Source organism: Glycine soja, chromosome 11 (assembly GCF_004193775.1).
Source record: "Glycine soja cultivar W05 chromosome 11, ASM419377v2, whole genome shotgun sequence".
NCBI lineage: Eukaryota > Viridiplantae > Streptophyta > Magnoliopsida > Fabales > Fabaceae > Glycine > Glycine soja.
Window position 1 is genome coordinate 44,158,750 of NC_041012.1, and position 136,781 is coordinate 44,295,530.

Consider the following 136,781-nt stretch of genomic DNA (forward strand, 5'->3'; position numbering starts at 1 on the left):
TAAAAAAATCATTTTTGCGTACCTGTCTTTCTCTATCACTTCACTTATTGCCATTCAAAATATGTCACTATTGAATTTTCATTAAGAACAATTAAATATATTAATAAAAATTAATTGCTTGAACAAAATAATTATTAAAATGTACCAAAAAGGAAATTTATAAATGCTAATTGATCACTTTCCTGGAAAGATTTCTACATCTTAATAATAATAAAAAATTAATCTTATTTTAAAATTTATGCCATTAAATATATTCAATTATATGAAATATAATTATATTGTATTATTCTGCTATTTGGCATTTTATTACATTTTATCAATTTCCCAGTCATCGGTCAATAGCTTTCCTAAAGACATTTATTTTAAAAATATATTGTCTTTCTTATATCCCTCCACAATAGATATTTTATTTTAAAGGAAATTCCTCCTTATAATGGAATTATTTTTCCGTGTAATTAACTAAGGTATTAATTAATGAAATGATAATTGTTAAAAGACTTGTACTATATATTTTGTATTTTCAAAATATATGCATATGTAGTCTATTTTCCTTAAGAAGAAAACAAGTTAAATAATTTTGTTTAGTCATTTGGTTTCTCCACATATTGTCCCCTTCTGTTCTTTTTTGAATGTGGTTTCTCAATTACTATCAAGTTTTGATATGCCAACTACGTTGTCAATTACGATAACTTATAAAGTTAAAACTTTTGTTTGAATATAGAACAGAATTTGTCAGCATAGTAACTACTCATATTAAAACCTCATGCTGATGACAGTAAATATGAAATATACATTGAAAAAAAACATGACAAATGCTAAGAAATTATTGTTTTTTTTTCTTTTGTGCGTGCACCAGCAATATCCATAAAAAAAATTGGTATACCAAGTGATTAATTTTAAAAAAAACATGTATATGTGTACATTAATTAATTCATTTCCTAAATTAATTAAAAAAAGAATCTCTTGAGTCATAAATAAAAGTTGAAAAGGGAAAATTTAAAGGCAAAATATGTTAAAGAATAGAAACAATCAATGAAGAACATGAATAGATAATAAAATTATAATACTAGATATTATTATTAAAATAAATTAAATTATTTTGATGAATTTAGTTTAATGAAATATAAATTATCTATTAGAGATAAAAATAATAAGTTATTTTAAATCATCATATATATTTTAATAAATATTTGTTTCTAATAGTTTGCATTTAAGTTAATTCATTTTTATACTTTTTTTTGTATAAAACATCATTTATAAACTTTAAATGTTATAAAACGACGAAAACAATATTTAGAATATAATCATATAACATAATTGATTTTTTTAACGGTTTACATTTTAAAATTACAAAAATAATTAAATTTAGGAGTAATGTAATCTATAATATATTATGTTTAATAATTTTAATATCTAAAGTAATAACTATTCACATTGGATGAGAACTATAATAATCACGAGAAAATAGTGATCACAATGAGTAAGATTTATGTAGTGTATTTTTACATCCATCTTTATATCCGTATTAAAAAAAATACCCATACTTATTTCTATATCACACGTCAACTAACAACTTTAATCTTTATGTTTATATTTGTTGAGTACTTTTATATCTAAAATCATGCCTGTTATCTATATTTTACTTAAATATAAAATCAATAAATTTAATACATAAATATCTGCGGCTAAATTGAAATCTATTCTTAATTCCTTCAAGCATGATCTAAATTAAATCATCCAAACATAATTCAAAACCACAACTTTAGAAACATAGCCTTAAACCATTCATGACATAACTTTACATTAATCAAGCATAAGTCATAATCATACAACGTTAGAAACAAAATCTAAAACCATCCAAACATAAATCTAACAATAAACTTCTAGAAGAACTAATCTTCAAACTTGGAAATCATGTTTTAGTACTCTCCAATATCTATCAAAATTGATACATTAACACTAATTAGTTTATATTTATATAATATAAAGTTCAAAGATCATAAATAAATATGTTATTTTATCCCATCATATATCCATTTCCCCATTTCTTTTTCTATGGCCCGGAAGATATATAGAATGTCTTTAACATTGCTGGAGAATGAATTTTTAACATTAATTAATGTAAAAAAAACTATTTTAGCATATCTAGATTACTGTACAATAAAATCACAATACATTTCATATAATAAGGGCATAATACCTTATTTAGTCCCTTATCTTATTTTTTGGATTTAGTTTATTCCTTCATCTTTTAAAAAATTTATTTTAATTCTTTATTTTAATTAAAAAGTTCAAAATAATTTTTCCATCCATTTAATGTTAATGTTATTTAATACACTTAATTTCTCTATCATTTTCATCAATTGTATCTCTTGTCTTCTCCTTAACCTTAATATGCTTGAAATTCTCAGAAATTCCTTTCACCACTCCCAGGAGACAACGCTAGAACATGCATTTGAGATGTTTGGCCTCCCTCCATCAATGCCAACAAGCTCCATCCCTTATTGATGATCTCGTTCTCATATCACCAACACCAACAAACTCCGCGATAAGAAGCTTGGCCTCTGTCTGTCATAGCCAACTCCAATTTCTATCATTGTTGACGCCTGCATGATTGTCTGCGAGTCCCCCTCAACCTCCTCCAACGGAACTCTCCTTTTCAAAACTATCGTAACCGAAGATGAATTTGTGATTTGGGGTTGCGATTTGTCATTTAGGATTCTTGGTTTGGGGTTATGATTTGAGATTCTTGATTTGTGATTCTTGACTTGTTCTATATATTGTTCTTGTTTTGGGTTGTGTTCTTCGTCTAGACTATAGATTAGGTTTTTCATCTAAGTTCTTAAATGTTGTTTTTGCGTTTACAGGATGATTATGTTTAGAGAAAAAAAATTGTATTTTGTGAAAGTTTATAGCGGTTAATAACTATATTATTAACGAGATAAAGTATCAAGTTGAACAAAAAAAAAATCAGGTAAAAGATCAATAGGTCATTTGACCTATAATAAATAAATATTAAACCTATCACGAATTCATTTAAATTATGCATGTGCGTTTGTTTCAATTTTATTACTTTTTTTGGCTGCCTAATTATACAAGATCATATTCGTGCGTGTTTTAATTTTAAGGTACGCATGATCTTATAACAAAGTCATCACGTTGCTAACAATGTGTAATTAAAACTTCTTTTAGTTGGAATTTCAATTTTATTACTTTTTACACTTGACTTGCGTTTGCTTTGTCAGTTTTGAAGGGATTAGTTGAAGGACCATTTGGAGAGAAGTTAGGACTCAGAAACATTGATACTGACGTCAGAGAAAAAAAATGAAGAGCCATGAGTCTACTAACCTTGCTTAAGCAAGGCATCTTTGGCCCTATTTAAGTGATCTAATACTATGGAGAACTTTGGAAGGTCATTGACCTCGCTTAACAGGTGCCTTATTGGCTCACTTAAGCCAACCACTTGGAGAAAGATCATGAGCTATTGTACCTCCTTTTCTATTTCGAAAAAATTTCATTTTGAAATAAACATTTCAAAATACAATATACAATGAAAGGGAGTGCAAAACTCAAATGCCCAATTACAGCTCACTTATGTGAGCTTTACTAAGACGACCCATGCTGAAAAAGCCCAATGGTTATAAAAGCTTAACAAAAACAAGAAGCAAGGGTTCTGAATTTTGCGAAATTGAAAGCTTAGTGATTAGAGAAATTGGTGTGGCAGCTTCCGTGCTTAGAGGGGTTCATTCTTTCTTCGTCAGTTTCCACCTTTCCGTGGCTATGGGTAGTTAGTTAATTTCAACTTCCATTGAAATTTAATGTAATTGGATCTATTTTGATGTAATTAGAACATAAAAATGAATGTCATGGTTTCAAGTCAGGCTGTTTTAGGAAATAAAAATAGCATTCAATATAATAAAGAGGTTTCCCTCTATAAATACAAGAGATTAGAACATAAGAAAGGAATGGAGATAATTAGGTGTGCAGGATACAAATTAATAGATGACACTACAACTTATGTAAGATGATATGAGCACCAAATTTTGGATTAAGAGTGAGCACAGTGACTGGAGCATGTGCATAGGTAGGAGAAAGCTCAAATGAGAAGCGTTGTAAGAGTAATGACAAAACCAACTTCGCTTCTAATAAAGCAAAATTTTGGCCTAAGCACACTCTAGGACCCCATCCAAATGGGAAAAACACAACTTGGCCTTTTGTTGCCTTTGCTACTCCTTCAGCAAATCTTTCTGGGTTGAACTCTGTAGCATCATCACCCCAAATATCACGATCCTGGTGAATCAATAGTATTGGTAAGGAAACTTGCACTCCCGCAGGTAGGGAAAGGTTTCCAAGTTTCACATCATTCTTGATCGCTCGAGCAAAATAAATTAAAGGTGGGTATAACCTAAGAACCTCGTATAAAATCATGGTCACCTATGGCAAAGAAAGATATCATTAAGAATCAACATCAAAAGCACTTGCAATGTTAATTAATATAACCATCACTGAAGTAAAACCATGTGATACTTACAATTTTAAGGTGACTTAGCCCATTATAGTCTGGCTTTTGGTTACCAAAAACATGCAATACTTCCTCCCTTGCACGTTCTTGCCAATGAGGATATCTACTCAATAACACCATTGTCCAAACTAGTAAAACCGATGTGGTTTCTTGTCCTGCTATGTAGAATGCATTGCATTCCTCAATTACCTCTAGGTTAGTCATTGCAATAATGTTATTCTTTCCATGATCTTGTATTTCCATACGGTTTGATTCCAAAAGCATGCCCAACAAGTCATTGTTCAAGACTTCACCAGCCTTCATTGCATTCTCTCGTTTGTTGATGACACCTTTAAGTAATGCTCGTATCTCAGTATCAATTTTTTTCATCCTCTTATTTGTAGTTGTTGGCAGCAACCTACAAATAGATCATATAATTACCTTTTCAAATCAATTAGCCAATGAATGTTATACTAGTATGTGCCAATGTAGAACTAACAAAGGTTTGTACATAAGCCATTTTTTGTGCAAAATCTCTTAAATTTCCAAGGTCCATGTAGAGTAGCTAGATATAAAGTATAGTCCGATTTTGAAAGTAAAGGAACAGAGGATAAAATTTCTATTTTTAAATTAAGAGGTATATAACAAAGAATATGCATAATTTTGATGCCATTTATAATGTTAGTAGTCATACCACCATCCTGGAATGTAAGCGTTCTGCAATTTCATCATAAGTCCAGTTTGCTCTTTCAGAAGTTCAAATATACGTTTCCCATCTTCATAACTGCTTCCAAATGCTGTTCTAGATATAATATCACATGTTAAATTTTGAAGGAAAGGCCACACATCAATTTCGGATTTGTCATTTGAAGACAACAACCTTTCCCATTTGGAAACCATATCGTCACAACATTCAAGAAATATTGGTAACATAACCTGCAAGGTAATGAAAACATAATTGAATAAAACTTGATATGGAATAAAACATGCTAAGAAAAAGTGATTCCCAAACAAAACATATATTAAAGTGTATATATAACCTTCAATTTTTCTAAATGGAAAGCAGGGTTAATAATCTTTCGATGTGTACGCCATTTCTCGCCTTCTAAATTTGCAAGTCCAGAGCCCAACAACTTGACAATAGGACTCAACTTGGGTTTCTCAAAGTCTTGGATCTTGTTGAAGACTTCTTTGATTTGCTCAGGGTCAGTGATTACCACTTTTGGTTTGGTACCTTCCCAAAAAAATGAATTCTTGCCTGCATATGATTTATGTTATATAACACCAATTATTTTGTGGGACAAAAGCTAAAAATAAATTTTTTAGAAAGACTAAAAACAAAACAACACTAGCGTAAAAAAAACAAAACAACACTACATTGAAAAATTATGTTAAATACTTTTTAATTATAAAGATATGTACTTCATTTTTAAAATTATTCAAAAATTAAAAATTTAATATTTTTTTATAACTTTAAATAAAAAGTAAATGAACCATGTGTTGCATCTTGTACGTGCGAAAGTTATGAGAGTGGGCGGTCTAGATTATAAAGCCGTACCAGAAATGCAATTATATATTTCAATTCTAGTTAATATCTTATCTGATAGAATGGTTTTTTTTTTTTTTAATTCAAGTGGTATATTTTACTTTTAAAATTATAAAAAATAGTATATTCTAAAGAGACTTATTCATATGATGTAAGTCGATTTTCTGAAAGTTAATTTTGATTTTTGCAAAAACAAATTCCAGCATGTTTTTACATTTTTCTCACGCTTAAGAAACATCACAGAATTTTCTGAGGAGAAGAAAAAGCAGAAATTGCTTCTTTTTTTTTTTTACAAAATCAAAGTCGACTTACATAACGCAGATAAATAATTTTTGAAGGATACTATTTTAACAAATTTAAAAGCAAAATATACCATATATTACAGTAAAGAAGCCGACAGATTGATTTGGGAAACGAAAAAGAAAAAGTTAAACGAAAGTGGCGGTTTCTTTGAAAGAAAATGCTAGAAATTAATATTCAAGTTATTGGAGGTAATAAAAGAAAGAAAAAACACAAACATGGTGAAATCATAAACAAATTCGGAGGAGAAATTTGCAGATAAGAGTACAAAACTAAGCAGTATGGGAAAGAAATGCACGCACGTACCGAATTTGTTGACAATGTGATGGTTAAAGGTTGTGATATGTGGTGCTGCATCATTATCCTTAGAGAGAAAAGAACTTGTAGATTGTTGAGATCTGGCAGCTTGCATGAGCACTGTGTACATTTCCTTAGTGTCCCCAATCAAGAGGCTGTAGGGATTCCCCTGAAGGCCCTGTGCCCTTAATGCTCTCTCCAATCTCTTTGGCCTCAGCCACACCCACTTTAGTAGCTTCCAACACCATAGCACAACCAGAGGTGCTATTATGAGAAAGCATGTTGCAGTACTTGTGGGAGTGAACCCCATCTTTTGTGGGACAAAGAATTTGATATTGAGTTTTTAATACAAGGACGAGTTGTTGATGTGGTTCACTACTTCCACCAGTGGCTTTTATAACATCAAAAAGGATAATAAACAACCACTTTACTTTTAAAAATAATGATAAATACTGAAATTCTTCTATGAAGCTGCCAGACACTAATAATTGATATAAAATATTAAAAAAATTTAAATTTAGTTTTTAAATAGACAAATCATACCTATTTTACACTAATGATAATTTTGTTCCGATAGATAGGATTATAATAAGGAATAAAATTCTATTTTCAAATATTTAACATAAATATATATTTAAGACTCAAACTCCAATTTAATACTTAAATAGTAATAATTTCATAATAATTGATCAATGTCCTCTCACTATTTTTATTTGAGAGAGTGTATATATTAATTGTTAAAATTAAAAACAAAACTAAATAAATCTATGAAATTTGTAGTTGTCGAATCCAAGTCATTAAATTAAATTATTTATTGATAATTTGATTCATAAATATATAAGTGAAACTTTTATTTTTAATTTTAACTAATGAATTGCCCTTTTTGATATACTTGTTTGATTTTTTAAAAAATTTCAAACATCAGTATCTGAATAATTGATTCTACTGTGGTTTTTGTTGCTTGCTTGATGCTTTACCACTTTCGTTTGTTGTCGCCTTGAAGGAAGGTGCGCGTGTATAGATGTCATATTGTCACGCTATCCCATATTCCACCAAAACGTTACTATATCTTTTGGACGCTTGTGGAACCCACGCTGTTGCTTTTCAGGATAGATCTTTTAATCGGTGTACCTTGCGTATTCGTAAAGTATTGTGTTATTTGAAACCGCATCAAACATAATTCTATTATTTATTAGATATATCTTAATTAATAATACATATTAATTTTATAAAAAATATTTAAATTTTATTCTCACTTAATATATTTTCGGAAATAGATTATTATTTTTAAGTATCAGTAAATTTTAATCTAATTGATTGAAGTTTATGAAAATACTTTAAAATCACGTAGGAAAATAAAAAATTCTAATTAAAGTGATTTTAAAAAATATAACTATATATCATTGTATATATCAATGGATTTTAGTAGCGTAATGACGCAAAGTTACGGCAGGCTAGTAATATATAAAATAAAAATAATTATGCATTATTAGAAAGTGTATACTAGATGACAAAAAAAGTTTATAATAGAGATTAGAATTTAGGCTGTTTCTTTAAAATAAAATAAAAAAGAGAAATAATTTATGCTTGTTATTTTAAGTGGAATTATATGAATCACGAAATAATGAAAGATATTGAGTGAGAGGGGATTTAGGTATGGCAGGTTAGTTTTTCTTTTTCAATTCAGCAAAAAAAGATTAGTTTTTTTTTATTTATCCACGAATATTAGTTATTAGCATTTTTAATATTTATTAAGAGAGGATTCTAATCCATGATTTCTATCTCTTTTCCACCCTTTTACTACTAAATCAATATGATTTATTATATATCTAAAGGTGAATTGAGATTTGAATTGTGTAATATTTATTAAGAAAGACAAGTTGTTATGTTGTTATTGATAACATATAATAACCACTTAATTATATCTTGATTTCTACGCATAATAATTGGCAGCTTATTATATTTAACATACATAGTATTTAATTCTACAAGACAGTCAATTTTAATAAATGTTATATATGTTTTTTTAAATGTGTGTGCATTTATATTAGGATATATTATTAAATAAAATTTATTACCAAATGTAATACTGCTATTTAAATATATGCATACATATTAAAATATAAAGTAAATTTTATTAATTTTTGTTATTTTAATATAGTTATGGTATGATCGTTGAACATTGTCTTTCATAAAAGAAAAATGTACAGTGTGCGAGCATTTGAATTATGAGTTGATATTGCTTTTTCTATCTTTTTCCTTTGATAATGCCCAGTGGATTTGGACAACTATTGGTACCACTAGATCGACTCCATCCGCCGCCATAAATCACATATTACTATAGCTTTGAATTACATGAATACTAGATAGTCTTGAATTTATATTAAATGTATATGATCGTAGAACATTGTCTTTAGTAATTAAAAAGAAAAATGTACAATGTGTGAGCATTTGAAATTACGAGTTGATGTTTTTTTCTATCCTTTTCCTTTGATAATGCCTTGCACAATTGGTACCATATATGGAGTCCATCCCGCCATGAATCACATAGTACTATAGCGTTGAATACACATGAATTATGAATACTATGAGCTCATAGTCCTGACATTATATATTAAGAGTGTGGAAGCTTTCATTCATGTGTATTTGATCATATATCTTTACTCTCACGTACAACGCCATGTACAACTATATTGCCATAGTTATAGTTTTGAAGATATATGAGAGTTTTACCCCTATATACATATATAGTTTCGTAGCTAGCTGTAACATTTGTTGTAAATTTTTTAGTGGTTGATAGTTAAAGTTCAGCTTGGTTTTTGCTCTTCCAATTTAAAATACTTTAGTTAATCTTGTGAAAGTTCTAGTTTCAAGTTTTTATCAACACTATTGCAGTGAAGCATATTGGTCATGAGTTTCCTTTATACTTTATCATTGCACTATATAGATTTATTCATCTTCATCTGTATATCTCCATATTATATATATATATATATATATATATATATATATATATATATATATATATATATATATATATATATATATATATATATATATTGTCTCTCTGAGAGAAAAGTTTTAACATAGTACTCTCACGGTCTCACTTTTTTCTTTTCTTTCTTGAAGTGTTCAAGTATTTTAAACCGTATACATTTTTTGTTTTTTTTGTTTTCTTTCTTAAACATAATTGTAACTTGTAAGAACCGTGTTAATCAGTGTTTTAAACTTTCTGTGTAGTGATGATAATTGTCTCTTTACATTAGTAATCAATTAACTGTAACACTCAAAATGAAAGGAGCTATTTTCTTATTCAGAAAAGGATTTGTTTAGATTTAAGTTGTAATGTCGAAGTCAAAAGGATTGAAAGGAAACTTCGATGTGGCCCACCCTCGGAAGAAAAGGAGGGAAAGAAGTTGCATGCTTCACGCCGTTGCGTTGTTTTTAAGACATTTTTATCTCATGATATTTTTTTATCCGACATGTATCACGAACAAATTTCATATAGTATGGAGGGATTCTTTATTATTGTATAGTAGGGTGATGATGACATGATATTAAATTTTTAGGAAATATTATTTGAAAGTCTTCTTAATCCTAATTTTATTAGAATAAGTAAGTATATGTGTTGTTTAGTCTTCAAAGAAAAATAGTTATAGATGTCATCAAAGATAATAGAATGTTAATTACTTTCACATTTTATTATCATAAATCTATATATGTTGGTAATGATTGTGTTGAGTAGTATGAAGCTTAAAGATAATGTGAGAAATATATTTTGAAAATTTTACGAGAATATCAATTGATCGAGTTATGTGTAATATTTGATCAATTTCTATAAGCAATTTTATTTTAGTGTGTAAATCAGGATTTGTCAAAGAAATCTTTATTCTTATTCGTGAAACAATGACAACAATAAAATCATAATGAAGATATAAATCTATATAATAATGTTTTTTAATTCATGAAATCTATTAATTGTTTTTTCTTTCTTTTTTATGTAATATCTCTATAAGTGCTATGATGTTGCTTTTTCTTGTTTACTGTTTTTTTTTCCTGATTTAATGGAGAGATCATTCTTTGGTACATTAGTAGTGCATGTTGTTTAAGTAGTTGATAAAGAAAAAAAAGTTATTTAGACACAACATAAATTATAAAATATAAGCTCATACAACATAACTTGTACATACTACATTAGAAGTTAACTAAATAATAATAATAATAAATAAATAAAAATGTCTGCAATCATCAATCGCCTCTGTGATCACCTCCGTCAACTACTAGACCCTATTGTGCCATCACACATTGATGTCTGGATGGCTCAACAGGTTCACCAATATCAACCTCTTCCATGGGGTGCGTCCAACAATATATGATAGTTGTTTCGAGCCATCTAAAAAAATATTAAGAATTAAATAATAAATAATTAAAAGCATTGTTGTTAATAAAACATTAGCATGACTTTTTAATTAAGAAAAAAGTATAAATTCAATTTTTTTAAAAAATAAATATAACTTAACTAATTTTTTTAACAATTAACATTAAAAATAATTTAAACATAAAAAATTAATTGATTCAATAACCATTTATATTCAATAACCATTTATAAAAAAGTATAAATTAACAATAACATTAAGAATAAATTCATGAACAAAAAATTAACTAAAATTTTACAATAATTAAATTAACATAACAATAAGCATTAATTTTTTTTAAAAAAGTAACCACATAATCCATGTTAATAATAAACTAACAAAAACATTAATTTTAATAAATAAAAAATGAAATTTTTTAAAATGAACACGAAAGTAGTCATTGTGCATCTCTATTGAGAACACAACAAGAATACATTTTCATTATGTGTGTTTTCTGAACACACAAAAGGTGTTTATGTTATATGTTCAGAAAACACATACAACAAAATCACATTTTTGTAGTGATCTTATATGGAAAAAAAATTAACCTTGTGAGGTAGAGTGGGATGTTGGTGTGACTGAGTTAGGAACATGCAGCAGAGATAGAGAAGGAAAAAAAAAGGAGAAGGAGAAAGTGAGGAGGATAGGTAGGCAGAGGAGAGTGGTGTGGGACGGGGTGAGAAGAGGGGAGGGGATGGGGTGGGAAGAGGGAAGGGAAGAACAATTCTATTCTATCTTTTCCCTTAGCATTCAAAAAACAAGGCGTGTAAATAGCAAGAGAGGGGAGAATAACAGCCCCCACATGTTACTTTATTTCACCTAGACTCACATATAATAGTGGGTTCGGCCTAGGAAAAATCAGATGCGCATGAATCGAAATCAGTCAAATCCTATTGGACCCATATAAGCAATTGCTAAGCGAATATCCTCAATTACTAATCAACTCCTCCCCCCCCCCCCCCCCCCCCCCTCTCTATATCTATATCAAGAAGATTGCATGTGAATTTGGAAGTTCCGAATGAACTGCTGGTTAGCTCTCTTATGTGTATAAATGTTTTTCATTTAAACATCTTATTCAAAGAAAAATAACAGGAAAAGCTGCTTTAACAAATAAAAGTGGGAGGCCAAATTAATTCAACTTATCCAGGTGCAAATAGCAGACAGTAATTAATAAGGAATTATATCGAGCATATTCAATAATTAAGTAATTATCTCAATGTATTATTACCATCCAATCAATCACCATCAGACAAAAATATTCAAAACTCACTTTGCAAATCTAAAAATATAACATAAGAATGTGTAATCATATAATCACTATGAAAGGTGGCTCTTATTTAATAATCACTTAAATAATTCATATAATTTTAATTTATTAATGTTTATCTTTAATAATTTATTACAATAAACAAATTTCACTCCTTTTACTTTTTTCAACATAATAAATGTCCTAACTTTATTTTTCGGTGGATTAAATGTCCCCTGGCTCACTCCTTTTACTTTTTTCATCATATTAAATATCCTAACTTTATTTTTCGGTGGATTAAATGTCCCCTGACATAATCTATACACGTATTGGTTCATATTCATATTTAGATGCTGTATCAAATAACTCAGAACTTAACGAATACGCAAGATAGATCGATTACAATATTTATTCAGAAATGCTACAACGCGGGCATGCTTCAAAAATAAGGTCGACACGCAAAAAATCAAGTTCATCCGTCTAAAAAGCGCAAAATCTTGTAGTGGTAGAGTTCACTTTTGAGTTTAGAAGATGTGAAAAAGTCAAAGACGCACACGCCACACTTGTTACAAATTTACGGGAAATCGTAAATAGGTGTCATAAAATTGATTTTAAATCATATTAATTTTATAAAATTAGTTTTAAAGTAATGAAATTTATATTTAAATATTTTTATTATGAAATTATATTAAAAATAAATTTTTGTATAAATTTTTTTATTTAAGACAAAATTTACTTATTAAAGTTATTTTAATTTATAATTAATTTTCTACTAATTTTTTTTAAATCTTCTCTAATCAAATATAGAAAAAATTTATCAACAATTAATTATGAATTAAAAATAAATTCTCTAATGTAAAACTAAATTTATCTAATTTATCACTCACATCACACCCAAATACCACAATATGAACAAATTATTGTTAAGAGTTCAAACTTCAAAGTACATAGCAACACGGAAAAGCAACGTGGATACATAATTAGCAGATAATTTTTTTTTATCTCTTAAAAATTAATTGATAAAATAAATTTAAAATATCATATAAATTAACATATATACACATATAATAATAACTTAATTCATGATTTCTGATTGACTAAATTAAATATTTTACTTTAAAATTATATTTTCTATATTTGGATTGTAAAAATTAAAGTAAGAAATTATAATTACAACTTTGTCACTGGAATTATAGTTGTAAGCTAAATTTTAATTTTAATGAAGGTGGTGATAACACAACCGCACAAATATTGATGCAATATTCAATTTTAGTTTTATTAATGTTTCACATATTATTTCTTAATTATGAGAAATTTTTTCTAAAAATATAAGTATTTTAAAAATGTGTGGTATATCTGATAATAATTATTTTATTATCTCATAATAAAGATGTGAATAAATTTTTCTGCCTCATATTTTTTAGAATAAAAAATAATTCGTAAAACAAATGTTCCGTTAATTACTTTTAGAAGCTATGAAAAGGAAAAAAAAAAAAAGTCTTTAGTTTTTCTTTCTTTTTTAATGTTGTCAACATATATTCTCCATCAAGTTGGAATGGAATTATCACACCTCTTCAAGATTTTGGCTAAGATTGTCATACATATCCTGCAAAGTACAGAAGACAAAGTGTTTCAAAACCAAACAAAAAATTGAAGGGAACTTACGGGTCAAAACCTCTATATTCAATGTTCATCTTGCATTGCTGGTCGAATTCGAGTCTCTAACAATTCCTTGATCATTGCAACTGTTTCAGAATAATCCTGTATGGAAACATATATATGCACCATTTAGTCTTGGCCTTCTCAAACTTCCTATGTACTCCATGAGTAAGACATAGATATATCCAGGGCACTTGGACCATTTTGCAAAGTTACAATTATTGGAAACATGAAAAAGAAAGCTCCAATAATTGTGTATCTCAATTCACTTGCACGTCCAAAAATTGTTTAACAGCATTAAAACAAGGAAAATAAAACATTCCAAAACCAATGACATTATGAACCACTAACACAATTCGAACTGCTCAGTACATGGAGTTAAATAACAATTAAGAAAAATCAATTGATGCTTAAATACTTTGTACCTAGTAGCAATTTCATAAATTGTCAAGAAACTACCAAAACTTTGAACTAGTCTTTCCCAACAAAGATTGCATACTAGGAACTCAAGTACTACCCGTTACTACTCCAGAGCAATAAAAAAGATTTCAAGCAACGGGAACCACCTCAATATCATTTGCCAATACAGCAGAGGCCGGTTGTATTCTTCTTCCTCCTTTGGAGTGTGGATCATGACAAGATCAGGAAGGGGAGTTTTAGGACCCTGTTTCCCTTTAGGATCCCAATCAAGCATGATCTTAACCTTGATACTAAGAACATCCTATAGGACAATGAAGAAAAATCAATTTATGCTTTTAATTTTCATAGAAGTTATTTCATTTAATTTTTCCGAAGCTGAAGTGCATATTGTATAAGTTGATTTTAACTAATGGAATTCGTTTTACCTTCTTAATTTTTTCTCTCCTATAAATGTCTATAGAAAACTTTATTCAAACAAGATATTATTAGTTGCTACCTCCCATATCTCTTTATCAGAGTGTTGAGATAAGGGGTCCATATTGTATCTGACTGTGCCATTGAAAAGAGTAGGATCCTGAGGTATGATACCAAAGCGTGACCTCAAGTCATGAAGTCCAATAGAACAAATGTCTATGCCATCAACTATTATTTTTCCACCTGCTGGCTCCACTAGACGGAATAAGGCACCTATAAGAGTGGATTTTCCACTGCCTGTTCTGCCAACAACACCACCAATCTTGTGCCCTCCTTCAAATGTGCATGTGATCTCACGTAGTACCAGTGGCGCATCAGGCCGGTACCTTGACAACACTTCAGGTGTATACCTCAATACTATAGTAATACATTCTTACGTCAACAATGTAAAATAATTTTATATTGATAAGATTTTCAAATTTAATTTACAAAGAAAAATAAGAAATTATGATGCATACCAAGATATCAAGTTTCCCAAATTGGGTTTTGATCAAATCAGATAAGGTAGCAAAACTAGCAGGGTCATCCACATCAATCTAATGAAACACCAGAAGGTCTGACAAACCAAACTCTTTCAGTCTTTCAACAGTTTTTAGAAACAAAGACCTTAGTTAAGTAACAGATATTTAATTACACTACAGGTTCATTAAAGGAGTACCATTTCCAGTATATCAAGAAACAAGCCAATCATATGGATACATGAAACATGACAAAAGGAATCATTCTCGTAAGAAGCATTTGGTGTATTCTAAACTTTTAATTTCTGATAACAAGCAGATTTCGAATTTTTGAGACATTTAAACTAACAGATTTTGACAAAAGCAATATTTTAAATACATTGGGTATTATAAGAAAAGACTGCCAAATTTGTATTTCTAAATAAGCAATCAGTTTCAGGTCATTTCATCATTCCTTTCTTTGTCATCTCCGTACTGCTTAAAAAAAAAGGAGTAATATTACCATTTTTTCAAGCAAAAAAATATTTGTCTACTTACATTTTAGGCCACACAAAGGATATAAGCTATAGCCCTACCACATATAACCAATCATGAGAAACAGAGTAAGAAAATAAAGACAACATTTATAAGCATACGTATTATTGACATTTTCCCCATTGTTTTCATTTTTATGAATATAATGACTGAAATCTTCACCAAAAGAATTAGCCTACTAACTCTACAGGTTTCCAATTCTCCCATTATTCTTTTTCTCCTATGCAAAAATTAAACTTCCACAAAATCCCGCACCTTCTGAACCAGTAACTCATCACTCTCCTTTGTTCTTAAAGCAAACCATGTTTCATACCTATTCATAGGAAGAATGGAATATACGTTCAATCTATAAATGTAATACAAGAAAACTGGAGTGTTAAAAGGATCAACCAAGATAAGGACAAGTAACCAGAAGCCAAGCCAACCCAACTAAAGGGAGTCAAAGCCACAGCTAGCATCAAACTTTCATCCACACACTTCATGTTCTCAGCATAGGACCATCCCTAAGGTTCCAGGTCCGCACTACTTCAGTACAATGCATTCTTGCTGAATATGAATTTATACATATTAGATATCAGATACTTCTCTAAAATTGTCTATTAACTTTTCTAGTCTTTTTTGGTGCTAATTTTAACAAGCTAATCAGAGAGGTACCTTCTAACTTCCCTATTCTGCTGAATAGTATCTGTAATCATGAGGAAAAAGACAGGAGTTGCACCACACCAAAAACACCAAGCTATACAGTTCCAGTTAAAATTGGATACCTCAGTCCTACCCTTATTTTGCACCTCCAAATAAATTAGGGATGACTAGGTGGCAACTGTACCCGTTAATCCATCATATGTCCATATCTAAGCTCTTACTGAACTCGAACCCTCCACTAACCTCCATAATCCTTGTTGGGAACATCAAGATATAAATCTAGCAGCACCCAAAGAACTCTAGGTAACTCTATGCTACTGTAATAACAAAATCACTTCTTAGATACTATCATATGTTTAATTACTTTCATTTACATGTTTGTGTGTTTATATCTTTTGTTGAGTTGTAACTTTGTAATTGAAGAGACAAAGAAAGAAAAGTGATTTCATATTAAAATATACAGCCAAGTATGATATTCTAAAGATTGTTGATTTAAGATTGAGAGTTCAAATGCTCGGACCTCTCTTTTTTTTTTTTGTTTAATTTTTTGTTGTTGAACAATTTCTTGAAGAGTTGTTTCAGGAAATGTCTTTACCCTTATATGTTCTAGTTTTCAAACATTTCATTTGACCACAAGGGTATCTTTTTCTAACCGCATGCGCTTGGGTAATCCATTAATCAAACAATGTTTTCTTTGCAGGTTTGTACGAACTACTATTATAGCTATTATATATTATAATGGGAAGATTAGGTGCAGTAGATCTGAAAATGAATAAACCAAAATTATACCATTAGATAAAGCTTTGCTTATGGATATTGTTGGAAAAAATTTAAGTTTTCAAGTTCATCTTAGAATTTTAGAATAGTTTAGATTTAATTCAATTCCAAAAGCTAGCTCTAGGTTATCCTTCACTTATATATTCTAATTTAATTTTATTTTTAACATATGCGGAACTTAGGTTTTTCCAACAGATATTATTAACAAGAGACACAAAGTGCTAAAGGTGGGTGAAGTCACTTAAAATAACTTGTTAGATATATTTCAGGAGTCAAATCATAAAGAAATTCAAGAACAGGAAACAATAAGAATGTTGGAATGAATCTTGAGGAAGTTATTGAGGAATGCAAGCTATTCTACTTTGCAGGGCAGGACACAACTTCGGTTTTGCTTGTTTGGACAATGTTATTGAATGGGTGTTCCACGAAAAGTTAACAAAGATGTGAAACTTGGAAACCTATCATTACGGATTTTTGCAACAGTTACCAATTATTTACTCCATTTCGTTTTCTTACTTTATTTTACACTCCTTTTGAATTGTTTAGATCGTTACGGATTCCAACAAATAAATTCGCTGCTATTTATAAAATCTTTTACCATTTGTTTATATGCATTGGTGCTGTGGTGCAAATGCAACAGTAAATATTAAATCTTTTACTAACACATGCATTTGCGGTCTTAAATAATTCCTGACTTTGTGAACATTAAATATACACCGCTTTTAAGATGTATCAGTAAAAACAATGACATTGTCACGTTAACATGGTTTGCACAAGCGGCAAAAGATAATAGCATTTGCGAAGAAATTGTCCTCGCATCACATATCTTATTTATTTTTATATAAGCTAATACAGTGTACTAGTACTTTATTAAAATTTAAAAAGCTTACGGTTTATGTAAAGAGCCCCACAAGCTGATTCAACCACTTTGGAACCTTGTGTGGAACCACAAGCTTATATAATCGCATCACATCCAAAGACGTTATTATGAAACGCACCTTCCTTCAAAGGAAAGTATACCTAAACCAATTAATTAATGTGTATTCTAAAAAGAAGAGCGGAATGATGCGAATAAAATAAAGGAGAAAACAAATGTATTTAAACTTGGAGTCAAAGACTACTACTGGTCATGGAAACGTGGTTTCTCATATTGGTACCTGTGGTTGTGCTATGGTGTTGTTGGAAGCTACTAAACTGGGTGTGGTTGAGGCCAAAGAGATGGGAGAGGTACAGGCTTTTGGTTGGAGACGCTCGGGAAATGTTTAGGGTTCTCATGAATGCTGCCAAATCTCAACAATCCACAAGTTTTCTCTCAAATGATACGGACGCATCACCGCATATCACAACCTTTAACCATCACATTGTCAACAAATTTGCTACGTGATTAATTTGTTTCCCACTGCTTATTATTTTGTGCAATTTTCTCCTCCAAGTATTTTTTTATGATTAAGATTTATGAGATTGGTTTGGTGATCCAAGAAAGAAAGAGAAAAAAGATACCCGAATTCAAGTTTTTTCCCCCTAACAATCTAATAAAACTATCAACTAATATTTTTCCGATAAAAAAATATTATTCATGATTTTACCAACCTGTACGAGTTGAATGAAGAGGATTTGTAACATTTTCTTTCTAAATGTAGTTGCATTTATGCATGGTATGGCTTTATAGTTGAGACCCCCCACTCTCAAGATTCAACTTTTTTCCTACCAAGACGAAACAATATATATGATCCTTTACTTTGAATTTTTTTAATTTATTTATTGTTTTGTTTTAAATTATAAAAATATTACCTTTGTCATTTTTTTAGTTTTGGAAAAGTTTATAAAAATAGTAAAAATAATAATTTATTTTAAATATTTTGATAAAATTGTAAAAGAGTTTAATCATCATGCATTTACGGTGTAAAATAGTTTTACAGTATTGATATAATTTTTAAAATATTACCATAAGAGTTATTAATTTTTTCAGTTGTGATTACATGATGGTATAAATTTTTTAAAATTATAAACGTATAATTTTTTTCTCGAACTTTAATATTTAAAAGTATGATTTTCATCTAAATGAATTGCATTGGATATAATTCAATTTCAAACTCATTTTACTTAAATGGTTTTTAGTCCATCTTAAATAGTTGGTGTTATATAACACAATTCATGTGCAGGCAAAAAATCAGTTTTTTGGGAAGGTTCCAAACCAAAAGTGATCATCACAGACCCTAACCAAATCAAAGAAGTCTTCAACAAGATCCAAGACTTTGAGAAACTTAAGTTGAGCCCCATTTTCAAGTTGTTGGGTAATGGGCTTGCAAATTTAGAAGGCGAGAAAAGGAAGATGCATCGAAAGATCATCAACCCTGCTTTCCATTTAGAAAAATTGAAGGTTAAATTTGTTTTTGTTATGCAATTACTTTTTCTTAGCATGTTTTACTCAATTATGTTTTCATTACCTTGCAGGTTATGTTACCAATATTTCTTGAATGTTGTGATAATATGGTTTCCAAATGGGAAGGGATGTTATCTTCAAATGACAAATGTGAAATTGACGTGTGGCCTTTCCTTCAAAATTTAACATGTGATATTATATCTAGAACAGCATTTGGAAGCAGTTATGAAGAAGGAAAAAGAATATTTGAACTTCTGAGAGAACAAGCTGGACTTATTATGAAATCACGAAGTGCTTACATTCCAGGATGGTGGTAAGACTACTAACATCCGTATATGTTATCAAAATTAAGCATTTTCTTTTGGTGTGTAGCAGCTAGACATTGCTAATTGAATGAAGGCAACTTGATCTTGGAATATGTTTGAGAGTAAAATTTTAGAGACAAAGGAAAAAAAGTAGGGTAAATTTCTCATTTCACACACACACACACATATATATATATATATATATATATATATATATATATATTTATAATTTGATGTTTTTTAGGTAAAAAAATAAATTAGCATATATTTAATATATTAATCTTTTTTTTTTTTACAAAACATTATCAAACTCTTAATTTAAAAATGGAATTTCTATCCTCTGTTTCCTTTCCTTTCAATACCGCACTCCTTTAGATAATTTTTATGTCTAGCCAGTTTACAAGGGCATGGGAAATTAAAGAGATTTTGCACATGCACACAAAAATGGCTATGGAGCTATAAACCTTTGTTAGTTTTAGATTGACACATAACATTCATTGGCTAATTGATTTGAAAAAGTAATTATATTGTAGGTTGCTACCAACAACTTCAACTAAGAGGATGAAAATAATCGATATTGATATACGAGCATCACTTAAAGGTATCATCAACAAACGAGAGAATGCAATAAAGGTTGGTGAAATCTTGAACAATGACCTGTTGTTCATGCTTTTGGAATCAAACCGTATGGAAATACAAGAACATGGAAACAATAAGAATATTGCAATCACTAGCCAAGAAGCAATAGAGGAATGCAATGCATTCTACATAGCAAGACAAGAAACCACATTTGTTTTACTAGTTTGGACAATGGTATTGTTGAGTAGATATCCTAATTGGCAAGCACGTGCTAGGGAGGAAGTATTGCATGTTTTTGGCAATCAAAAGCCAGACTATAATGGGCTAAGTCACCTGAAAATTGTAAGTATCTATCACATGGTTTTACTTCATGGATGGTTATATTAACATGACAAGTGCTTTTAATGTTACTAATGAATATATCTTCCTTTGTCATAGGTGACCATGATTTTATACGAGGTTCTTAGGTTATACCCACCTTTAATTTAGTTTGCTCGAGCGATCAAGAATGATGTGAAACTTGGAAACCTTTCCCTACCTGCGGGAGTGCAAATTTCCTTACCAATTCTATTGATTCACCAGGATCGTGATATTTGGGGTGATGATGCTACAGAGTTCAACCCAGAAAGATTTGCTGAAGGAGTAACAAAGGCAACTAAAGGCCAAGTTGTGTTTTTCCCATTTGGATGGGGTCCTAGAGTGTGCTTAGGCCAAAATTTTGCTTTATTAGAAGCAAAAATGGTTTTGTCATTACTCTTACAACGCTTCTCATTTGAGCTTTCTCCTGCTTATGCACATGCACCAGTCACTGTGCTCACTCTTAATCCAAAATATGGGGCTCATATTATCTTACATAAGTTGTAGTGTCATCCTTTTGTAGACTTCACACTGAATTATCTCTATTCCTTTTTATGTTCTAATCTCTTATGTATTTATAGAGGAAAACCTCTTCTTAATTATTTCAAATTCTATTTTTAATTCCTGAAAATCTCGACTTTAAACTATAACATTCATTTTTATGTTATAATATGTTTTATTTACAGAAAGAAACCTCTTCTTAATTATATCAAATGCTAAATGCAAGAGACTTTAAACCATAGCATTCTTATGGTATGTAAACAAGACCTTTAATCTTTTAGATACACACAAACATAGACACATATTTGCAATTTTGCATCCCGTTTTTTACAGGTCACACTCATTTTTTTTGGACTTTTTGAAATACATACAGACATGACACATATATTGTTAGTGTAAAAAAATTAATCTTTAATACAAATACATTAAAATAGGATAAATGGTGACATTTGTTTCTAAAAATACTTTAGTTTATGAAAATATGAAAATATAATGCAAAGATAATTTAGTTATTGAAAAAAAAAAATCCCTAAATATATAAAAAAATGTAATCATTAAAAGTATTCATGATGATTAGAGTTGAATTAGGTTTCATTAAACATATTACTCGACCCAACACAAATAATTTGAATTGAATTTTTGTAATTTTTTTGATTAAATTTAAATCTAACCAACTCGATCAATAGTGTATTGATTTAAGTTAGATTTATGAGTAAAAAATATATTTTTTAAAATTATTTTTTTCACACAATTTTTAATATACATTTTGACATAACTTTTGAATATGTGTTTTTTATTTTTATTTTTCAAATAGTTACGCTATAAACACAAAAATTAATATGCAACTATGAAGACATTGCACATTTTGATTTGTTCTAAAGTAAAGAACCCTAGATAGGAGAAGGAAAAATTGATGCACTTCAGCTTAATTGTTGTGACGGGTATTCTTGGTTGTGTAATCATGTTTTATGTGTGTGTGTTTTTTTCGCAGTTTTTTTTTTTTTTATAAAACATATACAAATAGTAAATTAAAATTTAAAAATATTATATTAATAGATTGTGTTGTGTTCAGGATTCAATACTGGTACTCTAACCCCTCCCAATTGTTGTTATTATATAGAATCTAATAATCAAATATTTTAATATCAAAATAAATTTTAAAAAAATATAATTTATTGTCAAACTAGTCAATAAACATTATATATTTGATCGGCATAATGATTCCATGAATTTTAACAATAAAGTGTAAATTTGATACATTTTATAGATTCAGGAATTAAATTAAAATTTTCATTCAAAAATTAAATTATCACCGTTTTTTTAGTTTAAGAACTAAGGTATCACTTTGTTTAAGGGCTTTATGTTTTCATTTTTAAAGAAAACAAAAAATAAAAATAAAAATATATTTATTGAAAATTTAAAAAATATTTTGAAAAACAGGTTCAAAATTAAAAATAACAAAACATTGTTCAACTTGATTTTCTTGAATCTTGATCAAAGTTTCAAGAAAAAAAAAAAAAACTTAATACGGATAAAAAAGGTCTCAAGTTCGGTGGATGAAACGTTGGGAAACTCCATGCCTGACCTAAAAACATTCCCATAAATTGGTGGTCGCATTGCAACTTCATTGGATTTTCTTTCCTTTTTTGCGCCAAGGAAATGGTGTAATATAAACAGGCTTTGACTGTAGAGAGAGAGAGAGAGAGAGAGAGAGAGAGAGATGAGATTTGTAGGTTACATAGCGCAATGGAGAAGCGCAGCGAAGGAGGCGTTGGATCGCACAGCCATCACTGTGAAATTCCTGTGCTGGCTTCACTTCACCGGCAACTACCTCTGTTCCCCATGTCACGTACTATTCATTCCCCTTCAAAGATTTAAGCTTTTCTCTCCCTCTTCGTGCTTTTCGATTACCCTTTTGACCCAATTGCGTGATCCTCTGCTTGCAGACCTATGGGGTTAGCATGCTCCCCACCCTCAACGTCGCCGGCGACGTTCTTCTCGCCGACCACCTCTCGCCGCGGCTCGGGAACATCGGCCACGGAGACTTGGTGCTTGTTCGGTCCCCTCTGAACCCTAAGATAAGGCTGACGAAGCGCGTCGTCGCTGTGGAAGGGGACACCGTCACCTACTTCGACCCTTTGCACTCTGAGGCTGCTCAAGTTGCAGTGGTGTGTGTGCTTAATGGTTTGTTCTTCATGTGCTCTTATTGCAAAATTAATCTGTTTTTATTTTTACCCTGTAGTACATGATTGTGAAAAGAGTTTAATAGGTATGCACTGTCTGTCTTTTAAAGTTTTTACATTGTCAACTAAGGGCATTTCTCCAAAACCACTTGTAATGTAAGAGAAGAAAATAAGAAGAAAAAATGAGAATAATTCTAAAATGAACTTATGCATAAGTTAAAAAATAATCTTTTGGAGAAGCTAATGAAAGAGAACTTCTACAAGTTAGCTTGTGCATTAGCTAATTTAGTTAGGGATTTTTTTTTTTTTCATTTTTCTTATTTTCTTTTTATGTAAGTGTTTTTAGAGAAGTTTATTTGAACAGACCCCAATTAGAAATCATCTTTTGATATGACTTTTAAGGCGGCTATTGTCAAAGTCAACTGACTTAAATACACAATGGGTTTTGATTGGATGATGGTGTAGAAAGCTTTACAGTTGGATAACAAAAATCTTTTATATGTACCTAGTTGATGGTTTTATTGTGTTAGATAGCAAATATGAGATTCAACCTGTTGCAAAATCAGGGGTTGTATGATTTCCGACAGCATTTCAGTTTTTCATTTTTTGTTTTCACTTTGTTTTCTGCTTTCAAAAGTTGGTAATTGTATGAGAAATACTGAAAGCTATTGTTTTTTGTTCTTTGTTTACTTTTTGTAGTTCTCTTTTTCCCGGATAAACTTCAGAAAACAGAAAAAGTTTTCTGAAACTAAATGCCCCCCTAGTTTTCTTGTTCTGAATTTAGATGAATATTTGTATTGTAGAGTCTACTACATATTAATGTGTAATTGTCATAAACTAATGGCTTAATGGTTTAACCATGTAGGATCATAGTGAGTAGAGGCAGGTGTGAAAGTTGCTTTGGTTATGAGATTGAAAGCCTTTGGTTGATGTGTTAATTTCTGATTTATAAAAAGGTTGTTTATATGTTGTGTAACTTGTGTCCCTATTTAGATGAGTCTTTTTGGCAACTCATTCAACTGTTACTTAACAATAAGTTATATGGTGCCATGTAGCAGCCCTTCCCCGTGTATAACATTAGCAGCAGAGTCCTTAGCATGATGGAATGAATTTCTGTTTTGTCCACTATGTCATCATTATTTTATGGCAATAGCTGTGGTAAACGATGAGTTATTTGCTTATGATGACTAGTTCCGTGACACAAAATTTCACTATGCTTTAGGCTGAGACAATTTTTATTTTATTTTCTTAATTTTAATGTGTTCTTTTTTATAATGCTATACTCATTTATTTTAAACCCACACCCTAATTTATTTGTGTCCATTCCATTTCAGTCAGGGTACCATTCCAATCCAATGACTTTTGTTTGCTGAACTTAAGATGCTATAATTAATTATTAACTGTTTTTTTGTTAAGGTTAATTACTTATTACACAATAATCTTATTTGTTTCCCAAGCTCTCTCTTTCTCTCTGCTTGGAATTTATGTTTAACTTGTTGCTTTGCTCTCTCTGTTCATTATTTTAGTTTATTTTTTTAATTGCTGTTATATTTTGTTTTATCATTATTTTGTCCACAGGTGCCAAAGGGACATGTTTGGATTCAAGGGGATAACATTTATGCTTCCCGTGATTCACGGCATTTTGGTCCTGTTCCATATGGTCTTATAGAAGGAAAAGTGTTTTTCCGGGTAACTGTTGTACCTCATACATACTACATTCTTGTATATTATATTTTAAGCATTGGTTTTTTAGGTTTCACTCCTTTATCTTGAGATCTTTGGAACTTCACAATTCTCTTGGTTTCATGTGGTCCAATATTTTTTTTCCATAAAATATTAAGAGTGACATCAGGTTGGGTTGTAATGATACTGTTATTTTAATAAATTGCTGCTAAGTTTTTTTTTTCCTTTCTCACACAGATACTTGGAAACATCTACTGATTTTATAGTTGCAAGTATAATTCATATGACAATTGCTGATATTTGTTGCTGATCTAGATATCATAACCTAGAATAATTTGATCTTTGTAGTGGAACCTGAAACATGCACAGGTCATTTTGAATAATTAGTTGAACCTTTTTATGCTTTACTAAAATTAGTTTGCTTGATAGGGAAAAAATGCATGTTAATTAAACTCTTGTTGGCAGGTACAAAATTGTTCTATTTGCTGATTTTGAATCTTGTGAATACTGTATGTTATTAGGTATGGCCACCTGATAGCTTTGGACCACTAGGCCGTTGACGAAATTTTAAAGGAGGTACTTTACTTTCAATTGTGTTTGAGATGTCTGTTTTGGTCTCGTGTTTAAGAAAATTTTTCCAGTCTTAAATGAACACTATGATCTTTACTATAGAGAAAATTAAATCTGTCATATGAATTTCTGTATATTATTAGATTTAAAATTATCTGGTTTTATGCTTATTAATGTAGATGTTGAAATTCTACCTCTCTTCTCATGATATAAGGTGGAACGTTTATTGCAAATAAATAAATAAATAGGCTGTGAATTGAATGGGTTATGAAGGTTAAAATACATAGTCTTCCAACAGTTTTTCTCTGTCTATCTCCTTGGGAAGACTTTACCAGCTAGATCCAGTTGTGTACTTGCTGAGTAACTGGAATTTGGAAATATCTTTTACTTAGGGAGAAGAATAATCAAGTATATTAATGGACAAATATCTTTTCATGGTGCTGCTAATGCCCTGCCAAAGAGATAGAGATAAGTGAAAAAGAGTTGATGAATAATCAAGTATGTTAATGGACAAATGTTAAATAATAATAAGTCTGTAATTTACAAAACATGAAATCTGATTATCAAATCACAGTTGATTGTAATTCAGTGGAATAGGGTTTGTCAACAAATACTGTACTTTTATAGGATACTTCAATTTGCTAGACCTCTTGTAAAGGTGTGATAATCTAGCCACTTTTTAGATAACTTTTCTTTCCTCATGGTTTCGGCACTAACATCTTGTCCACGTTCTAATTATTGTTTGCTTTGGCCATTTAAGTGAAACCTACCTTGCACATATGCAATAGTTTCCTGTGTTCTATCTATTTATGTGATAGGTTTAAAAAAACTTAACACCATTCATTTGCCAATTTATTGAACAGTGCTTATGGTTAGTCATCTTGCGAAATGCACCTAATTATACATGCATGGAGCATCAATGATTTTCATGAAGGTGCTATTTGCAAGAGAAACATCTGACGTGCATGCTCCCTTTTGGCAAGATAAGACACATGTTTTGGGGTCTGTTTGAGTACTGTGTAGTATCAATTACTGGTGAAAGAATAGAATGCAAGCTTAACATGGAGAAGAATTGGTTAGGAATCATGTATTTTATTCACAATTTTCTTTTTAAATTATATGCTGGGTTGGGTTTCCTTGTTTTTCCTTACCCAATGTCAATTTATACCGCATTATGATTATTTTATTTGTTATGTTGAACGTTGCTTTTTATGTCTTCAAATTATAGTGGTGACCAAAATAAACTGTGGCTATGAGGGTTGTGCAGATACAATTCTCTTTGGTATTGTTGGCTTAATGCTCCTCATTAAGTGCAATGTAAGTAAAGGTTCTATAAACTATAGATGACGATGCTAAAGCCTTACCACCAAATGCTTTTATTTTAAACTAAAATTGTGAATTGTGCAAAATAAAGACTAAAATTGTATTTTAGTCAAATTAAAAATATCTTTATTTTGAGATAATTAAATTTAAAAGAGTTTTAATAAATCTTAATTTAAAATATAAATTTTGAATTTTGACACATTATATAAAGATAATGTTTTGATTCAAATAATTTACTTATATATATATATATATTAATTTTTAAATTCTTATTTCACTAGTTCATGTTTATATAATAAAATGAATGTTCATTATTAATAACAAATATTTACTATTTTTTAATGATGTACAACTTTTTAATTGGATGTGTCTAATCTAAAAGTTGTTTTTCCTTTTATCTTATTGCACGTAATTTTATCAATATTTAATGCTTATTTTTATACTTTTAAAATTGTCAAATTATTCATTGTTTCTTAAAATTTTATTTTTTCTTTCAAATAAAATCTCTTATTTCATTGCTTTAAATTTCCTTGTTATTTTTCTTTCGAATCTCAACTATTTATAACTTTAATTTATATTTATTTTTTCTAAATCTGGAGTACCAATAATTTTGTATATTTATTTAAATTAATTATACATATTTCTGTTACAACTTTATGCATTTTCATTTCAATGTGTTTAAATTTTTACTTAAACTAAAGAGTGTTTATACAGTTTACATGTATTTATTAAGGCTTAATTAAATTTTTTACTTTCAATTTTTTAATGTTTGACAAATTTTATCCCCAATTTTTAATTTGACACATTTTATCCCAATTTTTTAGAAATTTGTAATTTTTAACCTAGTTATTTTTTATTAATAAACACATAAATTGAGGGTACAAATTGTCAAAAAAATTAAAGATAAAATGTGTCAAAAATAAAATGTTGGATGTAAAATTTTCCAAAAAAAAAATAAAAAGTTAAGTATAAAAAGTAAAATTATGCTAGAAGTAAAATGACAATAAAATTCACAAAAGTTTTATAAAAATTGAAGATAAAATGTCAAATTAATGTTTTGAAAGTAAAATTGTCAAAAATTAAAAATTTCAGTCAAAACTAAAAAGTGCAATTAAGCCATTTATTAATTTAAAAAACATGGGAATAAATAATTTAATAAACATTTACAATGGAGGTGCAGGAAGATTATTCATTTAGGTTTAAATACACAATTTAATTACCATTTTCTTGAACTTTACCTTGTGTCGATTAGTTTTACTTTTGATTTAAATACGCTTTTAATATTAAAAAATGTAATATTAATTTATTTTCCATTTAAAAAAATCAATTTTAATCCTTTTTTTAAGACATTCAACACAATATTATATGTTTTTAGTCCAGATAAAGTAAAAACAAAATAACACTAATTTTTGTCACAAGATATTATTGATAAATAATTGTTTATAAAATAAATAAATAAATCATTTTTAAAAATCGAAACACATTTAAAGGTAGTAATTTTTTGGACCGGTAGGTAACTTGGTATGAAATAAATAAACGGAGAAGAAACTTTTCAGTCTTTTATAACTCAAAAAGGAGAAAGAAAGTAAGAAACCCTAAAATTAAGGGTACAATGGACATTTTGCACGACTTATGTTCTGGATATAAATAGTGACAAATTCACCGCTAGGTATTCAAGTGCCTTTGAGAGAACCTGGCGCAGCAGCATTGCAATGGCGTCCGAGTTCCGTTGCCGGCACATAGCAGAACTGTAAATCTTTCTCTCTGTCTCTGCAATATTTTGCAGAAGCATGTGAAGGATTTGCACATTGTTTTTCAGTTCTGATTCATTCTCGTTGTTTTAACAGCCATTTTTTTTTATTTGTTTCGGATTTTGAAAAATTGTTTTTGGGCCGTTCCAATGGGTTCTCAGCAAATGCTGTTTGAGATCTCAATTTCACCCGGCCAACATCTGATCTCATTTTTTGGGGGGCAGCTTCAAGGAATTTACATGTTTTCCCTCGTGTTTGAATTCAGGGAAACTGCCCTAAATTTCATTTCTTAATGTATATTTTTTTTAATCCAAAACCATGAAAATAAAGTGAAGAGCTTTTCTTTATTCTATTTCAATATTTGTATTCTGATGGCTTTTGGGATGAAATGTTTTTTGCAATAAAGATCAAATCAGCATTTTGATTTCTGGTTGGAGTCGCGATTTTGCCACAATTGTGAAATGCGATTGGTGTTGTTGCAATTGTGGTTGTAGAGACCTAAAATCCTTGACAGGTGCAATTGTAGTTGCCAAGGGCAAGTGATTGGATGAGCATTAAGAGGCTAAAAATACCCTAGAACTTGGATGGGTTAGATATCTTTTCACCAAAAGAAAAAACATATGGCTTGAATCACTTTTATTAACCTTTCATTTAAATAGGGAAATTTTAGTTTTAAAATAATGCATGGAATATTATGGGTTAAATTTTATAAAAAAGGACCAAGCGGAGAGAATATGTCAACATCTCATTATTTTTAAGAGAAACAAAATAAAAACTATAATTTACAATATACGTATGTAATAGCAAAATATGTTTGATGGCTGAGATTTTGACCATACTGTTAATGATATTGATATGCCAAACAATGAAGTTTTTCAATTTGGTTTTTAGAGTATTTTTCGGTCCTTTAAGGTCCATCTATCAGCAAGCTTTTAAAATATGGTTGATGACTGTATTAAGACCACGATTGTGCCTAAAGTTACCTAAACTGTGACTGCAACTGCAGTTTACAATCTTTTTTGGCTTATTTAAAACCTTGGGTTCAAATTCTTTGACCACTCTTCCAAGTTGAGCCTAGAGGTCTATTAGTTTATTATGTACTGCGGATATGGTATCATCCAAAAACTATAGTGATGGTAAGCTTGGGTGAAGCTTCGTTATTTGTGGATTGTAGAAGTGATCTCTTCATAAAGCTGTAGCGGAAATATTGTGATAGCTCGATTAATTCTTGAAAGTTTCTGATATGGACTTTGATGTGGCATCCTTCTACTATCTTTATGGCCTGTTTAGATAACTTTCCACAATAATTTATAAGAGAAGTAAATAAGAAAAAATAAAATGAGGTAATTTGTAAAAGGGTCTCTCATAATGAGATTTTCTCTCCTAACTACGACCGTATAGCAGTGTGTGATTACAACCACAATTTAAAACCTTGATGTGTATATATAGATAGATAAATTTGTCTGCTTAAAGGAAATCATATGCATTTCTCATTAATACTAAAGAAAATAAACTGATAATAGTGATATGAAAAGGTTTGTATCTCTATTGTTGAAATGTTATTACATTATAAACTTTCAATATGAGCTAATAATTATTTTTTCATATTTCCACCTTATGTAGAATGAGATGAGCACCATGTTGGGGTTGAAGAGTAATAACGGAAGTTGGAGCATGAGTATAGGTTGGAGAAAGTTCAAACGAGAAACGTTGTAAGATCATTGACAAAGCAATCTTTGCTTCCAAAAAGGAAAAGTTTTGTCCGATGCATATTCTAGGACCCCCTCCAAAGGCAAAAAATGAAACCCTTCCATTTGTGGCCTTTAGAAGTCCTTCAGAAAATCTCTCCGGTTTGAACTCTTTAGCATCATCACCCCAAAGCTCACAATCATGGTGAACCAAAACTATTGGCAAGGAAATCTGCACTCCAGCAGGTAATGATAGGTTTCCAAGTTTCACATCTTCGTTAACTTTTCGAGCAAGACCAACTACTGGTGGGTATAACCGAAGAACCTCATTCAAAATCATGGTAACCTGTTGCAAAAATATTCATAGTAAAAACCAAGGGCATACTATTCAATATAAAGATGATAATACAAACTTACAATCTTAAGGTGATTCAGTCCTTCAAAATTTGGTTTTCGGTTGCCAAAAACTTGTAAGACTTCCTCCCTTGCGCGTGTTTGCCAATCAGGGTACATACTCAACAAAATCATTGTCCAAACAAGCAAAACTGAGGTGGTCTCCTGCCCTGCAAAGTAGAATAGCTTGCATTCCTCAATAACTTCCTCAAGATTCATTCCAACATTCTTATTTCCCTGTTCTTGAATTTCCTTGTGGTTTGACTCCAGAAGTATATCTAACAAGTTATTTTTAGTGGCTTCACCCGCCTTTAGAGCTGTCTCTCTCTTGTTAATCATATCCATAAGCGAAGCTTCTATATCTTTGTTGATTTCCTTCATCCTTCTATGTGTAGTAGTAGGTACAAACCTACACGTGAACATAATCAGTTCTGTATTAATCCTGTTCGCAAGGCAATGCTCTTTTCTATATCAACTAGACTTCCAATGGTAGTTCTGTCAATAGTAAACATAGTTTGATTTCACAAGCTGCAATTGTGAGATATCCCTTTACGTCACAAAATTTAGTAAACTGGTTGTTGTAAAAAAAAAAAATCATTGATTCTTAACTAAAAGTATTATTTTCTAATCACAATATATATGAAAGTTTGCTAAGGTTAGTTAGTTAAATAAAGCTCATCCAATGAGCTTGATCACTTAAGTCTATCAAGTAGTCATATATACATATTAGTCTTACCTCCATCCAGGTATGTTAACTTTCAAGAAAGTTTGTATTGTGAGTTCAGTTTGCTCTTTTAAAAGTTGAAATATTCTTCTTCCTTCTTCATAACTACTTCCAAATGCTGTTCGAGAAATAACATCACTAGCCAAATTCTGAAAGAAAGGCCATATGTCTGTTTCACTCGTTCCATCTGAAGACAACATTCCCTCCCATTTGCTAATCAGATCATCACAACATTTGATGAATAGTGGTAACATATTCTGTGGTGTAATGAAGAAATAGCAAGGTGTTAAAATACGCCGTGTCAACTTAAGCACAAACGTTCAGACATTGCATCATGTTACTTATAGACCAACTGATGTTGCTTGCAAAAGTATGTGTTGCAGCCTTGCAGGCTAAACTAACTCAAGCTTTGCCATACCAAATATTTGTCTTGGTTGCAAGAGAATACATTTTTGGGGAGAGTAATTTTCACGTGCAGAATTAAATGCATACACACACACATGTTGGAACAAATTTATGTTTTCCTGACTTGTTATTGAAAGGTATAGTAGTCAATATATAATATCTATATCTAGTAATTGGAAACTAACCTTCAACTTTTCTAAATTGAATGCGGGGTTGATTATCTTTCTGTGCTTGCTCCACTTTTCTCCCTCATGGCTTACAAGACCAGGAGCTAGTAACCTAACATGCGGATTCATATCAGGCTTTCCAAAGTCATAAATCTTGTTGAGTACATCTTTGATTTGCTCAGGATCTGTGAGGGTCACCCTTGGTATTGGCCCAAACCAGATAAAAGAATTTTTGCCTACATACCATCAACAACAATAAGAAGAAGACTTAAAATTAAATATGAAGGAGAAAGAGAAAATTTTCAACAATTGAAGAGAATGGGCAAGTTTGTGTGTGCTATTTGAATTTGACATGAATTACAAACCATGGCAACTGTTGATACACACTACACAATAAGGTTAGTCAAACAAGTTGTCTTTTTAAATTATAGGAAATCAAAGGAAACCCCTCTCTACCATGCAATAGAAGGACTCTAAAGAAAACTGAAAATTATATCCCAATTCTGGGAAGGACCAGCTCCTTACTCAGATAAACACAAGCACCAATTAGGAAAATTCTTCAATCCCTCCTTATTTGGTTACCCCCCTACTAAGACATTCCCTGCATTCCATTGGTCCATTTAGTTATGCCTTCCGTCTCTCCTCCTTCCACTCTTTCAGCTGCCACCTATGTTTTCTCTCTCATATACCAGAAGGCCATCTTCAGGCCCATTGTTCTCCTTTTTTTTCACTCTCTACTCTCCCAACTCATAAGTCTATACTTTAGTTAGCCTTTAATATCTGAACCGTCTATGCAATGTTTGTATGGCCAAAATTTATTCCTCTCACATTAATACAAAAATGGACACCATATACAAGGCTTCTAATTGATTTTGTAAAAATTTTAAGCATATATTCCCATATGCACAATCTAAACAAACATAACACAATACATATGGGACTGTAAAATGATCTTGAAATAGAAAGATAGAAAAATGGAAATCACTCATTACAATCTGAGACTAATATCTACCAATAAGCTTGCAACATAGAGTGAAAACAGAAAAGAAAATAAGAACAACAGGAACAAATTCCTCCCAGGTGTTCTCATGGTCAGGCAGATTATTCCATTTGATGAGAATTTCATTTGATCCATTGAGCAGCTTCCTGATGGCCAGCACCTTTTTGGGAGTCACTAGTAATTCCTAATCGTCTGAGAGGAATTTGGAGAGTTGTTGGAAAGGAACATCAACAGCCACTGCTTTCTTTAGTTGGGAGACATGGAAAATTGGATGTACTTTTAGTTTCCAAGTGCAGTTCCAGCTTGTAAGCCACTGGCCCTACTATCTCAATAATGGCATAAGGACCATAGAACTTAGAACTCAGCTTTTCATTGACCCCTTTTTGCCAAAGACCTCAATGGTTGAGCTTTCAAATAAATCAAGTCCCCTACCTGAAATCCAACCTCTCTTCTTTCTCTATTTGTATTCTTTGCTTCATCTAAATCTTTAACTTCAAGTTAGCAATTTCATTCAAAACTTTGGTCTTATGTGCTCAAATTGGCAATTGCGATCCTTCCTTTCCCATTCAAAAGAAAAGACCAAGCAGAGAATTCATACGAATAGAAGCACATCCTCATGCAAGGACAAATACTTTTGTGCAATATGGTTTCCTCTTTTTTATGCATATTTATACCTTTCCTACCTGTACCTTTGCCTCATTATACAAAAAAGGAATAAAGCATTAATCTTTTTTTGTTTAAATTTTCATACCTTGAATTTTTTCCTATGTTCTTGTTCTTCATCAGTTCATCCATTCTATCATGTGATGTTGAATTCTAGATGATTGAACACGCACTTAGTTCCATGTCATTCGTAATGATAGGCATCTTCAAAATTTGAGCATTCAGTTACCAATGGAATGAGACTGGTGTTGATTACATGCTTCAATGTAAAGTACAAAAAGTAGTTTGGTCTAACTAGCTTTAGTATTCTGATTGGTCTTATCTCAAATTATTGTGATGGTTAAGTAAATGAACAAAAATTAAATTTTGTATATGTAGACTTAAAAGTATTAACAGAGAAAAGTTTGGTATCTAAAGTGTCTCCCACAGAGATTAGTTTGCACTGCTGCAAGTGTCTCTTGAAAAAGTAGGAGTTATAGGTATTATTGATCTATAAGTCTAAATGCCTAAAACTAACCAATAAAATTTGAAATACCAGCTTATCAATTAAATCCACTGTAGCTACTTCGTAGCTTTTGGAGTTTATCAACCTAGTGGACACTCAATCAGTGTATATATTATCACCCTCATGGGTTGAAGTTCAAACTTCTAACCCTGTTATTTTTCTATGTTTCCAGCATATTTACATAGCCGTGTTTTGGAAGAGAACTTTTTAGCTGTAGTTTGTTAAATTCCTCCTTCTGCTTTTGTTATATGGGTAAATGACAATTTTGGTCCCTGAATGTGGAAATTAGTAACAATTTAATCCTCTCTATATGATTTAATTCGGATTTAATCCTCTCTATATGTATATTTTTAATTAAATTCCATGTTATCAATGTACTTTACATAATCCTCTCTATATGATTTAATTCTGATTTAGTCCATAAAACACTTGTTAATTATTATTAATTTATAGCAACTGGAACACCAATTCAGTCGGCCTTTTATGCTGAAGTTTTGCAGCTATTTTGGCTATTGAAACGGCTAAGGAAAGGAACTTTCATCCTCTTTAATTGGAGATAGATTCTTCTCTTTTAGTTCGAACCTTCTCTCATCCAGAGAGCGTCCCTTGGCCTTTGTATAATCGTTCGTTAAATTGTATTAATCTAACTAGAACTTTTAGATTTAAGATTTCTCACATTTATAAGGAGGCACACACTTGTGCACACAATCTTGCCTCTTTTGGTGCACAGTTGTTGGGTTACACTTGGTGGGACAGCCCCCCTTCTTTCATTGCTCAGGAGCTCCTTAGGGATAGAATGGGGCTCCCTTCTTATAGATTTTGCTAGATTTGTCATCCTTGGGTTTGACTATATGGATCAATCTACTACATTGAACTTGATCACTATGCCTCCACTGATTAGTAGTGTAATAACTTTTTCAAGACAAAAAAGGAAAAAAAAGAAAGAAGAAAAGAAATAAGATACAGGTCTGCCTGTATTTTTTTGTCTTACCAATAAAGGGCAGAGTTCTCTTCTTAGCTTAAGCAATTTGATGGCACCCTTTAATTATTATGCTACTACAATTATTATGTTCCTTTGGTTTGCACATATTGAAGTAGTAATTATGCTATGCCCACCAATAAAGCTAATTAGTATAGTTTGAAAAGTGGAGGAGCTTAAAAAAAAAAAACTATAAAAGTCAACTCTCTCTCTCTCTCCTCATTCTCTTATCTATCTCTCTTCGCACTCTCTCTCCCGGAGGCAATACGTTAGCTGCTCCACGAACTTCGATGATATTTACTCTTAATTTTAAAGTGTAGATACTTGCGGATAACTGGATAAGGTACCTTTACCTATCGTCCTATCCCTATCCCTCTAATGTATATACGCGTAGAGAGAAAAATTCATCTACTCGATCCCCGATTACATGCTAAGCAATCCAAATCTAATTTCCCATGCATTATTTTGTCATGTTAACAATTTCAAAACCGAAGAGTAGAAGGAATAATGAGAAACATAATACCATGCTTGTTGACAGTGTGTTGGATAAAGGATAACACGCGCGGCGCTATGTCATGAGAGAAGAGATTCATGGGTTTGGATAAGGCTTCATTTCGCATCTTGCCAAACTCCTTCAAGTCCCCAACAAAAAGCGTGTATGAGTTGCCTTGAAGGCCTTGTTCTCTCAGAAGCCTTTCAAGCCTCTTTGGCCTCAGCCATAACCAGTTCAGCATCTTCCATGCCCATATCAGAATGATCAGTAGTAGAATTATTGTCGGCCATGATGCTGCTTCCATTTCTCTCTCGGTGGAGAAAGTTGATGAATCATGAAACAAAGAGAGAAGAAGATACTTCATATATTCATGGCAAGTTTTTGCGTGTAAAAGCCAAACTCCTTCGGCACCTTGCGTAAGTAACTTTTTCAATGGTTACCATCTTATTTCGAAAACGAATGGCTAGGATTAATTTTATAAATCCGGTTGCAACTACTATCATAGATAAAAGTACAGCAGGCAGTAAGTTAAGCACATTTTCTAATTATTTCATAAAATATTATTATTCAATACAAAAATAACCAATAATTAATTTCTTCATTAATGTTGAATGTAACAAAAAAATTTAAAAATTTCATTTAAGACTTTACACTTTTTTCACAAGCAATAAGTATAAGTAGAATATTTAAAAAAAAAGTTTAAGCAGAATATCACTTTACTCATTTTTGTATTTGTAATTTAAGAAAAAATACTTGCACTCGTTCAAACTAGAAACATTGTAAAACCAGTGACAAAAAAATCTTTGCTTCCAACAAGGAAAAGTTTTGTTCGATGCATATTTTAGGTCTCCTCAAAACCGAAAGAATTTAACTCTGCCATTTGTCGCCTTCAGAACTCATTCAGAAAATCTCTGAAGTCTGAACACCTTAGCAACATCACCCCAGAGCTCACAATCATGCTGAACTAAAATTGTTGGTCTACAACGAAAATAATTTATACCTACCAACAGAAACCGTCACAAGAAGTAGGTAAATGGATGATAGGCTTTGACCTGAGAATAATTTTGGTGTCAACTTTCCATATGAATGTATAAGAAAAAAAAAAAGTAAATGGAACAAACTTTTCTATAAGATAAAACTAGCTTATATATAAGTTGATTTATAAAACGTCTCCTATAAAGGGATCTGTATATCAGTTATATTTGTTAGCAATTTCCTGCAATTAATGTCAAACATTGACAACAACAGTAACTAATTGGAACCATAATTTAAAACCTTGATAGGTATATATAGATAGCTAAATTTGTGTGCTTACAAGAAATCATAAGCATTTCTTACATTAATACTAAAGAAAATAAACTAATAATACTTATATGAAAAGGTTTGTGTCTATTGAATTTCTTGAGATATTATTACATTATAAACTTTTCAAGAGTATAATACAAACCAAACAATATGAGCTAATTGTTAATTTTTTATATTTCCACCTTTCTTAGAATGAGATGAGCACCATATTGGGGCTGAAGAGTAATAACGGTAGTTGGAGCATGAGTATAGGTTGGAGAAAGTTCAAACAAGAAACGTTGTAGAATCATCGACAAAGCAATCTTTGCTTCCAAAAAGGAAAAGTTTTGTCCGATGCATATTCTAGGACCCCCTCCAAAGGCAAAAAATGAAAACCTTCCATTTGTGGCCTTTAGAAGTCCTTCAGAAAATCTCTCCGGTTTGAACTCTTTAGCATCATCGCCCCAAAGCTCACAATCATGGTGAACCAAAACTATTGGCAAGGAAATCTGCACTCCAGCAGGTAATGATAGGTTTCCAAGTTTCACATCTTTGTTAACTTTTCGAACAAGACCAATTGCCGGTGGGTATAACCTAAGAACCTCGTACAAAATCATGGTAACCTGTTGCAAAAATATTCATAGTAAATACCAAAAGCATACTATTCAAAATCAAGATGAAAAATACAAACTTACAATCTTAAGGTGACTTAGTCCATCAAAATTTGGTTTTTGGTTTCCAAAAACCTTTAAGACTTCCTCCCTTGCGCGTGTTTGCCAATCAGGGTACCTACTCAATAATATCATTGTCCAAACAAGCAAAACTGAAGTGGTCTCCTGCCCTGCAAAGTAAAATAGCTTGCATTCCTGAATAACTTCCTCAAGATTCAATCCAACATTCTTATTATTTTTGTGTTCTTGAATTTCCTTGTGATTTGACTCCAGAAGTATATCTAACAAGTTGTTTTTAGTGGCTTCATCCGCCTTTAGCGCTTTCTCTCTCTTGTTAATCATATCCATAAGCAAAGCTTTTATAACTCTATCTATTTCCTTAATCCTTCTATGAGTAGTAGTAGGTACAAACCTGCAAGTAAACATAATCGGTCCTGTAATATGAAGGGAAATGCTTTTTTCAATATCAACTAGACTTCTAATGGTGGTTCTGCCAATAGTAAACATAGTTTGATTTTCAAAGTTGCAATTCACTGAATTGAGAGATGCCACACATTCATGTCACAAATATTTGTTAAAATGGTTGTTGTAAAAAGGAAATTTATATGAATCTGTAGCGATAAGAGTAGTGATCCTTTATGAAATATGGTAATGTTAGTTTAGTTAATTAAAGCTCATCCAATAAGATTGATAACTTAAGTCTATCAAATAGTCAATACATATTTGTCTTACCTCCATCCAGGGATATAAACTTTGAGTATAATTTTCATTGTAAGTTCAGTTTGCTCTTTTAGAAGTTGAAATATTCTTCTTCCTTCTTCATAACTACTTCCAAATGCTGTTCGAGAAATAGCATCACTAGCCAAATTCTGAAGGAAAGGCCATACGTTGATTTCACTTGATCCATCTGAAGCCAACATTCCCTCCCATTTACTAATCAGATCATCGCAACATTTGATGAATAGTGGTAACATATTCTGTGGTGTAATGAAGAAATAGCAAGGTGTTAAGATTTTCCATGTCAAATTAAGCACATAAACATTCAGACTTCACATCATGTTGCTGAACTAACTCAAGCTTTGCCATATCAAACATTTTTCTTGCTTGCAAGAGAATACATTTTTTGGGAGAGTAATTTTCACATGCAAATCAAACACACACATGTGAAGCACAAATTCCAATGTTTTTTCTGACATGTTTTTCAAAGGCGCACAAGTCAATATATATGATCTATATCTACTAATAAGAAACTAGCCTTCAACTTGTCTAAATTGAATGCGGGGTTGATTATCTTTCTGTGCTTGCTCCACTTTTCTCTCTCCAGCCTTGCAAGACCAGGAACTAGTAATTTGACATGCGGATTCAATTTAAGCTTTCCAAAGTCATAAATCTTGTTGAGTACTTCTTTGATTAGCTCAGGATCTGTGAGGGTCACCCTTGGTATTGGTCCAAACCAGATAAAAGAATTTTTGCCTGCATACCATCAACAACAATAAGAATAAAGGCTTAAATTAGATATGAACAAGAAAGAGAAAATTTCCAAGAATAGAAGAGAATGGGAAATAAACTTTGTGTGCGCTATTTAAATTTGACATGAATAAAAAACCATGGGTAACTTTTGGTACACACTAAGGTTAGTTAGTGAAACTAGTTTTCTACACCTTGCAAAACAGAACAATGCATTAATCTGCTTTAGTTTAATTTTTTGTCACAAAGTTCTTCCAATATTCTTGTTGTTCATCCATTCTATCATGATGTGATGTCAAATTCTAGATGATTGAATATGCACCTAGTTTCTTGTCACTCCTAATGATAAAGCATCTTCAAAATTCGACCCATTCAAATACTAATGGGATGTGACTGGTTTGGATTACATGCTTCATTACAAAAAGTAGTGTTTGATCTAATAACTAGTTTTAATATTCCGATTGGGGTCTTATCTCAGATTATTGTGACAGATTCCTTTGTAAAAAAAGTGGGGTCCATGTGACGAAAGCACATTTGTAAACTCAGAAGAAAAGAGAGAAAATTAACTTTGTTTGAAAACTTTATCAAAATTAGATTGCCTTTGGTTCAGGGTTGAAGGAAACAAATAAAGAGAAATTTTGTAATTTTTACGTAAGATCCACATATTTTATATTTTATTATAATTTAAAATTTATTTTTTATTTTTATCATATCTATTATTATCCTTTAAACCAAATACACTCTCATACTACTCGTGAGAAATGACGAGAAAAGCGCGAAACGAATGCGTGAACTTATTATGTTGAATACATAATCTATTATATGTGGACAACGGTCTAAAAAAATGACTGATTGTAAGGATAAAATGGTATGATTAATTACTTTGAATTTCTTCTTTTTTTTCTTTTAAAAAAAACTAAACAACAACTTTATCCTTTTTTTATTTCTCTTCTATTTTTTCTTAAACCAAATGATCAATATTTCCACTCAAAATCTCTATTTATGTTCTCTTTTTTTTTCTTCTTTTAGTTACCTATTTCCGTTCTCTTTATTTATTTTTTCTCTATCAAACACACCCTAAAGTGACAGGAAAAGGAAGCCATGAATATATGTGAATGAAATATTTTAATGTTTAAACATGTAATTTTCAAACAAAGTCAATTAAACAGTAGTCGGATAAAAAATAAAAAAAGAAAAAGTGAAGAGGCAAGTAGATTAGAAATGCAAAAAAGAGAATGATGGGCATAAGCATATACCATGTTTGTTGAGAGTGTGTTGAGCATAGGAAGAGACACGCGGCACTATGTCATGAGAGAAGAGAGTGATAGGTTTGGATAAGGCTTCCTTTCTGATCTTGATAACCTCCATGGAGTCCCCAACAAGAAGCGTGTATGGATTGCCTTGAAGGCCTTGCTCTCTCAGAAGCCTTTCTAGTCTCTTGGGTGTGAGCCATAACCAGTTCAGCAACTTCCATGCGCCTATCAGAGAGAGGATGAATATCAGTACCAGAATTGTGATCCACGCTGCTTCCATTTCTCTGTGTTTCGTGTCTCAACAAGAGCCTTCATATAGTGCTATTATGCTGCCGGCAATCACCAAGTGACTTGCTTTGTGCTATACGCCCCTCTTTTAATCATTTTTAGTTTTGATCATTCATATAATAAATCTATATATAAACATTGAATCTATCAAATGTAATTAATTAATTAGGATTGATTAAATATTATATATATATATATATATATAAATATTAAATAAGGAATTTTATACTAAGAAAAGTAAAACACAAGAGATTTTTAAATATACAATTATTAATAAATTTTAAGGTTATGTTCAGTAAACTTAACTGAAAGTTGAAAAATTAATTTGTAAATGTCTTTAATAAAATTAACTTGTTAAAATAGCTAAAAGATATAAAATAATATAAAAATAATAAAATCATGATTTATTAAAAAAAAATAGAAAATTTGATAAATATATTAAAGATAAAATAGAAGAAAATATAAAAAATTAAAAATTAACATTCTAAAAAATGTTACTTCAATTAATATTTCAAAAAATTCTATAAATTATTAAAAAAAACTTGTTAAACAAATAATTAAAAAAAATTAAAAACTAACTGAAATATCCTTGTTTAGTATAATTTAAATTATTTTTTTTAAGAAATGAATTTTAAATCTCAATCAGTCATATTTAGTTATATAATTAAAAATTGTAATTTTGTACTTTTCAAATAGCAACTATTGTCATTATAATTATCTTCTCATTATATATACATATATATGAGGAGGAATTCATTGACTTTACAAGTAATTTTTTAAAAGTTATTTTTCATCTTTATTATTTATTTTTTTATAAAATTTAATGTTTAAAATTAATTAATTACTCTAATCATTAGAGTAAGTGGATTCTCTTTCAATGTATATATGGTTCATAAAATCTCTGCCACCTGTGGTAAAGTCAAACTTTAGGAAGTAAAGTGTGCATATTTAGATAATCTATCAATGACCACCATAAAATAATTGTTGAAAGAAATAAGAATGAGTAGAGGGTAGGTAGGCCTATGATGAAATCACAGCTATGTCTTCCCAAATTTGGGTAGGAAGGGGAAGTGGTCGAAACAGTTCTGCTAGTAGCATATTTCTCGTCTTGGCTTGTTGGCACTTGGCAGATTAAGCATTCTTGAACTCTATTTTATCCCTTTCACAAAAAAAAAAGAAGAAACTATTCTATTTGCTTTTTACATAAAAATTGAAAAGGAGAGTGCATTTTGTAAATTGAGGGGGGTGTAGATAGCAAAAGTCTGACTTGGATTGGATGTAACCATTCGTGCCTGTCTAGCATATTTTTAACTCAGCATTGGACTTTCAATTAGCTCAAAAATAATTATTGATTGAATTAAAAAAAAAAAGATCCAAATAAATTCACCACAACTTTGTATTAGTTTTAGTTTTATCAGTTTGACTAATTCCTTGGAAATCCAACTTTGTGGATGAAATAGCCTAACAAAATTGATAACATAAGCGTTACATGTGGTTTTTGGAGAAAAGTCCACACCAAATCCAACATTTAGCAATGGTAAATTATTTTAATTGTATTATTTATGATTGTATAATAAATAAATTGATCAGAGGATTCAATTTACATAACCAAGCTTTATGATTGCAAATACTTAAAAATTGAAAATCTTTTGCAATGATAGGATAGAATAAAGTATGACAACGAATGAGCAAGGCCAAGACGAGATTGAGTTTACAAGCCAAATTTTATACTACCCTCAGAAAATACAGAAGAAAAAGAAACAGAAAAAAAAAAAAAGAAACATCAATTATCATTTTTTATTTTACTGTTTTCAAGATCCCAGAAAGGAAGAATGGGGGGAAAGAATATACTGCAGACTTGTATTGATACAATAATGGAATATATTATGTTCTTGTACTTTGCAGGAAGCTGCAAATATATTAAATGATGAGAATGCGCGCTTGCTTTGCCCTTCAATGACTATAAAAGTACCCCAAAAGTAGCACAAGTGTAGATTTGCTTGAAATTCTTGAAATGACAAAAAGTTCAAGGCTCTCTCATCCCTATATTAGGACCAAAAGAATCTTTTTGTGTTTTTTCTTTAACAATGTGTCATCAGCATGCACAAGCTTATGCAATCCGTTGAAGGTTATATGCCACCATATCTTCAAGGGCTAAACGAAATACGCTCTGAGGTAGGCATTGGAGACTTTGAATTGCAAGATCGGCTTTCTCTTTTGCTAACTCTTGTGCTCTTTCAATGCCCCCACAACTCTTGACCAAATTGATGGCTTCCTCAAGGGAACCAACCTCACTGAATTCAGACTCGATGATATCCCTCAATTTCGGTTCTTTCTCCAGTGCGAAAATTACTGGTGCAGTCAGGTTGCCCTTGGCAAGGTCACTGCCAGCAGGCTTTCCCAGTTGCTCGGCTGATTGAGTGAAATCCAATATGTCATCCACAACTTGGAAGGATAGACCAAGATTCCTTCCATATTCGTACATTTTCTCAGTCACGCTGCTGTCAGCACCGCTAAAGATCGCGGCTCCTTTTGTGCTGGCAGCAATCAAGGATGCTGTCTTGTAATAGCTCTTAATTAGATACTCGTCAAGTTGTACATCACAATCAAACAAGCTTGAAGCCTGCTTTATTTCCCCACTTGCAAAATCTTTTATCACCTGTTACAGTGCCAGATAGTAATGCAAAAGAACTTCAGAGAATGGAATTTTGCATCTCTTCACACCATCTGCTATGTACTTGGCTTCAGGTGCATCAATCACTTGTGGAAAAATGGTGTCTTAAACAGGTACAATGATGGAGCTTACCTGACTGATGAGTTTAATGACTTGAATATTTTCAAGGTTGGCTAGATACCATGATGACTGTGCAAACATGAAGTCTCCAGCCAGCACTGCAACTCTTGTTCCAAACATTTGATGAACAGTTTTCTTCCCTATTAGTACATAGCAATCACGTTGAGTTCAAATTGAGGGAAACAAAAACCAGTAGAGGAGTTACAAAAGAAAAATTATTGTCACTCCTTAAGAAGGTGATACATAGCTTTGGCCTAATACATAATGTAAGACTAATACAGATTAATCAAGTTCAATTCTCCATTATGCAATTTTAAAGGGTTTTTATTAACAAAACAATAAGTTTAAATTGCACATGATACCTATAGTCCTGTACATAACAAAATGATTGTATTAAAGCGGGAACTGGGATGTTCAAGTTCAACCCAAGCAAGATATTTAAAGATCTGTTCAATGTGTATATTAGGAGAACATATCATTTTTTGTGTTTCATTTTCTACTTGAATTCCCTTAAAAGGCACTAGAAACAATTCCATGAGGATGTATTAAGAAATATATTCTATCTTTGTTCTCAATTCTATGCTACAGAATGGTGCTAGAAGCCGATCAAAAGGGTACATTTTACCAAAGCTTGCAATATACAATCCTATTTAGGTTTGCTATAATTGCTTAAACTTAAAGAGATGCACTCTATGGAACCAATAATATTGAAGCACTGAACCACTGATGATACAGACTTTACCAGTGTGTTCTCTCATATTCCTTTGTCCATTTTATTTTATTTCATTTTTTGGGTGGGTGGAGGGCTTCTAGCAAGTATTAGCTCAACAGATGATTGAAAACTAAAGTGACACAGACTGATTTTTTTATTCTTTATTAACATGTATAAATAGCAAGTCCTTTCCAAGACATCACAAAAACTGAAAAAGCTTGCACTTTTTCCTCTTTCAGTAACAAAATCTGCTTTAGTTCTCTCCTTTATTTTCTCGCTCTTTGTCTCCTCAGTAAAGAGTAGACAAAGTGTGTGCATGGTCTTATCATGCAGAAAATCATCACTGAGTAACAAAGTTCTGGACCAGATCAAGGACTTTCATGAAACACATTCCAAACATGAAGCAGGACTGTGCATCACTGATTTTGTACAAACATGATGTTTAAAGGAAATTCTTGATCAAATAAATTGTAACATGGTTATCTCAGCTTAAAATCAAAACAACCTTATTGTATGAGCAAATTCAAAATTGCTTTATAGCATGCATCTTGCCAAGTAAGACAGATAACCAGAAATCTAAGTGAAGTCAGGAAAACTAAATAAGTATATAAAGAGAAATCACAAGCCTACCTCGTCGAAGGTCACTCTCATCTAGTACATCATCATGTATCAAACTTGCAGTATGAATCATTTCAATTATCTCTGCTAAACGTCGATGCTTTGCAGTAAGTTCCCTGGAATCATCCATTTCAACAAGAAGTTTTGAAATTTTTTATTGTCATATAGAACTTTCTGGTCAGGAAAAAGAACTTGTGCTTGTGCCTGTGCTTGTGTGTATATGCACATGCACGCGTGTGTGTGAGAGAGAGAGAGAGAATTCTGTTCTTACTTCAAGCCAAGTAACTCTGCAGTCGCCCTTGACACCAAGAACACCAAAGCTGGTCTCATCCTCTTTCCACCAGCACTAAAAATCTGCTCAGCTGCAGACATCAAAACTGGATTTTCTGCTCCTACAATCTATCAAAGCATCTTCATCAGATACATTAAAAGTTAGGCAACCAAAACCTAGTCATCACTGTTTGCAAAGCAAAAGAAGCTAAAAAGCAAGAAGGTTCAGAAGGCAATGAGAATGATAAGGAGTTGGCACCAGTTGACTGGATAAATATTCTTACAAAAGAAAAAGGTCTAACAAGTGTGTAGTGACTTTACTATAAAAACAACTCAGAATGGCCTTAAAAAAACTATCCAATCTCATTAAAAATTAAATAAAATTCAACAACACTAATCCAGAAACAATGTAATTAGAAAACTGGTATCAAGATACAAAGAAACATATTATCAAACAGAATTGAAATAAGGAATTCAATAAAGGTTAACAAAAACAACGATAACAGAAAGCCATATGTCAAATGACAGAACAAGGAAGGAACATCATTCAAGTGCCTAAGCCTCATGATGCCTTCCATTAAAAATTGTATACTTTTCTGGTCAGCTGAAGGCAATTTCACTCACCATAGACAGAATAACAACACAAGAGTTAATAAGATGGGACAGTAACAGTTACAAATCATTCACACTAAATAAAACACCACAAAGGATCAATCCCAAAAAGCATTACTTACCGACTGAAGATTTTTATTGAGAGTTAGCAGATCATCGGCAACCACTTCAAAAAACCTAGCAGGGGAAATGGGGTCTTCTGAATAACCCTTCAAGTCCAATCCTGTGGTAAGGCCTTCAAATGCATGAGTCCCCCCTACACAAAAAACCAAACCAAAACTTTCAATGCCTAGAACCACAGCTTTAAGTAACCAACACCTACCATGTTTCTTCATTCAAACAAGTAAGCAACATAAATCACTTCTATAGTCTTATAACAAAATAGTGCATGCCCTGAAAGTATAAACAGTTCTACACCGTCATTCAATCAATCACAAATGCAACATATGAACCTTAAAAAGTTAAAATTCATACCAACGATGATTTCTGATTGCCTGACAGTGTAAAAAAAAAAAATAGTTTACGCTAGGGTGCATAGAAATCAAATTCAAATATTGTACCATTCACCGTAGGCTGTGCAGTCTTCATAGAAGAAACCCGACAATGAGTGCTCCTCTTCTTACAACAAACCAATTTACGAGCCCCATGGTCTCTGCCACACCCTTTAGAATTATTACTATTCAGCTTGGCATAGTTCCTCACAGTGTACCTATCAAACGAAGAAGCATTGGAAGAGCAGCCACAAGAGACCAAGTTTTTGCCAGCAAAATCAATGCTTTTGCCTGTGACAGACATCATTCTGACTACTTCTGAGCCAAGCCCAGAAGCGGGGAAAACGCGGTTCCAATCGCAATTCACAGGACCCAGATGGGAAATGAGGCCAATTTCACGCTAGGCAGAGACACGGCAGCGAGGTGCAGCCAGTGGAGGAGGAAGAAAAGGAGGAGAATGGAAAGGGTCTTTTTTCTGGGTCACAAGTTTGAAGTGGAAAGAAGGAACACACACGACGAGTTTAGAGTTAAGTGAGTGGATCCTAAGAGCCCACATGGAACTACGTTTCTTATCAGTTGGAGAGAGAATGAAATCTGTGACTCATGCTGCTTGCTTAGGATGTCTCAAGTCTAAACGCTAGATGGCTCAAATTCTCCTGTGTCATTTTGTCACAAACCAATTTTAACACAATGAATTTAAGAGAACTCAGCGCATGTTAAAATTTATATAAAATTATAGCAAAATGTTGGATACACTCAATATAGAAAAAATAACTTTTTTTTTTTAGATATGATAAAGTTTATGAAACGATAAAAAGAAGATAAAGATAAATTAAAGATATTAATGAGATATTTAAAATAAAAAAGTGATTTATACGTCATTACTCAAAATTATATGACACTTTTTAAATAAAAAATGAAATTTACAAATTTGATCATTTTTCATAAGTTTCAATTAATCTTTAATAAAAGTTACTTATAATTTCTCATGATATATTAGTTTTGCGTATATGAAAATTAAATTGAGTTAAATTTTCATATACGGTGTTATTAGTATAAAGTATAAAGATGGTTTAACAATCAAGCACTTAAAATTTTTTGTTTAAATGAGACTTTTAAAGTATTCATAAGATTCATACATTTTATTAGGTGAGTTTTTTTTCTCCTTCGTGATATTGGTAACAAACACTTTCTTTCGTAAGGAGTAAATTAATTTTTATTAAAAATTGTAAGTGCACATAAAATATATATTTATTTAATAATTAATCAAGATTTAAATTCTGAATTATTTAATTAAAAAAATAATTTATATCACTTGTATCAATCATTATTAGTATTAATAAGAAATATATAATTAAGTAATAGTATAAAATATTTTTTTAGATAGTGATCATGTGCAAATTTTTTTCATAGGAAAATATTTTTCACAAGAAATAATTTTACTAGAATTGGGTAAGATTATAAATAATATAATTTTCTTTTTAAATATTTATCGTCACTTCACATTTAAGATTTAAATTTTAGAACACTTGTTAAGTTAAAATAATCATGCATCATGTTATTCACGTGTTTCATCATATAATATCAAATATAACAACAAAATTGCAAAAAAAATCATATAAACATTATATCAGTTTCTTCAAATTAAATTCTTAAAATTTTAAACATGTTCTTTAGTATTCAAAAATTAATATATGACGAATGCTTTATTTTTTTCTAACAATTTCATTAACCATTGTTGTAACTTGTAAAGTAATGGTTAAGACATTTGTGGTAAGAAAAATGATTAAGAAATTAAAAGTTGAAAGATTTATTGAAAAGTATAAAATTATTAATTAATCTTCTAACCTAATGTTTTTTAAAAATATTTTATTTATTGATTTGTTATCTGTTATTCCCAAAACACTTTTTTTTATAAAGATTTATTTGATTATTTTTTAAATATTAATTTATGGTACAGATATTTTTGGATCTGTTCGACTAAAAAACTGTTTAAGGAAAGTTCTTTTGAAGAACACATCTCTATCATTAATCAGTGTACATTTTATTTTTTAGAAAATTAATCTGTGTACATAGAAAATTGCTTGTTGGATGTGGTCAAACAAGAGCCAGAGAAAAACATCGACATAAGTATTTAAAGTACCCATGAAAAAACCACCGATTTTGAGTTTGAGGATTCAGCCACGTTGCCATTTCTTTTGATCGACGTGATATTATTCAAGAATATGCTGTGTCCAAATATCGTTGTGTGGCAATAAGTATTACAGCCAATCACGTAAGGGTTAATGGAAATATACGAGAGATTTTTGTCTACGTGTGCGAAACTAGTCTTACTTGTTACATGAAGTACACTGTTTGTCAAACTTCTAGACCCGATTTAATTTGGACAAAATTAGTCGAACTGGAATTGCAGTTCCATTTGTAACCATCTCAACAAAAATCTGAAACTGACTAGTGAAGCTAGAGAATCAAGAGATAGTTAGATAGAGCATATTTAATTCCAAATTTTATCACCAAATTTTTATTATTGTGTAAATTTTATCATTTAAATTTTATTTTTGTCGATTTTACCATCCAATTTTTATAATTTTACAGATTTTATTATTCAAGTTCTTTTTCACGAATTTTATTATCCAACTTTCAATATTTCACAAATTTTATCATCTAATTTTTTTTTTTTTGCATTTTAGCATCACGTTGGTAACAAAATAATGAAAAAAAAGACATTTTTCTAGATTTTTATACCTCGGTTATAATCATAATCAATATTATGTTAGAGATCCCTAAAATATATTCGAATTTCGCAACTAATACCAGGAACTTTTTTGCTTCTCGTTGGGTTCCTGAAACTTCAAAAGTTTTGGGGTATATACCTTCCATTAGTTTCCATCCAAAACATGATGATGTGCCTGGTAGTTGGACACATTAGCAATACATGTGTGGAACCATGTTAGAGGTATTAATGATATGGCGTGTGTCAGAGATGAAGGGAAAGGGGTTACGCACAATTATAGAGGTGGTGGTGTCGCGCATACACTGGTTGGGTTGGGTGACTATGGAGTGGGGGAAGATGAAGTGGTTGGGGTGTGGGAAAGGGTTGGTAGCGGAGCATTTGATGGCGAGTGAGCATCACGAGCCAGCATAGGTGAGGGTTGGATGACGTCATTAGATGGTAAGTATTCAATTAATAGATACCTCATCACATTTTGATAGAAACTAACGGTTGAGATTTTCCACTAAATTTTTTGAAGTTTTAGGGACCCAACAAGTAAAAATTTTTCAGGGATCTGTTGTAAAATTTAAACATATTTCAAGGATCTCCAATATATTTAAACCCGATCGATATAAAAAAAATAACTTTTTACAATGATTGTGATTATGACTAATGTAAAAAAATTATTTTTCTACATTGATTACAATTAAATCTGATAAAAAGTCAAAATCATTCATCTTTTATAAGTGATGATAGAATGTGTAAAAATTAAAAATTTGAAAGATAAAATTTTTTAAAAATAAAACTTAAATGATAAAATTTACAAAAATAATAATGATTAAATAATAAAATTTATAATTAAACTTATTTTTTATTATACAAAACACATAAAATTCTATAACAAAAACGAGCAAACTTACAAATTAGTTTGCAAGAGATAGAGAAGAGATAATTTTTGTTATGCCAAACACTAAAACTAACAAATTAATAATTAATATTTACTCATAAAAAATATAAAATTTTGATATATAATATGATATTAACGATAATTATGTATTAATATTTTTTAAACACTATTAAACTTGTATAATATAGAGAATTACATACAGTAATAAAAAAAATGCATAATAACTTTAGTTATTTTATTTTTAAAATTTGATATTTTTATTTGAAAAATTAAAATTCATAAATATAATAAATAAATGCATAACAACCAATTAACAAATACATAAATTTAAATACTTTCATCAATATCACCATACATAAATCAACTTATGTGATTATTTCAGCTTAATTGAGTCAAACACGATTATTTGAAAAAAGTCTTCGATTCGAGTCCAAGATTATTTTCTTAAATTGAAGAAAATATATCACCTTTCTTGAATTGTACATGAAAACCTTAAGAAACATTCTAAAGGGAGAAATATAGATCTAGACAGCGTATTCATTTCCAGTATTATGAACCTTATGGAGTAACATTTTCCTCTTTGAAAATACAATAAATAAAATATTTTTTATTTTAATAAAATAATTATGAAATTTCTTATTTCAATCATAAATAAGAACAATAGTTCTTCAAAAAAATCTGACAATTAAAAGCGAAACGGAAAGTACCAAATAAACATTGTAAAAGAAAACTTTATCTTTATCTAGACAACACATTTATTTATTATCAACTTTGTCATGAGTTCCATAAAAATACAGTTAGCAAAATGGATATATGACGAAAATCATGGTAACAGAGAGGAATGAGATGTAATAGATTGTAAATCAATAAAGTAGTACTCTAAAATTAGAAGACACTTTTTATTCTAATTATAAGATTTTTTAAATTTTTTTTACAAGATTCTTTTCTTTAGATGTATAAATTATTTTCTCTCTTTAATATTTTTACTTAATTAATAAAAAACAATTAAGTAAATAAAGAAATAAAAAAGATAATTTTAAAATAATAATAAAAATAATTAACATATTTAATATGATTAATTAAATTATTTTTAAAAGATGTAAATTAATTAAAAAAATCAAACAAACTATTATTTTGGTCCTCTAAATATTACTCTCCCTTTGTAAAATTACTTTAAGTAATCTTTAAAATATTAAATGCTTATGACTATGAATTTAGATTTTAATCTCTACGTTCATATTTACTGACGTTCATCTATTTAACATGATTTGATTTCTAATAATTATGGATTACCTGCATAATTTTTTATCTTGAGCATTATTTAGAAAAGAGAAACACTTCCAAAAGTGAGTAGATAGTAGTAACTGTCATTCGTGCAGTATTCATTCACTTCATTTTTTTTATGAATTTGAGCACTATAAAGTACAAAACCCTGAATCCCTGATGAGACAACAAATTGGATTTTACAATCCTTCTGCCTTTCACCGCATATTGCATTCCGTAAACACAACTTAGGTTATTGAAATTTCCAACATAAGAAAGGGCATATTTTTTATTTCTTGTAATGCGGCATACATTTATATTACAACCTAATTAAATACAACTACATACACCACAAAATTACAGCAGCACATAAATTCACCAACAAATTTTGCCTACATTGGATACTTTAGTTTATGTACTCCACCCTTCTTCTATGCATAAATGCAGTTACCATAACCTGCAATTTAAAATGAGAAAAAAAGAGGCCACAATTAGAATAGCAAACATGTACTACATCAGTCACTAGTTTCTAGTCTTATATTAAACCAAGCTTAGTACTTCATTCATGAAAAATCTTTGCTAAACAAGACAATGATGTGACATACTTGGATCAGTGACAACAACGATTCCAGAGGCCCTGAAATCACAATTCCAGTGGTTTTTTCCCCTGGATTGGTAATAGAGATTCATGGCTATGGAAGCATGGTTCATGAGATTGTCAGGGTAAGAGCAGGGGCATCCTTTCTGAAGAATCCTGCAATCAACTTGAGAACAGGCATAATTGAGGTTGGCCAAAAGGGTTGCTTGATCTGATGAAGGCTTTGCCACACACCAAGTTTTCTGTGATTCAATAACACTCCAATTAATTTCCATAAGAAGATTATATATATAATCTCTTTTAAAGGCATTTGGGAAAATTGTTTGTATTTAGTTACCTGCCCATTAGCCATGATCAAATTCCCTCCTGCATAAGTCATAAGAAAAGGGGGGAAAAGGGAAATAAGAGTGCTTTTAGTTTGTGATTTCATACACTAGAATAATGGAAGCTCAATTTCTCATGGCAACAAAGGAGAAATCTAGGAAGAGACTTAATGTCACCAATGTACATACATTACATTGCAGTGCTAAGCCGATTAACTACTTAAAAGTCATAAGAGCCACGATCTGATTGGTTATCACTATAAAAAATTGTTTATAAAGACAATGTATAGAAGTTAAACTTATAACCTATTGCTAAGTGAAGTTTCTTTGAGATCATTCATCAAGGAAGCAACAACAGCATTGGGCTAATGCTACTTAATGAGGCACCAACACTTGACATAAAAACTAGGAAAATTTCAATTTTGGCAATTGAAATTTAAGAAGCAACAAAACCCAGTACAGATCTGAAAGTTAGAGTGAGAAAAGCTTTCAAAATTAGTAACGTTTTCATCAGCTCCAAAATAAAAGTAAATGTGAGCAATGTTGGTTAGTTTTCATTATAACATCAGAGCACAAAAGTAAATAACATCTGACACAAACCTGATGAGAGAGACAAGAACAAAAGGAAAAGGAGAAGGGACACATTAGCCATGGTTGTTATGTTATGGGTACAAGTACTACTGCTACTGACTACTAGTGTGATTACTAGAGCACAATGATGAAGAGAGAGAGATATGCAAAGGCTGAAGTTTAAGTAGAGAGAGTGTGCAGTGTATGAGTATGTGTGTGTAGTGGGAAAGGATGTGATGTTTTAAAAGGAAAAAAGATGGTGGGTGAAAACTAAGGTGAGGTCAACAATCAACATAAGGGTTACATTAACAGCAAATGGAAATTAACGTTGTGGTGGGGACTCTAATTTTTATGCTGATGCTGATGTGAATTGTGAATGAGATTATAGTGGCGGTGAGTGATGGCTCCTCACTTTCTCATTGGACATATAATAGTAATATCCCATTATTGCAGAAAGAACCGTTGTGGGGAAAACCAATGACCCACTATTATTAGCCATTTATGGAGAATGCTGCTCCCATTTCGCGTTTTATTTATTTTCTGTTCCAAACTCGTAATCGTCCTAACGCTATATATTATTACTATTATTCATTAGTTGTCAATAGTTATAGAACTTACACAGGAATTAGTCTCATAACAAGTCTGTGTAAATAAAAATAATATAATTTAAAATATAAATATCTGTTAATATATATTTTTATTAATTTATAATTTATTATAAATATTATTTTTGATATATATTACATTTTTTTGCAACATAACAATTTCAGATTTTTGAAAAATGAAAATAAAAAATATTTTATACAGACTAGAACTAAAATTCACCCATTTTATACGGATAACACGAATATTTTTATTCTAAAAAGATGAAAAACAAAGAAAATTTATAAAAATTAAAAACATATTCAAGTCTTTATTAAATATTTCCTCCATCTCATTTTTTTGTCTTTTAAAATAATGAATTTTGAAAGAAAAATATTATTTTGTAAAATTATTATGATAAAATGGATTTTTTTTTTAAAATTAACCGCGTTAAAAGTTAGAATTTCGTTGTGAATTCATTAATGTATTTAAAAAAGATACTAATAAATTATGGATAAAAACACGTGTAATTTAGTTGTGAATTCATTAATGCATTTGAAAAAGATACTAATAAATGATGGATAAAAACACGGTTAATTTAGTTGTGAATTCATTTTATATGGATAAAAAACAAATATTAATTTTAGAGGGATGCAAAACAATTTTTTTATAGGAAATAAAAATATTTTAAAGTATTTATTAAATATTTCCTCCATCTCAATCTTTTGTCTTTTCCTCTTAGGAATTTAAAATAAAAAAAATAACAATTTTAGAGTTTACAAAAAATTAAAAAAGGTTGAAAACAATTAGTTCTCATGCATTAAAAAATTTAAAAGTATAATTAAAAATTATTGATTCCTAAAAGAAAGAACTCTATTGGTGAATAATTAAATTAAATGAATTCTATGAAGTTGTATTCAGTTTCAATCTTCTGTTAATTCTATGAAGTTGTATTCAGTTTTGATCAAGCAATCCTTCATCAATTTTCAATCTAAACATAATTTCACACACACCAACACAGAGCTCCCCCACAAAACAAAGACAAAAAATGTCAGGACCAGCAAACATATTCTCTTTATAATTGACAACTTGGGACCAGGATTCGTATAACTAGATAAAGGTAATTTTTAGTAAAAAAATAAAAAAGTAACTTTTTGATAGGCAATAATTCATATACGGACAAAAGTAATTATTTTAGTTAAAAAAGAAAAAAGAAAAGGAAAAATCTAATCGTAAAACCATATATCATAGTTTAAAAACCAACCCGACAAGACACTTGATCATTGGTCAATGGTTGGTTGAACTAGTGAGATGTGTTAAAAAAAAATTGTACTCGTCTTATAGAATGTCTTAAGAAAAAATTACTATTCATAAGTGGAATTCCAATATCAAGTACCTAAAGCAATCAAGCCTAAACACAATAAATTAAACAACTACTAGAGCAAATAATTCAACAATCACGTTGCAACAAAAAGCAACGGCATTTTTAGTAATTTGGAAAAAAAGTTATGTGACCGACCTGGGCCAACGGCTTAATTACCGGTTTTGCTGTTGACTGAATGACGGGTCTGATAGTAGACCGGATCCGGTCAGACCACCGGTTTGCTGTTGGACCGGGTTTTAATACTAAAAGAAAATCACATTCACTTCAACTAGATGACGGTTAGATTATGCTTAGTGCTAGTAACACTGGCGGAAAGACCGAAGTGAGAGTCTTTCAGTTCAGAATTCAGATTGCTCCAATCTTTTTCTATAGTCTATACATATATTAATCTATTTCAATATTTTATTACCAAGAAGAATCATTGCTGGGCATAAGCATACACAATCCTATTCCTTAAAAAAAATGCTTGGAGCTGTAGCAGCTTCCACATCACTATGCTTTTCACCATCCACATACTCCACCAGAATTGTTGTTCTCAGAAGAATCTCAAATTCAACACTGGCATTGAACAATGGCCACTCTTTCTTACTCTTATCAGCTAAACCTATGCATTTCTCTTCACACAAGAGCAGTAGAAGACAACCCCATTTCCTTGCACAAGCTGCTGCATCTTCTGGTTAGGTTCTGTGGTCACTATCATTTGTTTTTTTTTTCAGTATTTTTTTATTTTTTGCTTTGTCAATTCTCATCAACCCTCATTTTTTGTTCCAATTTTTATGCTTTAATTTGTTACTTAGTTTTTTTCTTCAACTGCTTCTAGGAATGCAGTTGGCACTTTCTTGGAAAATGAACAATGCAGACTGGGGAATAAACTTTAAGGGCAGTGCTGCATTTGTGAAGATTATTATATAGCCTTGAATCTTAGATTGATGTTGCTGTGTACAATATGTCTTTTTTGTTTGTTGGTTTTATTGTTAAACTAAAGGTAGATTTTGAGTCCTGTCTGGTACCATGTTTCATAGAGAAAATTACCTTTTGCATATTTAATTAAATTATATGGATGGTTATAGTGGAACTTATTTTTGAGATGTGCTACAATCTTTTTAACTTGCTTCTTTGTACCTGTACAACAAATATTCGCCTTTAAGAAGGCCAAGATCAAAAAAGAGAAAGGAAAAGGAAATAGTAGGGGAGATTCTGGTGTTATTGTTGTTATTGTTATTATATTATACTTTCTTTTGGGCTAGTTGCTGACTTTCACTGAACTGTATCTTCAATAGTTGTAACAGTTCTTAAAGTTGGGTGAATTGTCCTCTTTAGTTCCTTTTGCATAACTAAACAAGGAATAAATGTGAGCAGGGACAAGGCTGTTGCATTTGCTTTTCTGTATTCTATATTCAAAATAGTATCTGTTACTTCTTGTGGCATCTTGTGTGAGGAAAATAGGCGGTAATAAGAAATAACTAATTGTTGTACAGATCATGCAAGTAAAAAGCCATATAAGATGCACATAAAACAAGAAATTACTTCAATGGATGCTGCATTGCTGTATATCTTTTGCTGAATCTAGAAACCTTTTAAGATTCCCTAAAATAAGCATCTATATCTCTCATTTTATATTGCATCACTGAGTTTGTTGATAAAAAAAACAAGTAAAAAAAGTAAGGTGGTAGGAGTATCTTGCTGTTGAACAGAAATTCTAAGCTATGAGTCACGGGCTCTAACAGACATAAACACATTGCCACTGTTAGTCTCTAAAATATAGGACCCTGTGACACTGCATATATGTATATATGGTTGTGTGTGAGAGAGACAGAGACAGGGACAGAGAGAAAGAGAGAATTCAAATTAAATTGGATATGAGAAACATACCAAAACTTTTAAATTAATAGTCAAGGTTTGTATACATCTAGGAATGACATTTTGTTTATATCTAGACTTCACTTTCAGGGTGCTATTGTGTTTAAATTTCCTCTAGGAGTTTAAAACTTTGAAGTCTGTCGGCATGTACTGTTACATAAGACTCTTGATTGAAACTATCTAGATTAGTCACAATTAATTAAGGTGTTGCCTACCATACTATATTGGCAGCTTTTTCAGTAAGATGATGATGGGCTTTTAATTTGTCATACCAAGTTGCTCTGCCAAAGTATAATCCTATGATGACAAAATTATCCCAATCCAACTTTATTCAGAACTATTGGCCGGTTGTTTAATGAGGATGGATTTCAGTTAATTGTTTTTGCCAAGTTAGTAAAACAACCATGAACCATGAGAGATCCTATTCTTTTTCCTTTTCCATCGCTCCAATTTTTAAGGTTGTTATGGTACCCATTTTAGATTTCACGTGGGCTAAGGCTTATCATTTGGCGAGAGGTTGATTTGTGAAGTATATTAACAATGAACTGTGTATTACAGAATACAGTTATTGTGAATCATTTATTACAAAATTCTCTTTCGTTCACCATGTCTTGCTAACATATAATAAAAATTGATGTCTAATTTGCTTGCAATTGCAGCAGTAAATGCTGAATACGTGGAGGAACCAGCAACAAATGTGAAATTCCAGACATCTTTGAGTTTTCCCGGTTGCTCAAATTCATTAACTTTGTTTGGAACAGGTTAGTTGTCATAGTACCGCATGAATTTTGGGAGAGAGTAGATAAAAATAATCTGAACGCGTGAAAATATGGCCAAGCATCACTTGATCTGTTAATAAGAAAAGATATATATTATATCAAAAAGTCATGTTATAGTATCACATGACTTTTGGAAAAGAGTAAGATAAAAATGCTCTGAACATGTGAGAAAAAATTAATATGACTGCAACCATAATTTGGTCTGTTAATATTAAATATAGTATAGCAATTTCACATGAATATGAGGAGCAGGATTGATTTTGTTTATTTTGTGCTTTAGACTAAATTGTTTGATAATTGATATCATGATGAACTTATTTTCCTGGACATGAACTTCCAAATAAATTCATGCCATTGATTGTGGCATTGGGACTTGATAATAGCCTTGAGCCAAAAATCAAACTCTTGTGAGAAACTGCAAAGTGAAATGTCTGTATCGTGCAGTAATTACAGGAAAACTGATGACATTTGGAAAATATATAGTGAACAACTGAGATTAACTACGAGGCACTACATATTTGATACGACGAAATAAATATATATTAATTTTTGAAATAGTTGCATGGGGAAGCCAAATTTAGTACAAATATAAACTTGAAGGTGTTTTATTTAATCATCTTCCGTCAGTATTGTATGGCAATTTTTTTTCAGCCAGTGATTATTGCCATCCTGAAGACCAGTAGAAATTAGTAAGTTCACATAAAGTAGTCATGCTTTCTTTTCAATGTTATAACTTATATATAAACTTTGATGGCTAATAATTCTTATTTCAGGATACAGAGAAAAAGTTTTTGCGATTATTGGTGTCAAGGTCTATGCTGCAGGTTTGTATCTAGATCAATCTATCGCCCTTGAATTGAATGCTTGGAAAGGGCAATCAAAAGAAGCTATTCAAGGGAATTCTTCCTTGTTCGAGACCATTTTCCAATGTAACAACTTTATATTCATTTATTTCTTTATACAATGCTCTCAAAAGAGTCATACTCACAGTGAATAATTTGATAAACATATGCCTTTATATGATTGCAGCTTCCTTCGAAAAATCATTGCAAATTATTCTAGTCAGAGATGTTGATGGTAAAACTTTTTGGGATGCCTTAAGTGATGCCATATCACCAAGAATTCAACAACCCACAACCACAGATGAAACTGCTTTGACAACTTTCCGTGGTGTCTTTCTAGATCGCCCTCTTAAGAAAGGAGCTATCATAATTTTGACATGGTTGAACCCCTCCGGATTGCTTGTAAGTTTACTTTCATGTTTTTATTGAGATTTTTCTTTAGACTATTGACATCATTTCTATCTATGTTCCCTCCTTTTTACCTTTTTTATCTACAATATTCCAACTAAACTCGTTGAGATTTCAGGTTTCTGTCTCCTCAAATGGGCTTCCATCTACCATGGATGCTACAATCGAATCTGCAAATGTGGCTTCTGCTCTTTTTAATGTATTCCTTGGAGATAGTCCGGTTTCTCCCTCCTTGAAAGCTTCAGTGGCTGAAAGCTTGTCAAAAGTACTGAAATAAAAAAGTTTAGCGTTTCTTGATAAAGTTGCATACATCCATATTTTCTTGAAATTCTTCGATCTTTAAATATATTGCCGTAGCCTATATTCTCCTGATATCTATGTAAGCATGCTCCATGGTCTACTGATGTATGCCTAGTGTACAAGTGGAAGCTGTTACCTAGTTCCAGTGTTTATTTCTACTGATCTAAATACTTGATTTGGACATTAATATACACTTGGATCAATTCCAATTTCCTATTTCTCCTAGAAGGAAACACTTCATTAGTGTTTCATACATGTGCTTCTCTGACCCAAGCTACATCTTCTACTTGGTCTTAATCCTGACACATTCAAGTTGGTCAATTGGAATTTAATCATGTCACGATGTATGTTGAAATCTCTCGGTCCCTGTATAATTACAAAAAAATTGTTGAAGGCCCCATCAATTTTCTTTTTTCATTTTAAAAATTCAATATTTTACTGTACATTTTTCTAGTTTTTCATATCTTTAATTCCCCACCACCGTCTCTTGAGCATGGCATTCCCAAACTACATTTAACTTGGAGTCTAGATCTGCCACTGCTTGTAGGATGGTTTTCCAGAAACTTCAGAGTAACGATTTTGATGTGAACATCAGGATGCAGTAATGAGTTTATCTGCTTCTGTTTGCTCAAGCAAAGAGACAACTTCGGCCATGGTTGGCCTCTTCAAGGGATCCGGTTCAAGACACATCATTGCAATGCTGAACACCTTGTTGACCTCTTGCATTGAACAAGACCCTAGGCTATTATCAAGAACTAACTCCTCTTTCTTGTCTCGAACAACAGCCTTCACCTGATGCAATAATAAATTTTCTAGAAGGAAGTACTCATTCCAAAGTTGGGTCCAGAATTTAAGTAATTAGAGATTTGAGCTAGAAAATATTGTTCTAGTATAACTTCCTGGTAGCTAACATAAAAAACACATTCCATTTTAATATTCAGTGGGATGTGTTTTATACTCCACGGGAATAAAGGTACGAGTAAAAGCAAGTAAAATGTATTATATTGTATGCCATTTATATTGTCCTTTCAAGTTTCAATAGCACAATAGGTAATGCTTTCAACTGTACAATAGATTAATGAAATTCATATTCGTGGTCAATGCTTCAATGCTTTGTTTTTAGTGTTTTACTAGTTTCGATACAATAGAATGATATGCTTTTCTCTGGCTTTCAAACCCTTCTACCATGATAGCAATTTCACAATGATAGAGCTCAAGCCTCAAAGTAAACATGGTCCTTGATTAAAATTTTAAGTTATATATAGGTTATTCCCATATTGATTTCAAACTTGTTTTATGAATATAATCATAGAAGTAAATCTGCAAGAATTCTTGTCTTACCCATGTGACAAGCATGGTTCCCTCTTCCATAAATGCTTCATCACTGGGTTTTTTCCCAGTTAAAAGCTCCAGCAAAACAACTCCAAAGCTGTAAACATCCCCTTGCAGTGTTGCTCTTCCTGTATCAAAATATTCTGCATGCAAACCCAGTCATCAATTTGAAGCAAAAAGTAGTGTGAAATGTAAAAACTGTGTATAGTCAGGTATGTGTCTCTACCAGGTGCCAAGTATCCAAAAGTTCCAGCTACAATTGTTGACACATGAGTTTTAGTTGGTTGCATCAACGTTGCTAATCCAAAATCAGAAACTCGAGCATCCATATTTCGATCCAACAATATGTTACTTGACTTTATGTCTCTGTGGATAATGTGAGGGATGCAATCATGGTGAAGATATGATATTCCTCTAGCTGCACCTGCAGCTATTCTATATCTGGTTGGCCAATCCAAAACCTTCTTCTCCCTTGATCTCCCTGCATCACTTTCAACTTTGCTATTAGAAAACTCAGTTCAATTATCATTGACAAAATTCCAAAAGCATAAAACATAACACAAAAAACTTGCATTTCCATCAATGCATCACATGTTGTAAAATTGGCAATGTGCTGCTGAATAACAAAAGAAGTTCACCATTTCATCCTAGTCTTGAATTTTTAACTAGGAATACTTGGATAGAGCAAAAATTTGAATAAAAGAGAGTCAATAGTAAAAACTATAATGCATCAAAATGTTCATGATTTCCTTCCATTTCTTCCCCTTTTGACTCCTACCAAAAGTCTCAGAATGTAATGTTAGAAACAAACAAATACATACCATGCAAAAAGGAATCCAAACTTCCATGGGGCATTAGCTCATATATGAGAAGATTGTAGTGTGGTGCAGAGTAATATCCATGAAGTGTCACAATGTTGCGGTGCTTTATGTCTGCCATTGCTTCCAACTCTCTCTCAAAACCTTTATCTCTCTCTGCAGTTCCGCGATTTAGTCTTTTTATTGCCAAGGCTGTGGAGTCATCTAGTTTTAGTTCATAAACCACACCATAACCACCTGATCCAATGATGTCCTTGCTGTTTAGTTTCTGTGTCTTCTTTAAGATCACATCAGCTTTGAGAGATTTAAGCCCTGAGGACCTAAATATTACTATCTTCCCTCCTGCATTATCCAATCAGTGCATATTAGTGTCTTATTTTTTCTCTGCAAGAACAAAAGTAGAAGACACCCCCTTTTGCCTCAATACCTGGATAACCTTCTTCATGAATCAAATGTTTTCTTCTCCATCTTTTGTAGAGGAGGACTGAGATAACAATCTTTGATATCACAAAAGCGATGGAGCATATGGTTATGGAAAAGGCTATAACCAGGGAATTCTTCATTTGGTGCTAAAATTATGCTGAAATTTTAAGAACCTGAAGACACAGAATTAAAATAACCAATGAAAAGCCATGGACTGTCTCAGGGTTTCTGATTGTCTAAACTTGCAGAATCTAGAATACGAGGACGGGTTGAAAATTGCTGCACACAATATGCAGAAATAGCACTTCTTTTTTTCATAAACGTAAGAAAATTCATGTCAAGAAAAGAGGAAATCTCACTGTAGTTTTGTGCTAGTATTGTAGTATTTGATTTCTGGTTTCCATGACTGCTTCTGAAGATGAACATAGCTGCCATCTCACGCACTGGACTGGACAAAGTTTTGCTACCTTGTTAACATTTCAGAACTTCATTAACATTACTCTCATGAATTCAAAATCTCAAATCATTTAGGTAAATAATATAATTTTAAAAATCGGTAACTTGTGTTAGTGGACAAAAACCAGCATAGAAAATTCAGAGTTATTTCCTTACTCGCTATATCATATCCTAGAATGGTGGAGCCTAAATTTAAGACCAAAAAAGAAAGATCACTGAAGATGATGATGATGAAAGGAAAAATAGAAGAAGCAACTTTTGAAAAAAAGTATATCTAATAATAAAGTTTGACATGAAGAAGGCCTACCTTATTTTTTGTCTGTCCATCATTATCTGCTCTCTCGTGTCCAAACAAACTATTATGGACTCGAAGGTTGTGACATGCCACCCATCTAGCATGTTTTTCATGGAAAACATAGGTAAGTGGATAAACCTGTAAAAAATGTCTGTATTATTGTGTGAAAACAAAACCTGAAGGGTTGGTCAAGTGAAACATGACAGGGTCTTGTATTTGACAAGTCGCAAATTTGAGTCTCCACTCTTTTTTTAGGTGAGATAAATGTAAGTATCTATATAAGTGATCTTTGAGTCTCGTGATTTTTCATACCTTAGGTAGGGGGCATTATTCCCTCCCCTAATTTTTTTTCAACCAAAAAATAATGTGTGAAAACACTTGGACTTTTGTGGCATCACCAAAACAAAGTCAATAATACATTATATAAAGCTGGCAGAGGAAAATTTTCTAAACCAGTGTGAATGGATTTTGTCATATCCTTACCATATTACTTTTATTATAATATGGGAATGTTCCCAGCTATTGAAGCATAAAAAGTATGATGAAAAGGACAGAAAAAGAAAAAAGTAGGCATGGTGGTTGTGCTACATATCAGGTAAAAGTTTTATAACATTCAATGATCATGTGAATGGCTATGCTGTCACTATTTTCTTCACTCCCAGCTTGTAAGGTGAGGATTGCTCTCTACTTATATGTCAGAAAATGGGTTTGGACTTAACTCAACCTTACAAAATCGGCTTGTAAGATGAGGATTACTCCCTGCTTATATAATTTATCTCGGCACTATCTTTATTCTAAGTAGGACTTCAACATGTCTCATTTTTCTCATGGCTATCCGTCATGTGTGACTTTCAACATACCTCTCTATCTAGGTGTGACCACAGAATTCGTTAAGCCCGACGAGATACACATCATTGGAGTAAGCACTAGTGAAAATGATTGGCGTATAAGCTTCCAAGAGTTCCGCAAGCTCGTACTATTACTTTGGTTAGGAACTTTTGTTGTGTGTTTCAATATTATAATAAAAGCTTCTATATTTTGTACCTAAGGTCACACAAGATTCCTGTCGGTAGTCTGAATGAAAACTTTGTAGAACACCCTTTTTGAAATTCTAATATGAAATTTTGTGAATTCGAGTAAACATTAATTTAATCGTGTATCCTTTCATCATAAATGTTTTACTTTAATAAAGTACAGTAAATAATTAAGAGTAAATTCTCACTTTAATGTTTGAGATTGTAGGTGTTTTTAATTATTGACTTTATAATTTACTTTTTTTTCTTCTTCCATCAAAACGACATTTACTAATTCTTAATGTTATTTTATGAAGTTAAAGACTAAAATTCACACTTAGAAGTCTGTATATCAAACAGAATTTCAAATTTTCATTTCTAGCTTCTTACCCCTATCTGTAGTGGAAAAACTAAACAAATTCCACATCTATCCAGAAATAGAGGTTTCTGGGGTGTCAGTAGCAAGAATTGCTGTTTCTTTGGACTTATTTTCGTCCAAATAATTTTGATAAATATAAGAACTAAAACCCAAGATGGCCAACAACATGGCCACAATCTTGACACCATCCATTTGCTCACGGTAAAGAAGCACTGCAGCAACAGGAACAAGTGGCAAACTCAGCATGCTCATAACATTGGAGAACAAAGAAGACACCAAATAGATTAGCCCCACAACTCCAACAGAACAAATCTGCCAAGCCAAAGCAGTTCCAACAAGAGTCAACATGTAAACCTCTCTTCCTGCTTTGAACCTCCTCATTTCATCCTCCAAGCCCTTCCCTTCCCCACTGGCAAAAAGTCCCACTATGCAAACACATGAAGCAACAAAAGATGTCCAAATTTGCATCTCCAGGACCACAGAAAACGTTTCCCTCTTCAAGACCCTCTCAAATGTTAGCTGCATGAGGCACAACAAAAGGGCATACCCTGCTGATGCACCAAGAGTGCACCAAATACCAACCATGTGCTTGTTCTTTGTAACATTCTTAGTGTTATCCTCTGAGGAGTCAGAATGAAGTGCTATAAGTGAAGCTGATATGGTGAGAAGAATCACTGAGTTAAGTATTAACATGGTGAGTTTCTCAGCATTGATCAAAAAGGAAAAGATGGCATTGAAAGCAAGTTGTGATGCACAAATGAGGGAGTAGGTAGACACTGGAAGATATAGAAGGCCTATTGTGTACATCATGTTATCTCCAGCTAAGAGGATACCTAAGAGGAAGTAAACCATGATGAGAGTGAGAGTATAAGAGTGCATGGTGAGGTGAGTGGTGTTAGAAAGGTTTTTGGGGTGAGGAAAGAAGAAGAGTGGGAAGAAAAGGATTGGGAATGCTATAGTTTGTACTAGTGTTGCCATCCATATACTTTCTCCACCTTGGTCAAAGTAGAATCTCCCCAACAAGACTGCACCAGATTGGCCCATCAAGAGTAAGGCTATGTTGATTACTACTAAAAACCACCATCTCCAACGGCTAAGCTGGAAGAGCGATGATGGTTCATCTTCATCGGTTGTGGTTGAAACACCTACTGCAATTGATTCTTTGACATCATTATCTGCAACAAGGTTATGTTCTGTAATACCCAATTATAGAACATCGTTTCTAATTTGTCACATAACATTAATTTGCTTGAGAAAACACACATATTGCTTAAACAAATACAACCTTATTAGTCCTTGCGTTCTGAAAATTTGGATTCAGTGAAATATTGAGCAATTAAAATTGAAAAGATCATGAATTGAAAAAAAAATTAAAGATGGTATATTAAAGATGGCAATTAAAATATTGATGTCTTATTTTTTTAACACTGCTCATTATGCTCTGCCTTGTGCACCATGAGCCTAGGAAATTACTGAAGTAGATGAGGGAAAAAAGTGACCTGGATGGTAGCGTGGTGAGGCTTCAATTTCTCTATCCGCCATTGAAATCTGTATAGCGAATGATGAATCACTATTGTCTGAGCACTTACTTGGTGTAAAATAAAACGATCCTCTAAATCTATAGGATATAACCATAATTGGAAGAAAACTTTACTGCTCAAATTCCTATTTTTAAAATGCTAACTGAACCTTCTATGTTCATAGTTTTGAATTGTTTATTCTTTTACTTAAGCATAGAGATGTCTACATAGTTTCACAATGGAATCTGAAGTTTGGATTTTTTTTTCCCCTTTAAGGCGGCAAGGAGTAGGTTTCCATTTGGACGGTGTCAAATTGGAATCAGATTCAAATCTAAAGGAAACCTCTTTTATTATTGATCTAAAATTGTATTATGTAATTATGATATTAAAAGAGCTCATCAACCCTTGGTGCTTCATCTATGTGACATTTGTGCATGGCGTAGGTTTGCAGATCATGTCTCTAGTTTTTCTGCATCAATCAAAGTTGGGGAAATGAAATTAGAAGAGGTTCAAAATAATTATTAAATAAAAAATATGTATAATTATTCTTGTTTTGGTTAAATAACTCCTATTTGTATAAGGATTTACTGATCCTATTTTCTTAAATTTGGCTGCTTGCTGTATTTGCCTCACCTTCTGTTCTTTAGGATTTTTTTGGTTTTTTTTTTTTTTGAGAGGAGGCTTTAGGATGTTTCTAAACAAGAATTGTTCGTTTGAGAAGTAGTGGACAGAAAGTTTAAACGCAAAGTTAGGCACCATTGATGCAGAAAGGTGCAGTTAATTAGAAAATCCTGTTACAAAGTTTGTATATATCACTCTGCTCTTCGCCTATGTTAATGTTGATGCTGTTAAATATATGTAGTTATTTACTTTCATTTAGATGTAGTGCTTATTCTAAATCCATGCAGTATTGTGACTACTGTTTTATGTGGTAAATATTCAAAATGAGAAATGTTACATTTTTTTAACACTCTTATGATTAACTTGAAATTTATTAAAAACCATCAATTATAAAGGGTCATATATCTCATTTAATGACTCTTTATTTAGTACTGAAAGCAACTAAAATTGATAATTTTCAATAAAATTTAATAATCATAGTATTAGAAAAAGAATGAGAATATACATACAATTGGAAAAAAAAAATTGGCCGATTTCTCAATGTAAAAAACAAAAAATTAAAGGTAAGAAATTGGTTTGGTAAATTGATTTCTTATCATGAAGAGTGGTTTTTGTATTTTTAGATAAATAGTTTTCAACTTACATTATTTGTGTATTTTTTTTTTGTATTTATAGGATAAAAAAGTCTTTACTTTGTTGCTTTATATTTTTAAGAGTTTCATTTCATTTTTTTTATTTTTCTTTAAAAATATTAACTGTTTCATTAATTTTTAAATTTTAAACTAATTAATTTAAAATAATGCCATTAAAAAATTCACTACATGAACTTTAAAAACAAATTACACAATTCATCACCAAACAAACTTGACTGAATCGAATAGTAGAAATATGTTTCTTATATAATTTATTTTAAATGAAATATTAATGATTTTTTTACTTAATATATGTTATACGTAAATACTATTTTTATTTATTTATTTATTTTATATAAAATAATTATAAGAGACGAATGAGTAAAAGTAATATCTCTGTTGAGCGTATGAACTAAGAAGTCTTCTACCATTTTATGTTGCAACCTAACCTTTACACCACAAACGCAGCACTTCTCTGTCCACTCACGTGCTAACAACCTCCGTGCAACCAACTAGTGTTTAGACGTGGCCCTCTATCTTCCATATAGTACTGATTCCACTAATTCATTGTTTTATTTAAAGAAAGTAAAAAAAAAAAAAGATGAAATGAAATTAATGATTTGAATTAAAATAAAGAATAGAGATGTAAAATTTATATTAATTTCTAATTTTTTTATTTCAAATAAACTTAAGATGAAAGTAACTAAACACTTACTGAGTTATACTGGTCATTTATGAGATTTAGTAAAATTAAATAAATATTTTTATTTTTAACACTTATAATAACCTCTTCTTAAAATAATTCATGACACTATTTATTAAACATTAATAAATTTAGTTTAATGTATAAAAAAATATCTGTGTATAATTTTGAAAAATTGAAAAAGATTAATATAGGAGTAGGAAAAAACAAAAAAGTATTTATGTAATATAAAAAAAATTGATTTTGTTGAAATCAAAAGTGGCGGTATTCGATCTATACCATCTTCGTGCAATTACATGACAAATGTTTTCGTAACAAATAGTGCTTTCCATAAATAAATAAACAAAACATGTTATGCAACCGCACAGGAAAATAATTATTCCACACGTCTCTCTACAAATACTTATCCACATAGCATGAAATCAAAGCATACCTTGTAAAACAATAATTTCAATTGCTCCACTTCACGGAATTGTGCAAGAAGCTTGTGCATATTTTTTTATAACCAATTCAAAAAATTTATCAAAAATCTTAATTCCACTTTTTAAAGTTTATACTGAATATTTAAATGATATTGAGAATTTGAAAGAAAAAAAAAAAGACTCACCAATGACGTGAGTTTTATACACTCATGCTTGTTTAGTAAAAAAAAAAAATCGGTCTTCATAAATATAGTGTTTTTAATTTTACCCCTTTATATATTTTTGCTTTATTTTATTTCTTGTAAAATTTAAAAAATCGTTTGACAACATACCAATAATATTAATAACCCATTGATTTGTCATGTTTTTTTTTAGAAATTCGATGGGATAATCACATTTTTTTTATAAACTGGATTTTTAAATTCCCTAATCAATTACTCTGACTTCATCAACTCTTTTAAATATATGAAATTTAAAAATATTTTTTTAAAATAAAATAAAATTACAAAGTCCTTATTTTATTTTAGGATAAAAATGTTGTTTAAGAAGAAAAAAAAATGATAAGTTGAAGTGCAAGTTTGCTTGACCGACTAGAAGGCACGTTGCTCTACGTACCTTTTGCATGGCCAATTAAAATGAACGTAAAAACTAGGAAGAATAGCTTTTTTCACGGCATAAAATTCAATCCATACAAGCTTGAAGGGCTTAAATGCGTCCACGTCGAGTTATTGTGTCCGCATTTTCTTGATGTGGGTGTATACGTTGATTTAGAAATTTAATGAAAATGGAAGAATTGAGTTCAAGCTCAATGTCGGGGCTTGGTTTAAACAAGTCTAAGAGTCATTATATCAACGAAACAGAATTCCTCCATGTTTCTTTTACGGTTGCAAATTAAGATAAAATAAGATCTGTAAAAACATTTAAACCCTTTCTTTTATGAAATTGAGTTTCTGGACCATTAAATTTATCTTAAAATTCATGTATCATATTTTCAACAGAAATCCAAATATAGCTTTAATTATAATGAATAATGATACCAAAATATTTGGTTAATGATAACGGGTGTATTAGACATTGGTTAGTAAATTAAAAATAATTTTATTTTATTAGAATAGGTAAAATTATACTATTTATTATTTGTTTTTATATTTATTTTTTATAATAAATATTGTTTTCTTTAATTCTTTGATCAATACCTTGAAGAAAGATATTAGTTAGTCATATCCTAAATATTTTTATATTTCAAATGTCTTATAAATATTTATTATCTTTTCTTGTCAGGTTATATCTGTATTCCTCTTTCTATTTATCCGTTATGATTTAAGTGTCTATGGACATTTTTCATGGTTGAAGTGTGGAAAGTTAAGATCCAATTAAGGCAATTGAAAGTTAGAAAGAATAAGAGAGATATTTTCGGTTAAAAAAATAGGATGAAAGGGGGAGGAAAAGAAAAAGTGGACCAGTGAATATAATTTAGAAAAAGACGAAAGAAAGAAAGAAAGGTATAAGAGATGTGCTAGCTCTTTGTTTATAGAATGTATTTGTGGTTTACAGAAGCAAATTTAGCTAGATGGATGTTGCATTTATTTCTACCTTAAAGTAATAGTTTTCATTTTATTTTATTCTCAGTCCAGACTTTCTGGAATGCTCTAACCTTTCTTCATTAAGGTGAGTCTTAAGTCTTCTTCATCTACTTCAAATTGCATGTTCTTCTCTTCAAGGAGTATGTTTTTTCTTTTCAATTGTGAAAAAGTTTGCAGTAAGCTCCTGGAAATTCAAACGATATGTTAAATCTCACCTCATACACCCTTCTGTTTCTTACACATTCTAAAGATAAGCCAGAATGGGAAAATTTGCTCAATAGTTTTATTCCTCTGTCTCTCTACTGATATGTTAATTAAACATCTACTCTGAATGCTTGAAGTTATGATAAAAATTGTACATAAATCTGTGTTATTTCCTTGTAATTATTCATATTTAGACAATTTGTGAAAACTTGACACATTGTGCACTAGGTGATTCTAAGTCATGAATTCAATTATTGCAACTCAGAAGAATGAAACAGCAAAAATGTTTCCCACTGAGGAAACTGCTGTTGATGGGGAAGACATAATTAGCAAGTTGCATGAAAGCATTCTTGGCCACATTCTGTCTTTCCTTCCAACAATGGAAGCAGTCCACACTAGTGTGTTATCAAAAAGGTGGATTGATGCTTAGAAATCCATCACTGGCCTACAGTTAATTGATAGTTTCCACTCTTTGGGGAAAAAGATGCAAAAGGAACAGTTTGTGTGTTTTGTGAACATGGTGCTTCTTCACCTTGCCAATTCAAGCATCCAAAATTTCTCTCTTTGTTTGACATGCTATCAGTATGATTCAAGCTTGATAAGTGCATGGATCTCCTCTATCTTTGAAAGGGGTGTCCATAATCTTCATATTCAGTATGCTGATGATGTCCACTTTCCTTCCCATACACTCTTTAGTTGCATCTCTCTAGTACAATTGGTGCTTCAAATGAAATGTACTATTAGTGTTCCAATCTTTTCTTCTCTCCCAAATCTTCAAAACCTTAGCATTTCTGGGGTCAGGTTAGTGAGTGAATCCTTCAATTATTCAGAAGATCTAATTCTTAACTTCCCAGTTTATGTGAGTGGTTAACTAAGCAGAACATTAGTATGAAAGCACCTCTACTTGAAAAGTTTTCCATAGCAATCTGGGGGTCTCTATCAAATGAATCACATAAATCTGCCATCAAGATTTTTGCCCCTAATCTAACAGATTTCTCTTACGAGGGTGATCTTGAGCAACATGTGATTCTGTTGAATTCATCAATTCGTAGTGTATATGTTGTGGTTGTTATTGATGAGGACAACAAGGACAGAATGGAAAATGTTGGGTTTAAAGTGCATAATCTTCTTGCACAAATCCGTGAAGTGGAGCAATTGAAACTATTGTTTTACAAGGTATGCTTTGATTTCATTATATGTGAATAGGAATTTTGCAGAGATGTGTGAAATAGTTATTTGCCTGGGATTGCATAAATAACATTTTTATGATAAGAATCATGTGTCTGGAAATGGATTTCAACTGCAGAAAGAGGTACCTGCTATGCTATAGAGAAAAATATTTAGATTGTTAGCTTTTCCCTTATAACTTTTTTTAAAAAAATCATTTTGGCCACTTAAGTTATAAGGATGATACATCATTAGTTTTTTAAAAAATTAAGTCATTGTATTAGTCCTATATAATTACCGTATTAATCCTGTAAACATTTTGCCACTAAATTGGTCTTTGAAAAGCTTAATTTGTCACTATATTAATCTCTTAGAAATCTTAAATATCATTTTTTTTATTCCTTTTATAGGACTAAAGTGATGAGAAAAAGAAATCCTTGAAGGTTTAATTTACTAATTTAGTGTTAGACAAAAGATCTTATATTTCACCAAATTAAATATTTCAAGAGGAATAAAGTGGCGACAAAAAAAATCTTTTAAAAATTAATTTGGTAAAAAAATTATTTTTTTGAAAGATTAATTCAGTGACAAAAATTTTAGAGAACCAAAGTGATGGCAATTTTTTTTAGTAACTGATTTGATAACTAAAACGTTTGAAATAGTGATAGATATAACTTTAGATCACCAAACAGGATTTCCTCTTAAAATATTATAATACAAACTATGTTGTAGACTATATATAAAAAAAAAAACTTGGGAGTTAGTCAGTGGTAAGTATAAATAAAGTGGCGGAGCTTTGCGCACGCTTCTTACCTAACTATCCATCTTTTTTTTTGGAAGAAACTCTCCATCTTTCAAGGACAACTAATTAACTTATGTATGCTTTTTCCTTGCGAAAGTGATTGATATAAAATAAATTTAAGTACTTTTTTTCTAATTTTATTAATATTTTTTTTACATATTAAATAAAAAGTATTACATATTCTTTTATATTTTAAAAATATTAAATATATAATTTTATTTCATATCTTTTATAAAATACTGTAATAAAAATATATCATGAAAAGACAACATTTCTCTTATGACCTCTGTATTGCACGTTTTATGAGATAGATAGTTTTTCATGTTGTGTATTTTTTTGTTGAACTGTCCTATCAAGTTTTAGTTACACACTTCAATAATCTAACCAACCTGCCTTACACGCAATGAATTAAGAAAATTTGATCAAGTTTTTCTTGGTCCGTACAGGTTTTAATGCATGCCAGAGATAGTTTCACCCATCCACCTGCTTTTGGAAGGTTGACATGCCTACAATTAAATGAGGTTACTGGTGAAGCTTTGTTGAACATACTTCACAATTCCCCAATTCTTAATACTCTTGTTTTACAAAATGTAAGTTTTAGACTCTTTCTTTTGGTTCACAGAAATTCTAAGTGCTTGTTTATGAACTCTTTGGCATAAAATACAAATGGTGGATGACTGATTGTACACACACTAAAAAATGTTTCAGGGGGTATCTGAATCAAACAAAGATGTCTTGGCTTCTGCACCAGTGCCTCAGTGCTTTTTGTCTAGCCTTAAAGTTTTTCAGTTTAAAGAATTTAATGTGCATGAGCTTGAGCTTCTTTTGGTGAAATTTGTGATGGCAAATGCAGCAATGTTGGAGCAAATGACTATATGTTCTGCTTTTTGGCTGCGGTATTCTGATATTGACATGGAGAAAGTCAAGGAGCAAATACTCTCTTTTCCGAAGTGTTCCAACTTTGTCATGATACAATGTTCTAATGTTAACAGTTACTGAAGAGAATGAGTAATTAAATTATGACTAGCATGGAGAATTATGTTAATTAATTTTTTAAGTGTAGATGACACTTAAAAATAAATTTGGATAGCTACAAAATTATTCTCGTAATGACAGATAAAATCTTATCCACTTTAGGAAAGTTTTGTTTGTTAAGCGATGAATTTCATATTATAATAAAAAATATTTTAATCATCGCCGCCTTGAGATTTTTCAGAATTTCTCAAAGGCCTAATTTTAATTGATTTTCCAGTAAAAAAAATTATAATTGATTTCTATTAATTATAATTAATTTCTCAGGCTATTTAACTATTTTCTTACGAAGTCTTATACTGCTAGTTGCAACGCAATCTTAGTTTCAGCAAAAGTCTCTATTGAAAGTCATGCAAAAAATAACATTATTTAATTAAATTTTCACTTGGATGAAGATTTTATTTTATTTATTAATTATTGTTAATTACTTAATCACAAATTTTAAAAATTTATGATGTTACAATCCTTCTCAACAAGAAGAATTTCGCTTATTGTGGACAAAATGTAAAAACAATCTCAAACTAAATCTTTGCCTTCCTATCAGTTCTTTGTCGTCTTATTCTTTTAATGGATATGATTCAAGTTACCCTTCTTTGGGGTTACTTTGTTTCTTGATTCCATCATCATCTCCCGAGTAAAATATCATTGACTAGTCTTCCCTTACTTGCAGTTTTGGCCTTCAAATTAAGACAAAAAAACTTTAGAATAAACCTATTGAATTTTACAAGGATACGAAGTAAAACTATGATAGAAAGAAAGAAACACACATCTAGAAATTAGATCCTTCAACTTGACTTGAAAAAGTGTGGTTCAGATACAAAGGAGGGAAACACATTTTTACTATCTTGGAAAACTAATAGGACATTATTTAGAAGAAGGAATTTAATCTTGGTGTCTAGAGGAATTTGGTGAAGACATCTTTTTGGATTTCACAATCTTGCCTGCCCCCAGTACATGTGACTTTACAGATTGCATGATTATTGTCCTTTCAATCCTTTTATCTGTACTCTGATCTTATGAGGTCTCATGATGATTTCATCTTTGAATGAAAACTAGTCTCAAAGAGAATCCTATTAAAATAGATATTCTCCATGATATCATGAAAGATCCTAACGTAAAACTTCTCAAGTGATGGCTGGAACACTTTGGTGTAGATGAATCCCTAATGAACTAATAGATTTCTTCTTCGAAATTGAAGTTAAGAATCTAATTATTGTTACTTGGAGCTTGGTGTATCCATTATTTATTTTAGTTGCATTGATCATCACTTTTTCACAAAGAATGTCTTATTCACTATTAGTGCCTCAGGTGTTTGCTTTCCATAGGATTGTATACGTCCTTAACGTCAGATGAGTCCTTGTGTTTCTTACATGTTTATCCACAAAGTTTTGTGGCTTGTTCCTTCGTATAGGTTGGAATGTCAACATTGTTTCCAATGACTACTAAAATTGAGTTTTATTATAAGGATTAACTTGGCAATGCTTCCTCTTTTAGTGAAATTGACTCAAGTTCCTCTTAAAAAAAGAACTTTGGAGGGTCCAAAGACTACTCAAAAACCTAAGCAACACATGTTAAGGAGGGCATGGAGTAATCACTCGTGTACAAGACATGAAAAATGAGTGACTCTTGGTAGACTTTCAGCAAGAATGACACAGGAACAAATCAAATATATACCAAGATAAGAAGGATTTAGATATTGTACAAGTATGAACTATATAATTGAGAATGATTTAAAAGAATTTATTAGTATTATTTTTGTTAACAATATGTACCTACTTTTCTAAAAGATATTAAGTATGATGGTAAGAGTAGTTAAGGATTCTAATTCCTTTATGTTCATCCTTTGTATTTTACCCAAATTCAAAACAATCAGCTTGTGAATTAGAATTAAGAAATTTAGATTCACTAAAATAGGTCAAACACAATTCTTTGACATACAACTACTTTGATTCAACCTTAATGTTCTATTTTTGTAGTCCTATGAAGATCAAATCAAGCATTAAAGGAATATTTGGTAAGGGAGAAATTTTTTCATATCCGAAAATCATGATTTTTGAAAATCATAAATCCTAAAAGTCATGTTTTTTGGAAATAAAAAAATTTGTTTGATTAATTATTAGAATTTTAAGATAACTTTTCTATGAATCAAAAAGTTATATAATATTTTTATCATATTAAATAACTTAATAAAAGAATAAGGTAATATTTTTTATTATATTAAAAGAAAAATTATTCCAAAAAGTAAGATTTTCACCCATGAGAAAGTTTTTATGGGAAACTAATTAAAAATATTTTAAGAAAATATCTATTTTTAGAAATGTAATTTTTTTAAATTGATATCAAACATAAGAAACTACAAATTATAATCTATGATTAACGGAAAACATAAATTTTTCCCCAACTAAATGCACTTTTTAAGTGTGAAATCATTATTTGCTTTTCCTCTGAAACAAAGCCACCATACAACTGTATAGGTGAAGAACGTACTAGTTTGGGATTAAAAGTGGATTAAATTGCCACGTTCATTTCGGTAGGGGTTCAAAAGTAAATAGAGGAAACTATTAATTTATTACCTCAAGTAATAAAATTATATATTTAATCATTAAAATATCAAAATGACTAAATATTTATCAATTTTGATTCTTATATTGATATATTTTACTTATAGACTAATTATTTTTTTAAAAATATTTTAAAAAATTACTTAATGTAATTTTTAATACTTGAAAATTTAGTTATATAATTTATTTAGTTTAAGAATTATTCATAAAAAGTATTATTTTAGAGACCAAATTGATGTTTTTTGTTTCTTCTTTTAACTAAATTTAGTATAATTCATTTTTGATGCATCAGGTTTGTCCACTCAGCGTCTTAGAATAGGGTCCATCATCCGTTGTATAATGTCAATTCAATTCAACGTCAAGCGGTGGCTGACTGGCTGCTGGAGTGTCTTCTACTGAAACAAAGCATGAATCAAACAAGTAATGGTGGCTTTTGTTAATTGAAATTTTCACTTTACCTGTAGTTGATGCTCTGTGCCGGGTGGCTCTCCCTAAATTGTCCAAATTCATCTTAATTTATCCAAAAGTAAACAAAAAAAACTGCCCAAGCTCATTGTTTTCACTGGGTGTTACGAGGGACTGCGTATCTTTTCTAATACTAGTTTTTTTAAAGAGATATTGATAAAGAAATTTCTTATAGTTTATTTTAAGTCTATCTCACAAAAAAATTACTTCATAAGATAAGAGTTATTTTTTATTTATATATTTTATTTTAATATTATCTCTAACCTATCACTTTTAATAAATTTAAAATATGTTTTTATATATTATCAGTTAGTTGAGAGTTGATATTATGTTTAATTTTTACGGATAAAAAAAGAAAAAATATATTTTAATATCATCTTAGTTTTAACTTAATTTAACCTTAAAAATTAATTAATAGAATGATATCTATTTTATATTCAATCTTAATATTACACCTAATTCATGTGAGATTTCAATTTTTCATAATAACTTTATTTTACACACTTATATATTCTTTGTGTATATTTTGATCCTACTAAAAATGAGCCACACACATTTTAAGGTATTTTTAAAATTTTCTGTAATAATAAGAATAATAAAGAGAATAATTAAAAACAACCTTCTATGTTCTTTAAATGACTGAATAACTACAAATTAAAATTGTTTAATTATTTGAATGACTTAAATGCATTAATAATTTAGAAATAAATAATTTTAAAGAATATCATAAAAATATTATCATTAAATAATAAGTAAAGATATAAATAATTTCAACAAAAAATAGTATATGTACTAATAACGTAAAAAATATTATTATTTAATCATAAACTCACATGTATGTTAAGATTATTTATTTTTATATCAATTTTCTTAAAAATCAACCAGTAGTTACTTTTGGCCGTGTAAAAAAAATAAAATTACATAGATCAAACATAGATACTAAACTATGTTTTTTTTATAAAAAAATCGAGTGCATCGCCCCTCGCCTACAACTAACATCTGCCTCTGCATAACGACATTAAGCAACTCGGTATAAAAAATATATTACAGTGAATTTATATCACATGGAAATCTGCCTAATGACTCTGTTAATCTCATTCTTATCAACTCTGTTTCTAGAACACTTAATAAATATAATCCAAATGCGTCCACTTGGGTACGATTGCCAATCCAATATTCATGCTTTTTGACATCTTTGCTGAGGTAGTTAACAGTAGGTACTTTATTTCCTTTAACTATATATATTGATGATTGGATAGTTGATTTTAACTACAAAATTACGTAGGAGCCGTATATTCAAATTTGTCAACCCAGAAATTGAGTAACTCTCCTAATCTTTCAGGCTTATATTTTCACACATGTCCTTTAGACTTGTTACTTTGCATTGTATATTAAATGTTGCACTTGCATGCTTTAAGTTATGATTCTATACGGTATAGACATTTTGTTTTATCCAAAATTAAATTGTTTAACATTGTCACAAATCGTGCACGTACCAGGTTCTTTGTAGTAGGAATGGATTCAAATGCTGCAACAATGCATGGTACAACAAAACAGCTCAAGTATGGAGCAAAAGACATAATAAGCCAAATACATGACAGCATTCTTGGTCATATCTTGTCTTTCCTTCCAACGATGGAGGCAGTCCAAACAAGCGTGTTATCAACAAGGTGGATTGATGTTTGGACATCCATCACCAACCTAAAGTTGAATGATGGTGTGCTAATTTGTTCTGGGAAGAAGATGCAGAAGGAACAATATGAGTATTTTGTAAACACAATGCTTCTTCACCTTGCCAATTTAAGCATCCAAAGTTTCTCTCTTTGTTTAACATGTTTTCATTATGAGTCATCCCAGGTCAGTGCATGGATCTCTTCTATATTGGAAAGAGGAGTCCAAAGGCTTGAAATTCAATATGCTAATAAAATCTTCTTTCCTTCGCATACCCTCTTTAGTTGCAACTCTTTAGTACAATTGGTGCTTCAAATGAGATGCACTCTTAGTGTTCCAATCTTTGCATGTCTCCCAAACCTTCAAACTCTTGGCCTTTCGGGGATCAAGTTAGTGAGTGATCATGAATCCTCCACTTATTCAAAAGATCTAGTTCTTAGCTTCCCAATTCTCAAAGTGTTTGAAGCTAAAGGATGTGAGTGGTCAACTAAGCAGAATCTTTGTATCCAAGTACCTCTACTTGAAAGGTTTTCCATAGCAATGTGGAACTCCCTATCAAATGAATCATGCAAATCTTCCATCAAGATTTTCTCTCCCCATCTAACAGATTTCTCTTATAAGGGTGATCTTGAACAGGAAATCATTCTATTAAATACATTATCAATTCGCACTGCTTCTGTAGTGATTGTCATTGATGAAGATAGAAAGGAAAGCATGAGAAGACTTGGGTTTCAAGTACATAAGCTTCTCACACAAATCTGTGAAGTGGAACAATTGAAATTACTATTGTACAAGGTATGCTTAATTTGTTTTCATGATATGATAATGGAAATTTGCAGAGAGATGAGTGGAAATGTGGAATGGTTATTTTCCTGTTGTTGCCTAACATGTTTTATGATGAGATTGCAATACGTGTTAATTTAGTATAAAATAACGATAATTTTAAAGGAGAGTTCCTCAAATGTAAGGAAGGTCGTGGCTGCGGCAAGATCAATACTGCCACGTTTGACTCCTGTGCAAGTTTGTAAATTTTTTTATACAGTACACTCTTAAAAGGTTATTTTTAATTTAGATTATTCAATGATATATTTTCTTATATTATTTATGGTTAATTAAGATTATACAATTTAAATATAAGTTTTGGCTTTGTGAAAAATGTGTTGACATAATATCCAAACAATTTAAGGTTGATTACTAGACACGGCATTCTTGGTTTGTATGGTAATTGTCTTAAGACAATTTCATAAAGGACTAGGTTCAAATGCCGGTAACATCCAGAAAACCTCAATTGCTCGACGTTCTACCAGCCACGTACCTATATCCTAACTAGTTTTAATCTTTCAATAGAAAAAAAAAGGAAAAACAGAAAAAAAATGATGATATTGAGAATTTGAACAATTTTTTCCTTGCCTCAGGTTTTAGTGCATGCTGCTGATATTTTCACCCATCTACCAGTTTTTGGAAAGTTGACTTATCTGCAACTGAATGAGGTTACCGGTGAAGCTCTGTTGAACCTACTCCACAATTCTCCCATGCTTAATACTCTTATATTACAAAATGTAAGTTTTGAACTATTGCTTTTGGTTCACTGAAATTCAATTAAAGTTCTTGTTTGTGTCTGTTAGTCATATATATAATAATACAAATGATGGATGACTCATTTTACACAAAATAAAAAATATTTCAGGGAGTATTTGACTTAAATGAAGATATGTTGACATCTGCATCAGTGCCTCAATGCTTTTTGTCTAGCCTCAAAGTTTTTCAGTTTAAAGGATTTAATGTGCATGAGCATGAACTTCTTCTGGCGAAATTCGTGATGGCAAATGCAACAGTCTTGGAAAGAATGACTTTAAGCACAGCATTTTGGCTGCAGTATTCAGATATTGACATGGAGAAAGTTAAGGAGCAGATACTCTCTTTTCCAAAGCGTTCCAGCTTTGTCATGATTGAATTTTCTCATGTCAACGGTTCCTGAAGCCACAACTGTTATCTATCCTTAGTCTCTTCACTACAAGCATTGCAAAAAAATATTGTTTCTACGTAAGGGGGAATCATTATTTCATTGTGTGCTATTCTATTTAATTATTGAGCACTGTGACAAATCGTGTATCAAGTGCTTTTCCTAGTCATTGATTTAAATGCTCCAACTCCGGATGATGTAACAAAACAGCTTCCTACAGTGCAAACAGTGGTTGGAGTAGATGACATGATTATTAGCAGATTACATGAACGCATCTTGGTCAATCCAGTAGCAAAAAGGTAGATTTATTTTTGGACATATATCAATGGTGTCCAATTTTATTTTATTTTTATAGACAAATATTAGTTGCTAATTTTTTTAGAATGTTAATGAGAGGGATTCAAACAATGGTGTACAATTTAATGATAGTTTGTTATGTTTTGGAAACAGAGTGCTTCTTCACCTTGCCAATTGAAGTATCCAAAGTTTCTTTGTTTAACAAGTTGTCATTATGATTCATCCCAGAACAGTGCATGGGTCATTAGCTTCCCAGTTCTCAAAGGGCTAGAAGCTAGAGAGGATGTGAGTGATTATGCAGACGATGAGTATACATTCTGAAGCACGAATATTCTGTTTTGGCCAATGTACCAATATCGGATACGTATCCAATACCGATACGCTCGGATACGCCTTGAATACATATCTCACACGTATCTAGTCTTAGACCAATTCAAAAAAGGAAAAATCGTCCCGATACAATTTTTTATATATCTGATAAGACTAAGATATAATTTTTCCTTAAGTATATTTGATGATTTAATTAATCTTTCCAGATTTTTGGATCATAGTTATTTGCAATTTCCATCTTATTTTTATTAATGTTTAATAAATATATTACTGATTTTAATTTTTTTAATACATATCCTAAATGTATCGTATTCTCTATTTTTAAAAAATTACGTATCGTCGTATCATATTCGTATCGTATAATATCCGATACTCGGTACCAAATTCGTGCATCACTTGCACCTCTACATGATGAAAGGTTTTCCATAGCAATCTGGAACTCCCAATCAAATGAATCATATAAATCTGCCATTAAGATTATTACTACCAACAATTTAACAGATTTTTCTAATGAGGGTGACCTTGAACGAGAAATCACGTCTATTAGATTCACACTACTGAGTGGAAAAGCTCTTCAGCGAGATGGCAGTGCTTGCACAATGGTATATTCACCTGTTCTTGCAGGGCAAAGGCTGCTGTATCACAATTTCACAAAGTATGAACTATACAAAAGGGCTATTACTTTTATGATAAATGAAAGTAGGAAACAGAATAACCGAAGTTTGAAGCAAGTAATAAATGATCAAGTTGTCATGAAAGTAAGATATTTGAGCTGATTAATACCCTTAAGTAGATGAGGTTTTCTCTCATCCACATTATGAATCTTCCTGCATTAAGAAAGTGGAGCCTTTTGCTGCTACACAAGGGAAATTTTGATAGCTTTACTTTACTGATCATCAATTTTGCTTCATCCTCTTCCCTATTCACCTATCACAAGCCACTAACATTAAATATTGAAATGGAACTAAGCACCATGTTTTGCTTGTTTGCTCCTTTTCTCTTCATTGTTCTGTTCAAGTAACTGCTTTAATCCTTCCCCTACAAACCTTGGAGTAGCTGTTCCCACCTGATTCCATAGGTCGACCTTACATAGGAGAAACCTTTCAAATGTATTCTCGAAACCCAAACATTTTCCTTGCCACAAAAATAAAAAGGTTACATATCAAATTTTCACTTTCCACTTTATGTAGCACCTCTCCAATCCTTCAACTAGTTCATGTGATTGCCATGTAATATAAATTACCAAACAATGGAAGAAGTATAACTTATTTTTTTGCTAAGTAGCGTTGAATATGCAAAAGAGCATCACATGGACAACCAATAGCAACTTTACAAGAAATGAATAATGGAATTGCATGTGTATGTTTGCAAGTGAAAGAAATGATATGAACCTTTTTATTTGGGAACACATATGAAAGGTTTCTCTAATGTAAAGACCAACCAATGGAACCGGGAGGGAGTGGCTATTTCTAGTGTTTGGAAGAGAATGACGTGAGCAATGACTTGAAAAGAACTATGAAGAGAAAAGAAGCATAAATGCAGAACATGGTGCTGAATTCCATGTCAAACATCAAGTGAATGGCCTGTAATAGGTGAATGGGAAAGATGAAGAAGATTTAAATATGAAAAAACAAATTGGACACTTTAGATATTTATAGGCTCTAAGGTGTGCAGTGAGAGTGAAACCATATGAAGAGGGAAGAGATGTGAAATAGAGAGAAACAGATAGAAGGGTCTCAATCACAGCTCAATTTCTCCACACACGGAATCTCCAGCTCATAACACAATCATGTATGTGTATATATATGTGGTCTAATTTACTTCTATCTACAACTTGTGACTTTATTTCAGTGTAGTCAGTGTACTGAGCCATAAGCATGCTCACAAACAACTGTCTCACCCCAATAGTCCAATACTTGAAGGTTCATTCAGTCATTAACCATTTGAGTTTGAAAGTAGTCAACATTATTGGCTCCTCCACATGATGTAACGAATAAGGTTCAATTCATAAATGTTTTTTTTTTTGGCTTTTTATGGGCACTGAAGTTAGATAGATTACATGTACAATATTTTGCACAACATTATATCATTCTAACATATTTAAAAGTTCATTTAATATTACAATAACAATATATGAACAATAAAAGAAGTTATTGATAAAAAAAAGTAATAGTTTAGATATAGGAGTTGGCAAATTACAATTACAACTTGATTGTTTAAGTTTAACAATTCAATCAAAAATGTTTTAACACCGTAAAAGTATTTTATGATATCATTTAATTATAAATTATTTTGTATGATAAAATTGTTGATTTTTATAATAATTATTTTAAAAGTCATATTTAAAATAATCTTTAATTAGTTAAATAAATAAAAAAATATTGATAATTTATGAAAGTTAAACTCTCAAGTTTGAAACGTAATTTCTCACGTAAAGAACCAAGCACTTAGTTTGTTTAAGTTCATTCATATTTAAACATGAATTACCCTTTTGATACAGAGACACGTGCGTGTCATAGGTAACTTACAAGCCCGCCCTTAGTTAGTTATATGCAACAGATGGGCCCTCATTTATGAACCACACAAGTTATGGTTCGTCTCCTCACGTCCAAAAAAATAAAAAGTTTCTCAACAATCATACAAAATAAACTCGACTCACTTAGCTTCAAGTTGGATTGAACCGGATTGTTCCACTTAAATAGTTATTTAGTAATTTCAATTATATATGATGATTAATTAAGTTAAGGAAGCAATCGAAATAGATCTATCATGTTTTGTTTGTTTAATTTTATCTATGATATGTCATTTATATAAATATGTACCAATAAAAAATGCCAAAGATAATTTTTTAAGACAAATTGTTTTAAACACTATTTTTAATTGATTAAAATTGATTGAAATTAACAATTTTGTTGGTCGCAAATATGATATTTAATAATTATTTTTCTTAATTTTGTAGCTTTTAATAAATTTTAACCAATCATAGATAGTATTTTTGAATGAATGTATTAGAAAGTGTTCCTAGCACTCTTCATCATTTTAGTCCTTGAAAAATGTGTTTATTTTATTTTTTGTCATTATAGTATTCTGTATACACTAAAAAACTTATTTTGAATAGTGAAAGAATGTAATATAATTTTTTTTAAGAACTATAGTTATCAAACTCTCGAGTTAATTCACTAACTCTTACGAGTTCACTTGTTCTATGCGAATTGAATTTTGAGTAAATTCTTTTTCAATTATTATTTTCTATCTATTTAGCATTTCAACATACCTTCATTTATTGTGGTATTCTCAAATACAAAATTCTCACATTTAATAATATTATACTCTTGTTATCTAATAACATCAAACTCTCGATAAGAATGATCTATCACTATTATAACCTTTACAAGTTATTGTCTAGTGGTGATGTATTATTACTAGACTAGACTTGATTATTTAAATATTATAAACTTTATGATTTACTGTTTTATTTTATTATATGATTGAAATGTTTAATTAGTATATTATTTATAGATATTTTGTTATTATTTTTATATGAAGGAGATTCTTACGAGTCGAGTTTATGGAACTTTCATGAGTCTGCGTAAACTCTCGAGTTTGATAATTTTATTAAAGACGAAAAATAAAACAAACATTTAGCAAAGACTAAATCAAAATAAATTTGTAGAGATGAAAATGAAAAAAATATTAAAATGCAAGGACAAAAAATATATTTAACCCTATAAAGTAATGAAATTTTTGCATGCTTTTCCCTCCCAAATTAAATAAGGACACTTTAGACAATTGCTTTTAATTATTTTATTTTTCATTTATTTAATAAATTTTATTAATTAGTAATACATTTAACAAGAAGTGAATTTTAAATGCACATTTATTTGTTATTAAGAGAAGGATAATGGGTTTTAATGGTGCAATTAATGAATTTTTAATTTTACTTCATGTTTTTTCTACCACAATAAAACACTATTAAGATGATAATGTTCACAAATTGAAGAGAGGAGGAGGAGGAAGCTAGGACACCGACGTACACTCCCACACTCATCATCCTTGTTCTAGAGGTCTTTTTGGTGAGTGTTTCTTCATCACCACTTTCGATTTACCCCTTCATCTTGTGTTTGGTTGGCGATTGATGGTGAGTTGGGTTCTTGTCATGGGTATTGAACCCCTAACCTTTAAGATTTGGAGATTTGCATTCACTTAAGCAATGTATTTTGTTGCTTAAGTGTGTTTCTTTGTAGCTAAGTGCTACACTCCATCACTTAAGCCAGTATTCCAGTATCAGATCTAAATCCCAATAGCTTAAGCAAGGTTCTTTGTTGCTTAAGCAAGTCTTGTTGTCGCTTAAGCGAGGGAGGCAACAAAAAGGTGGATTTTCCTTACTAGCTCAATCACTTAAGCAACTCATAATCTTCCTTAAGCAAGGGATAGTCTCGCTTAAGCAACATGACCCTCGGAACAACGTATAGAATTTTTCCTTCTTCAAAGTTCAAAATATATATTTTAATAGGACTAAAACATAGCAACAATTTTTTTTTTGTTTTATTAAAGACTCAACCTAAAAAAAATAATTAGAAAACCAAAATAAAATTCATTAATTTAACACGGACCAAAAGCCTTCCCAAAATCATTCGACTGTCTCGAAGTATTTCAAGTTTTGAAGCCTTCACAGTATTTCCATTACTTCACTACAAAATTTTACTTATTTTGGTTATTTATTTATCTTGACTGAAACGGACGGATGGATAGATGAAGGAAGAAAAGACCATGTTGCTTGTAATTATTTTGTCGTTTTATTTCATTTAAAGAAAGAAGAAATAATAAATAAATAAGGAATTGTAGTTGACTAAATTGAAACACTTGTAAAAACTAAATATCAAAATTAGTTTTTTCCAAAATATATTATTGACATTAAATTGATTATTTTCACAATTGACCAATCAATTAATTAGTCAAGATAAAATATTCCATTCAAGGTTGACAATCAAAGTCAAACTAACTAGTGAGTTTAACTATGATAATCACATATCATGAAACATGCTAGTCAAACCTAGCCGTTTTATATATAATTAAAATAAAATTGAATTTTTGTTAATCAGAAAAGTCTCTTTCTCAATATGCAAAAGGTCATTGAATATCGTTGACCAGTCTTTCTCTCCTTGGAGCCGTTATTTCCCATATTGCAATTTCAGACCTTTTTATATTGACATTCTTCATTCACCTATCTCACTCTCAACAACATCAATCTCTCTCTTTGTGGTACTCTAGGGTTTGTGAGTTTCTGCATAGCCTCCATTGCTCTGTCTAAGGTTCCCAGCCAATAGCCAATTTCTACCAACCACACCTCCCCATGGTATGCTCCTTACTCAAATAGGATTTTAGGTTACAATTTTTATTTCAATTGTTGATTATGTTGAACAATTTCACGGTTGGTTTTCCATTATACGTGCCTATGTTATTCATTATTTTCGATTCAGTGTTTTCGTTAAGGCTTAAATATGTTAATGTTCCTTGATATATATTTGAATATTATTTTTGATCCCTGATAATTTTTTTCTTCATTTGTGCTCTTTGATATCTTAAAAGTTTTATTTGTTATCCATGCCGTTAGAATTTCTCTACTAATCGGTGATGCGACCATTAACTTTTAAAAATACAATTTGTGGCCGATTTAAAATCGCCAGTATTCATTTTGAATCTTAAATTACAGTTTATGAGGACTAAAAATCGCCATATTCAATTAAAGGAGGAAAAAAGAGATACAAAATTAGATCTAAAAGAGAGAGAGATCTAAAAGAAAAATACCACATACCAACCCTACCACCCTCCTTTAATGTTGCATACCACTTCCACCTCCAAATTTAATCGCACGCACGACCCTTTTGCCTCCAAACTCCTGCACCCTTGTGCCTTCAACGACATCGACACGACCCTTACTAGCATCGTCATGTACCACCTGTGCCCAACCCTGACATTGTCGTGTCGCCTGCACCACCTTAGTGCCCACAACACCACTTGTCCTCCATAACCACCCGTGCGATTGCCAACGATCCAACCTCCATCATCAAAATGTTGTGCCGCCACCCACCACACCAAAACCTAACCGCACATTGCTACGCACAACAAAAATAACCCACGAGTGTGCCTCACCATAATCTGTGATGAGAGCGGCAACAAATCTTTGTTTGAGATCTATGTTTCATCAGAGATCTAGATTCAAATCTAAGTGTTTCCATATTTAAGTGTTTTCAAATCTGAAATTTGAGATGCTTTTCACTGCAAATCCATGTTTTAGATCTTGTGTTCAAGCACAAGTTTGCATCATATGCATTCGTTCTCTTTTTCGTCCATCTCCTATGTTTCTATGTTCTTTTTTGTTTAAATTGTGCATTGTGTTCATATTATTCCAGAGTTTCGATTATGCATTTTCATATGTTTCGGGTTTTATGTTTGATTTGAATTGAAATGACACAATGAAGGTGAAAAAAATGGACATTAGATATATTTTTTTCTTTTTTAATTGATTTTGGCGGTTTTTAGCCACCAAAAATTTTAATTTTAATTTTAATTTTAAGATGAATATTGTCGGTTATAAAATTGCCACAACCCATTTTTTTAAAAGAAAATGGTCACATCACCGGTTAATAGAAAAATTATAATGACAAGGATAAAAATAAAAAATTTCAAATATTAAAGAATAAAAACAAAAAATAATGATCAGGAATAAAAATAAAATTTGGATCTATATCTATATCTATATCTATCAGGCAGCAGTAACATATTTAAATCTTTTTCTAAAATTTGACAACAAGAAAATATTTTGATACTTCCACTGCACCAATTTTTAGACTATGATATATGACTTGGCAATGCATGCTAATTGTTTTTGACTTTTTTGTAGGAACCCCAAACAAGCATGCACTCAATTAGGGGAACGAGCAGAGAATCCAATTATGAAGGCCAGGACATATTCAGCGACCTACCTGATGTTATTATTGGTCGCATTCTTTCCATTCTTCCTACTAAAGAAGCCGTTCGTACGAGTATTTTATCCAAGAGATGGAGAAACCTCTGGAAATTTGTCACTAAGCTACACTTTCAAGATATAGAGCCATACCGTCGCAATAAGATAGACAAATTCCACTTTTTAGACTTTGTGTATGGGGTACTATTTCATCTGAATAATACAAGAATTCAAAGTTTCTCACTTTATCTTTCAGAGAAATATGACCCTAATCATGTTAATCGGTGGTTAGCTAATATTTTAAATCGGGGAGTCACAGAGCTTTCAATCAATTCGGAAAAAGATCTCAGCATTTCCTCATATTCCATTTTGGAATCCCAGCCCTTAGAAAAATTGGTGCTGAAGATGAAATTGGGTTTTTTCACAGTTCCCACCTTTGTTTATCTCTCATCCCTCATCTTTCTCAAGTTGTCCGGAATCATAGTCATATGCAATACCCCTTCTAATGACTCAAAAAATCTCACCCTTAACTTCCCAGTTCTTAGAGAGTGTGAGATAGTGAATTGCAGTTGGTTAAATGTAGAAGGTGTCACTTTAGAAGTTCCTCTACTTGAAGTGCTTTCAATAAAGCACACAAGATCACTGTCTCCAGATTTCCATTCTATAACCAAGGTTTGTGCCCCGCATCTTAGAGAGTTATCTTATACTGGTCATGGTCACCTGTTACGAGATCCCACCTTGTTAGACCTATCTGCAACACATATTTCTTCTGCTTATATTTATCCGTGGCATTCTAAACGGGAGACTGAAGAAAAAACTGTGCTTTTTGTTTGTGAGCTTCTGAAACAACTCAACAACAATGTGGATTGTCTAAAGATTAGGTGGCCAAAGGTATGCTTCCTTGCTAGCTTCACCCTTGTTTGCAATGAATATCAGCGACAATGAAATTCAATAATGACATCAATATTTCCTTGCTTGATAATATAGTAACATTTTACTATGATAATGCTATATCGAAGTCATATATTATAACGTATATAGTTATGATCTCACATTAATTTTATTTAAGTTATGCTGTTTGTTCTTATTAGAGTAGTTGCTGTTTAGTTGCATTTTATGGATAGTATCTTTATTGTAACAACACAAATGATTTTTTTTCCTCTCTCACCCAGGATCTTGTTCTAGCCCATTATGATCTTCCTGTTCCTACATTTGGAATGCTGAGTTGTCTGGAGCTAGGTAATGTTAATGGTGAAATTTTGTTGATATTCCTACGAAACACACCATGTCTCAAGACTCTTATTTTACAGGTTAGTAATTGATTTATTGAAACTAGTGATGCGATGCAATGATCAGGTTATTTTAAAGGTTACTTTTGCAAATGAATTTTGTGATGAGTACTGATTAGCTTTATTAAGTTTTTTTAATTCAGATTATTTAGTTCTTGTCATGGAATATAATTATTTATCTTTGATCATCAGGAACTATGGCAATTTGATGAGGAGCTTTTGAATCCTGAAAATGTTCCTTCGTGTTTTACATCTAACCTTGAAGAGGTAAAGTTTAGAAAAATTAAAGGTGTTCAACATGAGCTGCGTTTTGCCAAATTTGTAATGGAATATGCTCAAGTCTTGAAGAGGGCAAGTTTCTCTCCCAAAAGGAATATGCACGGGTGGATTTTTGAAAAAGTTAAAAAGAAGATACTCTCATTTAAGAGAAGTGATAGCTTTTCGTTAATAGAATTTTGATCCTTTGAACCTGTAATCTCATGATACATATGTGTCATTTTCATTTCTATAGGATCCGGGCTACAATCCCATTTCAAGCTTCTTATTTCATTTGCGTTTAAAGTGACATTTTTTTAATTATTTATGAGCTCTTAGTAATTTTCCATTATTAACATGTGTTTATTTAAATTTAAGTAAAGACTAGAATTTCTTAATTATGTTTTTTATACGAAATATCTATTGTCTTTCTCAATAATTGCATTGATATCCACCTTAAGTAAAGATTATTTACTTGTATCTTATATATTTAAATATTAAGTAAAGATTAGAATTTTGATCAAAAAATAATACTACACATATTATTTTCATATCTTTGGATATTTAAGGTTAATGCACATAAACTAATAAATATTTAATGAAAGCAAAATAATATTATATTTAAACTAAATGTTCTTATTTAATATATTGATCTATAATATCTAATGATATAAGTAGGTATTATATATTATTTTGAATTTTTAAGAAGTTAATATTATTAAACCTAATTATGAACAACATACAATAATTCCACAACGTACCAGCTTAATGCATGAAGTCCATATGCTAATTCAAAAAGCCGTTATAAAATTACTATGCAAATTGAAATCAAAATTAAACAATCGAATTTTACATTACAAGTTTATAATATCACGGGCGTGTTGATGTTTTGATTGATGTCATGTCCCCAATTCTTCGATTTTATATTTGTCCTGTGTTTCTTGTTTCTTGATTTTGGAGGAGAAATGAGTATTTCTGGGACTATAAAGTTAATTTGTTTTTCTTATTATTATTTGATTAGTGCAGCAGGTACAGCCGTACAGGACAATATTTTTTAAGCTCTGATTTTTTTTTCTCCAGAATTCAAGGCTGCAGGGAAATTTTATTTTTAGATGACATACTACATCGGATCTAATTATAACCGATGCAACATTATATCAAATTTTACTATCACTAATGAGGAAAGTGTCAGCTTTCTTTTTTTTACCGTCATAGATTTCTACATCAGGTTTTTGGAACATTTAGAATTAGATCATGTTTAAGCAACTAGTTCAATTAAGTATTTATTTAAAATAAAGTTTATTAATAAAACTGATTGTAAAAGCTATTATATATATATATATATATATATATATATATATATATATATATATTGATCATATATAATAGTTTTACATCATTATTTAATTACAAATTACCATTTAAGTTACTTTAAAATAATTAATTCAAAAATTAATAAATTTATCATACATGATGAATTATTATTAGATGATTATGTTACACGATTGGTGTATAACTTTTTTTTTCTCTTTTTAAAATTTGATGATTTTATAAAAATATTATCATTTATAAGTCTAAATTAATATGTTATTTGAAGTTCTCCCAGTATATTGTTGAGCTGGACATGTTAGCAAAACCTAGCCTTTTCATTTCATGAGATGTATCGGGTTGAAGAGTTACTTACTAGTTACTGGTCCGTACGAGATTTTTTACCTCTTGTTCACTAGTCACCCAATGTAATGGCTCTTGGTGATTTGCTCCTCGATTGGGTATCACGAGATTTTTAATATATATTTTTTGCTGATCCAAAAACATCACAATGTAATGGCTCTTGGTGTGCCAACATTTTTTAATAAGATTTTGGTATGCTGAAGAGAAAGTAAGCAAGATCCCAAACTACGATTGGCACACAAGATACTGACCTACAAAAACCCTAGATTTATTCAAATAAAGGAACCAATAAAAGAGGAGATATAACACATGGGGGGCGGGGGCGGTCACCAAACCCATGAAACAGCAAAATTGTCTAACAGAACCTATACAAAGGCAAACCAACTATGCTTATAATAATCCTCCAGAATAACTCTAGGAGAGGACTATCCCACCAAGAAAAACCCTCATGAGTCATGACGAATACCATAATTGCCAAGTTTATCAGCACAACAGTTCCCTCCATGGAAAATATGAGACACTCTAAAACAAGTTGACCTCAGTCTCCAAAGGCAAACTTCCCAATAGTTTCTAATAAGATGCCAGGGAACTAAATCCAAGTTCTGGTAGCTACCACCAATGGAAGAATCACTCTCGAGCCACAAAAATCTTTTCACTTCTCCTTTATAGTTTCTTCAACTCCTCTCTCTTGTATATCTTCTTCATTCTTCACCTCTATATTTCACATTTCACCTTCATTTTGCACTTTTTGGTGTTCACGTCCATGGCTTTGATTTCGTCAGCATAAATATATAGGGGCTGATTTCTTCAACCTACGTAAACAGAGTTTGACACAAGCTGGTTTCTTCACTCCTATTTGTGTGAAAACTAGGTTCAAAATATATTATTGTACTAGTAATTGTAAAATTAATTGTGTATTTAATACAGCTTATATTGGTAAAGAGAATTCAAACCATCATGGGTTACCAATTAAGTTGCCTGAAGATTTTCTTGTTTTGAAGAGTCGGTTTTAGACTTGGATCAAGCGTGCATGTGTTTCTAGAGTTTAAATTAAAAAGGCATTATTACTCTCGTTCTCTGGGAAGACAATAAATCAGTTTTGTGAAAACATGGTCTCCATAGAAGTATGTTAGAAATGAGACAGACTGAAACTGATTTCACTTATTAGAGGGTGATTATTTTCTCTTACATAAGCTTGTATCATTGATATTTACTTTGAACTATATAAACGTATGTAGAGTGTTCGATGTTTGAGGGACTACTTTACTGCTGCCATTTTTTGAGATGTATTGTTGGTCTTCCATTGTAATCTTATTAGGCATTATTATCTGGTGAATTTCCATACAAGCGGCCTTCAAGTCTTCAATCAGTTACTACTTACTAGTGGCTGATAAAGGTCTTGGGTGAACACTTGTTATTTGTGATCAGTGGGTAATTCATGCTCATTGTATAAATGTGATATGTAATTAGATCAACATCTAAATCAAGTGGAGAAGGGAGAAGGAAAAGAAGAAAGGTCACGGGTTTGAATCCCCCGTTAACAAAAATTAATAATACTAACAACTAACATATTATGTTAGTAAAAAAAAATATGAAAGAAGAAAAAGTAGTAAGCATCAGCAGCCCCACTCTCGGTTCGGTCGTCTTTGTTTCTTGTCCTAACAAGGGATGAAATTAAAACTATTTCATGCATTCTTCCCGGACATAAATATTATTTTTACCAGCACTCGTATTTATTGCTGGTAAAGCAATATTGCATGGTAGATTGCCAACGCATATGCTCGCAGAGGGGTTGGTATTGATTTGACTATCTGTGTGTTATGTTCTCAGTACAAAGAGGATATATCTTCTTTTTTTTCAGTGCCAGTTGGCATATCAGGTTTGGTGTTGTGTGCACAAATGGCTTGGTTTCTGTATTGCATGGTCCAGCATATTCAACCTCAACAGAACTATGTTCAGCGTGGTTTTCTTAATAATCGAAGGCATCTTAAATTTCATTTTTTGATTTGGCATACCACATGCTGGTGTCTTTGGCTGCAGAGGAACAAAGTAGTATTCCAGCAGTCACATGTCGGATGTTCTGAGTGTGGTATCACAGATTAAGACAATGTCCTTAATCTGTGATACAAAGTTTCAATCTATTTTATTATTGATTAATCTCTATTCATCCATAAGGATTGAACTTGAGATATTGTTTAAATGATCTACTCATTCCACTCAAAACTAAGACTTATTGATACAATGAGATTTGCTTACATAACTTTTATTAGTAATGTAATTTTAGAAAATTACATTTCACATTAGTTGAAATATTCTATGTCGTTCTTGCTTGCATAAAACAAGGTGTGTACGAAACTGAGATGAATATTTTTCTATTTGCACCTCAAACCAAAATCTGAAATCATGAAAAAAAAAATGAGATCTGCTTATGTGTGTGTATATCATAGTTAGATAAATATTTTCTATTCAGCAACAATTTAAACAAAATATATATCCCGTACAAAGTTATCAAATTTTAACTATTTTAAGATAATATCAATCTTAACAGTTCGCATTTATCAGAGAAAATGGGTAAGTCATCACCACAAACAAATTACAACTGAAAAACAACTATATCCTCCCTTCTTTAAAGCTTTACTAATCCTTTAAACACAATAATCCAGATCATTCTTTGCAGTGGCTATCCTAAGGAACTTCATATCTTGAACCCGATAATTATGCGCTTCTTGAATCATTCTTCTAATCTCAACTGCTAACAGTCTTTCTCTGCCGTTGCTTATAGTAATTTGGTTCTTACTGCAAGTGATCTTTTCCTCAGCAGACACAGATAGTAAGCCATTTTCATCTATGGCAAAACATATATACAAACGAAGGCCACGAGGAGCAGGAGGAAGAACAGAAATCCTAAAAATACCCAGCAAATGGTTATCACTAGCTCTTGTTCTCTCACCTTCATAAACCATAATCTTGACAGCGAATTGGTTATCTTTAACTGTAACATATTCATGTGTCCTCTTTACTGGAAAATTCTTAATGCCTACACACAACAATGCCAGGGTTGATGCTCTTGCACAGATCTTTACATTTGAAAAAGTCTTGCAATAGCTGCTGCACTTTGGAAATCCTAGAACAGCCACCAACAAGGACAACATCATGCACACTGCTCTTGTGCATCTTAGCATCAGTAAACTATTAGTCCTCTTCTCAAGTCCATATGCAATAGCTGCAGCGATGGGTTCATTGATTATTCGCATAACACTCACACCAGCAATGGCACCAGCATCTATAGTGGCTTTTCTTTGAGAGTCATTGAAATAAGCAGGCACAGTAATCACTGCATTCTTCACCGGTGTTTCCAAGTAGGCCTCGACATTCTTCACTGTACTTCCGACCATTTAGCCTCTTAGCATCTGCAAAAGTTTCAAAAACTCCGATCATTGCTTTTCCCTGCTATATGTTTACACAGCATTCATAAAACAAAACAGACAATCATACTTAAGAGTAGAAAAATACACCAAAAACAGTGTTTGCTGGATTGGACGCAGCTTGATTTTTAGCTGCATCTCCAATCAACCTATCATGGTCAGTGAAAGCAACACAGGAGGGATTAGTGTTGTTGCCTTGGTCATTGTGGATGATCTCCACTCGATAGTACTGGTCCCGCCATACTGCAACACACGAGTAAGTTATGCCAAGGTCGATTCCTATGGCCATTAATCTACTTCAAGTGAATGAAGATTGAGAAACACACAGGAAATGAATTCAGGCTTTGAAAGACTCGGAAGTGTCGTTTAGTATCGTAGGCTGATTTTTATATTTGTGAAATATGAAATTTACATGAAACACTCAAAACTATATAGTACATGTGCGCATCTTCCTTAAAATGAAATTAGATATGCCTACTAGTCATTGGAAATCACGACGTAATTAGTCCCATTATTAACATGAGTCTCTTCGTGCACCTTCAAGGAAAATGGAAAACCAAAAGACTGAAGACCTTCAATTGATGTTGTGAATTGTGATATAATACTAAGTTAGCATTCATTGATTTTCCTTCTTTAAGGTGACATGGTGATCTTTTATGACACCGACTTGGGAAATGATGACCACATCGAATGATGTAGGTAGTCATGCTGTCATGGATTGATGACCCCATTTGTTATAGTTTTTTTTTTTTTTTAAAACGAATCACTTCATTGGCAAATGATAATTATAGTTTCCTTATCGACGACATACAAAAAACTTTCTTAGTGGAGACAATAAATAACTTAAGGTCCCATTTTGGGTGATTGTGAATTGCAAGTTTTTAGTTTTCAGATTGAAATTTGATAACAAAACCTGTTTGGGTAAAAAGGGGTTGAAGTGGTTTTTAAACAATTTTCAGAACCATTTAACCTTATTTCTCAAAACAGAAAAAAGTAGTTTCGTCATTTCCGTTTTAGGTTTTCAGAAGGCTTATGAAAGTTGTCATTCGTTCTCCAACTTCCATCGAACCCTAATATCTCATCTTCTCCCTTGGTTCTCTCTGTGGCCTCCGTGGATTCTCTATGTTGCCTCCATTCCATCAAGCACAGTTGTATGTGCGTGAAATCGGGAAATTTTCAGGTAGAAAGGAGTAAATTTGGGGATATTGATTGATGATTGGCAGATTGGGTATTTTTGTGGGCATGGGAGAACTGGTTAGGTGAAGACTATGAAGTATTTGTTAATTAACGTTTATCTTTCTATAATTTTCTTTTACCCAATAACCTACAATTTTTATAAAAATATTAAATAAAAAAAGCGTTCAAATACATATAATATAATATATAAAAAAATATTCTATCCATAATATAAAAAGATTACACAAAGATACTCCTACAAAGTTTTAATCTTTTTAAAGCCTATTAATCTTCCAACCAAGTAAATACAGTATTAAATAAAAATAAATACATTGTTTATCCATAATAAATACATTTAATAACTTAAAGATATATAAAAACAAACAAACATACATACATACTTATCAATTACCAAATATAAATATGAAGATATAAGTACTAAGTAGACGAGCGTTTAGAATTAATCATTGTTAGAAAAAAGATGTTACTGGCCCTTACACACACATGCCAAAGCTTTTGAAGAGAAAAAAAGGTGAAGACATAATCAGCAAACTTCCCGAATCACTCATAACTTGCATACTCTCTTCTCTCCCACTCAAAGATGCAGTTCGTACAAGTGTGTTATCCAAGAAATGGTTACTGCGTTGGACATCCATCACCAAGTTGGAGTTGGACGACATTGTGTTCCACTATCCTAAGAAGAAGAAGACGAGTGGGAAAACAAAAGTTACAGAACTTTGTGAACTTTATGAATAGGGCACTTCTTCTGACAAATGCATCAAGTTTCTCACGCACTCACTATTGCTAACAAGTATGATGATGAATCCCTTCTGAATACTTGGATACCTAACATCTTGTTACGGAGGGTAAAAAATCTTCGTATTGACACATATTTCGAAATGTCCTTCTCAGCTCTTGCATCTCATTTTCTTTTCAAATCCGTGATGTTAGAAGAATTGGTGCTGAAGATGGATTATTGTGCCGTTATTGTTACTGATAAAACCTTTAATTTGTTTATTTTAGACACCTGAAACTCCTCGAGTTGTCTGGAATTTTATTTACTCTTGACAATAGCTCAGGATATCTTACTCTTAATTTACCAGTTCTCAAAGTGTTTAAAACAACAAATTGTGCTTGGTTAAAAGCAAAACGTATCACTGTAACAGCACCTCTACAAAGCGTTATAATAGTGCAAGACTACAAGTCCATGTCTTATGCGACGTCTAACTGTATGATCGAGTTTTCTGCTTCACGTTTGAGAGATTTTACTTATCGTGGCTATGATTATATATCGCATTATTTCAAGCTTCTCTTAGCAAAGCTGTAAACCCATGGGAGAACAAAGATCCAAAGATAGAGTCCCTTGTCTTTGTGCTTCTCAAACAATTCAGACAAATGAAATATCTTAAACTTGAAGGTGGTTCAGAGGTAAGCATTGTTTCTTAAACCTTTCTTCATTCTTGTTGCATTCGAATATATCATGTGTGCGGATCCTCTTGGATTCTGAAAGTTTATCTCTATGGTTAAAATAGAATTTATACCGTTATCCCTTTATAGTGTGTGTTTCTCTCCTACTAAAAGTTTTCAGTATTAAAGAGGTTAATTACATACTGGCTACTATAATGTCATACCCCTAACATTTGTTTGGATTTTGGCAAGAAAGTTGAGTGGAAAGATAAAAATAAAAATAGAAGACTAATAAAATAGAAAAGGTATACTATTTAAAAAGTAGAGAATTTTTATTTATTTATTTAGAAGAGTGAAAAATAGAGTAAAAAGAATTATATGAAAAATATTTTATATTAATTAAAAATATTTAATTTGGTAGTTTATTATTTTTTCTGAACATAGAATTGTTTATTTTAAAAAAATTGTGTAGTTTTTTTTTTTGCAAAATTAAAGAGATTATTTCCTTCCAATTTTGAACAAATTTTTTTCTAATGAATTTTATATAAGCAATTTCTTTTGTTATTTCTCTTTTCGGCATTTAAATAAATGCTCCATATATGATAATTTTATTTTATTATTCAGTTCATTTCCTTTTACTTTATTTTTACACAAAGAGATAAAGTTAATAGTAACATGAATATACAGATATAAGAGTAATGATATATGAATTACAGTACCTCGTTAACATATATATTAAGAAAAAGTTTTCGCCTGAATTGGAGTGTATATATGGCACGTATATTCACAGAGCTAAAGATTCTTATGTATATTATATTTTTACTCAAGCTTGCTGCTGTATCTAGAGTGTCATAGTTATACAAGTAAGTTTGTTTATGTGCAATCCAGGTACTGGCATAATCAAGAGTGACTAAACTACCTTTATTTGGAATGTTGAGCCAATTGGAGCTTGGCTTGGTTAGTGGCGAGGTTTTGTTGGGCTTACTTCTAAAGTCACCGGTTCTTAAGACTCTAGCTTTCAAGGTTGGTAACTATCGCAAATACAATATTTTAGCTTTTGATAATTTTATTACACCTTTCTATGATTCTTATTTGGATTACGATGATCAATCATCAGGGAATATCTAAATTCGACAAAGAACTTTTGAATTCTGCTGCTGTGCTCGAGTGCTTGACATCTACACTCCAGGTTGTAAAATTTCATAAGCTACATGGATTTGAGCATAAGCTGTGTTTCGCAAAATTTGTGATGGAAAATGGTTTAATTTCTGGAGAGGATGAGCTTCTCCCATGCCAGCTATTCATGGGAAAATCGAAGGTTATAGAAGAATTTAAAGAGAAGCTATTATTGAATTTTCATATAATTTTTTATTAGGTTCCAGAAGCAAGTGGTACAGTTTCACCATTTTTCTGTTTTGGGTATCGATCAGGTCTACATGTGTTTTGTATTTTCGGGTATCTTATTGGCTATCCCAATATGCACCCCGTTAAATAGAAATGATTGATTCTGAATTTTGGTGCTGAATATTGTATTAGCATGCAGCAAAATTGCATTCGTGTGGTTACTATAAGTTACTAACCTTTAAGAATAAGATGGCAGTTGAGATAATAGGTTTTTTTATATTAAATCCTGATAATGTGCCTTCCTGTTTTATATCAAACCTAGTGTTAAAGTTTGGAAGTCTTAATGGTGATAAACATGAGCTGCGTTTCACTAAATTTGTAATGGAAAATGCTCAGGTCATGGAGAGGACGATCTTCTATCCTACTTTGGCTCTACACGATTCGAAATTTGACTATGAAAATGTTAGAGAGAAGATATTATCGTTTAAAAGAAGTGTTATATTTGTATTTATAGAACTTACATCGTTTTTCTATTAGGTTACGGAAGCTTTTTTAGAGGGTCAGAACTGCAAAATCATTTCATGATTATTATATTATGCCCTTCATCGTGTGACTCTGATAACTGATAACTAAGCAAATTGATTTTCGCTTTAGTTTCTCTTTCAACTCTCTATATTATCTTAGGGTATAAATATTTGTATAAATGTGTGGGAGAGCTTATGAAAATAGGCTACTGTATGCTACATCTCTAAATTGTTTTAAGTATATTTCGATTTCTTTTCTGGGACAGCTTATACAAATAGTAAACAGTTTGTGAAATTACTTTAATCAATATTTACTTTAATTGTAAAAATAACTTATGCATGAATCTTTATATGATAAATGATAACTTAACTCGGTTGAATAAATACATAAATTAATTATAAACTTAAAACTCTTTTGGGTTTTTTACTTTATTTTTTTTAAATAGTACTCAATGGAAAGATCTTTGATCCAAAACTCTCGTAGAAGTGCAGTGATAAAGAGACTTGGAATTGGTTTTTAATAAAAAGAAACCATGAAGCACATAATGACATAGACTAGTTTTACTCTACAACTGTTGAAGGCAAAGTGGATAGCGAGGGTTTGCGTTGGATTGGACAACAAAGTCACACACTTGGGCGGCAACGATGACGCCAATCTGCTTCATATAAGAAAAGCCAATGGCCTCTAGGGAGGGGAGAAGAATCTATGAAGAAGGGGCGTTTTTGACAGAAGAGATAAATAATTAAAAAAAAGAAGCTTAAAACGTTGAACAAGAAACCACTCCACAAATGGCGTTGTAGCATTTCGAACCCTCATCACAACAGGCTACAGGTCACGTTCTATTTTGAAGCTCTCTTCTCCAGTTCTTCAAACCCGAAGCGAAAGGCAACGTTCCAAGCACATGCTCCAAGCTTCTCTAATGGGTATATCTCAAAATCCCTTCTTTTAATTCTTAACCTATATGCCAATTGCTTTATGCCCTATTTGCATCTTACTATAAGGTTTATTGGGTCTTGGTGTATGTGGAAGCTAAAGGGGTCTTGCCAACTGCCACTCTAACAGAACAACAACAAATCTCTAACTTGGTATTTGCATTTTATGGTCCAAGGTCTAATTTTAGGTACTGATTTTCCCTTACTCGACCTTTATTTATTTATTTTTTAGCTTTCTAACTTGTGTGTAAAAATTGAATAAAGATTGACATAATGGGGACAGAAACTACTGGGTCTATTTTCTTGACTATTATGTTTGCCTGGTCTCAACAACTGGAAAGGGTTCTTTCTGCTCTCCCATATTCTGACTAATTATGTTACAACTTTGTGATTAGAAGATTAATAGATACTGGTTTTGGAAATAGATGGTGCTGGTTCTTAAACTATTTGTGACATATAAAAAGCACTTCATTTCCTTGTAGTAAAAACTGTACTCTAGTTTCGATTTTTTTTCAGAATCTTGTAGTCTAATTTGGAAGGTATATATTTGGTATAGATTCTTTTAAATTTATATTCCTTATAATATAAAATTCTTTTATACTTGGATTATGTTTGCTTAGCTACTGAGCTACATGGTAGAGATAGTTTTATACTTGCTAGGATAGTTTTTGAGAACTAGTGAGCTACTTGGTACATATATATATAGTTGACGATTTTAGCAATCATTTTCCTTCTTGGTGTTGGATTCTTTGCAGATTCTTTGATATGTTATGTGTGCTTACTTGTGATTGGTGTGAGTTTTTGCTAGTGAAAGAGAGATTGGGAATGTGATAGGGTGCCTTTATCTTTTGTGTGTGATATGGTTATTTGTGGTTTTAATCCTCACTTCCAGCTACACTACAAGTTTAACATCCATACTCATTCTTGTAATGTAGCTGGAAGTACAACTTGCAATTACAAAGGAGTTAATGAATTCATCCAATTTGCAATTAGTCAAAGACAACAACTTCCAAATGTATCCAATAATAAGGTGTGTCCTTGTTGAAGATGTGAGTGTTGAAGATGTAGACCTTTTTATTAGATGTTTTCATCGTTTTGGATTTATGATTTTCTATTAGATGAGACATGTTTCATCTTTTTTTATTTATGACTCTATCACATGTTAACATGTCTCATTCTTTTGGATTTAGAACTTACAATTAGATGTAGAGACATGCTTTATTTATTTTGATTAATGAGAATGATTGATGTCAACATCTAATTTTAATTTATATATGTTCTTATAATTGAGGCTATTTGTTGTTGTAATTGTGGTCCTGATGGTTTTCATCGGTAAAATTGAGAAAATATATAAAAAAAATTCAAGTACAACTAAATTAGCAACAACAGCATTGGTCAATAATCGTTTAATATTAATAATTGAATTTAGCAACGGCCTGAGTCGCTAAAATAACGACCAGATAATTATGGTGGCAGACACAACCTAAATAGCCACCAAAATAGTTTACTAAAATTGTCACCGGATTTGCCACCAAAAATAGGCACCGACTAGTATATATTTTAAATTATCTACAGGACATATCAGTTGCCAAATTCGTGGCTAATTTTAGCAGGCCAATTTCGTTGGTCATAATATCGAGTTTTTTTTAGGGTAATTTACAGTCGCAACTAAAAAAAAAACTTAAAAATATTTTTAAAAAAAATTCTATTTCATAAGAACCAAAATGTTATTTAAGCCAAATTTTTAATACTTTGAAGACTAAAGTGATAGTATCGGATAAAATTCATCATTTAACCGATTTGTTTTTCATATCTAATACTCAAAATTAGTTTATTTATTTGATATAGAATTTACTTTTTAAAAAATTCTACATACTCTTTAATTTTAGTAACTTGAAAATTAATTTAAAGTTCTATTTTATAATCTATTGAAAAAAATTATATATATATATATATATATATATATATATATATATACATATATATATAAATAAGTTGTTGGAATTAGATTTACATATAAGTTAATAAATTTAAGCCTTTAAAGAAATTAACAAAAGTATAATAGTAGACTAGTAGTATCAGGTATAACAGCAAAATAATAATAATAATAATAATATAATTTTATTTATTAATATTGTTGCCGTACATTATTTATATTTATTTAAATAGATTTTAATTAGACTTAATTTTTTAAAATAATTTGAAGTCTAATTTTTAATTAAATATTAAAAAAATTGATATAATATATATAAATCTGACTTGACCATTTAATTTAATATAAATTATAAATTTTGATATAAAAGAAAGTTAACCTATTTTCAATTTTCATCCTCATTTCTTTGGTGCGAAACGAAATGCCATAGAGAAAAACAGAAGAGGGGAATTTAGATGAGAGTACATGTTAAATGCTACCACATAATGTTACTGACACTGTTCCCTATGTCATGTCAATAGGTCAATTTCAACGCTACTTTGGCAACCGCCACACCGCTTCTTCTCCCTCTATAATACCAACTCGTTATGTCTTCACCAAAGGGTTCAAAAACAATAGTTGGTCACTGATAACAATGGCAGAAAAAGTTTAAAGGGAAACAGATTTTCATTATCATCGTCGTGCTATTCAAAGGTGAGTGAGTTTATGGCATGCATGCATGATATGGATGCATATTCTGTATGCTGTTTGAGGTTTTTGACGAGTTATTTTTCTTTAAAAAAAACAAAACTATATCTGTTCTCCATTTTTCCTACAGCCAAATTCTAATCAATTACTACATAATGCTGTATATGTTTAGGAAAAAGGGAAATGAAGGAGAGGGATTTTTATGAATGGGAGAAGAGGTATGGTGTTTATTTGGAAGAGTAGCCGGATAAAAATAAATTTAGGTGTATTCTTTGACCTATCCCTTTTTTTCTGCAATATGACTGGACCTTAAACCTTAATATAGGGTTTAGTTGAGGGAAAAAATGAAATGGGAATGGAAGGGAGAGAAGAGATTTTATAAAGTTTAGTTGTTTGGTTCAATTTTAAGAGAAGAGAGGGAAATGGAGAAGAGCAAAATTTCTCTACATTCAATTTGTATCCTCCTCCAACATTGGGGGATGTGAAGAGGGAGGAAATTTTAAACATTCGTAAGTGTATTGATTAAAATATCTCTCCATATGAAATATAAGAGGGTAAAAGTATGTTAATTTTAAAATTCCTTTTCTCTCTTTATGAATTATGAATTAAACAAAAAAAAAATCCTCTTTTTCATTAAAATCCTTCATTTTCCCTTCCTCCTCTCCATAAGCATGGGTTGGGGTGGAAGGAAGTAAGAGATAAAAAGCGAAAGAGAAAAAAGTGACTAATATAATAAGTGATGTAATGGGAAAAGAAGAAATAGAAAAGCATAGGAGAGAATATATAATTATATATATATATATATTAAAATATAAAGTAGAGAGAAAATTGGAAGTGAGAAAAAAAAAACAAGAAGATTTAAGAGAAAAGAAAGGATGATTGAACACATAACACTTAGTTTTATAATTCCAAGACTATGAACAAAAAACTACAAATCTAAGTATTTTTTGTTCCAACTTTTTTCTTATAAGCTTTGTTCCAAGTTTTCTTATAAGAGTGATGATGGAAAGGAGGCAAAAGTAAGAGGGTAGGGATTTTTGTCCCTTACTCTGGCCCTCTTCTCTAACCAAACACTATATATGATTTCACAGCAACTAGATGCATTGTCATTGGGTACGTATGTGAGTATTAAATGTTATCTTGCTAATGCTATTATCTACTTTGACTTTTGATTCCTTTTACAAGATGTTATGTGTGTGTGTGCATAAAGTGCTTATCAGTGCAGCAAATTATTTGTAGGCAATTGTTACAAATATGGATGAGTCATCTGATTCAAATGTTGTTGGCTCTAGCACATGTAAGGAAAAACTTTCAAAGAAGGTGAAGGCAAAGGAAGGTGCTGAAAGCATAATGAACAAGCTACCTGAACAACTTATAAGTCATATACTCTCTCTTCTCCCAGCTAAAGATGCTGTTCGTACAAGTGTTTTGTCCAAGAAATGGGCATATCACTGGACATCCATCACCAAGTTGGACTTAGATGATAGTGTGGTCTATTATCCAAAGAGAAAGACAGGTGGAAAACAGTACTTTATGAACTTTGTGTATAGGGCACTTCTTCTTACTAAAAATCCTAGTATTGAAAGTTTCTCTCTTGTGATGACTAACAAGTATGATGTATACATGTTCAATACGTGGATATCTGGTATCTTGAACCGAAATGTGAAGAATCTTCATATATGTTCACATTTTGAGGTCCCTTTCAATGCTCATACATCCGATTCCCTTTTTGACTCGGAGGTATTAGAAGAACTGGTGCTGAAGATGATTTGCACTATACCAGTTGTCAAAACCTTTCTTCATTTTGGTCACCTAAAATGCCTGAGGTTGTGTTCAGTTGTATTTGATCTTGAATCAAGCAGCTCAGAAGATCTGACTCTTAGCTTACCAGTCCTCGAGGTGTTTGAGACAAAAAATTGCACTTGGTTTAATGCTGAGAGTGTCACTTTAAGAGTGCCTCTACTTGAAAGTGTCCTTATAGAACATGACCCCGCTGCAGTATTTTATGAGCTGGATTCCTTGCCAATCAAGATTTCTGCTTCGCGTCTGACAAAATTTACATTTTGCAGTTATTGTTATATGGCACAACATGTTCTTCTGTTAGATCCATCATCAGCTCATAATGCTTCTGCTGATATAACTATCCGATGTGATGAGGACAGTGACAGTGTATCAGAAACAGGATCTTATGCTTCTCTGCTTCTCAGGCAATTCAGTGAAGTGAAGTATCTTAAATTTGATGGGGCGGAGGTAAGCATCCTTAAACCTTTCAAAACATTGAATGTGAAGAAACCAAAACATGAATTTTTTATGATGAAATGAGATCTACTGCATATCTACATCAATTGAGAAATTATCATTATCAATGTATAGTTTCCTGCGCAGCTAATTAGATAGTTAGTAGCACTATCGCACATATGAATATTAAAATATGTTGATTTGAATTCTAAAGCTATATTATTGAATAGTGTTGAAATAAAGTAGTGGCATTTATATTCCCATAGCTAGAATTAGGAGAGATCTATGTTTTAAACAAGTTTGTTCCAGACAGAATTGAAGTTAGAGTTAATTACATCAACCCCCCCCCCCCCTGAAGTTTATTCAGATTGCACACAGTACCCCTCCTTGCTTAATGTTTACAACAACTTCCCTTATAGGAGGTGTCTGTGTAATGTTTTTCTAACAATTGTGGGGGTTAGTGTAATATATAACATGATGTCAGTGTAATGTTTTCAAACATTATGGGAGGTTAGTGTAGGAATAGGAAAAAAAAAAGTGGTGTTGTGTCCAATTCAAAAAAAACTCAGGAGTGTAATTTGCTGAGTTAATTGTATTTCATCTTTCTGTGGTATATAAATCAGTTTCTTTTATTGTTATCCAGGTTCTGCCACTATCAGAATCAAATGTAGCTACTCTACCTGTATTTGGAAGGTTGAGCCATTTGGAACTTGGCTTAGTTACTGCTGAGTTTTTATTAGCCTTACTTCTGAGGTCACCAGTTCTCAGAACTCTAGCTTTCAAGGTTGGTAATTAGTAAACTATCATTGCTAGTAGCTACTAGCCTCTTTATTTTTTTACACTTTTTATTTACCTTTGTGATTCATATTTGGACTTTGTTTGATGATTAATCACAGGGAATATTTCAATTTGACAAAGAGCTTTTTAATTCTGCTACTGTTCCCCATTGTTTGACATCTACACTCCAGCTTGTGAATTTTGGAAAACTGCATGGATTGGACCATGAGCTGAGTCTAGCTAAATTTGTGATGGAAAACGGTGTAGTGATGGAGAGGATGAGTTTCTCTCTCGCTAATCATGGCTTGGCCAAATCGAAGATTATTAAAGAATTTAAACAGAAGCTGTTCTCATTTAAGAAAGGCTTCTCTTTTGCTATTGTTGAATTTTCTTGTGAATAGGTTACAGAAGAAGTGGTGCAGGTCTTCTATGTTTTGCTTTTTTTTGCGTACTATCTTAATTTAAGTGGAAGTGGTGAATCATGAATTTTGGTGCCAGTTGTATTGGCAGCAACATTGTTTTTGCGTTTAAAAGTTAATTTAAGACCAATTATATTCATATGTACCAATGTACACTAAAGTCTCGCAGGTTTTTACAAGATTCTATTGCAACCATTTATTTTTCCTTCATTGTTCACTCTAGCTGTTTTCGTCTCTAGTTGAGGATGGCTTGTAATTTTGGTAGTGCTTGTAAAGAGTAAAAAGTCTCGCAGGTTTTTATAAAATTCTACTGCAACCATTTATTAGATAGTTCTTTAAGATTGAATTACTAAGAATGATTTTTAATTTTTTGTTTTGAAATTTATGAAATACTAAAGCTATTTTTAGTTTTTGAAAAGTTGAAAATCAGAAATGAGTAAAATAAGTTAAATTACGCCATCTTACCTATCCTACTATGAAGTGAGGCAAATTGTTGAATTTGAGTGTCTGTTGTACCAAAATGAATTAGATAAAAAATATAATTAAAACGTGTAAGTTTATATAATTTTGTTTGACTATGTAAAAAGAATACCAAAAGATCATTTTATGTGTCTTTTCGATTTCCAAGAACTAAATCTCAGTTTATGGGAATAGATTCTGTCTCGAGACATTTTACCGGATGAAATCTTATCCTTTTACTAAATTTTATTAATGTAATATATTTCTATCATAAAATGAAAATTTTAAATTTAAAAAAACCTTTTTAACACTTTAGAGTTGAGAAACTCTTTTTTTCATTTGAAAGGAACACTTCCACTATTTTGTCATGACATTTTTACAAAGTAAAAAATAATAACTTAAATAAAAGGAGTTTTTTTTTCTTTCTTGAATTGATATTTTATTTAATTTTAGGGTACAACTCTGTCGTTACTTGTCAATTTTTGCAAAGGTATGATTCTTATTTTGAGACACATGATAATGATAGGGACCTAAGCATTCTACTACCCAACAATCAATACCTCAAATTCTCTTTTCCAATATCACATGACCAATAACCACTTAATTCAAAGTTGAAACAGAGAGGAGTAGTTGCTGCCTTCATTTCATTTCATTTCTGAAACTCAAGGACAGTGTAGAAATGGTCAACATGGAAGGCTCTGAAACGAGGGAAGCCTGCATCAATGGCTAATTGCCTGAACTGTTCTTCAGTCCTGTGCTTCCCTTTGGCTCTGTAGATTGTCATCACAAAAATGTCACCTTCAAGCAATGCCCTCGTTCTGTGACTCTCGTCTGAGTCCTCCGGGAGCACTGGCTCACATGCTATTAGTTTTCCTCCCTCAGGGAGTGCCTTGTGACAGTTCTGCATTATGTGCTTGCATTCTTCATCAGTCCATGTTGTTAGCACCCACTGCCAAATAATGCCCAAAGAGATTATGTAATTATGTAACTAAACCACAAAAGCCCCCACTTCAATTTCATTGGTTGTGAAGTTGTTGGTCCAGCCAATGATTATTAGACATAAAGATTGTTGAAAAATCCTAATTGGTCATAATCAATCCAACACTGATGATGTCCCTATCCAAGGTTGATCCCTTTTTTTTTATCAGCATATATATATATATATAATAGTACAAGCACTGCAGTTGTATATACATCCTAGCATTTGCAAGGTGCAGAATTATGGTAACCTAATACATGCTAACCAACTTGAATTAGAACACCAAAACCCATCCAAGGTTGATCCCTATCTCCCTATGAGTTATACTATAAATCTGTTTCTATAATAATTAGATCTATTGGTTAGTAGTATGTTATAATATTTTAAAGAGTTTTTTTAAATAAAAAAAAACATATAATATATTTTTTAAAAAAAATCGTGTTTATTTTATTTTTTAAAACGATAAAAAATTGAAAAGAACTTAAAGTCTGCTTAGAATCATAAGCTATTTTAAAATAATTCTCATAAAATTACTAAATTATTTTATATTAAAAAACACATTTTTTAACAGACTGGCCCAATAAAAAATTAATTCAGCAAAGCAATTTTATGTCTTTCAACTCGGTATAGGGAAGCAGCTCGGGCAACGTCAAAGAGTGAATAATGGTGAAAATGAATACTGAAAAGTAAATGTTATTATCAGTTATATGTGTCGAGTATTGATTGCGTCAAGTTTCTTATACAGAAACTTGATATAAAATAATATAAATGTAGTCAATATAATATAAAATTTGCATTTTTCAGTGTTTTGCTTTCACGAGAATGAGGAGACAACCTTTCAATAAAAGAAGAGGACAGATTACAGCCTGAACCTGATAAGATATTTTATATTATTTTTCACGGTGATCTTAATTAAGCAAGAGAATAGATATTTTGGTACATGATAGAAGCAGCTGCTGATAACCTGGACTTCGAGGGCCAGGGGCTTCCTAAAAGCAAGAATATGAGGAAAAGAGAGAAACAGGGTAAGGATGAGAGGAGAGTAAAATTGTCTTATTGAATTTGCTAGTTATTTACATCTATATATAATGTCCACTGCTAATGGATTTATCCAAATCTCCTAAGAATATTTGCATAACAGAATTGGTTATGGATGCATCCTTGCAGGGAACATTCGAATCTAGCAAATCCTTCATTGTGCCAGCTTGGCTCCTCTGTGTTTGCATTGTGATATCAAGCATAGTCTGTGAGATATGCAGGCCTGGTAACCTTTCTCTTTGTTTTTACTAATTGCACACCTCCCTTGTTGATTGATTCCCCAAACTGCCCTTCTGATGTTGCCTCTGTTGTCACACTGCTATCAACTTCCTTTGGCCCTTGGAGAATCACCTTGTCCTTAAGGTGATGATCCTGCTTGAGTTGTTCCCAGTCTTCCCATGATGACTCATCAGGGGATAGTCCGTGCCATTGGACCAACACTTCCCACGTGTCTTTCTCCTTATGTCTGTGATAGTCATTTTCTTTTCCAGATTATATCGCCGGTTCTTCCAGGATTGATGCAGTGGACCTCTCGTCGCTTTGCATCTGAGGTTTTCTTCATGGAAGCTTGTGCCTTGAGTAATTTCCGGCGAATACTTCATCACGAGACATGAGAAGGTCATCCACTGCATCAATCCTGGAAGAACCGGCGATATGATCTGAAAAAGAAAATGGCTTGCGCCCATATGTTATCTCATAAGGGGTGGAACCCGTGCTACTGTTCCACGAAGTGTTATGAGATAGTTCCACCCATGGTAGGAACTTCCCCCACGATGTTGGCCGGCGGTGAACAAAAGCTCGTAAATATCCTTCAATCACTTTATTCATGACTTCTGTCTGACCATCGCTCTGTGGATGGTAGGCAGAACTCATTCGAAGATGAGTGCCACTAAGCTTGAAGAGCTCTTGCCAAAACCCACTAATGAATAATGGATCACGATCGGACACCAAGCTTCTGGGAATGCCGTGCAGTTTGACAACAATGTCGATAAAGAGCTGGGCCACCATGTGAGCTGTATGGGCCTGAGGAAGAATGCCCAAGTGAATCCCTTTCGAAAAACGGTCCACGATCACCAAGAGCACCGTTTTGCCTTGAAAGAGAGGAAGACCCAGCACGAAGTCAAGAGAAAGGTCTTCCCAAGGTCTGAAGGGGACTGGAAGGGGACATAGCAACCCCGCAATGCACTTTGTTTCATATTTCGTGACCTGACATTCCACACAATTGGCTACATAGGTAACGACATCTGCCCTGAGCCCTGACCAAGTGAAGTTCTCCGACAATCGTGCTATTGTCTTGGCGACCCCAGCATGTCCTCCCATGGGAATAGAGTGATATTCATGTAAGAGGGACTGGATGAGTGGAAGGTCACGTGGTAGCTATAATCGACCCTTCTAAAGAATGAGATCTTGATGAATGGTGAAATCATAATGCGAGTCTGGAAAGTCAATAATAGCTTGTCGTTGTTGAGAGTATTGCTGATTAGTGGCCACTTGTTGCTTTAATTCGTCTAGAAACGTCAGACAGGGGACTGAGAGAATCAGAAATTGAGAAGCAGAATATTCTGGTGGACCATTTTCCGGTGACCTTGATAAGGCGTCTGCAGCTTGATTATGTGCTCCTGATCGATATTGAATTTGGTAATCGAATCCCATCAGACGTGCCATATATGTATGCTGTTCAGGAGTCTGAATCACTTGGGTTAATAGCTCCTTCAGGCTTCTGTGGTCCGTGATGATCGTAAATTGGTGGCCCAAGAGATATTGCCGCCACTTCTTCACGGCGGAAGTGATGGCAAACAATTCGCGGACATACGTCGAGGCTGTTAACAACTTCGGAGAGAACGGTTTGCTGAAGTAAGCAATTGGGTGTCCTTTCTGCGACAGGACTGCCCCCATACCACTGCCAGACGCGTCGGTCTCCATCGTGAATGGAATCTGAAAATCGGGTAGAGCAAGAACTGGAGCTGTGGCCAAGGCAACCTTAAGATTCTCGAAAGCTTGTTGAGCTTGAGAGGTCCATTGAAAGGTTTCCATGGTGGTGAGACGAACTAATGGCTCTGCTATCATAGCGTATCCACGAATGAATCTCCGATAAAAGCCTGCTAATCCCAAAAAACTGCGTACAGCTCTGGTGGATTGAGGTCTTGGCCAATTAACAATGGCGGCCACTTTGTCTGCCATGGGTTCGACTCCCCTGCCAGAAACTAGGTGTCCAAGATACTCGACCTGCGCTTTTGCAAAGAAACACTTAGACATTTTTAGGACAAATTGATTGTCAAGTAATACCTGGAAAGTCATATCCAAGTGTCGGAGATGATCTTCGAAGGTCCCGCTATAGATAAGAATGTCATCAAAGAACACGATGACAAAGCGGCGAAGGAATGGCCTGAAGATCAAATTCATTGTCGCCTGAAATGATGAGGGCGCATTGCAGAGCCCAAAGGGCATGACTCTGAACTCAATGTCCAAGATGAGTTCGAAATGCCGTCTTGGGTATGTCAGCCAAATGCATGCGGATTTGATGATAACCTTGGAGGAGATCAAGCTTGGAAAAACACTGTGCTCCTCCCAATTCGTCAAGCAACTCATCAATTGTCAGTATGGGAAAGCAGTCCTTGACGGTGAGGGAATTCAATGCCCTGTAATCGACGCAGAAGCGCCAGGTTCCATCATGCTTCCTGACGAGGAGGACCGGAGAAGAAAAGGGACTGTTACTAGGTTGTATCAGTCCTTTCTGAAGCATGGACTCGACCTGCAACTCAATCTCCTGCTTTTGGAAGTGCGGATACCGGTAAGGTCGGACATTTACTGGGTTAGACTGAGGTAGAAGATGAATATGGTGGTCTGTGGTGCACTCTGGGGTAATGTTTGTGGTGGTTGGAATAGGACATTATATTTGGTGAGCAAGGCCTGAAAGGGTGGGGCTAAAGGTTCTGAGGGAGCAGGATTGTCCTCCGAGAGGAAGGTGATATGAAAACAGAGGTCAGAGTTCTGGGTCCGACATAAGCAGCGAAACTGAGAAGAAGAGATGGAGCTCAGAGTTGCGTCGGGATCACCTTGCAGCGTGACCAGAGCCCCATTATAAAAGAATTGCATGGTCAGAGAGGAATAGTCTGTGAGAACGGGCCCTAATGTTTTAAGCCACTGCACACCTAGTACAACATTGGCACCTGAGATGGGGAGTACATGCAAGTCAATGGTGAAAGTGTGATTCTGAATTTGGATATCAATGGCGTCACAGATGGAGGTACATTCTAAATATTGACCATTGCCTACCATTACGCGTAAGGGCGTGGTCACACGGCAAGGCAAGCCCAGGTGGGTCACCAATTGTTGCTGAACGAAATTATGGGTGGAACCCCCATCGACCAGCAACAATAAGGGATGATCGGAAATGTTCCCTATTAGCCGAAGGGTCTCCGGGGCAACGTGGCCTGCTAGGGAGTTGAGTGAAATTTGGGCCGGGTAAGAATTTGGGCTATCGGGTGGGTCGGGTGGTTGTATCTGAAGCGGGTCATGGGTTATGATGTTGGGTGGGTCTAAAGAGGGTATAAGAGAAGGTGCTGGGTCATCTTCCTCAAAGATTAGGAGGAAAAACCTAGAGGCACATTTATGCCCTCTATGGAACTTTTCCTCACAATTGAAGCAGAGACCCTTCTCCCTCCGAGAAGCAATCTCTTCAGGGGAAAGGCGCTTCCATGCCTGAGGTGGGGTTCGGGGTGGGAACGGCGGAGGTAGTAAAGGAGGAAGGTTGGCTGGGGATACGGGGAGAGGTGGTGGTTGGGTGGGAGACGAAGGGGGCCGGAGAGGTGGTGAGAGGGTAGGGGTGGTTGTGGGTCGTGGGGAGAGTGGCGAAGGGGCAGGTGGGGGTCAAAGACGTGAGGGAGTTCGCATGTTCGCAAACTTTTCCTCCTATAACCTCGCGAGTCCGGCGGCTTGAACGAGGGTGGCCGGCTGATGCGCTTGAACTTCACGACGAATCTCCGGCGTGAGGCCGGAGATAAAACAACTCAAGAGAAACGGAGTGGGGAGTCCTATGGTCCGGTTAGCCAAGTCCTCAAAATCAGCCAAGTACTGGGCCACGATGCCACTCTGCGTGAGCTTGCACAAAGCCCCCGAGGGGTCCTCGAACTGTGAAGGAGCAAATCGGGTCCGCAAAGCTTCCAAGAACGCAGGCCAAGATGGAAACTGGTTAGTGGTGTTCATCCACTGAAACCAGGCAAGAGCCCGGCCCTCCATATAGAAAGACGCCACGGTAAGCTTATCTGCCTCAGGTGTATTATGATAATAAAAAAACTAATTGATTTTATAAATCCATCCAAGTGGTTCTGACCCATCAAATCTGGATACCTCTAATTTTAAACGATGAATTGGTGTTGCAGGTTAAGGAGGTGGTAATGGGGTTGGAGTTGGCTAAGGAGAGGATACAGTCGAGGAAACACGCTAAAGAAGTTCCTCTATCTTGAGGGTCATAGCGTTGACGGATTCCCCCAAATAAAGTTGTTGCTTGGTTAAACGACTGAGGACGTCCTCGAGTTTGTCGTAGGAAGAGGATGATTCATCTGGGTTAGGCATAGTGGTAACTCAACGAGAGCACCAAATTGATAGAAGCAGATGCTGATAACCTGGACTTCGAGGGCCAGGGGCCTCCTAAAAGCAAGAATACGAGGAAAAGAGAGAAACAGGGTAAGGATGAGAGGAGAGTAAAATTGTCTTATTGAATTTGCTAGTTATTTACATACGTATATATAATGTCCACTGCTAATGGATTTATCCAAATCTCCTAGGAATATTTACATAACAGAATTGGTTATGGATGCATCCTTGCAGGGAACATTCGAATCTAGCAAATCCTTCATTGTGCCAGCTTGGCTCCTCTCTGTTTGCATTGTGATATCAAGCATAGTCTCTGAGATATGCAGGCCTGGTAACCTTTCTCTTTGTTTTTACTAATTGCACACCTCCCTTGTTGATTGATTCCCCAAACTGCCATTCTGTTGTTGCCTCTATTGTCACACTACTATTAGTACAACTTTGATTCTTTCCAGTCCGTGAATCGCCAAGATCTACTATCAGCCAAAATATCATATATAGATCGTCCAACTACTATTAGTACAACTTTGATTCTTTCCAGTCCGTGAATCGCCAAGATCTACTATCAGCCAAAATATCATATATAGATCGTCCAAAAAACTCGAAAGTTTAGTACAATTATTTTTACATTTGTCAATATTCAATTAGATATTATCTTTATAAATTTTAAGATAATTATCACAAAGTCAATCACTTTTAATTATATAACCATTTATAAATAAATAATAATACCAAAGTTACATCTCTATTCTAATTAAATTGAAATAAAAATAAATGCATAAATATGTAAAAGAGGAAAAAATTATAACATCATTCAATATCATCATAATATCATATGTTAAACTAATTTTCACATGACATGAGTATTATCATTTTTTTCTTGCAAATTAAATACTTGACTACATGTGTGTTTGAAAATAACTAGAAGAACCGGAAGCAACAACTAATTACTTAAGTCAATACAGGATTTTTCATGTCAAATGTGAACTAGGAATCGTTACCAAACATACTATACATGCCATAAAAAGATTGATTAAGATTATAAATACATAACGATTCAAAAACTATCTAATAATATCTCATAAAGAAGAGAGTATTTTGCAGAAATGGAGTAATGACTCACCTTCATGAAGATAGCATCTCCTTGGGGAATAAACTTGAACATGTCACCACCCACATGGGTTACAACTACAAATCACATAATAAGTCACATCATGGGATCACCCCCACATCATGCATAAATCAAAAGCTAACAGTAACTCACATGGGATTTGTGGGGCTTTGGCCACAACTTCAGGTAGGTCAAAGTTGATCCCTTCTTTGATGGTGGGGTGTTTTTCCAAGATCATACGAAGGCAATCACCGCCACTACCACCCACATCCACAAGCTTCTCCACACCTTGAAAGCCATCATAGCCCTCCAACATGGCCCTAATGAAGGGCACTGACACCCCTGACATGGCCCTCACCATTAGGTCATTCATCTCTGGGTGCTTCAGATAGTATCCATATGCTGGCTCCCCATTTGCCCTCTCGAAGGGCTCCTTTGTAGGGTCCACTACTGCCTCGTGCACCATTGGCCACGCTCTCATCAACGCATCCTGCACACAATTAATATATATCAGAGTAATGCAATTTCTCAATTGCTTGTGAAGTTGTTATTTTTCTTAAAATGACACTTTTACTCTTTCAAGATACACATTCATTCAATACGCATTCCTTATCTTCCATGTTACGCCTACCAAGTGACCCTAAAAACTCATAAGTACGAATTGTCATTACTACTATTTTTCCTATTACTGCCATTCTTGCTTATTTATCTATATCTATATTATATAATATATATAAATGCAACTTACTTATGTGATAATGTTTCAAATTTTTTTCAATTCAAGATAATTTTGTTAGATTCATTTAAGAGATTTCTCTAAAAAAACAAAAACAAAGAATAAACTTCTGGATACTTAAGAAGCAAAATTATTTACTAATTATATATCACATCAAGTTTATGTACGATAATGTTACATATTAATTAAATTTTCACTTTTCAGGGGAAAAAAAAACTTTGTTCTTTAGTCTATTTTTTAGAAAACACAAAATTTCATCTTGATTGCCATCTCCATCATTAAGAAGAAAAAAACTCTATAAACTCGAGCTTCTCTTATTAAATAGTACTAAAAAAATATTTATTTATTTTAAATTTTAGTTATATAAAATAAGCTTATTATTAAATAGTACTAATTATTAAAAATTTAAAACTGACCTGGTGGTGTTGGAGCACGTAATGCGCGTACGACAGGCCTTGTTCATCGGTGACAAGCGTTTTGCCGACGTCGGTGAGGGAGTACTTCCGCTCGCCGGCGGAGAGGTGCTCGTAGAAGACGCCGTAACTGGCCAGCATCCGGAGGAGCCGCTGGAGGTTCTCGGCGTCGCCGCCGCCGGCGGGAAGGAGGCGGGGGAGGATCTCAGCGGCGGAGAGGGGGTTGTTGGCGCCGCCTTGCCAGATGGCGTCGGCGACGTTGAGGCGAACGACGGCGTTTAGCGCCATGGGAACGCTTATCATGTTGGCGAGCTCCATAATGGCAAGCCTCGCTTGCTTTCGCTGTTCCGTGCTCTCCTCTTTCTCCATCGTCTTCTCTTCTTCTAGTGCTGTTCGATTTGGTCTACGAGTTTGTGAATATGGAAGAAATTTATAGGACCTTCTGAGAGTTAAAGGGAAAAGAGGAAAAGGTTAAAAAAAAAAAGGTGAGTTTGCAAGTACATAATTTGTTTCTTTTTATGGGAAATTTAATAAATGGATTGTGAGATGAGAAGTAATAAAAAAGTATAAGTTGATTCCTCGTTTTTATTAAATTGTTGTTATTTGCAAACTTTATTTATAAATTTTTAAAATAATATTTTTTTATTTTGATAATTAACATGTAGAGTTCTTAACTAGTATTCATTTAGAATAACCTAATCACATATCAATCCTAATCACATGTCAATAAATTTAGTGTCTGTTTAGAAGCAGCATTAACAAAATTTATTTTAAAAAATATTAATTTTGTAAAAATATTTTGATTAAAATTTATTGGCATTTTTACTATAAAAGTTAGGTGTAAAACGGTATAAAGAGAATTGCCATGTAAAACAGGTAAGCCTTACAAGATTCATGACTTTTTTTCTCTTTCTTATTGGACCTCTCCAATGTGTAAAACTTTTAGTAAAATCAAACACATACTTATTGAAGTCATTGCGAGGTTTAAAAAATTGAATAATTTTACTAAACAAATAAAGATTCTTAAAGGAACCCAATTAAAAATAGTTAACTAACCTATAAATTCATTTTAAAAATAGTTAACTAACCTATAAATTCATTTTAAAATTGAATAGATAACGCTAATTCATTTTTTAAGGTGTTAACTAACCTATAAATTCATTTTCTAATAGTTATTTTGTGCCTTAACTACATCTATTGTGGTGTTAAAAGACAGTGTGTATGTAACACCTAGAGATTTAGGTAGTATGAGTCACTCTTTAATTATTATATGACACAGTAGTATAAAAAATAATAACTTCTCATGATACTAAATTTTATATGACACAATTGAGTTAAGTGTTCTTAATTTTTTTTAAGTAAAAAACTTAAGTACATATAATATAGATTGGTTGAAACTTATTGATGTAGATGTAGTGGTGTCAAACAACCTAATAATTTCTCATGACACATTGTGGCAAGTCACAAGTATTGATGCAGCAACAAAACTGAAGAACACAGGTTTAATGGATCAAAATAAGACAAATGCATATTAGGGAAGGAGGTATGAAAATGAAAATAAGGAAGTGTGAATCAACCCATGCCTTGCACAAAAACAAAGGAATAAAAAAAGAAAAATAGGCTGCCAACAGTAAGGACCAGCCCCGGAACAGGTCGAGAACAAAAGGATTTTTTTTTTCTAAAACCAAAACAGTATAAATCAATAACAAAACAGATCAATTTTTTAAATGACACTCTATAAATATAAATTTTTTAAATGACACTCTATAAATATAAATTTTTATAATTAAACTATTATTGTAGGCATCACAGCCCTTTTATTAAACATTTATATTTTTGTGTAATAAGCTTATACATAATTAAATGTAAAATAAATTAATTGAAATAACTTACTCTTTTTTTCGATAATGAAATAACTTACTAAATACACTCTAGATTACGGCATGGTATTCTCATAAATAAAAAAACTAAAAGAAACATATAATGTAAGGTGGATATACAAGTCTTTAATTGACAACTCAACTAGTTAACTTATGAGTATTATTTTCCTAAGTAATCATCTAATGTGTGAATTAACTGATACAATGCCATTTAACTTAATTATTATTAATCTTAAATTTGAATACTAAATATTAATTAGTGGTCAATCTAGAACTTTTGAAGTTGTTCCTTTTTTTTATATCTAACATTTTTTTTGGTAGTGAATGTATCTTCTACGTTGTTTTCTGGCAGGTTCTAATGTTTTTGCGTGGGATCCTTCCCCCAATTATGAAAATAAAAGAGAGAAGAAATATTAATTAGTAATTTTATTCCCCATCCTAATCTAAACATTAATTTATTCACAAACCTAATGCAAGTTGCAACCATAATCCTATAAACAAAATAGCAAAAAGGTAGTCCAAAAAAGATAGATAGCTACGGCGAGAAGAGATCGAACGAAGGACATCGAAGCCAAAGAACAAAAATGAACGGAACAACAACACTTTCAACAACACCACACCACTGTTTCCACTCCAACACCCCAACCAGTTTCCTCAACACCGTTTCCCCAATCCAATTCCTCTCTTTCCGCAATCACACTCACAATCTCAGAGTCCTCTGTTTCTCTTCGAATCCGTCGCAGCCGCCGCCGGTGGTGGTGGTGGGCTCCGCCAACGCCGACATCTACGTGGAGATCGACCGTCTCCCGCGCGAGGGCGAGACCCTCGCGGCGAAGTCCGGCCAAACCCTCGCCGGCGGCAAGGGCGCCAACCAGGCCACGTGCTCCGCCAAGCTCTCCTACCCGACCTACTTCGTCGGACAGGTCGGCAACGACGCCTATGGAAGCCTCCTCGCCGACGCGCTTCGCGGCGGTGGGGTTCGCCTCGACAACCTGGCCGTGGTGGCGTCCGCGCCCACAGGTCACGCCGTTGTGATGCTCCAATCCAACGGCCAGAACTCCATCATCATCATTGGGGGTTCCAACATGAGCGGCTGGCCAAGTACACTGCCACGTCAGCATTTGGACCTCGTGGCGCAAGCTGGCATTGTTCTGCTGCAGAGGGAGATCCCTGATGCTGTCAACGTTCAAGTCGCACAGGTTGGGCCGGGCCTTTTAAAACAAAACATTTCTTAAAGAGCTGTTGATATTATTTTCTTGATTTTATTTTTAGTCCCGGGTGTGGGAACAGAGTTATGGGATTCGAGTTTGAATTTTGTCGCTTTACTGGTTACAACACTTGTGGTTTCGAAAGAAAAAAAAAAAAAAATTTAGTCCTTACATTTAGAAACTACTCATTTAGCGCCAGCACATACATTTTATTTTCTAGTTTTAGTCCCCACAGGTGGTACACTTTTTAACTCGTCCCTAAACGTACACTTTTTAAGTCCTGATGTCCAAAATTATAGGACTAAAATTAATATTGTACAAATGAATATAGGACCAAAATTATACACATAATGGTCCTATAATTTTGGACATCAGGGTCTAGTGATCAAATGAATAGTGAAACTCTGATTCTGATTGGAGAGTGATACCAAAAGTAATTAAAGAAACTTCTGGCTCTAAGTATTGTGCTTTTTTTATTTGTGAGGCATTTTGGTTATTGCATTATGTGTTATGCTGTAATGCATGCAGGCTGCAAGGAATGCTGGCGTGCCAGTAGTGTTAGATGCGGGGGGCATGGATGGGCCCCTTCCACCACAATTATTGAATTTTGTTGATATTCTGAGTCCTAATGAAACTGAACTTGCTCGCCTTACTGGAATGCCAACAGAAAGTTTTGAAGAGATTGCACAGGCTGCTTTGAAATGCCATGAATTGGTCAGTTCAAGTAATGACTTTAGGGGTCACAATGAAATGATTCTGCACACTTTTCTACTTGAATGCCATATTCATTGCTTATGGATAGACAAGGTTTTAGATTGCGGTTATAGTTGCAATTGCGGTTTTATTGTGATTCTTAATATTGAGGAAAATTGCAGAGAAAAATTGTGTTGCCGACTAAACTTTCTGTTTTTAACAACCATGTCGATGTCTTACAAAGAATGCAGACAACGCATTGCAATTGCAGTTTTATTGTGATTCTTAATTTTGAGAAAAATTGCAGACAAATGCAGTTGGAATTGCAGTTGCAACTGTTTATTAAAACCTTGAGAATGTCTTACAAAGAAAGCACGACTTTTTAAATATAATTGAAAATCTGAAGTAACTTTGAGATTTTCTGTTACTAATAATCCTTCCTTTATGTAGTGTTTACATGCCTGCATAGATGGCATCCACAGTGTCAATGCAGAAAGAAATGGTCATCATATTGATGTTCGTTAGAGATCCTTCTACAGAATTTTCATGTGTTATGATTTCTGAATCTGATACCACCAGTTATCTGGGTCTCACTCCTTTCTGTTGAGGGAATTGGAGCTGTTTAGTCCTCTGGGCAATTACAACCTGCCTGCAATTTGTATTTGATTTTCTTTTCCTTTAATCCAACTAAATGCATCATAAGGGGAAACTATAGGGGGAAACGATAATTAATGACCAATAAACTATTGAGTCTGCTATTTCTTTTATTTCCTGTGTATTGTCTCTCAATGACACTGCAGTAGATTTGAAATTTTCTCACAATTTATGTTCAAATGTCTTGGTTGATTCCTGAAGGCTGATAGAATGATAGATGAATGATGCATTTTGGCGTTTATCATTGTGAGTGGCGCAATAGTCTCAATAATGTCTGAAATTTCAGGGAGTTAAGCAAGTTCTTGTGAAACTTGGGGAAAAAGGATCTGCCCTTTTTGTTGAAGGAGAAAAACCAATTCAGCAGCCTGCCATACTTGCTAAAACAGTCGTTGATACTACTGGTGCCGGTGATACTTTTACTGCTGCTTTTGCTGTGGCCTTGGTTGAGGGCAAGTCCAAAAAGGAATGCCTCAGATTTGCTGGTGTGTATGGCAGAATGAAATTCGTTTTCTTTATAGAGTTTTCTCTTTGGAAATTGGAAAATTGTGTCTGACTACTATGTTCTGCAACAGCTGCTGCGGCTTGTCTTTGTGTTCAAGTGAAGGGAGCCTCTCCTAGCATGCCTGATAGGAAATCTGTTTTGGATCTTCTTATTTGTCAATGAGAATACTCACAAAAGGTCAATTTTCACTGAAACACTTTTCCTTTGTTTGAATTGATTGGATTCACACTCTTGATCTTGCTTAGTGAAGTAAAATCATATAGACTTCTAGAGAAAGTACCTGGCATAAGTATCTTTATATGTTATTCATTTGTTGTTTTCCTTGCTACTCAGAATCAATATTCTTATGCTTCTGGCTAATATTAAATGGTCTTTGTCATTACATTTTCCTGCATGATTCTAAAACTGCATAATTAACTTCATTAGATGCATAATGCATTCCTAGTACAATTCATGAGTCCATTTATTAAAAATTTCTCTAGTCTGTTGATCCTGGTCTGCGAACATAGGAGAATCTGTTAGTTCACTTCCCTATTATTGATTGTTTTACACAGGAAATACAAATCAGTGAAGATTTTGAAACGCATCTGGAACAGGAACAGAATAACTTATGGCAGAGAGAAAGACCCTGGAAAATGGCAGCAAGTAAAGCAAAAGCCCTTTTACAGAGCATTTCTGCAAGAAGGATTCTTCAGCATAATAGCTTGTTGTCATTGTAATAAGATTAGGCCAAGCACTTACCCTTTGGCAATAGAAAGAAAATGAAGAGAAGATAAAATATAATGTTTTACATGTTTAAGAGAAGAAGCAAAGCAAGAAAATAAGGAACTTCCTCTTTGTTCGGTGAGAAGTGGGAAAAAAAATTAATAAACCGAAAAAATATCTATCCTGAAATATGACCCTATTCATTTTAGGGCCTTTATTAAAAAAAACTATGCCTAAAGATAATTAATTTTTCAATTGCACTATCATCACTTTCAGTGTGAAAAACTTATTACTTTCTCAAAATTGTTTTTTCTTTTTCTTCATTCGACATGGTTCTGACTAGCTGAAAAATGGATTATTGCCTCACGTAAGTTGATTATTTCAAGCCTAAAAATCTAGAAGGAAAATACAAATTAAAGATAGAACAAGGTTACGCCAAAGCAAGTTGATATGACATAAGAAGACAATATTTTTTTTTTTGCTCCAATGTTCCTTTGTATTCAGAATTGTTCTGCTAATGAAGCGTCAATCCCAAATCTCAACTCAGCTAACTGGGCATTTGACATTAAATGTTTATCCAATAAATTTGGTCTAATTTTATCCTCCTAAAAAATTATATATCTGCTGATTGACCATTGGCCAGTATATGATGCAATATGTACTATGAGCATACAAAACCTGCATATTAATTTGTATTTGCTGATTACGATACATTGTTAATTGGGTTCGAGAAACTTAGCTTCAAGCTAAAACTGGTGACGGCAAATACTTGAAGCTTGATTGTGTCTAGATAAAAGCAAAATTACGGAAGTATTCTCTATTGCATGCTATCCTTGGAGAGATGCCGACAAGTTATTATGAATAATAAAAAAAAAAACCAATTTAATGCTATATGTTTGTTTGATTAATTATAATTCAACAATGTTCACCTAAAGATTTTGGAAGAAGAAAACACAATTAAAAAAATGTACATCTTTCTGGTGTAGCTTAATTAAAATTTTGTTTGAAATTTCGGGTGACTCCTAACACATAATTGTGGAAATTATTATTGAGGTCAAGGTTACTTCAAAAAAGGAAATGGATAAGTCACCATCAGCTTAAGTTTTGCTAGCCCTGTTGCGTTGTATATAGGACGCGTTTCCACCAGTGTTGTGCTTACGTAAATAGATGAAATGTAATGGCTATCAAACAGGAAATGATTGCTCTATTACATCCATGGGAATTTTTTTTATGCTGCCAGATTTTGATTGTGCAGACTCGACAAAAACTTCATAGTGAAATGTTTTGGTTGAAGGATGTGTGTGCAAGTGAACTAAGGTTATGTTCCCTCATACATTTTTAGTTACTTTTTTAATTTTTTTACTAATTAAAAAATTCATTTTGACAGTACGGTAAACAAGTTTTTCTTAATATTTTTTAATGTTTTTTTAAATACTACTTAAAATAATATTTTTTAAAATATTAGTTTTTATCTTCTAATTTTTTATATTTTTTTCATTTTTATTATCGATATATTTATTCATTTTTCTTGTTAACTTTTTAAAATAAATTATGATATTATTTTTTTAATCGTTTTTACACTTTTCTATTACTTCAAAAGTTAATTTTATCAAACACTTTTAATTTAATAAATTAATTTTTTAACTTTAAATTATAAATTAACTTTTTAACTTTCAATGAATTTTTTAATTAATTTGGCCCAACATAACCTAAGTCACAAATAAGGAAAAGGCCAAACTTGAGCCAACACCTATTATCTGAAAAATCTACATTGAAAGACTAGGAATAAGATAGCAGAGACAGAAAAGATTACATGTCACTTAAAAACACATGATGAAAGTTTGCAGCATGAACCTGTTAATCTCATTAGTCAAAAACTCGATAGTCCTCAACAATATGTGTTTTCTTAGTAGCATTAGAACTCGTCAGAATATTTTCAAAATTGCTAATCTCCTTATGTTGCTGACCAGCGTAAAAGCACTTGTAAAATAAGTATTCACTATGTCTAAATTCCTGAAACACATGGACTAGTTTCAGCAGGCAGTGCAAGGGTGAAAATGTTCCATGTCCATATTCTATCAATGATTATTCATCCCTTTAATTTAAATTCAAATTGATGACGATAAAAATGAGGATTGATTTCTCCTTCTTTTAATTTTTTTGAATTTTCATTATATTAATTTATTTCTTTTACTAACTGCATCCTCGTCTCAATTTCTTAGTGCTAGGAGAGAACAAAGGGAAAACAAATTAAGATCCTCAACTAAAAAAAAGTGTAAGCAACACGAGAATTTGAGAAACTTACACAAATAAGGATTTTGGGTGAAGAAATTGAAAAGCAAATTTAGAAGACCACATGAACGAAAAAAAGAATGAATGACGAGTTGCTAACCTACTCGCTGGTCAAGGTGTCCTACTTCAACTCTTGAACAGAAAACAGTAACGCATAAGGTAGGGCAAAAAGATTAAGAGGCATAAATGTCATTAGTGTTTGCCAATATTGGAGATATGAATTTGAAATTTATAATGATTTTTTGACCGCTAGAATTTGAGTTTTAATTAAAATTTTAAAATATGACTTTGGATAGTTTTGATTGCCAAAATCATCAAGTAAAAATTTAAAATATGATTTTCTCTATCTCCCTCTCTCATTTTTTATTGGTAAATATTATTAGTTAGTTTTTGTTATTAAAAAAATTTGAACCCATTATTTTTCTTTTCGTTTTCTTTTCTATTCGTTATTATACTAACCTTATATCTTTACTATCCCTCTCTCATACCTGCACTTATGAAGCTGAATGTGAAAATTTTGTGCGATTCCTTTGAAATTTTGATATTTTCTTTGTTTTTGTAATCTTGGTTGTGTTTTTTCTGATTTTGTAACTCTGTTTTTCAAATCTTTGTAGTTATGTTTCTTTTATTAATATGTTTATAATCGTAGCTGTGTTTTTCTGATCTTGGTTGTGTTTCTCAGTTCTTGCAAACTTTATGAATTTGTTCTTTTTTCACATTCACAGTCTAGGTTGGGAACTGATTAAGGAAGGAGATAGGAGCAATTTTTTAAGAAGGAAAAAAAAAAACATAAACCTATCACATACTAATCATGTGCCTAGTTGTTTCAGGGACAAGGTTGGTGAGTGCAAAATGAAACTGAAACAATTAGAGGATTTTGAGTGGGATAAAAAAAAATATTGAATGCAATAAAAACAAAACATAAGAAATACAAGTATATAATTTGGTCTAAATTTTATAGTGAACATGTCTCTTAAACTTTGCTATCGCTCAATCCAAGGACGAGGGTAATTTAGGAAATAAAATTATAATGTAATCTCCTAGTCCAATCATGATCCATTGAATAGAATCTATTGTATTAAACAAAGTGTTAATGTTGAAGATATTGCAGACTTTCAGGGAAAGTAAACCTTGAAACAATCATGAGCATCGGAACAACACTACTTTCAACACCACCACATTACTGTTTCCACTCCAACACTCAAACCACATTCCTCAGCACCGTTACTCCAATTCAAAACCTCTCTATCCGCAATAACAATTTCAGAGTCCTCTGTTTCTCTTCGGACCCGTCGCAGTTGCCGCCGGTGGTGGTGGTGGGGTCCGCCAACGCCGACATCTACGTCGAGGTAGACCGGCTCCCGGGCGAGGGCGAGACCCTGGCGGCGAGGTCCGGGCAGACGATTGCCGGCGGCAAGGGCGCCAACCAGGCCACGTGCTCCGCCAAGCTCGCGTACCCGACCTACTTCGTCGGGCAGGTCGGGGACGACGCTTACGGGAGACTCGTCACGGCGGGCCTCCGCGGTGGCGGGGTTCGCCTCGATAATCTCGCCGTGGTGGCTTCGGCGGCAACGGGTCATGCAGTTGTGATGCTCCAGTCCAACGGCCAGAACTCCATCGTCTACATTGGGGGTGCCAACTTGAGCTGCTGGCCTAGTTCCCTGCCACGTCAGCATTTGGACCTCGTTGCCCAAGCTGGCATCGTTTTGCTGCAGAGGGAGATTCCTGATGCTGTCAATGCTCAAGTCGCACAGGTTTGGTTTTTTAGTAATGTTTTTCCGACTAAACTTAGATCAATGCTCTTAATATTAATATTTGGTTTAATCATTTACTTGCTTACTATCTTTTACCTTTTCGTCCCTGCATTTTAAATATTAATTTACTGACTAAAACTGATTAAGAAGTGTATTAGATGGATTGTGATACCAAAAGTACTTAAGAAACCAAGTTTAAGTTTTTTGTCCTTGTGAGGCGTTTTGGGTATTGCATTATGTGTTATGCTCTTCTAATTCATGCAGGCTGCGAAAAATGCTGGGGTGCCAGTAGTGTTGGATGCTGGAGGCATGGATGGGCCACTTCCGCCACAGTTAATAAATTTTGTTGATATTTTGAGTCCTAATGAAACTGAACTTGCACGCCTTACGGGAATGCCAACAGAAAGTTTTGAAGAGATTCAACAGGCTGCTTTGAAATGCCATGAAATGGTGAGTTTTATTAGTAACCTTTGTGACTGATGTTGCCACAATTGCAGCCGCGTTGTGGTCTTGGAGATCCCAAAAAAACTTTTACGTTTCAGCCGAAATTGCAGCTGTGGACCTTTTTCAAAACCTTAGGGGTCACAATGTAATGCTTTTGCTCATTTTTGTTACTTGAATGCCATATTCATTGCCTCTAAGATGTTCGCGGTTATATTGTGATTCTCAATATTGAGGAAAATTGCAGAAGAATGTGGTTGCCGACTCTTTTTTAAAACCTTGAGGATGTCTTACAATGAAAGCAATGTATCAAAAATATAATATTTGAAGATGTGATGTAAATTTGAGATTTTCTGTAACTATTAATCCTTCCGTTGTGTAGTACTTACATTTGCATGCCTGCATAGATGGCATCCACGTGTCACTGCACAAAGAAATGTCCATCATATTGATGTTCATTAGAGATCCTTCAACAGAATTGTCAATTTGTCATGTATTCTCGGTCTCACTGCTTTTACTCCCTTATGTTGAGGGAAATGGAACTGTTTAGTCCTCTTGGAATTTACAACCTGCCTGGGAAAATGAAAGGGGAGAGAGATTATAAATTTTGTTTGATTTTTTTTCCTTGAATCCAATTAAATGCACCATAATTAAGGGGAAATGGAAACCACTGGTGAGAAAAGGTCTATAATGACCATAAACTATTGAGTTTGATATTTCTTCTATTTTCTCTGCATTGTCTCTCATTGACCGTGCGTGCAGTAGATTGGAAGTTGTCATAGAATTTACCTTCAAAGGTTTTGGTGGGTTCCTGAAGGCTGATAGAATGATAGATGATTAATGCTTTTATGGTTGTGAACAGTCAATAGTCTCAGTGGTTCTAGTTCTGGTGTTATTGGTCTGAAATTTCAGGGAGCTAAGCAAGTTCTTGTGAAACTTGGACACAAAGGATCTGCCCTTTTTGTAGAAGGAGAAAAAACAATTCAGCAGCCTGCCATACTTGCTAAAACAGTTGTTGATACAACTGGTGCTGGTGATACTTTTACTGCTGCTTTTGCCGTGGCCTTGGTTGAGGGCAAGTCCAAAAAGGAATGCCTCAGATTTGCCGGTGTGTATGGTGGAATGCAATTCTTTTTTCTTTCTAGACATTTCTCTTTGGAAAAATGTTCCTAACTATGATGTTCTTCAACAGCTGCTGCAGCTTGTCTCTGTGTTCAAGTGAAGGGAGCCTCTCCCAGCATGCCTGATAGGAAATCTGTTTTGGATCTTCTTAATTGTCAATGATAATACTCGCAAAAGGTCAATTTTCGGTGAAACCTTTTTCCTTTGTTTCAATTGTTTGGATTTATTCTCTTGTTCTTACTTAGTGAAGAAAAACCATATTTAGACTTCTAGAAAAAGTGCCTGGTGTCAGTATCGCCATTTGCTATTCAATTGTTATTTTCCTTGCTATTCAGAATCACTTTTCTGATGCCCCTGACTCCAAATGAATGGCCGTTGTCATTACATTTTCCTGCATGATTCTCAACTACATGATTATTATTTATTTTCCTTAGATGCATTCCTGGTGCAATTCAGGTGTCCATTCATTAAAATTTTCTTCAGTCAGTTGATCCTGGTTTGTGAACATATTTGTTTCAAAATGCAAAATTAGCAGTTTTAGTTGTCATGCGAATCAGTGAAGATTTTGGATCTCCATCTTGTTTCAATGACTGATAATGATCCCACTTTTGGTTGTCATGCACAGGTCACAATTCGAACTATCAGGAATAGAATAACTGTGTATGGCAGAGGGAAAGACCCTTGAAAATGGCAGCAAGGAAAGCAAAAATCCTTTTACAGAGTATATCTGCAAGATGGATTCTTCAACATAATAGTTTGTTGTCATTGTAATAAGATTAGGCCAAACACTTTACCGTTTGGTAATGGAAGGAAAATGAAAAGAAAAATGTTTTATATGACCTTGTATGGTTTAAGAGAAAAAGCAATAATAGAAAGTAAGGAACTTCCTTCCTCTTTGGTGAGAAAAGTGGGGGAAAAATTAATAAAAATGGAAGACACTGTTCGGGATAATTCTCGACTAAAGATAAAAGACTCATCCTAAGTCGGTAACTTAAACAAAGCCTACTTAAGGCAAGAAGTCGTTATGATGACAGGATCAATGTTATGACTAAACTAGAAGGATAGAAATCCAACGCAAATAAGAAATTGATGGCAAGAGATGCCCTGTTAGCAACTCCTATAAATACAAGAATATCAACTGAATGCAACTAAGTAAATTAACTACGCTCATTTAGCACATACACAGATCAATATTAAGAAACTTATCTCTAAAATTCTCTCGAACTCTCTATTTCCACCCTCTCTTTGAATCTCTCTGAATCTAGAACCTTCGATACCCTATGACATTAATGCACTTACTGTACTCTTATCAGGATCAATAATCTTCTAATGATCAGATTATCAAGTTGAACCTCAATTTTTATAAGTTGTAAAGGCAAAAGCATATTCGTTCTGAAAAGGCAATGCTCACTAAACTTGGGTTGAACATATTTTTTTAGTCAAATGTACAGTATATACATTAAACAAGATGTAACACCATCAGATTCAAGTATTATGCAACACTGTCTTTTTATATTTACTACTGGTTTTTGATATATTTGAAGTTTTTGGATCTTTTTATATAACTTTCTTTAATTTCCGTGTCCGGTGTTGAATATTATTCTAATTTAACTAATGGCCTTAAACTTGGATACTTATGCAATTAATTAAGTTAGATACTTCAGAAAGAGAACTTTAACTATCCTAATAATCATATTCAAGTCAAACAAGATTCTATTTCCTAGAATATACATGCGAAGTAAAAAAAATGACACTATAATTGATTTTAGCATTTATTATATTTTATCATCATTGAGTGAGAATAATTTTGCTCTTATAAAAACATTTATGCCATACCAATCGACCCCATTTAAGGTTGATGATAGTGCAGCCATGCAGGGAAAGTAAACCCAAATAATAGTACGAAGTAGCTAGGCATAAAAAACTTCAAACAATATATTGTTCTCCCACTATCTAAAAACAAGAAGCCCGGCCCCCATTTTGTGGAGACCACGTATATACTCCAGTAGCTAATACTTTTTCTCGATCTAAACCTGCATGTTTACCACTTTCATGAAACAAAAACTATGAACTATTCTTCGGGCTTTTTCATCATTCTTCTTCTGCTGCTATACCATTTCTTCCCATATTCAAGCTCGAGCATGAGAATAATGATTCAGCAAGTCACCAAAGCAGCAACAGAAAATCACCATCACATGGTAAGTATATAATTTCTTTGATATGATCCATAATCACTTTTTATTTTTTATAAGCAAGAGGAGCTTTTAAGTTCCTATCATGTTTTCTCTTCTTTTTTTCTTGGGTGAAGTTATCATGTTTTCTTTCGTGCCAGTCAAGAGGAGCTGAGAGGGATCATGTTCAAAGGAAAGCATTGCATGAAGTACACTCAGGACCTAATCCTATCAGTAACTCCATTCCACAACAGAAGTTGAAAAATATACAAAGAAATCATATGCATTAGGTCTTCTTTTGTATGTTAATTAATTATTTTTTCCTTTTCTTAATAGTAAACTCTCTTTTCCTTTTCTGTTCTTTGTTCTTTCTTTCCCTCCCTTCCTCATATTTGTTACACATATTTCATGAGTCAGCTTTGAATCATGCATAATGAATATAAATTCAGATTGATGCATAACTATAGCTAGCATGACCATCTTCAGTTCTTCACTCTTTTCATTGTGTTATACTGTTATTATCCCTCCCTCCCTCCCTCTCTCATTTTTCTTTGCGTATAAATTTCAATCATCACTTGCTTTGTAGGTTTTAGTACTTTTCCAGTTTTGCATTAATTCTCTCTCTATATATATATGAATTCAGATGATAATGCATGAAAGGAATTATGACTGGTTAAGGAGAGTGCTCATTCAGGATAAATAGGATTAATATTAAAGTTAGACTGATAAATCCATTTGGAGGATTTGGTTTAAGTTTAAATTATTGTTTTGGTAGCATTTTCCTGGACACCTGAAACAGAGATGTTGGGAACGAGTTTAGATTTTAGTTTCATCGGCAGAAAACGAAATTGGAGTAGAAATTAATTTATTCGAAGTGCAAGTACCACTTAGGAAACAGTGATTGATATCTCACTATTGCTTAGCATAATTATGTAATTAATATACTAATGAATATAAATGATACAAGGTGTCAAATTCTTTACTTCACTTCACATTTTATTATTATTATTATTTGTTGAAGAACTAAGTGTTTATTGATTTGACAATCAAATTATTAAGACTCGAGCTACATTGGTCAAGCATCAAATTTTTATTTGACAATTTGATAACTCAAACATTTATCTGAAGATTCACCTTTATAAATATTATTTTTATTTTATTATTATTTTTTCTTTATTTTTTTGAATACTAGATCTGCATAAAGGCCAAAGCAACAAATAGTTATTTTGATTTGTGTTTATTTTTTTTCTTGTTATTAATGAGAAAATTCTACCAATTAAGCACCAATCAAAGGTGTAAACAAACATAGACTGTTTCTCTAATCAAGCTTCCCTTAGACACTTTCTAACAAGATATTCAATTGTTTGGTTTTGAAAGATATCATTAATTGCCACCAAAGATAAAAGTAGCTATTGTAAAAAATTATTGATAAAATCGTTAAAAAGATCGATTTAGAGATGAATATTTTGTCACTGGATAGACATAGTAATAAAACATTATCGTATTATTTGATCCATATGTAGCTGACCCATGTGTTAGGAAAAGATTTGATTGTTATTGTTGTATTTGTTTGACTTATTGGAAGCCTATATATGCATAAATGTGTATTGCGTGTTGAACCTTTTCAATGGATCTAGATTCATTAATTGGGAATATTGATTTTAATCATACTTTGGTAAAAGCTATAATGGCATTTTATCTCAAGAAAGTACTGCTATTACCTAGCTAGTACAAGATAGAAAAGCAATGTGAAATTGTCACAAATCATTACTTTCTATACCTAACTAGTCAAATTGAAGCAATTTACATGATTGGTAATTTGATAGTTGATAAATCCTAGTTTTCATCCCTCCCTTGCCTCTTTCCAAACCACCAATATTTAAGGGAACTGATGAAGATGAAATAGTAACAGATCATAAATTCATGATTATTTCGATGTGATGTTGAATGAAACTTATCCTTAGTTGCTTCCATTAATCACAATCTAATGATATTGTTTGAACTTTAGAACTCTAAACCTGCAAAATCCTCCTAATCATAAGAAAAATGAAATCATTATGAAATTTCCACCATTCAATTCTTTGACACAAAATGAAAATAATTGGCAAGAACTGATAATAAAAAGAAATTAGTTGAAAACATAGCTATGTCCATTAGTTAATTAAAAAGTGATGTGACCTAGGAAAAAGAAAACTAAGAAAAAAAAAAACAAAGCCATGATTCTATTCCCTATAATTGACCATCCTCTCATATCAAGTTTGGCATCTTGCAGAGCGTTACGCAAAAAAGGACATCCATTTGTTTTGAGGTCTTTTGAAATGTTAACTCACCAAAAGATTGCATCGGCCTAATGATCCACCAAAAGTTGAAAAAGGAGGACCAAATATAAGGGGTCACCATGAAAAGCATCATTGTACAATTTTGAGCAGAAAAAAAAAATAAAAGGAAAAAGGGTAGGGTAGCATAGTGCAGTGAGATTATGTGACTTGTTTGTATTGTTGGAATAGAAGGATTGTCATACAAGACTGAACGTGCGACCGAGTGACAATAGAATCATGCAGTACCACGACTAACAATTGGAGATAAGATTAATGCTGACGTTCATATCATAATTAATGCCACCTTTGGGTCAAATTCAAACTTTACTCTGCAATTTGCCATTTTCCATTCAAGTTCCAACATATTCTACAGATCGACTCATTTTAACATCAGACACTTTTTAAGCATAACTTGTGATCTTATAAATTATTGAGTTAAATACGGTAAAAGGAATACAGATGAAATGCTCCGTTATACACGTCTTTGCATTCGTGAGGACCTACTGGTGTTGTCCCAAGCAAGACGACCAATATATTGGGTTACAGATTACTGAATTTCTTTCCATGTGGTAATAGCAATATTCATTAGACTTTAATTTTATTTTATTATTATTAATCTTAACATACTGAGATTTATTAAGGAATTAATATCTTTCAATATATATTTTTCTCATACACAAAAATTAGATATTGAACTTCTAATTAAATTCTTAATTGATAAAGTTGTCTACCAACCATATTACATCGTATATATATATAAAAATATCTATTAAAATAAGTCAATTTCTTAAAATAAATCTTAATATGTGAAATAATTCATCACATTTAATATTAGTCCCCAATAATATGATCAATCACGAATCAAATTCCTACCAGAAGAGGTAAGTGATAACTATATTTAGGATTAACTAAATGTTTAGTTTCTATACTTTTTCAAAATTTAATTTTTAATCTACGAATAAAAGTTTAAATGGTCAATGTGTCTTAACTTTAGATTATTTTTACTATTTTCTTTTCAAATTCTTGATTTTGTTTTTGTAAATATAAGTGAATAAACTAAAAGAACTTTAAAAAAATATGTATTTGATTTTTAATATAATCTTGCATGCTAAATTTAAAACAGAAAATTGATAATTGCCGAAGTACACTTTGCCATAAGGTTAAATATATGGTATTATTTATGTTGTAAGCTTATAATGTTGTGCATAGAATATTAACTGTAAAATCTAAATAATTTATTCAATTATAACAGTAAATAGGATATACACATAATAAAGTGAAAATAAAAAAAAAATAAGTTATATAAAATTTTGAAAACATATAGGAAATGAATTAAATAAAATATAAAAATAAAAATAAATCTCAAATCAAACAGGTCCTTATCTCTTAAATTTTTAAATTTTTGTCAAATATTTTTTAATTTACTAAAATATGTTGAAAATGTTGACATATTTTATATATGATAATTTTGTTAATTTTATAATAATTATCTTAAAAGTTATATTTATTAATATTTTTATTTTTTTAATAAGCAAAATATTTCATGTTAATTTGATTAAAATTAAGCACAAATTTTACTTAACTCCAGACATTAAGTATTGTGATTTTTTTTATTGATTAATAATATTGGTAGTAAATGATTTTATATTTTGTAGGTGTAGCGGAGATGAGGATGTTGCGGTGGATGTGTGGTAAGACCCGACAGGATAAAATTAGAAACGAAGCTATTAGAGAGAGGGTTGGAGTAGCGCCTATTGTAGAGAAGATGGTGGAAAATAGACTTAGGTGGTTTGGGCATGTAGAGAGAAGACCGGTAGACTCTGTAGTGAGGAGAGTAGACGAGAGAAGACAAACAATTCGAGGCAGAGGAAGACCCAAAAAGACTATAAGAGAGGTTATAAAAAAGGATCTCGAAATTAATGGTCTGGATAGAAGTATGGTACTTGATAGAACATTATGGCGAAAGTTGATCCATGTAGCCGACCCCACCTAGTGGGATAAGACGTTGTTGTTGTTGTTGTTTAATAAAGAACTAAAGTCCATTAGGCCCAACCGGCAACGCCTCTATAGCCCATAGGACCAAACACAAGTAAACCAAGACACCTTGCATGCGGAGATTAATTTTGTCTAAAGATTCACAAAGTCGTTTTTGAGAAAGTGAGTTTTTTTTTTTTTTTTATGGAGAGAAAGTGAGCTTGAGAATAATGTGGCTTTCCTATATTAGGAGTTTTTTTGGGAAAAAAAATCTGATTATTATTGATATTTAGGAAAGTGACATTTTCATTTTTTGGTTTATTTTACTTTCACGGTAAAAGTTGGACATATTACTTTCCCTTTGAAAAATGAGAAGTTATTGTTGACTTGAAAACTCCAGCAACTTTCATGCCAACTCTTACTCTTTTTTTAACTACTACTTAAATTTTTTAAAAATATCCCCTTAGATATTTAATACTTATCAAACATATTTTTAATTTTTTCTGCCAATAGCACAGTTTGTAACTAATAATATGAGAAAAAAGATTATGTACCTGAAAATGTAAAACTAAAAGCCATCAAATCATAAACTATCAATTTATTATTTATGATAAGTTTGTTGATTTTTATAAAATTATTTTAAAAGTCATACTAACATTAATTTATAATTGAATATCAATGTAAAATTATTTTGCACTTTTACTGTATCACTGTTAAACCCTAATAATATTTTTATGAATGTAACTATATATACTTTGAATAAAAGTAATAAGTGTTCCTCCCATTTGGGCTTAGATAAAAAAAAATCAATCAGTTGGATATTTGGGCTTTCCAGAACTAGAACGCAATCTTTTTTTTTGTCTCGAATTACAATTTGATTTTAAAATGTGAATATATTCTACAGTACCTGCCAACCTAACTTGCTGCGTTATTGGAAGGGTTTCATAATTGGACATTAAACCCATTTCATATGATGGGAGTTGCTGGTGTATTGGGCTACTAGTGTGTGAAATGAATCCATGATACGTTGTTACGTTGTCATATCATGCAGATATAAATGTTGTGATGTGAACAGCGAAGCATGCCCTACAACCATATAATAGAACAAAATCATGTGGTCCATGAAATCACCATTATCATAACTTAAAACTCTACATAAATAGAAAATAGATATATGCATGGAGCACCTGCTTGTAGCTGCCCCAACAACTTGGGATCACAAGTGCACAAAGGGAGATGAAAATGAAAGACCTAATAAGATATCAATATTGATTGGAAACTTGAAAGGTTAACGAAAGGGACAGTCATAGAGAAAGAGGGAGAGAATGTACAATAATATTATTCGCTAGTTGAAAAATGAGCCCTTGTCGAATCATATCCTAAACTAATTACTTCCATAGAAATAATATTTCCAAACTTTGCTTTCTTTCTTTCAATAACATGCCATTACTTCAAATTGAACTAGTTAAGTTTAAATCTTTTCGGTAAGATTTTAAGTTTGATTATTGTAGGTAGAAAAAACACGATTAAAAATGAAAATCTTATTAAAAATAACTAGTCATGTGATTAAATGTTTTTTTCTTTTATTTGTTTAATTATCATATGACGAGGATAAAATTTAATGGATCAATAAAATTTGAAAAAATTAATAATTAATTAAATTTCTTAAATATGCTAATTAGAATGACTAGGCGTATATGCTGAGAAGGATTCAAATTTTTTACCATGTTTTTAGAAAAAAAAAAAGATTAAATTTATTAGGAGAAAACATATACTTATAATGTATTTCAGTAGGTTTTATTGCTCAAAGAAATGAGTCTTAACTATCAGTCAAAAATTATTTTCAGTTAAAAAAGGCAAAAAATTCGCTGAAATACTTCAATAGTATTTAATTAGGTGTAAGATTTTTCTCACATGGAGATAATGACGAACATTTCATATGCGGTTTATAAACACCGACCTACAACAATGATATTAATAAGGTTCAGAAGTCAACTATTATTGTAATGTCCTGCATATAAGTTTCTTTAATTACTCCATTATTCACTCTTTTCTTCCCTCTTATTGACGAAGGTGTAAAAATTTTATTCAATATTTTTTTATAGCCATTATTTAATATGTTCTTTGATTTGCACTTCGTACGTGCATTTCTTTTCAATTACTTTGTACATCTTTGCTTACTCTTATTTTCTTCTTAAATAGGCAATTTTGAAAATTAAAGAAAAAAATTACTTCGTCCAAATAAAGTAATTTACAAAAAAAAAAAAGCCTAACTACCGACGACCAAAATCCTTCGATAAGTACGAAAATCCATTGATAAATATGAATTTTGGAAGGACAAATTTATGTTGGTAATTAGTCATCCGAAAAAATCCATTGGTAATTATATATTATGTCGATAAGTTTTAAAGGATTATTCCTTGTAAATATATGTCAGTAATTATTGACAAATACTTTTGTTGGTAATTAATGACAATTATTTCCGTCGATAAAGATCAATTAGGTTACCAGTACATTATTCGCCGATAACAACATGAATATCTATACAAATAGATATTTATCTAAATCGTATCAAATAGACTTAAAACTTATTTAGTTGACATAAATTAACTCCTATTTAAGGCCACGTTAATTTATTACAAACAGTAAATTATCAATGGGATTGGTCTAAAAAAAGATTAGCTAGTCTCCCACAAAGTAGTAAATCAAGGTTTAAATCTTTGCTCAAAGAGGTGTCCTGTAAAAAAATAGTAATAACATGTGTGTGGCTCAATTATTTTATTTTTAAGTAAAAAAAAATAGGGAATAAGCGGCATTATAAAAGAACAAAAAATCAAATTAGATCGACTTATAATTAATAAAGTTTAGTTTACTATAACTTATTTGTATCTTAATTAAGATATTCAAGAGGCAGAATAACTTTTAAAAAAGCATCCTTTATTCCAACCACGTTTTTTGTGATGGAAACATTGTCCCCCCCCAATATGTGATGGCGTCGGCGGGAGAATCTTATAGAAGCAGACAAATCAATATAGAAAGAAGAAAAAAAAAAGTGAGTCTTAAACCATGTTTTTTTATAGTTTTATGTATTTTTGGAGTGCTATAATTACAAAGTTGATATAAATTAAGGAAAAATGGATTTTATATGTTCCCATAATGCGTCTAAGAAATAAATAGATAAATATATGATGGTATGACATTGGCATACAACCTCAAAAGTAAAGGAGGTATAACTTTAAAAACAAAGTAAAGGTTACTCAATTTAAATTTTAAACCACCAAATTAAAAATAATAAAGTATACACACACGACACGGACACATCGTTCTGCTTCCTTGAAAAATACCCTGCAAAAATTGATTATACAAAATAGTTTCGTTACTTAAAGAATTCACTTCTATTTTTATTTTTTTATATAAAATGATGAAATATAATACCCAGTATAAATTTCTGAAAACTATAGAATGCAAAATTATAATAATACCTTTTTTAATAAACCTTGGAGAATTGCTATTACAATTACGGACTGATATCAACCAAATGGAACCAATTTGATTGCAATACTAACTATATATATATATATATATATATATATATATATATATATATATATATATATATATATATATATATATATATATATTTGAAATTGTACATAGTCCGGATGAAAATTTAGAGTGTCTATGCATGATTTTCGGACGATTTATTCATAAACATTTATGTACGTGATCATGCTGAATACTTGAAGGATTATATGTTGTCTAGGATAGAGATCCCAAGAGCGTCAACGTATAATTATTAGATGACTCACTCTTAAAACATTCATGTGATTAGACTCAATGTTTAAAGGACTATAATCATTCATGTGATTAGATTGCCCAAAAGAGCTAATGAGATTGTGTCACATGGACCATAATGTTGGAGAATAGAGGTGAGTTGTAAAATTAAGGAAAAGCCTTGTGTTCTCCAACTTCCAAAATAAAAGAAAAGCCTCCGTAAATAAAATATAAAAAAATACATAATCGATTATCTCTAATCATTAAAGATTTTGAAAATGAGAACTCGACGGTTGAGGAAGCCAAGTTGAAGCTGGTTCGTGTCTCTTCAAAATTATTCAAGGTATATACGCTGTTCCTTCGACGTGGACTAATTTTGTCTTTTTTTTATTCTCTCAACTCAAAAGACAAAAACCTAGTTGAGATATATAATTGTATAATAGCAATAGTATTACAATCACTGCTGATAAATATATAAAATAATTCCCTTTAAGTTATTAAAAAAATCCCTTCTCTTTAATCTACGGATTGAGGTTTTAGTAAGAATTTAATTTAAGTATATTGATAGTGTAAATATTGTTTACATTATCATTCAAAAGTCATCATATATTATAAAATTATTCATTATATAATAACTATCTTAAAAATTATATTCAGGATATTTTTTATTTGGTTAATAGCGTAAAATAAATTATATTAACAATGTATCAAAATTAAACTTTTTAATGTGTATTGAATATGAATATTAAATTAAATCTCACTAAAATAGTGTGTAAATTAACTAATTTTTTGTAGGAAATTAATTTTGTTATATTTAATAATTCTGTTTATTGAGAATCAAACTAAAAAATTAATTATTATTTTCGAAACATTTTCTTGCAAAATGATAAAAAAAAAAGTTGAATAGAAAATAAAAGAATAAAAAGACTAGGCAAAAAAAAATAGCAAGTTAAAAATGTATTAAATGAAGAATGCATTACATGTAAAAAATAGCAAGTTAAAAATGTATTAAATGTACATAGAATAGAGACTAAATAAAAAATACATAAAAAGAGTTAACAATCAATATATGATGACAGTGATCAAATTGATATTTTTTAAGTGTTTAGAAATCAAATTAAGAAGTTTTTATTACAAGAAACAAATTAAGAATTTATTACTCATTTAGAGACTAATCCTAAATTTATTATTTTCGTATTTTTTATGCTGTAATTTTTTTTTCCATATTATTTGAATATATTTTTCTTTGAATAATTGAATGTAATAGTAAGTAGTGATCCTTATCTATATATTTTTCAAAGTGTATCTATTTTATTAACA

General features: G+C 32.0%; 16 protein-coding genes, 2 long non-coding RNA genes and 3 pseudogenes across 26 annotated transcripts; 11 read left to right on the plus strand and 10 right to left on the minus strand.

Annotated features, from left to right (window-relative positions):
* Positions 1–3,885: 3,885 nt before the first annotated feature.
* LOC114376255 (11-oxo-beta-amyrin 30-oxidase-like) lies at positions 3,886–7,024 on the minus strand. The gene is made up of 5 exons (XM_028334278.1): positions 6,654–7,024; positions 5,542–5,759; positions 5,196–5,437; positions 4,532–4,919; positions 3,886–4,434 (listed from the first exon to the last, which is right to left on the minus strand). Exons 1-5 carry the CDS (start codon positions 6,952–6,954, stop codon positions 4,009–4,011), a joined length of 1,575 nt encoding a protein of 524 aa, XP_028190079.1. The 5' UTR covers positions 6,955–7,024; the 3' UTR covers positions 3,886–4,008.
* An 11,377-nt stretch (positions 7,025–18,401) lies between these two features.
* Positions 18,402–21,448, plus strand: LOC114375532 (11-oxo-beta-amyrin 30-oxidase-like). The gene is made up of 5 exons (XM_028333322.1): positions 18,402–18,649; positions 19,432–19,649; positions 19,724–19,965; positions 20,491–20,878; positions 20,975–21,448. Exons 1-5 carry the CDS (start codon positions 18,547–18,549, stop codon positions 21,023–21,025), a joined length of 1,002 nt encoding a protein of 333 aa, XP_028189123.1. The 5' UTR covers positions 18,402–18,546; the 3' UTR covers positions 21,026–21,448.
* Positions 21,449–22,935: 1,487 nt separating this feature from the next.
* LOC114373991 (mitochondrial inner membrane protease subunit 1) lies at positions 22,936–27,127 on the plus strand. 2 transcript variants are annotated; one of them, XM_028331570.1, is made up of 5 exons: positions 22,939–23,243; positions 23,341–23,562; positions 25,156–25,266; positions 25,782–25,836; positions 26,694–27,127. In XM_028331570.1, exons 1-4 carry the CDS (start codon positions 23,115–23,117, stop codon positions 25,818–25,820), a joined length of 501 nt encoding a protein of 166 aa, XP_028187371.1. In that variant the 5' UTR covers positions 22,939–23,114; the 3' UTR covers positions 25,821–25,836; positions 26,694–27,127. The 2 variants fall into 2 exon arrangements, 1 of the variants encoding a protein (XP_028187371.1); XR_003658504.1 differs by lacking the exon at positions 26,694–27,127 and having other exon boundaries at positions 22,936–23,243; positions 23,341–23,578.
* A 3,235-nt stretch (positions 27,128–30,362) lies between these two features.
* On the minus strand, positions 30,363–36,362 carry LOC114376077 (cytochrome P450 72A68-like). Its single transcript, XM_028333996.1, has 5 exons — positions 35,952–36,362; positions 32,300–32,517; positions 31,722–31,966; positions 31,010–31,394; positions 30,363–30,938 (listed from the first exon to the last, which is right to left on the minus strand). Exons 1-5 carry the CDS (start codon positions 36,283–36,285, stop codon positions 30,507–30,509), a joined length of 1,614 nt encoding a protein of 537 aa, XP_028189797.1. The 5' UTR covers positions 36,286–36,362; the 3' UTR covers positions 30,363–30,506.
* Positions 36,363–37,215: 853 nt separating this feature from the next.
* On the minus strand, positions 37,216–40,984 carry LOC114374334 (cytochrome P450 72A68-like). Its single transcript, XM_028331971.1, has 5 exons — positions 40,600–40,984; positions 39,132–39,349; positions 38,609–38,853; positions 37,901–38,288; positions 37,216–37,828 (listed from the first exon to the last, which is right to left on the minus strand). The coding sequence occupies exons 1-5, from the start codon at positions 40,874–40,876 to the stop codon at positions 37,397–37,399; spliced, it is 1,560 nt and encodes a 519-aa protein (XP_028187772.1). The 5' UTR covers positions 40,877–40,984; the 3' UTR covers positions 37,216–37,396.
* Positions 40,985–42,589: 1,605 nt separating this feature from the next.
* LOC114376580 (probable solanesyl-diphosphate synthase 3, chloroplastic) lies at positions 42,590–47,015 on the minus strand. The gene is made up of 6 exons (XM_028334752.1): positions 46,451–47,015; positions 46,013–46,146; positions 45,280–45,407; positions 45,021–45,124; positions 43,691–43,818; positions 42,590–43,543 (listed from the first exon to the last, which is right to left on the minus strand). The coding sequence occupies exons 1-6, from the start codon at positions 46,686–46,688 to the stop codon at positions 42,995–42,997; spliced, it is 1,281 nt and encodes a 426-aa protein (XP_028190553.1). The 5' UTR covers positions 46,689–47,015; the 3' UTR covers positions 42,590–42,994.
* A 4,380-nt stretch (positions 47,016–51,395) lies between these two features.
* Positions 51,396–53,036, minus strand: LOC114374758 (glucan endo-1,3-beta-glucosidase-like). Its single transcript, XM_028332428.1, has 4 exons — positions 52,786–53,036; positions 52,200–52,228; positions 51,870–52,104; positions 51,396–51,721 (listed from the first exon to the last, which is right to left on the minus strand). The coding sequence occupies exons 1-4, from the start codon at positions 52,835–52,837 to the stop codon at positions 51,696–51,698; spliced, it is 342 nt and encodes a 113-aa protein (XP_028188229.1). The 5' UTR covers positions 52,838–53,036; the 3' UTR covers positions 51,396–51,695.
* A 1,961-nt stretch (positions 53,037–54,997) lies between these two features.
* On the plus strand, positions 54,998–59,135 carry LOC114377467 (fatty-acid-binding protein 3, chloroplastic-like). Of its 2 annotated transcripts, none has more exons than XM_028335988.1 (5): positions 54,998–55,397; positions 57,244–57,342; positions 58,134–58,289; positions 58,390–58,604; positions 58,729–59,135. In XM_028335988.1, exons 1-5 carry the CDS (start codon positions 55,184–55,186, stop codon positions 58,885–58,887), a joined length of 843 nt encoding a protein of 280 aa, XP_028191789.1. In that variant the 5' UTR covers positions 54,998–55,183; the 3' UTR covers positions 58,888–59,135. The 2 variants fall into 2 exon arrangements, with proteins under 2 accessions (XP_028191789.1, XP_028191787.1); XM_028335986.1 differs by having other exon boundaries at positions 54,999–55,397; positions 57,241–57,342.
* On the minus strand, positions 57,334–62,486 carry LOC114377466 (receptor-like serine/threonine-protein kinase At1g78530). 4 transcript variants are annotated; one of them, XM_028335985.1, is made up of 7 exons: positions 62,247–62,486; positions 61,843–61,950; positions 61,488–61,656; positions 61,064–61,402; positions 60,469–60,723; positions 60,252–60,385; positions 57,334–57,430 (listed from the first exon to the last, which is right to left on the minus strand). In XM_028335985.1, exons 3-7 carry the CDS (start codon positions 61,621–61,623, stop codon positions 57,422–57,424), a joined length of 873 nt encoding a protein of 290 aa, XP_028191786.1. In that variant the 5' UTR covers positions 61,624–61,656; positions 61,843–61,950; positions 62,247–62,486; the 3' UTR covers positions 57,334–57,421. The 4 variants fall into 4 exon arrangements, with proteins under 4 accessions (XP_028191786.1, XP_028191783.1, XP_028191785.1 ...); XM_028335982.1 differs by lacking the exon at positions 57,334–57,430 and adding an exon at positions 59,041–59,702 and having other exon boundaries at positions 62,247–62,485; XM_028335984.1 differs by lacking the exons at positions 57,334–57,430; positions 62,247–62,486 and adding exons at positions 59,041–59,702; positions 62,096–62,197.
* Positions 62,487–63,590: 1,104 nt separating this feature from the next.
* On the minus strand, positions 63,591–65,371 carry LOC114375891 (probable purine permease 11). Its single transcript, XM_028333753.1, has 2 exons — positions 65,126–65,371; positions 63,591–64,801 (listed from the first exon to the last, which is right to left on the minus strand). The coding sequence occupies exons 1-2, from the start codon at positions 65,259–65,261 to the stop codon at positions 63,675–63,677; spliced, it is 1,263 nt and encodes a 420-aa protein (XP_028189554.1). The 5' UTR covers positions 65,262–65,371; the 3' UTR covers positions 63,591–63,674.
* Positions 65,372–69,198: 3,827 nt separating this feature from the next.
* LOC114373153 lies at positions 69,199–72,421 on the plus strand (annotated as a pseudogene).
* Positions 72,422–76,546: 4,125 nt separating this feature from the next.
* On the plus strand, positions 76,547–79,753 carry LOC114373154 (F-box/FBD/LRR-repeat protein At3g14710-like). Its single transcript, XM_028330687.1, has 4 exons — positions 76,547–77,804; positions 78,425–78,568; positions 78,697–79,271; positions 79,423–79,753. Exons 1-3 carry the CDS (start codon positions 76,734–76,736, stop codon positions 78,985–78,987), a joined length of 1,506 nt encoding a protein of 501 aa, XP_028186488.1. The 5' UTR covers positions 76,547–76,733; the 3' UTR covers positions 78,988–79,271; positions 79,423–79,753.
* Positions 79,754–80,045: 292 nt separating this feature from the next.
* On the minus strand, positions 80,046–81,245 carry LOC114373155. The gene is made up of 2 exons (XR_003658392.1): positions 80,991–81,245; positions 80,046–80,733 (listed from the first exon to the last, which is right to left on the minus strand). It is a non-coding gene; the product is annotated as an uncharacterized LOC114373155 (long non-coding RNA).
* Positions 81,246–86,518: 5,273 nt separating this feature from the next.
* On the plus strand, positions 86,519–87,511 carry LOC114373333 (F-box/FBD/LRR-repeat protein At3g14710-like). Its single transcript, XM_028330817.1, has one exon. It carries the CDS (start codon positions 86,519–86,521, stop codon positions 87,509–87,511), a length of 993 nt encoding a protein of 330 aa, XP_028186618.1.
* A 4,849-nt stretch (positions 87,512–92,360) lies between these two features.
* On the minus strand, positions 92,361–93,495 carry LOC114373334 (annotated as a pseudogene).
* A 1,391-nt stretch (positions 93,496–94,886) lies between these two features.
* Positions 94,887–98,962, plus strand: LOC114373335 (annotated as a pseudogene).
* A 3,502-nt stretch (positions 98,963–102,464) lies between these two features.
* Positions 102,465–104,626, plus strand: LOC114373336 (F-box/FBD/LRR-repeat protein At3g14710-like). The gene is made up of 3 exons (XM_028330819.1): positions 102,465–103,460; positions 104,092–104,232; positions 104,345–104,626. The coding sequence occupies exons 1-3, from the start codon at positions 102,465–102,467 to the stop codon at positions 104,624–104,626; spliced, it is 1,419 nt and encodes a 472-aa protein (XP_028186620.1).
* Positions 104,627–105,501: 875 nt separating this feature from the next.
* LOC114376324 (caffeic acid 3-O-methyltransferase-like) lies at positions 105,502–114,439 on the minus strand. Of its 3 annotated transcripts, none has more exons than XM_028334403.1 (4): positions 113,977–114,409; positions 112,978–113,314; positions 112,837–112,901; positions 105,502–106,052 (listed from the first exon to the last, which is right to left on the minus strand). In XM_028334403.1, the coding sequence occupies exons 1-4, from the start codon at positions 114,340–114,342 to the stop codon at positions 105,753–105,755; spliced, it is 1,068 nt and encodes a 355-aa protein (XP_028190204.1). In that variant the 5' UTR covers positions 114,343–114,409; the 3' UTR covers positions 105,502–105,752. The 3 variants fall into 3 exon arrangements, with proteins under 3 accessions (XP_028190204.1, XP_028190205.1, XP_028190206.1); XM_028334404.1 differs by lacking the exon at positions 105,502–106,052 and adding an exon at positions 111,814–112,272 and having other exon boundaries at positions 113,977–114,439; XM_028334405.1 differs by lacking the exon at positions 105,502–106,052 and adding an exon at positions 112,201–112,275 and having other exon boundaries at positions 113,977–114,437.
* Positions 106,922–112,032, plus strand: LOC114376325. The gene is made up of 3 exons (XR_003658941.1): positions 106,922–107,107; positions 107,250–107,346; positions 111,951–112,032. It is a non-coding gene; the product is annotated as an uncharacterized LOC114376325 (long non-coding RNA).
* A 1,832-nt stretch (positions 114,440–116,271) lies between the features above and the next one.
* On the plus strand, positions 116,272–119,918 carry LOC114377135 (ribokinase-like). Of its 2 annotated transcripts, none has more exons than XM_028335541.1 (5): positions 116,272–117,052; positions 117,590–117,775; positions 118,695–118,890; positions 118,981–119,087; positions 119,465–119,918. In XM_028335541.1, the coding sequence occupies exons 1-4, from the start codon at positions 116,438–116,440 to the stop codon at positions 119,070–119,072; spliced, it is 1,089 nt and encodes a 362-aa protein (XP_028191342.1). In that variant the 5' UTR covers positions 116,272–116,437; the 3' UTR covers positions 119,073–119,087; positions 119,465–119,918. The 2 variants fall into 2 exon arrangements, with proteins under 2 accessions (XP_028191342.1, XP_028191343.1); XM_028335542.1 differs by having other exon boundaries at positions 119,507–119,884.
* Positions 119,919–122,993: 3,075 nt separating this feature from the next.
* Positions 122,994–126,117, plus strand: LOC114374757 (ribokinase-like). Its single transcript, XM_028332427.1, has 5 exons — positions 122,994–123,661; positions 123,926–124,111; positions 125,015–125,210; positions 125,295–125,401; positions 125,850–126,117. Exons 1-4 carry the CDS (start codon positions 123,050–123,052, stop codon positions 125,384–125,386), a joined length of 1,086 nt encoding a protein of 361 aa, XP_028188228.1. The 5' UTR covers positions 122,994–123,049; the 3' UTR covers positions 125,387–125,401; positions 125,850–126,117.
* Positions 126,118–136,781: the final 10,664 nt, after the last annotated feature.

Bases quoted from the DNA above. Each gene is read 5' to 3' on its own strand.
- LOC114376255 (XM_028334278.1), bottom strand. From the start codon at position 6,954: ATGGGGTTCACTCCCACAAGTACTGCAACATGCTTTCTCATAATAGCA. The intron at 5,760-6,653 runs GTACGTGCGTGC...AATCATATGCAG, and splicing joins TCACATTGTCAACAAATTCG to GCAAGAATTCATTTTTTTGG. The intron at 5,438-5,541 runs GTTATATATACA...ATTACCTTGCAG, and splicing joins TCCATTTAGAAAAATTGAAG to GTTATGTTACCAATATTTCT.
- LOC114375532 (XM_028333322.1), top strand. From the start codon at position 18,547: ATGCTGCCAAATCTCAACAATCCACAAGTTTTCTCTCAAATGATACGG. The intron at 19,650-19,723 runs GTTAAATTTGTT...ATTACCTTGCAG, and splicing joins TCCATTTAGAAAAATTGAAG to GTTATGTTACCAATATTTCT. The intron at 20,879-20,974 runs GTAAGTATCTAT...CCTTTGTCATAG, and splicing joins GGCTAAGTCACCTGAAAATT to GTGACCATGATTTTATACGA.
- LOC114373991 (XM_028331570.1), top strand. From the start codon at position 23,115: ATGAGATTTGTAGGTTACATAGCGCAATGGAGAAGCGCAGCGAAGGAG. The intron at 23,244-23,340 runs GTACTATTCATT...CTCTGCTTGCAG, and splicing joins ACCTCTGTTCCCCATGTCAC to ACCTATGGGGTTAGCATGCT. The intron at 23,563-25,155 runs GTGTGTGTGCTT...TTTTGTCCACAG, and splicing joins AGGCTGCTCAAGTTGCAGTG to GTGCCAAAGGGACATGTTTG.
- LOC114376077 (XM_028333996.1), bottom strand. From the start codon at position 36,285: ATGAAGTATCTTCTTCTCTCTTTGTTTCATGATTCATCAACTTTCTCC. The intron at 31,395-31,721 runs GTAAGACTAATA...GTTCACGTGTAG, and splicing joins GTTAACATACCTGGATGGAG to GTTTGTACCTACTACTACAC. The intron at 30,939-31,009 runs GTAAGTTTGTAT...TTTTTGCAACAG, and splicing joins GACTGAATCACCTTAAGATT to GTTACCATGATTTTGAATGA.
- LOC114374334 (XM_028331971.1), bottom strand. From the start codon at position 40,876: ATGGAAGCAGCGTGGATCACAATTCTGGTACTGATATTCATCCTCTCT. The intron at 39,350-40,599 runs GTATATGCTTAT...GATGGTATGCAG, and splicing joins ACACACTCTCAACAAACATG to GCAAAAATTCTTTTATCTGG. The intron at 38,854-39,131 runs GCTAGTTTCTTA...ATTACACCACAG, and splicing joins TCAATTTAGACAAGTTGAAG to AATATGTTACCACTATTCAT.
- LOC114376580 (XM_028334752.1), bottom strand. From the start codon at position 46,688: ATGATGTCTGTCACAGGCAAAAGCATTGATTTTGCTGGCAAAAACTTG. The intron at 45,408-46,012 runs GTAAGTAATGCT...ATGCTTTGATAG, and splicing joins TCAATAAAAATCTTCAGTCG to ATTGTAGGAGCAGAAAATCC. The intron at 45,125-45,279 runs GTAAGAACAGAA...GGATGATTCCAG, and splicing joins GCAGAGTTACTTGGCTTGAA to GGAACTTACTGCAAAGCATC.
- LOC114374758 (XM_028332428.1), bottom strand. From the start codon at position 52,837: ATGGCTAATGTGTCCCTTCTCCTTTTCCTTTTGTTCTTGTCTCTCTCA. The intron at 52,229-52,785 runs GTTTGTGTCAGA...TGACTTATGCAG, and splicing joins GTTCTTGTCTCTCTCATCAG to GAGGGAATTTGATCATGGCT. The intron at 51,722-51,869 runs GTATGTCACATC...TTTAAATTGCAG, and splicing joins CGTTGTTGTCACTGATCCAA to GTTATGGTAACTGCATTTAT.
- LOC114377467 (XM_028335986.1), top strand. From the start codon at position 55,184: ATGCTTGGAGCTGTAGCAGCTTCCACATCACTATGCTTTTCACCATCC. The intron at 55,398-57,240 runs GTTAGGTTCTGT...TTGCAATTGCAG, and splicing joins ACAAGCTGCTGCATCTTCTG to CAGTAAATGCTGAATACGTG. The intron at 57,343-58,133 runs GTTAGTTGTCAT...TTCTTATTTCAG, and splicing joins ATTAACTTTGTTTGGAACAG to GATACAGAGAAAAAGTTTTT.
- LOC114377466 (XM_028335982.1), bottom strand. From the start codon at position 61,623: ATGAAGAATTCCCTGGTTATAGCCTTTTCCATAACCATATGCTCCATC. The intron at 61,403-61,487 runs GTATTGAGGCAA...TGGATAATGCAG, and splicing joins TCATGAAGAAGGTTATCCAG to GAGGGAAGATAGTAATATTT. The intron at 60,386-60,468 runs GTAGAGACACAT...GTTTGCATGCAG, and splicing joins TTTTGGATACTTGGCACCTG to AATATTTTGATACAGGAAGA.
- LOC114375891 (XM_028333753.1), bottom strand. From the start codon at position 65,261: ATGGTTATATCCTATAGATTTAGAGGATCGTTTTATTTTACACCAAGT. The intron at 64,802-65,125 runs GTCACTTTTTTC...ACCTTGTTGCAG, and splicing joins CTCACCACGCTACCATCCAG to ATAATGATGTCAAAGAATCA.
- LOC114373154 (XM_028330687.1), top strand. From the start codon at position 76,734: ATGTTGCACTTGCATGCTTTAAGTTATGATTCTATACGGTATAGACAT. The intron at 77,805-78,424 runs GTATGCTTAATT...TCCTTGCCTCAG, and splicing joins TGAAATTACTATTGTACAAG to GTTTTAGTGCATGCTGCTGA. The intron at 78,569-78,696 runs GTAAGTTTTGAA...AAAATATTTCAG, and splicing joins ATACTCTTATATTACAAAAT to GGAGTATTTGACTTAAATGA.
- LOC114373333 (XM_028330817.1), top strand. From the start codon at position 86,519: ATGCACTCAATTAGGGGAACGAGCAGAGAATCCAATTATGAAGGCCAG.
- LOC114373336 (XM_028330819.1), top strand. From the start codon at position 102,465: ATGGATGAGTCATCTGATTCAAATGTTGTTGGCTCTAGCACATGTAAG. The intron at 103,461-104,091 runs GTAAGCATCCTT...ATTGTTATCCAG, and splicing joins TTAAATTTGATGGGGCGGAG to GTTCTGCCACTATCAGAATC. The intron at 104,233-104,344 runs GTTGGTAATTAG...GATTAATCACAG, and splicing joins TCAGAACTCTAGCTTTCAAG to GGAATATTTCAATTTGACAA.
- LOC114376324 (XM_028334403.1), bottom strand. From the start codon at position 114,342: ATGGAGAAAGAGGAGAGCACGGAACAGCGAAAGCAAGCGAGGCTTGCC. The intron at 112,902-112,977 runs GTGAGTTACTGT...TGTGATTTGTAG, and splicing joins CAAAGCCCCACAAATCCCAT to TTGTAACCCATGTGGGTGGT. The intron at 106,053-112,836 runs GTGAGTCATTAC...ATTATTTGGCAG, and splicing joins GAGATGCTATCTTCATGAAG to TGGGTGCTAACAACATGGAC.
- LOC114377135 (XM_028335541.1), top strand. From the start codon at position 116,438: ATGAACGGAACAACAACACTTTCAACAACACCACACCACTGTTTCCAC. The intron at 117,776-118,694 runs GTCAGTTCAAGT...CTGAAATTTCAG, and splicing joins CTTTGAAATGCCATGAATTG to GGAGTTAAGCAAGTTCTTGT. The intron at 118,891-118,980 runs GTGTGTATGGCA...GTTCTGCAACAG, and splicing joins GGAATGCCTCAGATTTGCTG to CTGCTGCGGCTTGTCTTTGT.
- LOC114374757 (XM_028332427.1), top strand. From the start codon at position 123,050: ATGAGCATCGGAACAACACTACTTTCAACACCACCACATTACTGTTTC. The intron at 123,662-123,925 runs GTTTGGTTTTTT...TAATTCATGCAG, and splicing joins TCAATGCTCAAGTCGCACAG to GCTGCGAAAAATGCTGGGGT. The intron at 125,211-125,294 runs GTGTGTATGGTG...GTTCTTCAACAG, and splicing joins GGAATGCCTCAGATTTGCCG to CTGCTGCAGCTTGTCTCTGT.